At 41.0% G+C, this 135,417-nt stretch overlaps 2 protein-coding genes across 7 annotated transcripts in view; one reads left to right on the top strand and one right to left on the bottom strand.

Annotated features, from left to right (window-relative positions):
• Positions 1–48,583, top strand: part of LOC149315025 (tyrosine-protein phosphatase non-receptor type 21-like) — a 107,244-nt gene extending 58,661 nt beyond the window's left edge. The window contains exons 6-22 of one of the 4 annotated variants that reach the window (XM_089522357.1): positions 10,043–10,138; positions 10,994–11,061; positions 13,051–13,121; positions 14,325–14,412; positions 16,144–16,232; positions 16,749–16,836; positions 17,777–17,856; positions 21,610–21,711; positions 22,858–22,918; positions 25,563–25,653; positions 27,258–28,726; positions 34,652–34,789; positions 36,923–37,144; positions 39,485–39,613; positions 40,067–40,301; positions 42,215–42,375; positions 43,733–48,583. In XM_089522357.1, coding sequence (XP_089378483.1) covers positions 10,043–10,138; positions 10,994–11,061; positions 13,051–13,121; positions 14,325–14,412; positions 16,144–16,232; positions 16,749–16,836; positions 17,777–17,856; positions 21,610–21,711; positions 22,858–22,918; positions 25,563–25,653; positions 27,258–28,726; positions 34,652–34,789; positions 36,923–37,144; positions 39,485–39,613; positions 40,067–40,301; positions 42,215–42,375; positions 43,733–43,861 — 3,317 coding nt within the window. In that variant the 3' untranslated portion in view covers positions 43,862–48,583. Of the gene's footprint in view, positions 1–10,042; positions 10,139–10,993; positions 11,062–13,050; positions 13,122–14,324; positions 14,413–16,143; positions 16,233–16,748; positions 16,837–17,776; positions 17,857–21,609; positions 21,712–22,857; positions 22,919–25,562; positions 25,654–27,257; positions 28,727–34,648; positions 34,790–36,922; positions 37,145–39,484; positions 39,614–40,066; positions 40,302–42,214; positions 42,376–43,732 lie in introns of all 4 variants that reach the window. The other 3 variants (XM_089522358.1, XM_089522359.1, XM_089522360.1) reach the window with 3 other exon arrangements.
• Positions 48,584–58,856: 10,273 nt separating this feature from the next.
• Positions 58,857–124,251, bottom strand: LOC149315024 (spermatogenesis-associated protein 7-like). Of its 3 annotated transcripts, XM_089522354.1 has the most exons (12): positions 124,104–124,251; positions 108,752–108,826; positions 106,293–106,388; positions 101,830–101,877; positions 91,680–91,813; positions 77,054–77,532; positions 71,337–71,403; positions 69,884–69,939; positions 68,017–68,070; positions 65,452–65,529; positions 63,206–63,263; positions 58,857–59,700 (listed from the first exon to the last, which is right to left on the bottom strand). In XM_089522354.1, exons 1-12 carry the CDS (start codon positions 124,159–124,161, stop codon positions 59,212–59,214), a joined length of 1,692 nt encoding a protein of 563 aa, XP_089378480.1. In that variant the 5' UTR covers positions 124,162–124,251; the 3' UTR covers positions 58,857–59,211. The 3 variants fall into 3 exon arrangements, with proteins under 3 accessions (XP_089378480.1, XP_089378481.1, XP_089378482.1); XM_089522355.1 differs by lacking the exon at positions 108,752–108,826; XM_089522356.1 differs by lacking the exons at positions 106,293–106,388; positions 108,752–108,826; positions 124,104–124,251 and adding an exon at positions 103,527–103,832.
• Positions 124,252–135,417: the final 11,166 nt, after the last annotated feature.

The following is a 135,417-nucleotide window of genomic DNA, read 5'->3' as shown; positions in this document are numbered from 1 at the left end:
ATTAGCCTTATTTTTCATTCATTGCTATGGTTTTCCTCCAGACAATGGTGTCATTCAGGTGGTTCACACTGGTTCCTAAGAACTGGTTGTTAAAATTGTTAAAAATCATGGAGGTTAAAAAGAATGTTTTTGGATAGCATAATGCTAACTGAATTTAAGGTTTGACTAAGCCTTGTATTTGCTTGTCCAAAATTACTATTTTACCTGCAGTGTACACTGGCCATCTGAAACTTGTGTCCAGCTTCTTCAACGCCAGATACTCCATCCATCACTTTATATCTCACCTTTCTCCTAGGCTCAGATGCAACATGGCTCACAAAAAGGCAATAACGCATGTACACTTAAAAACATACAAAATTATTATTCAAATTAAAACAGTGTTAAATAATAAAATTAAAACCAATTAAAATCTTGTGTTAAAACATATTAAAAATAACACAGTCTTAAACTACTGACAAAAGGAGTACAAAGAAAGAGCCTTCGTAACTTCTCTTGGAAGGGATTTCCAAAATGTAGGAGCAGCTACAGAGAAAGTCTTCTCCTGTTTTTCCACGAACCATGCCTATGAAGTTGGTGGGATAGAAAGAAATGCCTTCATTTTGTAATGGTATTTGGATATTTTAAAAAATGTGATATTAACACCCTTTACAACTGGAAGGAGTAAGAGCAGCTGGAAGGAACATATGGCCCCCAGAGGTAAAAGAAATGCCATGCTTTTTTGCCCTGGGCCATTTTAGGCTCCAAATAGGCTTATATAAAAAAATGCCCCCGGAAGGCATATAGGACATTTTGTGGCGAACATATTTTTGCAGGGGGTGCAACTCTTCAAGGTCACGTGGGGTACTAATGGGACCTATTGGCCTCTCACAATTGCCTTCGCCTGCTTCACTGTCTTTCTTTGCAGTACCCGTTACAGATTTACTTTGTTATTTCCATAAAATGCAACATAACATGCGTTATATACATGATACAATTATATACATGACACACCTCCTTTTTGTCCCTGATTTTTTCTGTGCCCCCCCCCCCCCCTCAGCCTTAACATCTCTAGTTTGGGGTTATCCATTGGATGCAGGCCCTTGGCTTTCTTTTTCTATAAAATATGAAAATCACTTTTGACCTAAGAGTGCCCTTGGTGTACTTTGTGCTCATTAACATTGTGACCATTACTAACTTTGCGGCTGTACATACAGCCCCTAAGGGGTGGCATGCAGCCCTCCTTCGTTAGCTGGATCGGGGCTGCAGCAACCTCACACTGCGACCCCAATCCAGCCTTTGGAAGGTGCCATAGCTGCGGTGATGTGGCTGTATGGCACCCCTTTGGTGCAGTGCTCTGTCTGGAGTGGCACGGAGTCAGGGACGCTGTGCCCCTACTCCATCCACAGGCTGACCTTTTGGGTCAGTCTGTATAGGGCCTTTCTCTCTGTAGTTGTATGTCTGTATTACAAAAAAAAAATAAAAAAAAAAATTAAAAAACAAAACAAAATAAGACCATAGTCAATGCCAAATAAATATCACAGCCCCCTCCTATCATTTCTTGTTTTAAAACTATATCTGAATAGTAGACCTGCATGACCTCTGTACTTAATTACTGAAGTGCTTTTCTACTTCAGAAGAATGAAATATATTTACTGGAAACATGGGGTTTCTTTGTGCCACTTTGAGCCATTAGAACCCAACTGCCTCTTGATTAATACAGGGAACTGCTTGTGGCAAAAGTGTTTTCCAGGGAACAAAAGTTCAAACCTTGTCACTCAAAAGTATGAGTGCTTCAGAGAGTAATGGCAAAATGACTCCTCGCACTGTTGAAAATTGCTGTTATTTTCTGAAATGCCTTTGAATGGTGCACTTGTTCTCCCTTGGTATGTTTGGCATGTACTGTATACTTTAATACCTTGGAATTATGTTTTCATTTCTGCAATCTTCAGATTTTCCTCCATGCCATTTTTACTAAATTTATGTGTGGACTCTGTTTAATGAACCAAAACAGTAACGTTGCTATGTATAATAAGCTATTTCTCTTGTGTTTCTTGGAAAATAGCAATATTATTACAGAAACCCCAATCAAGAACTAAATTATACAATGCAAGCTGCTATTTCTTCTTTTTTTAAATTTAAATCTGTTTTCATTTTTCCTGTTAACAGTTTCCCCTCCTTTTTTTTGAGAATATAAGAGCCCTGCTGGATTAGATGAAACACCAGCATTCTGTTCCCACAGTGGCCAATCAGATGCTTTTCGGAAGCTCACAAACAATAGAATTTTAATGGGACCCTTGTTGTTGTTGTAAGCTGCCTTCAAGTTGACTTTAACTCATGCTGACCCCATGGATGAGACATTTCCAAGAGTCCGTGTCCTCCACTGCTCTTCGCATTTCCTGCAGACTCATGCCTCTGTCCTCCCTAATTGAGTCTAGCCATCTAGTGTGTGATCTTCTCTTTCTTCTCCCCTCAACCTTTCCCAGTATTATTGTCTTCTCTAATGAGCCATCTCGGCCTCCAGGGTTTGACTATTCGTTTCTCTTTCTGGCTGTCCACGATATCCTTAGCCCTTTTCTCCAATACCACATCTCAAATGAGTTGATTTACTTTTTGGGATAGTTCCCACTACGATAAGCTCCAAATCCTGATTCGGGGTACATGCCCCTAGTTCTCACTGGAAATCGATTCTGATCCTCATTAGATTGATTCCAGAAGAAATAAAGTGGAACAAATGCAAAAAACTCAGGGTTTTTGGGCAGCAGTTATTTTGAGGTTCTTTTGAGAAAAATCGGTTCTGACGTGATTCCTAACAGTGGGAACGTCAGATCAGAATCGATTCTTTCTGAAGGAAGGGACAAATGACAAAGGGGTGATGTTTTGACAGATCCACCATCTCCCCCCCCCCCCCGTGCTGTCTGTGTACTTGTGTGTGTGTGTGTTTTGAATTGATAGAATACACAGTTATTTGATTTTGTAACTACTTGCAAGGCAAGTAGTTGCAAAATCCATCAATCGAAAATTCTCTGTATATATTTTTTAAAAAACATCGCCTTCCTCTTCCTTCCTCCTCCTCCTCCCCTGTGCCTTCCTTCATTTCCCGCTCGGCTTCTCTGGTGCCTTTCTTCCTTCCTTCCCTGCTTGGCTTCCCTGGTGCCTTCCTTCTTTCCCCACTTGGCTTTCCTGGTGCCTTCCTTCCTTCCTTGCTTGCCTCCCTCAGTGCCTTTGTTCTTTCCCCGCTTGGCTTTCTCGCTTGCTTCACTGGTGCCTTCCTTCCTTCCCTGCTTGCCTTCCCCAGTGCCTGTCTTCCTTCCCTGTTTGGCTTCCCTGGTGCCTGCTCGCTGTCCCTGGCCTTGGCTCTCTCCCCTCTGCCGGCCTCCTCGCTATCCCCACCGACCTTGGCTCTGCCCCCCCCCCCCCGGCTTGTGCTCCATCACCGGCTTCCCCCATCCCCGGTTTGAAGCAGCGCAAATGGGGATGGGGAAAAAACACGATTCAAGTCACATTAAAAAGATCCCCTTTTATAGTGAGAATGAGGGATCTTTTGAAATTGGTTAGAGACATGGAGCGGATCTGAATCACAACCTGTGTTATTTTTCCAGTGGGAATGAGCTCTTTATCTGCTTTTTTCTCTGTCCAGCTCTTACATCCATACATAGTGATTGAAAATACTATATGGCTTGGATAATTTTAACTTTATTGCTCAGTTATATATCTTTACTCTTTGGGATCTTCTCTATCTCTTCCATGGCTGCCCTTCCTATTCCTAGTCTTCTTCTTACCTCTTGACTGCAGTGTTCATTCTGGATGATGTTTGATCCCAGGTACTAAAAATCTGTGACTATTTCAATTTCCTCATTATCTAATTCAAATTTATGTAGTTCCTCTGTGTTCGTTATTTGCGTTGTCTTTTTGATCAGCAGTAGACCTTTGCACTTTCTTCCTTGACATTCCTTAGTAATTGTTCCAAGTCATTGATGTTTTCTGCTAGTAATATTGTGTCATCCTTGTATCTTAGATGGTTGGTGTTCCTTCTTTCTATCTATACTACTCATTTTTCTGTGTCTAGACCTGCTCTTTGTATGATATTTTCTGCATACGAGTTCAACAAGTATAATGATAATATGTAGCCTTGCCTGACTCCTTTGCCTATTGGGAACCATTCCATTTCTCCATATTCTGTTCTGGTAATTGTCTCTTGTGCTGAGTATAGAACTATCTCAGCAGAACTATCAACTGTATTGGCACACCCATGTCTTTGAGATTGTTATATAGCTTTTCATGATCAGTGCAATCAAGCGCCCTCCTACATTGGTGTTCAGAAGCAGTCTGTATCCGATCTAGGAGGTAGCATATAGGCCTCATGTCTAGCTGCCATGGGTCTTTTCTCTCTCTCCTCTCTCTCTCTTTCCAGTTTGTCACTTCCTTCCAAGACTAACTCTAAGTCCTTCTAGAACATAAGCCCCATGTAATAGGGAAGGAATGTGAGGGCATTCTTGGGGCTGGCACCTTGATTGTAACATGCCCTTTCTTCCTAGAATCAGGACCTGAAGATGGTAGTGCACGAGTTGGTAATCTCAAGGCTGGACTTCTGCAATGCACTGTACATTGGGCTACCTTTGTACCAAGTCCAGAAACTTCAACTGGTTCAGAATATAGCAGCTTGGTTATGTATGCATCCAGAGCAATCACTTTCCACTGATCTTAACATGACTCCAGTGGCTGCCAGTTATTTTCTGGGCAATGTATGCAAAGTATGTTGGTTATTACTTTTAAAGCCCTACATGATTTATGTCCAAGTTACCTACAGGATCGCCTTCTCCCATACATTCCGCCCTGTACACTCAGGTCCTTTGAGAAATATTTGCTCCAACCAGCCAGGACTAGACTGGCAATGGTTTCCCAGAGGACCTTTTCATTGGCTGCTCCCAGACTGGAATGACCTGCCGGAGGAGATATGACTGATGAAAATACTGATGGCATTTAATACAATATTAAAGATATATTTCTTTTGGCAGGCCTACCCAGTTCATTTTAAATCATGACTTTTTAATTTGTATATTTTAAGAAACATACTCATATGAGTGTACTTTAATGGTTTTATAGTATTGGGTTTTAACTGTTGGTTTAATGTGTTTTATTTTATTGTTCTGTTTTGAATTTTAACATGTTGTGCCATGCTTTGAGGAGAAGTGGAAAGGAAATAATTTATTATTATTATTATTATTATTATTATTATTATTATTATTGCCCAGCTGGCAGGCAATCTCTTTACAGAATAGACTTATTGATTGTTTTATTGAATCATTTCCTGTATTGCTATGTATTTTAATATGTATTATCCTACTAGAGAGGCCCCTTTCCTACCCCCACTCCCTTTGTGTCGTGTCTTTTTAGATTGTAAGCCTGAGGGCAGGGAACCGTCCAATTAAAAAGATTGTATGTACAGCGCTGTGTAAATTTACAGCGCTTTATAAATAATATATAATAATAATAAATAATAATAATTTTGTATCTGATTTATCATGGTTGATCTCATACTGGATTGTGAATGTTATTATTTTGGTTTCATTTTATGTTGAATTGTTTCTTTTATTTTATACTACTCAAAATACTTTGGTATAAAGCAAATTAGCTTTCTATTTTCCCATATCAGGGTGGGGAATCACCTAAGGCTTTTTTTTAAACTCCTGATGCTCCTTGGACTTCTCAAAGGCCTCATAGCTCCCCACAAGCAATCTGAGGTGAAAAACATCCCCAAATTGTCAGTTACACCTGACGGTGTCCAGGATCTGTGGTTTAGCAAACACTCCACCCTATGGGGGAAAAACAACCCAACTAGAAATAGACTTGATCATTTCAAACTGCAATTTCAGCCAGCTTTTAGGTGTAGTGGGGCTCCACAGAGGCAAAAATTGCCTATATGTTGCAACTGCCCATGTTTACTCAGGGCAGTTGTGATTTTTTTTAATTACTTGCCCCCAGTAAATCATTACTTTGCTTTTACTACATCCATAATTTTGCATTTCAGGGATGCCATTTAAAATGTTATTAATGTGAGTTGCTAGAGTCATTCCCTAGTGGGACTCTGTTCTCATTCTACATAATTCAGTTCTTTCTCCCTAAGTCTCTAGCAGTCAAATGCTGAGCAAGTTGCAGATCCATCTTGTCTTTCCTCTCTGCTGTCAAACTCTCTAACTACCTATACATAAAGCATGGAGTGTCAGACTCTCCATTATCTTTGTAACCACTGTCATTTTTATTCTGGGTTGTCAAAATAAAATAAAGAGAGCATGATGAGTTGTTCCTTTCCTGTCCTTCCTTCCTTACTTGTTTGGAAGGGTTAGGTGGACAGTGCATGCAAGAAGGAACAGGAGTCAGGCCAGTAGCCTTCATGGTTTAGTAGTACTCACTCTAGTAAGGTTTGGCCTTATTTGTTGTTAGCTGCCCTTGAATCAGCCTTCACTCATGGCGACCATGTGAATGAGACATCTCCAAGACCCTCTGTCCTCAACCTCTCTGCTCATGGCCTGTATTGTTCTCCTTAATAGAATCTATCTCCCTAGCATGCAGTCTTCCTCTTTTCCTGCTGCCCTCCACTTTCCCTACAATCATTGTCTTTTGTAATTAGTCATTTTTCCTCATGATGTGGCCAAAATATGACAGCTTCAATTTGGTCATTGTAGCTTCCAGAGAGACTTCAGGTTTGATCTGTTCCAGAACCCATTTGTTTGTTTTCTTGGCTGTCCATTCTCTTCTCCAGCACCACATTTCAAATTAATTGATTTTCTTCTTATCAACATTTTTGCCTTCCAGCTCTTGCATCTGTATATTGTGGTTGGAAATACTATGGCTTGGATGATCCTCACTTTGGTGTTCAGAATGATGTCCTTACATTTTATGCTCTTATCCAGTTATTCTGTGGTTCTATAATACTATTTCATAGTATCTTTCCCCAATCCTAGTCTTCTCCTGATTTCTTGACTGCAGTTTCTGTTCTGTTGAATATTTGAACCAAAGTATGGGAACTCGTAGACTCTTTAAATTTTCTTATTGTCTAGTGTGAATTCTTGTACATCTTCCATGGTCATTATTTTTATTTTTGATGTTCAGCATTTGTCTGACCTTGGCACTTTCCTCCTTGATCTTCTTCAGTAATTGCTCCAGGTCTTTGCTTGATTCTACTAGTAGTATTGTATCATCTGCATAGCTGAGGTTGTTAATGTACCTCCCACCTATCTTCATTCCTCCTGCCTCTGAGTCCAAGCTAACCCTTGGCTGGATTGCCTGACTTCTTTGCCAATTGAGAACCATTCTGTTTCTCCGTATTTGGTTTTGATGGCCGCTTCTTAGCTTGGTTATAGGTTACGCAACAGGACAATCAGATGTTGTGGCACTCTCTTGTGCCCCAAAATGCCACTCCTTGAGGCATACCTGTGATGAGCTTTGGAATTTTACTTTTTAGAATATAATTTACATACTGATTTTGGAATCTATAGATCCTTTGCTGCAACTTTTTAAGGGGGGGGAAGGAAGTAGATTTTGATGTATAATGTATTGTATTTTATTACTGTTAGCCACCCCGACTGACATCAAAGGGGCGGGATATAAATAAATAATTATTATTATTATAACTCTCCTCCCCAATTTAAAAGCTCTGGGCTCATGTTCCTTATAATAGATCCGTCATCAAAAGTCAGCTTCAGTGGTATTTTGCACCGTGTAAATGCTTAGGTGTACACTGAGCTGTAATAGCTTAATAGCAGACAATTTTAATATCAGAATATCAGGTGATTCTGTTTTTCCCCTAATTTAATCAAAAGACTAAATATCTTCTTCTCCATTAAATCAGCGAATAACAAGCTGATACGGTCTAAATGAGAGAGTCAGCATGCCATAGTGATTTGAATGTTGGACTATGACTTTGGAGTTCAGTTCCTCAGCTCAGCTATGGAGTTTATCACACGGGGGAGAAAGCGTCATGCTCCCGTTTTTTTCTGTTACCATTGCACAATTGCTCAGTATTGGAATAGCAACGAAACAGTAATGGGAGATGATCACACCTAAACCAAAAACGATGCAGTTCCATTTTAATTACAGAAAAATAGCGCTTTTAGTGTACATACCTGAAGCGTTATGATTTCATTTTTGCAGTGTCTGCACACACGCAGAAAAGACTTTGCTGAATCGTCCCGTCCCCCCACCCACCCACCGGTCATAGCTGTGATTTTGCATTTCTGGTTTACCTCTGTTGCAGACTTCCGGTATCCAAGTCCTTAGACACTGTTGTTGAGGGATAGAGAATATTTTTGGGATTATTTTGCAGATGGATACTGATACTTAGGAGTTATTGGTATGTGTCCTCACACTTATGGTGAATTGTCTGGAAGGGTGGATGAGGAGGGAGAGAGAGAGGCAGTGCTGAATAGCAAGCCAGGAATGAAAGCACAATTGCGGAATTGAAGTGTTTTGTAAGTATACACTTGTGCTGATAACGTTTTGCTTGCACTTTTGAGATGTTATTAATGATATACTGTAAATTGTTAATACAATCTGACAGGAACATGACACTTTGATAACTTGTTGACAACGCGATAATTCCAACTTCATGTGATCATCTTCTCCTCAGTTGCACAGTGGTAACAGGAAAAAAACCTGGAGCATTACACATTCTCCCCCGTGTGATAAACTCCTATGAAACTCATTGAGTGACCTTGGGAAAGTCACATGCTCTCAAACTCAGAAGATGGCAATGGCAAACCTCCTCTGAACAAATCTTGACTAGAAAACCCATGATAGGTTTGCCTTAGGGTTGCCAAAAGTTGGAAATGGCTTGAAGGCACACAGCAACAAGAAATGGTGTAAATAATAATAATAAAATAATAAAATTTTTATTTCTATCCAGCTTTTTGCCAGGCAATCAAAGCGGCGTACAACAGGTTAAAATACATCCATATATACATAATACCCCCCCCCCTTAAAACAAGATTAAACAATGTAAGATTAAAAACTACATATTAAAACTGACTAAGCTAAATAAAAATCATCATGGGCAGAGTTCACTGGATGGGAAATCTTATTTGTGGCCGAGCATATTATTCTGGGAAGGCTTGCCGGAAGAGATCCGTCTTAATGGCCTTTTTAAAGCTCTCTAGATTGGTAATTTGACAGGTCTCGTCTGGCAGGCCATTCCATAAGTTGGGAGCGGCTGCAGAAAATGTCCTCTGGGAAGTCGCCGTCATCCTGGTCTTTAAGGGCTGTAATAAATTCCTCCCAGAGGACCTGACTGTATGGGGTGGATTATATGGAAGCAGGCGATCCCTTAGATAGGTTGGACCCAAGCCATGTAGGGCTTTAAAGGTGATAACCAACACCTTGTACTGTGCCCGGAAACTGATAGGCAGCCAGTGGAGTGACTTCAGTGTTGGTGTTATATGGTCACTCCTTGCTGTTCCTGTGACCAACCTGGCTGCCATATTCTGTACCAACTGGAGTTTCCGGACTAGGCACAAGGGTAGCCCCATGTAGAGCGCATTGCAAAAATCAAGTCTTGAGGTTACCAGTGCATGTACTACAGTTTCGAGGTCACCCTGTTCCAGGAAAGGGCGCAGCTGGCGTATCAGCCGAAGCTGATAACAGGCGCTCTTGACCATCGCATTCACCTGATTCCTCATCTGAAGCGACGGGTCAAGAAGCACCCCCAGACTGCGAACACAGTCCTTTGAGGGGAGCGTGAGCCCCTCTAGGACTGGAGGTTGCAGCCCAATCCCTGGTTTGGGGGCCCCTACCATAAGTACCTCCGTTTTGTCTGGATTCAACTTGAGCTTGTTTTCCCTCATCCAATCCATTACTTCCTGAAGACACTGGTTGAAGGGAGAGATATTATCTGTCGTTGTCGCTGATGACCGGGACATGGAGAAATTTAGTTGGGTGTCATCAGCATATTGATAACATCCAGCCCCATATCCATGGATGATTTCTCCCAGCGGCTTCATATAGATGTTAAATAGTATCGGGGACAGGATGGCGCGTTGAGGGACACCACAATTAAGCTTTGTTTTTGAAGAGCGACTGTCCCTAAGCATCACCCTCTGGAACCTGCCCAAGAGGAAGGAGCGGAACAGTGACATGGTGAAAAACTTTCAGCAAGGCATGATTATTGGTCAGTGGTCTGTAGTTTAAGAACCGGGATTTTGCACAGATGTTTCTGTTCCCTGTGAAGTGGATATCCATTTAACTTCACTGAATATTACACTTGCGTGTTACAGCATTTTTATTCCACTAACTATTATGGCTCCCTCCTGTGGAATCCTGGGATTTGAAGTTTAGGGAGTGGCATTAAGAATTCTCAGCCAGAGAACTCATACACCTCACTAAACTACAAACCCTAGAATGACACAGGAGGCAGCTATAGCAGTTAAAGTGGAATAATAGCCCTATTACAATGTAGTGTGATACTGTTATGAATGCTTTAGGTCAGAGAAGAACTCGGCTATAAAGATGATTAATAGTTGTGGCCAGTCTACATAGCACATTAGGCTTCTGTTTTATTTTATTTGGCTGTTTTGCTTTATTTCCTTAGAATGATAATCCTGTGTACTAGGAAAGGGTGGCCAAGAATGTTATTTGCTGAGATCTAACAAGTTAATTGGAATAGCTTGCTTATGTAACAGCATTCTGTCATGTTTTTATGTAGCCCCGACTGGCTCTTTAATCATAAGTACTTCAATGAATTATTACTTGTTTGGCTGTTTTTGTACATTTTAGATAGAATGAAATATCTTGACTTTCTAAAATCCCATTTTAGATGGAAAACCAAAAGGCACAAACTACCAAGTTTTATGTTTTATATGACTTCTAAGACTTCTGTGGGATAGGAAACATCTTAATACATTTAACAGATTAATTTATGGTCTGTTCCTCATCCTTAAATGATACTTTGTTGTTCACTCTGTTAGTGACACTTTTAAAGTGTTTTAAAAGTTTACTTTCTGTCTGTCTTCTCTCAATTCCTCAGCTGATTTTGGAGATTATGACCAGTATGAGTCACAGGAGTTTCTGCAGAGATTTGCCTTGTTCCCTGTGGTAAGAAGGATCCAGTTTCTTCTGTTTTTAGGGATTGTTTTGGAGATGGAAGAATAGAAATTGATTGGGAAAACATTCAAAGTGAGGAAATAATGCACGGTGGTTATTGATATTTTATTGATACGTTATTTTTGTCTTTTAAACAGATGTGATGTTTTACTTTTTGTTTTATTTAAAGTGACTTCAGGTTTTAAGAGAAGTAACTCAAAATGTTTACATTCTTTCTAAAATAATCAGTGTTTAGAAGTTTAAAAGAGTTTGAAAGTTTAAAAGAGAGCTATTTACTACTATTTTTTATTCTTCTTTAGCCAAACTGTTTGGATTTTTATATTCGCTTCATAGTTTTCTTAGAATATTAATAGCAGAATTTTTAAAAGGCTGTGAAATCAGGGTGAAATTAAAATATCCCACCTCAGTCTGTGTTCTTCTGACATTCTGTCTCATGTTGAATAAAAGTGATTGCTGAAACCTAGCCAACAATAAGGCATAGTTATAATGCTATTAGGGCATACAAGTCTATTGCTGTGTCAGGGCTACTCAAAAACCATCTGAGACTGAGTTATGTGGGAAGCTATCCACATCTAGGTCTTTGTCTTCCAGCTAAGGTAATTCTTTGTTCCTCCAATGTCACCTCAGAGCTACTCAGAAACTCTCTTGTCTGGAAGGGAGGAGAGAAATGATTTTCAACAAGCTGTTGTTTATTCTTTGTGGTTTTATTTAGCCTTTCAGTGATACTTTTATTATAATCTGCTTATGTACAGCCAGCCCTCCATACCCACAGATTCTTTATCTACGGATTCAGCTATCCATGGTTTGAAAATATGCCCAAAATATATAAATTACATGAAGGAAATCTTAATTTTTCTATTTTATATAAGGAACACTATTTTATTATGCCATTATATTTAATGGAACTTGAGCATCCATGGATTATGGTATCCATGGGGGGTCCTGGAACCAAACCCAACAGATACCAAGGGTGCACTGTAATTTGTCCTGAGTTATGCTTGAAACCTAGAGCCCTTTCACAGTTGATTCTACTACAAGTTCCATGGTTCCATCCTATGGGATTCTGGGATTTGCAGTTTAAGTAGGGCCATTTAGCATTCTCAGCCACAGAGCACTAGTGCCTCCACCAACTACAAACCCCAGGAGTCCATAGAATGCAGTCATGGTAGATTATAATGGAATCATAATTGTGAAAGGGCACTGTTGTAGAAACACATTAAGGAAGGAAACAAAGTTTAGCAGTTCTTAAAGCAGCAAGACTCCCAGGACTGCAAAGAACTTTCAGTCTCATTCACCCCTTCTCATATACATCCAGGATAGCTGTTAGGTTCTTGAAAGGGACATGTTAGGTTCATGAAAGGGACTTTTTTTTGTATTTAACAGCATATAATGGATGTTCTTCATTGCAAGAAATTGCTATGTCTCTGGAGCTTTCATACCATCTTTTATGTCTAGGGACTCGGATGGCTTCTGAAAAAGGAAATGCTTGGGACAGATTTGCACACAACTTTGATTCATGGAAGTGGTGCACAGTAACGCTAGAATTCCCTCCCCACCCCTAATTTTATTGTTGCATCAAAACTGAGGGAAAATCATAAACTCAATTTTTTTTCTTTTTAATTTTAACTCCTGGAAATGGAATCGAAGGCTTTCATGGCCGACGTCCATAGTTTTTTGTGTGGTTTTCGGGCTATGTGGCCATGGTCTAGAAGAATTTCTTCCTGAAGTTTTGCCAGCATTTGTGGCTGGCATCTTCAGAGAAATCTTCTCTGAAGATGCCAGCCACAGATGCTGATGAAACGTCAGGAAGGAACTCTTCTAAAGCATGGCCACATAGCTCGAAAACCCCACAAAAAACTATCCTGGGAAGTTGTGTATAAACTGGTCCCTGATAATTTTGTGCATATATTACTATGTGTTACCTTTTAAATTGCTAATTTATATGGGAATAAGGCTCATAGCTTCTATTTGATTCTTCAGGGTTGGTTACAAGATGAGAAGATCCTGGAAGAAGCAACCCAGAAAGTGGCATTACTCCATCAGAAGTACAGGTAATAGATCTGAACTTGTGACATTGTTTCTGATCTGAATGATGTTGATGAGCACCTGTTTGTGTTGTAAAATGGGTACATTCCTAATATTTGGACTTGTTCTGTGCTAAGCGTGATGATCATATCAGGAAGCAGCTTTGAATAACACAAATATTTCTTTCTTTAAGAGTAGCATAAACCAGGGATGAAGAATATGTAGACCTCTCACATATGTTACTGAACTTCTGTTTTGCTCCAGTAGAGCGTTTCCATTATATTCCATCATCCTAGGTTTAGGATTGCCAGATTGGATCTGGGATAGGCTTCCTGTAGGTTTAATTGTTGACAGATCTTGGAGCAGAAGAAGATACTGTAAGTGGGATGAATGTACCTGTTCTCCCCAAGCCTCCAGATCTCAATTTTCAGTCACAGCTGTCCCCTCTCAACACAGCTTTTTCCTTGCTGAGGGAGGCAGAAGGAGAAGACCAGAGGAGCACCCAGCCCTGTTTTTGTCACCAGAACCCTGTCTCCATTGGCAAGGCTATAGCCATGATGGGAAGGGATGGCTCTGGTTGAAAGTTTGGGTATGGAAGGAGGATTGTTTGTACCAAAAAATCTATTCTGTGATTAAATACAGTATGTTTTGTTTTAATTAGGGTAAGCCTGTTTTGCACAAGGCAATGGGTTTTGTTCTAAAAACCTTCACAAACTTTTTGTTCCAGCAAAACAAACACACACCCTGAACAAAAAACTCCTATAAACTTTCCCATTTGGGAGAAAACAGTTGAAAATCTTTTTCTTGTACATAAGATTGAAATAGTCCAGTGGACACACACTGGAACACACTCCCTTGGAGTGTGGTGGAGTCTCCTTCCTTGGAGGTCTTTAAGCAGAGGCTGGATGGCCATCTGTTGGGTATGCTTTGATTGTGAGTTCCTGCATGACAGGGGGTTGGACTGGATGGCCCTTGTGGTCTCTTCCAACTCTATGATTTTATGATTCTGAGAAAGCAAGTGGAATCTCAATTCCTTATAATCTTCAATATTTCTGGTATTATTACCACATGTGTTTACGATGGCCACATTTGACATAATAGTGAACTTTTCATACTCTTTTTTCCTTGTTTGGAGAAGGATTACATATTTGCAGCAATAAAATATTGCACTCTGAATATTTTTTCTGTTAAGCTAGTTAGTAAACAGAATTACTTATTTGTTTTTGAAGGGGGCTCATGCCACCTGATGCAGAGATGTTATATATGCAAGAGGTTGAGAGAATGGAAGGTTATGGGGAAGAGAGCTTTCCTGCAAAGGTAAAATTAGATTTCATTCATGAATTTTATGAATTAGTTTACCATGAGGATGAACAACTATAACTGTGCATTTCTTTTTTCTTTCTTCATATTGAAATTTTGTTTTGAAACGTATATTCTAAGCTGATTTGGAGTGAGACACTCTGATGTGAAACTTACAAATGTAAAATACTGTATCTGAACATTTCTGCTGCTTAGCAGAATTCTCAGATGTCCCACCAGAAGACATTTAAAATATTCAAGATTCTGTATTTGGCCAATTAGGTGAAGGCTTTTTTTGTAATACATTTTTATATTGCATTTATAATAAATATTAGCTATTTTGCTTACCTTTGGATATGAAGGCAGGTTAAATATGCAAATTATATGCTCTCACCATACCTACACATGTTCATGTGTATATATTTAAAAAACAGGTTATATATGCACATGCATACATACATACATACATACATACTTTGCAATGTTGATATGACTATGGAGGCGAAACATGAGAGGTATCAACATATGAAGAAACAATATTACTATTATTATTGATCTTCACATTCTTTTGGAAAGACATCTTGATTGGACCAAATAAAAGGGGACTTTCAGCAGCACTTCTGCTCTTGTAGTAGTAAACAAAACCTCCAACAATGGGAACACGTAGAATAGGGATGGGCAACTGAAAACAAGGAAGGGGCTTTCCCCCTTTGTGGGCTGAAGTAGGTTATTTTAGCACATTGGAAGTGACATGATGTCACTTCTTGCTACCACTTTGGCCATTTTTTGTCCATTTTGGAGGGGTTTGGGTGCCTGTGGTGTTAGGGAGAGCAAACCTGTTTTTTAAATGAAGTTTTGGGAGATTTGGAATGGTTTGGGAGCCAAAAGAAACCCCCAAAACAAAACCTATCCTGAAATCAGCCTGGGGAAAAAAAATTTAAATGAGGGGGGGATCTGGGGGGCATTGAGTAGTTCCTGAGAGGTCCCCAAGGGCTACATGTAGGGGTTGTAAGGGCTGCATATCATCCACAGCATTCCCTCCCCTGCAACTTAAAAAAGATTTCCTACACTATCTAGAGAATGTTAGACAGTTCATATTCTGGCTGATCTGAAGGAAAAAAGGAGGACACTTTAATGACTTTATTTTTCAATGTTGTAAACTTCTGTGTTCTTTTACTGATTCCATGTGTTGGGGAGGAGTCAACAACAAATCGATTCACTTGACTGGGAAACATTATCCTCATCGATGACATCAAGTTTATAAATGATCTCTGTTTGAATAATATCATCTGTGTGATCAGATTAGGAAGATTTGTGTTCATTCTGGGATCATTTCTTTTTTACTCAGCGGTGCAGTCAAACCTCAATCCAAACTACACTGTTTCAGAATCATCCTCTACTAGAAATCCCATCTAGTTACCCTCAGGGTTTCAAACTGCAGGAAAAGTCATCCAGAGGTCTTCAAGTTTGCTACTACAATCTTAAAAGCTCAACATTAAAGTAATAAATTTGTGGTTCTTTGGATTTAATGTAAACTGATTCAACAAAATAGATTTGTAGGCCAGTTGCTTGCTTATGGTTTGGAGTGAAAATAAAAAAGGTTGTCATCAAAAACAAAAAATACATCAATGTGCAATTTAGGTAATTTTTTCAAGATAATGAAACATTTATCTAGCAGTAGTAGAATAGTTGTACCTCTGTTGGGAAAAAATATCTCAAGTTATTTCATTATCTTTGCTTACTATCCAGGATAGCCAAGGAAGTGACATTTTCATTGGAGCTTGTCTTGATGGAATTTTTGTGAAGCACAAAAATGGCCGACCTCCTGTCATATTTAGGTAAATTTATTTCCCAAATACAATGGCATTTTCAAACACGTGTTTTCTTGTATGCATTTGCAAGAACCTGAAAGTGTACAAACAGAACATATTTCTCATGTTGAAAGTGCACAGAACAGAGCATAACCATAGGACAGGGGAATAACAGGGTTCCCCCCCAAAATAATTCGAGGATATTGCCATACAGTTTACTTGAGATGCCTGCTTCTAGTGCATTCATTATTTTCATGCAATGATTATTATTTAAATGTCTTTGCTCTATAAGGTGTGATGTCTTGTTGTTCATTTAGCTGTTATGATTCTGTATCCGGTTGGAAACATGTGACAAAAGCAGCCAACTAAATAAATAGACAACTCAAGTGGAAGTAAAAGAAGCAGATGAGAATTTCTGCAAATATACAGGAAATATTACGGCAAATGCATATTTTCTTTTGCCTGCATGCTATTACAGTGCAATAATTTATGAGGCCTTGAGAATTTGTGTCTTTCCTACTTCTCTCCCCACCCGTTGTGTAGGTGGCATGACATTGCTAACATGTCCCACAACAAGTCCTTTTTTGCACTAGAGCTGGCAAATAAAGAAGAGACTATCCAATTCCAAACTGTAAGTGAGTGAGCTTTACTCTTAAAATGATTTTGTATAAGGTATTTCCACAGAATTGTTTATGTGACATTTCAAAGAGAATATTTTTAATTTGTGTTTTCTCATATTGGGTGAGAACTTGCACTGTCAGATAATGTAACATGATGGAGCTCCATCACCAGTTATATCTGTGGATGCAACCACAACAAAAAAACTATTTTTGCAGCCTGGAAGCACCCTCACCAAAGTGTTTCTGATGTGCTGGTGATTAGTGGACAAATATCTAAAGAGACCCCTTGGGGTCCTGCCACAACTACTTATTCCAAGGCACCTTGAGACTAAGATAACCCTGCAGATATCATTTCCCAACTCCTCAGAAAAGCTTTGGTCAGGGTGCTGCCAGTCTTCATAGATAGGGTTTTGAGGTCACCTTTGGTTATTCACTACTGTGAATGTGAATCCCCAGCAGTTATGAATTCAGAATTCCAGCTTAAATTTCTTGTAATTGCTGAGCAGGATGGCAGTCATATCTTTAAATTAGATAAGTATCAGTCAACTCATTTCATATACAACACTCACGGGCCTGTTGTGTCATGAACATTTTTTGTCCATATGTTCTTGACATTTATTCAATACTTCATCATTTATTTATGAATATCATGAAGTGCAATAGCTTGAATATGTGGAATGAAGAAGCATACATTTTAAAATTCCCTTAGGAGATAACTCTATTCCATGTACTGCAGGTACTTCTGTCTTTGGAAAGTTGATTTTTTAATGAAAATGTTCACATAGCTGTATATGTGATAGGTTTTCATGGGCCTATCCAGTGGATGGGATAGCTGGGCTCCTCTTTGCTGGTTTCCAAATCAGCGTAATAGGAAATTGATGTCAACAGACAGTGGCTCTCACCTGACCACCTATCCAGCTTTGTCTTACATATATCTCTTTTATTCAACAGGAAGACATGGAGACGGCAAAATATGTGTGGAGAATGTGTGTGGCCAGGCACAAATTTTATAGACTAAATAAATGTAGCCTGTAAGTACTGCACCAGTCACTACAGAGTCATTTCATATGCATTCTAACTTTGTATTTTGTAATTTCCTAGTAGGGCATCTTAGGTGCATTATCCTGAGATTGGAACATGTTTACCAGGGAAAGAATTTGGCAAACAGGAGCCCCATATGAGGCCACAGAATTCTTCATCTTGGTACAGAATCTGAGAATAATGACTCAGATCCAAAGAACATGAGTGGTAGGCAAAGTATATACAGTCAACCCTCCTTATCCACGGATTCAAGCATCCACAGCTTGAAAATATTCCAAAAAAGTATAAATTCCAAATAGCAAACCTTGAGTTTCCATTTTATATAAGGGATACTTATTATTATTATTATTATTATTATTATTATTATTATTATTAACCTTTATTTATGAAGCGCTGTAAATTTACACAGCGCTGTACATGCAATCTTTTTAGTTAGACGGTTCCCTGCCCATGGGCTTACAATCTAAAAAGACATGACACAGAAGGAGAAGGGAGTGGTGGCGGGAAAGGGTAAGAGGTCCAGCAGTTCCTCTCTACCTCCGAGGCCTGGACCAAGGCAGATGGACTGGAGGGAGGGCTTGGCTTCAAAATGGAAGGTTAATCATTTTCCAGGGAAAATACATACTCTCAAGTAGGATAATACATATACAATACATAGCAATACAGGAAATGGATCGATAAACAGGCAACAAAAGAACATCAGATAGTAAGCGACAATTATGCAATGCCTGGGAAGGCTTCTCTGAACAGGATGGTTTTCAACTCCGTTTTGAAGCTGGTTAAAGAAGTGATGGCTCTTGCTTGTGGGGGAAGAAGGTTCCAGGAGTGAGGGGCAGCAAGTGAAAAGGGGCGAATCCGGGATGGGGCAGAGGAAATCCTGGGCTGAGACAGGAACCCTTGACTACCAGAACGGAGGGCCCTGGTGGGAAGGTGAGGAGAAAGAAGGTCTGATAAGTAAGGAGGGGCCAGTCCATGGAGGGCTTTGAATGTCGACAGCAGGAGCTTATACTGAATGCGGAAAGGGAGAGGGAGCCAGTGAAGGGATGCCAACACAGGAGAGATGTGGTCAGAGCGGTGGGTGGAAGTGATAATGCGTGCAGCTGAATGCTGGACAGAGATTAAAGGACGGAGGTGAGAAAGAGGAAGCCCAGCCAGGAGGACGTTACAGTAATCAAGTCGTGAGATCACTAGGGCATGGACCAGGATCTTGGCAGTAGAGGCAGAGAGATATGGTCGGATTTTGGCAATATTGTACAAAAAGAATCTACAAGCCTTGGCTGTGGTTTGGATCTGAGGGATACACGACAGAGAAGAGTCAAAGATAAAACCAAGACTGCGGGCTTGCTGGATACCATTTTACTATGCGATTGTATTTAATGGGACTTGAGAATCCATGGATTTTGTTATCCGTGGGGAGATCCTGGACCCAGCAAATAACAAGGGCCCATTGTATTAGTTCTTTTTGGCACTCTTGTTCAAAAGATAATGTTCCCACTGTGCAGTAGTATAGTGTCACAGGGGATGCATCAGAGTATAAGACAAAGTGAGTAAGGAAGATAAAGTCTGTGATATATATTCTGTTAGAACATGTTGTTAATGCCATGTTATACAAGAAAACTTGTGCAGATGAAGAAACTTTGGAAACAGTGGTCACTTTTCTTACATAGTGCTCTTCTACTAAGATGGCAATAGATCTTCTGTACGTAGAAGAGGTTCCATCAGCGGAAGGACATCTTCAGATTTAACCCATCAAAATCATCCAGCAAGGCCACTACAAATACAGTCTATGAGGCTCCCAAAATATTTAAATTTCTGACTTTATATTATTTGAATTGTATAAAAGAAGAAAATAATGATGGCAGTGGTTTTGATTCTGATTTGGCAGATTCTGATTTGGCAGGTACACTGCCTGTAGTTCACAACCTCAGTACAAAGTGTTGTTTCTGGAGTGGATAAGATTCATCGATTTAAATTTACTCTTTAGGCTCTTTGTTTTAGACAGTGGAGCTAATTGTACTGATTTTAGATATCTAATAGTTGCCTCTCCACAGGTTGAAGACAGTGAAAAAATAACTCTCCTTCTTTCTACTAGGGGGTGGATTACTGGAAACATATTCCCCAGTTTCAGGGATAGGTAGAAATTAGATCACTAGATCATTGCCAATTGCTCAGCATGAGATTTTGGCCCAAGTTTCTATTTTTTTTTTTTTAACCATCAGCCACAACAGACGTCTTCCCCTGAACTTAAATCTGTTATTGAAACAGGTCTTAAACCTCACAATTACCTGGTAATATGTCTCATTGAACATGGTGGAACTAGCTTCTGAACTGTTGTGCATAGGACTGCACTGTTAAATGCAGATTTGTACTAATAAAGGCAAGTCACATTAGCATATGTCTAATGAGGTGCAATAAATAATTGGTTCTGCTCCTTTGCAGCTAGCTTCATCCACTGAGCTTTCTTGTCCTCAGATTCTAGTTAAAAACAAAGTAGGTCCCACAAACTGGACCAGCTTGAGATGGTGATTTTGTTTACGTCCCACTATAATTTCTGTTATCATCTGTTATCATAAATAAATAAATAACTTGTGAAGGAACCACATGCAAGTGTAGTATACAATAGATGAGCTGAAGAGAGATTAAGTCAAAGGTCAGCAATCTAAAATCTTATCAGATAATGGAACAAGTGAAGCTCATGTCATAGGAAGCAGTTCCATTTTTCTTCCATGGGCTATTAACTGTGATAATTTGGTTAGCTTCTGTCCCTCATTGCTTCCATAAGTTCCTTGATTTAAGTGTCCTGAGGCAGAGAGTCATAGCCCCGAGTAACCTTTGATTTTCATATCATTTCCCAGGAATATTGAATTATTAATGTAAAGTGGTTCTTAATTTTGTATAGTGAGCACAGTGCACTTACTGTTTAGTGATACTGTGGTATCAGAAGTGTATAGTCAGCCCTCGGTATCCACAAATTCTGCAACCATGGATTCAAACATCCATGGCTTGAAAATATGTATTTTAAAAAATCCAGATGAGATTGGGCATGTTCAAAGTGGTATGGCCGTAAACATATTTTTTAAAAAAATCCCACAAGAAAATATATCCAAAAAACAAACTTTGATTTTGCCATTTGATATAAGGGACACCATTTTACTATGCCATTGTATATGGTACTTGCGCATTCACAGATTTTGGTATCCATGGGGAGTCCTGGAACCAAACTCCAGCAGGCACCAAGGGCCCACTGTACAATGTTGTAACATTAACTTCATCCCTCAAAACAAGTCCGCAGCCAAACCAAACATTGCACTTCCTGGGACTCATGAGATATGGTGCTGTGGAGCACACCATAGTGAATTTTTGTATAGTTTTGTGTGTCTTTTGGTTTATTTAACATGGCTAACATTTTTTCTTTAGCTGTGTGGATTAGAACTTATATTTATAAAACAGCAGCAGGGAATCTTGCCTAACTCATGCCTGCTGGCCAAAAATAAAAGCTACCTCAGAAACCACTTCTGTTGCATCCCTGTCATAGACTAACAGAAACTTTCTATGGAATCAGGTTTATCTTTTCATTTTGTAGTAGAAGAGGGGCTGGGTGGTCATGACCATAAAGAAAGAACACCCTTCAAAAGCCCACTGGAAGATGGACTGAAATGTCTCCTCTCTTGTAACCAACATCCTTTCTTTTTCAATGTGCTATTTCATTGCCTCCATTTTGTCTGCATGTACCTTGTCTTTAGAGACTCCCCAGACTCTCCGCCTGAGGAAGGCTCTCAGAAATCTTTCCTCATTCTTTCCTTTCCACGCTTTCCAATCCTTTCTCGTCCTTCTCTACCCAAAGGGTGAGCCAGAAAACATTCTCTTTCTTTCCTTCTGTGTTCTTTGCATGCCAGGTACTTGTACTATTTCCATATGTACTTGAGGCAGGGCTGCCTTTTACCAATTTTGACCAGAGGTTGGAAAAGTTATTCTTTTGGACTATAACTTCCAGAATTGCCCAGTCAACGTCACTATAATGATCCAAAAAAATAACATTTCCAAGCTCAGACTTTGAAATTGTGTTATTAAATGCAGCCGTAGCATTGGGAATTGGGCTTCAGAAGTAGAACACTTTTATTTGCCTGTTGAATACGTGAGCAATTCACCTTGACATTTTGTTTCAAGACAAATGTATCTAAGCACTAAGCATGTTCAGGTCAACATTTTAGGCAGGTGGAAGGGGCAACAACATTTGAGATACTGCAGAAATAAGTGGCACAGTGCTTCAGAGTTTGTGTGGATGGGTCTCATCTAGGTCGCAGTTCCCTCTGCACTACCATGCAACATCATTATGCTCTACTATTCATTATGTTCTACAGTGCAGGCCAGTCTTAATGCCACCTGTGGCTATGCCTGAGCTGAAATGGAAAGCCGCCTCTTGATGTGCTTAGTCAATGGCATCCAAAAAGAAAAAAATGTGCTTGAAAATCCACCAGTTGTGGTCAGACAAATGCTTGTTTTGTTGAGAGTTAGAAATCAAGCTAGGCATACTATTTATGGTACAAGCAATTCTTGCAGGATTTTGTTGGTGGCTAAATAAAACACTACAACTCTCACTGCCATAGTTGAGTACATTTCTGGAAATCCAGACTGTTCCCTCTCTTAACTCCTGATGTCATTGTAATACATGCAGTGTATTCTGCTGGTGAAGAAGGAATGTTAAAAGGTGTGGCATTGTCCTTGATTTGCTTGTGCACGTGTGTGTGTGTGTGTGTGTGAAAGTGTGTGCACATGTGTGCACATTTTCTCCCCTGTGGTCTACTACCTTTGTTTATAATGGTATAGGCTCGTGAAATAGCCATCTTTTTAAGTGTTTGGAATGCTAAATGTTGTCTAAGGATGCATTTGTTGGACAATTTATTTCTAATTAAACTTGCATGTTATTCCACTTTCACTTATATCACTGCAAAATACGTATTTTTACTTTATCATTTCTTTTTGTTTTGTAGACAAGCTCATACGGTGACAGTCAATCCAGTTAGGAGGCGATCATCGTCCAGGTTGTCTCTGGTAAGGTCTTTGGTTCTAAAGTGCTTCTTACTTTTTTATTTATTTGTTTTTAAAGTTATATATTAATGTGAACAAGCTTGCCCCTTAAACAAAATGAGCACTGTAGATCTAAGTTATTGAGACTACAAATGGTCAGTTGTGTATATATCTTTAGCTTCTTAATCATTCTTTAATTGGACTACAGGTTCAAGTTGATAGAACAATGAATGTTCCTGGAACAATGAATGAAGAGATTATAGTTTCTTTCTTAATCATTCCTAACTTCATTTATGGCAGGCAGTCCACCCTCCTAAAAAGAATACTGAAACAATTGCTCTGTACCACATCTGAAGAAATGCATTTATGTTCATGAAAGCACATGCTAAAATAAAAACCAGTTAATATCACAGATGTTGCTACATTCCTCTGCCCCCCCCCCCCCAAATCCTTCTTTTTATGCTGCAAGAGGCTAGCATTGCAACTTGTTTCAGAACTAAGGGCCCGAACAGACAGGCCAAAAAAAGCTGCTTTGGATCACTTTGGAGGTATGCTGTTTAAATATTGCATGCATCCTAAGAAGCTGGAAGCTGTGCTAAAGCTACATACCTCCAAAGTCACCCAAAGCAGCTTTATTTTGGCCTGTCTGTTTGGGTCTTAAGTTAATGTGGAGGCCCAGTCTACAACATTTTACAGAGGGGCTGTTTATCTAGAAGTTTCCTGAAGATTTGAGATGTGAGAATTTGTACTGTCTTGTCTATAGAATGGATGCTTTAGCTGTACCCAAAATAAATAGAAAAATGTTTCTCAATTGTGTTCTTACAATTGTCTTTGAACAGTGTTGCAATAGTGAGCCAACCTCTTCAATTAAATTACTGTAATACAATTATAATTTGAGAGAGGTTCCTGAGAATGAAGCTTGCATCATGTGAATGCCAGATTTTGCAACACTATCCTATGCTGTGCAAATTAAGTACAGTATGTTAAACATCCTTTCTTAACTGTATGGTGTCACACAGTTTAAATATATGCATATTTGTAATATTAGCACTTTTAACATGCTGAAGCATGTTAGCATTCTCTGAATACTGATGGTCAGAAAACATGTGTTCTGTTGGCCACTATGGGAACAGAATGCAGACTACATAAACATTTGTTCTACTCCATCACAGTTTTTATTCTTTTTTTTCTATCCATGTTCATGCCTTCATTTTGCCAAGGGAGGAGTGTAGCAAGGGAGAAGAACTTGCCTAATGCAACATACTAAACTTAATGAAAGAGCGTAGATCCTTACTTATGAATCAGACTACAGTGGCTGTTTCCAGTTTTGCAACTGAGTTTGACCATGGGTGAGAAGAATTGGTACCCATGTCTTGAGGGTCTGAAAAAAAAACTTGGAACTGACTGTGGTGGTTACTGCATCTTGTTGTATTATATTTATTTAGATGGAGAAAGGAAGACAAGCAAATCTTGAAAAGTGTTCATTTGGCTACAAGCCCTCGAAACCTCAAGCTAGCAAAGGAGTTGTGTTCCAAAAGCTAACCTTTTTGAACCCTGTCGTTATATTCAAAACAGAGCCATGATAGGTGGTCTGGCACTCTTTTTACACAGTGGTCAAATCAGTTGCCTATGGAAATACTACATGATAGTGGAGTATCACATTTGGCAAATCAGTACTTAACAGAAATTCAGCACTGGAGAGACTACTAGTAGGAACCCTAGTAGGGGAAAAAGCCATCATCAGTGCCAACTTGCTTCACTGCAACCCCTGTTTCTGGAAGGTTAATTCCTTGTGTAAGACTTAGTCTCCTTCTCCCAGATGCTTTTTCTGAAGAGGACACAGCCCACATCTTTCCCCTCAAATCATGCAAACTGTGTCTCAGCATCCAACCATCCCTCATTAGTTTCTTCCTCATGGGAAGTGTGGGGCACTGTAGTAATTTTTTATGACAGAATGAGAATTCCTTGTTAAGAGCCAGGAGCTGGCTACTGAAGGTTTATTGGCTTAATGTATGTTTTAAAAATATTTTTAAAATTATCATTTTTACAGTATTTGTTGATGGATTTTAATATATATTGGTTTTATATGTTCTTTTAACTGACGTTATGTGTTGCATTATTTGTTATTAGAGAGAGGCAGGTTATTATGTTTTATTAGGGAGAGATGGGTAAGAAATAATAATAATAATAATAATACTGATTGATACTGTCAGTCAGCTGTTTGACAAGTGTCACACCCTCTGCCCCCTTGACCTCCACAGATGGACCAGATGATTAAAAAAGAATGGTGCAAATGTAAAATTGTTCATATTCAGTTGTGCACTGCCCTTTTTGAATCACACTGTATTTTAGCTAATCAAAATCTGTTTGTAATTGCTTGTCAAAATGCAGGCTTCTCAGCTGAGCATTTGTTTGTATGTAGAGCAGAGTTTGGATGTGAAGATAGACACACCAATACCTCTCCAACCCTGAAAGATATCTTGGCAGATTTTATTTAAGTCAGTCAACTGCTATGCATCATTGCACCTCCTGCCTTGTGGTCAGAGGTACTAAGATCTTTTTTAAAAGCACTGCAGGAAGATTGGCATCCCAAATATCTGAACTGGGTTAAAGATTTAGGTTTGTTATCAAGTGCATACTTCCACTTACTTCAACAATATTTTTATAGCAGTCCAAGCCACAGCCTTATATGATGGCACCAGCTCCACCTCAGTTACACTACAATGGACACTTCACAGAACCATATACATCTTCACAAGGTAAATATTCAGTTTATTCAGAGACTGAAATATTTCTTTCTGCTGGTGTATTATAAAGGGCTTTTGTTGGGGATAGGAGATACATTCTCCAAAACTGGATATGGTTGAGAAGAACCATGAGAATCCTTTTTGTCTATTGGCTATTAATCCTGTTTTAAGGGGGGGGCGGGGCGTGGGAATTTGGGACATAATGTTGTGAATGTGGATATTTCAATGTGTTGTGAGCCGCTTTGATTGTCTTATCACAGAAAAGCGGGATAAAAATAAAAGTATTATTATTATTATTATTATTATTATTATTATTATTATTATTAATGAGAAGTAGATTTGACCCAGTCAGCTTCTGGATGCAGCCTATGTGAGTACCCTTCATGTAGGAGTAAAAGGCCAAGCCTGACTATACCAGTCACTGGCTGCTTTCCCTTCTAGCCCAGTCTTCTCTGTTTTAGCTGAGACTGACTGTCTAGAATCTCAAGCCAAAGTTTTTCCCATCCAGAGCTTAATGGTCTCTATAACCATGACATTTTGTTCTGTGTTTTCATTATAATTGTGAGCCTACTCTTGAAGAAAATAGAAGTAACTTGTTGAACAGAAGGAAGAAAACATCATTGACGAGCCTTCACCTACATGTAGTACAGGGATAGGAAAACTTACTTTGATCCAAGGCTCTCATTCCCTCTAAAGTAACCTGGGAGCTGTGTTAGAGTTGGGCAGAGCCATAGGCAATTTAGGGAGGTTCAAAACCTGCTCCTTCTACCTTACTTACCCCTTTAGCAGTTAGGCTTGAAAAAAAATCTCTTGTTGAGGCTTTTCTTATTGTTACAAAAAGCATTTGATCTGCTCTTCATCTGAAAAAGCTCCTAGAGAGAGGTAATGAGGGAATTTATCCTTCCCTGTCCAGCTCTGAGCTTCCCCCACCACCACTTCCTGCACTGCAGTTATACTTGAAAAAAGGCTCATTGATAAAGCTGTGTTGCTGAGTGCATGGAAGCTCCTGGTCACATTCAAGCATGAAAGAATTTCCCATTCACATTCAAAATGTCCCTGCTCAAATTGGGAGAGTCTGAAGCAGAGCAGGCAGGAACCTTGTGGAACTGCTATGCAAGTGTATCTCCTTTTCCCCATTTGAAAGCCTGCATAAGAGATGTTTCTAATGTTAATACATAAGAACTTCCTTTCTCCTGGGTTTGATCATTGGCACATCTAGGCCAAATCGGTTGCCTGTGTTGGGCAGTGACTCTCCAGGGGTTTAGGCAGAATTTGTTCTTAGCCCTGCCTTGAGATCCCTGGTGCCTCTTACCCAAAAATTAACCAGGCCCATACCTTCCAAAACTAGCCGAGGTGTGTTCCAGCTGGTAAAGGGTTAAATACCTTTTGGTGTGTTTATTGTGCCAGGCTCAAATAAGATATTTAGTACTTAAAATATTGTGTTATTGACATTGAACTTGTCAGGGTTTTATTTGTTGACCCAAAAAGTTCTGTTTCTAATTCAGAATTACATTGGTGAGGCAGAGGGCTCATGCTTCAAAAACAGCCATTGTGGATTTTTGTTTTTGTTTTTACTGTTTCTGGATAGTAAATGGGTGATCTCACATGTATTTCAGATAATCTCTATGGGAATAACCAGAATGGCTATTACTGCCACTCACAGACCAGCCTGGATAGAGCACCACATGACTATAATGGCAGAATCCGCAATGGCAGTGTCTATAGCGCTCACAGCACAAGCTCCTTGAATAACCCACAGCACTATATGCAGCCATCGCCTATGTCCTCCAACCCAAGCATTACTGGCAGTGATGTCCTCAGACCTGATTACATCCCATCACACCGGCACAGTGCCCTTGTACCACCTTCTTATCGGCCTACCCCAGATTATGAGACTGTCATGAAGCAGCTTAACCGGGGAATGATACATTCAGACAAGCAGAGTCATTCCATGAGAAACCTCAACATTGGCAATTCTTATGCGTACAGTAGGCCCGATGCCATGGTATACAGCCAGCCTGAAATCCGAGAGCATGCAAATTTCACTTCCCCTCACTCTGGGCACTATCCATTTAATTTAAATTATAGTTTCCATAGCCAGTCCCCTTATCCCTATCCTGCTGAAAGGCGTCTAGTAGTTGGAGCAGTGAGTGTTCCCGAACTGACAAATGTTCAATTGCAGGCACAAGATTACCCTGCACCAAATATCATGAAAACTCAAGTATATCGCCCTCCTCCCCCTTATCCTTATCCTAGGCCAGCCAACAGCACCCCAGACCTGTCGCGACACCTCTATATCAGCAGTAGCAATCCTGACCTCATCACCCGACGGGTCCATCACTCAGTCCAGACATTTCAGGAAGACAGCTTGCCAGTTGCACATTCCCTCCAGGAAGTGAGCGAGCCTTTGACATCAGCCCGGCATGCTCAGTTGCAGAAGAGGAACAGTATTGAAATAGCTGGTCTGGCCCACAGCTTTGAGGCTATGAGGATGAAAGAGAGGACCATGTCAGCCTCAGCTGCAGATGTAGCCCTGACAAAAGTGGTCCCTGCTGGATCCCAGCCCACTGTTTTCTTGGAAAGAACAAAGCAAGAGGAAAATGAGGAACAAGAAGAAAATGTGAATTATGGGCATAAGAAGTCTCTTTCAGATGCCACTATGCTGATTCATAGCAGTGAGGAAGAGGAGGATCTTGAAGAAGAGAGCAAGATTAATCCAGCCCTCTCTCCATTCATTGATGGTAAATCCCAGCTTCCTTCTGTCATGGGTTGTTACCCTCCTGAATCCTTATTGAACTATCCTTACAGTTCTGTTGCTCCATCTCCTGGTCCTTTACATATCCATGAACCCAAGCTGCATATTACAGAGAGTGACAGGCGGGTGAAAGATGTGAGCCCCACCCAAATCATGGTTGACACTCAAGTACAGAGAAGAGGTGATGGGATGTTAACTCCATCTGTGTCTGAATCCGATCTAACAATGTCTGCGAGGTACAGAGTGCGGAAGGATTCTGTAAAGAAGAGACCTGTATCTGAACTACTTTCAGGGAAGAAGAATGTAGTAGAAGGGCTACCTCCTTTAGGGGTGAGTTTTGCTGCAGAATTTTCCTCTTCTGTTTCTGTGTTGTATCATAAAAGCCTCTTACCAGAATCAGTCAAAGGACCCAAAAGCATTACAATACTGGCATCCTGTTGGTTAGTCTCAGCTAGAGTTTTTGCTTCTGTACACACAAGAATTTTAAAAATGTCTATGAAATCAGAGCTGGTAGTTTTATGATTCTCTTCCAGCTTTGTCTTTCAAGAAAGAATTTGGCAATGTGTAAATTGGCCCTAAGAAAAACTAGTCAAGTTCAGAGATTTTTTTAAATTAATGAACAGTATAAACACAATTGAAACTGTTCCGATAATTAAATATTTTTATAATATTTTTTTCATTTTTTGTCCATGTTTTCTCTCATATTGTATTCTTCCCTTTCTTCTACTTACAGTTGATTCTGATTTACATTACCTTCTCAAATGAATTCTTTTGACTTACAGAAATTTTTGCCCCCCTTTTTTGATCACTTTAGCTTGTTTTATTCTGTTAGCAGCTGCTAGCTAACAAAGACTGCAGTTCTGTACTTTCTTACATGTGATTACTATTGAATTCAGTTGGGCAGATGGAAAAGGGTATCCAGAAATATGATTCTAGGAATTCATACTGTTGCCAGTTTTGTTCAAAGCAGTTGATATTAACGCTTGCTGAATTTGTCCTGGAACATGTCGATACCTAGATTTTTACTTTAGTCACAATTGTGTTGGAAAATGGTTCCTCAGATGGGACAGATGTGGGCAAAATTGCTTTCAATTTTGTTTTTCTAGAATATTCTAGAAGATCTATTGTGTTACCTTACCTAGATCTTACTTTATGATATGGGGTGGAAATATTGTAATACAATAATAAATACATTCATCCCTCCATATTTGCAGCTTTGACTTTTACGGATTTGATTATTAATGGATTTTATTAATATGTTCTCTCTAGGAATATCTAGGACCTCCAGCGCAACTCTTATGGTCAACTTTAACCAAAAGTCACACTAAAGGGCCTAGAGAGATTGCACTAGACATTTGTAGCTCCTTCAGCGCAATTCTAGGGTCAATATCTGGCAGATGTTGACTATAGAGTTGCACTGGAGGACCTAGAGATTTTTAGAGAGGAGATTTCTAGAGAGGTGTTCTCTCAAGTCTCATCTCATCTTTATTATTAATGCTTGAGCCAAAGGCCATTCGCATGATAAAATATAAAATATAAAATATAAAACCAGTAACAGCAATTTAGAATTATAAAATATCCCCTCAAATAACATCCAGATTTAATACATAATACATAATATACTTCCAATCAATTAAATAGAACAACATTAAAAGAAGTGGGGGAAAGAAAAGAAAAAAAAAACACTTCAAAGTTTGAGTAAAATCATCCACCTAACAGTCATTAAAAGCATTGAAAAAAGAAAAAAGGAAAAAAGAAAAAGAAAAAAGCTTCAGAGTTTAGATAAGATCATCCCCCTGGCAATCAACTGCGATGTCTGCTATTACCCTTGCCTGAATTTTAATTGCTGCTGAAGCAAACAGTGAAACCTTATAAGTTACCTTAGAATCGATATCAGACAAGAGATAATATTTTTTTTCGGAAATGGTATTAGACTGTAAATTGGACAGAATAGATCCCATAAATTTAGTTCTTGGACCAGTATATAGTGAGCAAGAAAACAAATAATGAGGTAAATCCTCAATTTCTGAGGCTCCACAAATACATAAACGGGAATCCTTAGGTGTATGTGAATATCTACCATCAATCATAGCTGAGGGCATTGTTTGGAAGCGGAGAGCTGTAAAAGCCTGTCTAAGCTTTAAAAATGTAAGATTCCCTAAATAAACAGCCATCTGATGGTCCAATTTATATAATCTAAACCATTTAGAAAATTTCGAGTTATTAATAGTCAGTCTATCCAGATGCACATCTTGGTTAAAAATATATTCACGGAGTTTCTCTCTTGAATTCCAACTGGAAGGATTTTCAATTAGAGCAGGATATGTTTCAAGCAGCCTCTGGTATCTTGAGCTCCAAACTTTGCAGCTTGGTAAATAATGAAAGCACAACTTAGGAAAGACCTTAACCGTAGAGTCTTTTACAGATCTCCAATAATTAAATAAAGTAAAATGAATACGAGCTCTAATAGAAGGAAGGCCAACCTCAGCCCGAACCAAGGCTGCAGGCGTGCCAGGTGGGAGTAGGAGCAACTTCCTAAGAAACATATTCTGGATGGCCTCCAGTTTGGTCAGTTGGGAATCATCCCAACCCCACACGGCAGCGCCATAAAGAATGTGGGTTATAACTTTACTTTGGAATATTTTAACAGCAGGCGCAACTAAGTGGCCCCCTGCCTGATTATAGAATCTAAGGATTGCTCCAATTAATCTCACAGCTACTGCTCTACTAGCTTCTATATGGGGCTTCCAAGAAAGATTTTCTGTGAAGTAAATGCCGAGATACTTAAATTCTCTGCATTGTTCAATCTGATGACCATTAATAGAACAACGAAAATCAGCGTGTCTTTTCCCAAAAACCATTACCTTTGTTTTATTATAGTTAATAACAAGCTTTTCCTTGGAACAAAATGCCTCTAACTTGGAAAGTAACCTTCTCAGACCTATACGTGTAAGTGAGATTAAAACCATGTCATCGGCATATAACAAAATAGAGATCTTTTTAGATCCAAGTGTAGGCGGGAAGGTGTTCTCTCAGGTAAAAACATAGTGTTTTTGTTATTTACGGTTTTTCCACATTTCATTGGGGTCCTTTGACCCTAACCTCAGAGAACATGGAGGGACTAGTGTAATAAAGATACTCACAGAACAGGGTTTAGTTTTCATTGGTAATGATCTGAAGGATTGCATTAATTGGGCATTAGCTTCATGGGTGTGTTAAATGAGCTACGTTAACTACAAAATCCAATGTCCCCCTCAAAAGATATGCTACATTTTGTAATTTTAAAAAGTACAGCTCACCTGCATCATATGTAGGTGCGCTATATGCGGCTTCCAGCATACACTGGAAGCCGCGCCAGTAAGGCTTCTCCTGCGCCCTGGAAGAAACAACGGGGTGCGTGCTATGGGAGCGAGCCCCATTAGTTCTAATGGGGCTTAAATTTACACGCTTTTTCCCTTAAGCGGCGGGGTCCGGAACGGATCCCGGCATAAGGGAAGGGCCAACTGTATTTTGTAGCATGAATCCTAAATTTTGTAAGTGCCACTGTAACTGTGTTCTTCACATGTCCAACTGAGTTCCCTAATGAATACCTGAAGAAATCAACACTATGCTTTTTCATTTATATCCGTTATATGTGGGCATGCCTTAAGCTGGAAGCCCATGCTGGAAGAAGTCTCGGTGCACCAGCCCCATTACTTCTAATGGGGCTTGAGCATATGCATTTTTCCCCTTATGTGGGGGGTGGGTGGGTCTGGAATGGATCCTCCACATAAGGGAAAGGCGCACTGTACCATATAACAGGTGTAGACCCAAAACCCCAGAAGGTCTTTGGATGATTAGCATGGATTTCTGTCTCCTAGCTATTCAACAGTTACAACAACAGAATGATTTCTGTCTACCTGCTTTCCCAGAGTAATATTACTGAAAGGAAAAAAGGCTTCATGTAACAAGAGATGGGTTTTTGTGTGGAAGGATTGTGTGGAAGTCTTACCCTGGATCAGAATTCTTAAAATTATAAGTGTGTATCTTTTGTGTCATGGCTCCACTTGCTGCCCTGGTGGTGCAGTGGTTAAATGCTGGTACTGCAGCCACAATGTTGTACGTTCGATCTTAAAGGAGGGCTCCAAGGTCCACTCAGCCTTCCATCCTTTTGTAGGTTGGTAAAATAAGTATTCAGCTTGTTCACTGATAAGCGGTATAGAAATGTACTTTCTATTGCTATTGCTATTGCTATTGCTATTGCTGGATGACAAGGTTGTTGCAGTAGTGTCACTGGGGGTACAGGGGGTGCGGGCCACATCGGGTGACACCTTATCTTCCTGCCTCCCATGGGCATTGTTTTGGCCTGCTCAGGGCCTCCTCTGCACCCTGCAGAAGCTCCTCGGGCCCACACTGGTGCCCTGCCAGGCCGCAGAGGATCTCCGTGAGCCCGCGCCGACTCTCCCCGAGCTTGGGTGGGTGCTCCCCAGGCCTGGGTGGGCACTCCTCAGGCCCACACTGGCACTGCCCAGGCCCGCAGGGGTGTAGCTGCAGCCCTCACGGAATTCTTTGAGCCGCCAATTTCCAGAAAGCCCACTGGAAGTCTGGAGCTGGAAGTCTCGCCCATCCCAGAAGTCCCGCCCTCCGCACCAGGTGTCACCCATTTCAGGGACACCACTGGGTTGTTGTGTGCCTTCAAGTCGTTTCCAGCCTATCATGGAGTTTTCTTGGCAAAATTTGTTCAGAGGAGGTTTGCCATTGCCTTCCCCTGAGGCTGAGAGAGTGTGACTTACCCAACATCTCCTTGTGGGTTTCATGGCCAAACTGGGAATCAAATCCTAGTCTCAAGCGACGTAGTCCAATACTCAAATCACTGTGCCACATGGTTCTAGGAGAGGGGAAAGAGAAAAGTAGATTCTGTAACCCTAAATTCTACATGCCTTTGCTGTACAGAATAGTGCCTGCATTGTCATCACCGTATAGTGACAATCTTTATCTTGTCTGACTATTACAGACTGTAGACTGAGTGCCATCCTGGTGCATTGTGATACACATCCAATACAGCACATGGTGTAGCCAGTGGTGTCACTAGGGCAGGGGTGCGACCACACCAGGTGACAACTCAGAAGAGGAGTGACATCCCGTTGGGCCCTCTTTCCACTTCAGTGTAGGAGGGGCAAATGCACTCCCTTCACGTCTGCTGTGTCGCCGCGTTTTCTCCCTGTGGAGGAAGTCCAGCAACAAAGCAGGAGGGGTGAAAGTACACCCTTCCCAGGTGACACCCAAGCTATTGACACCACTGTGTGTAGCTGTTAATCTTTACCAACATCTGTTGTCCCACAGGACTCTTAGCCCTGTTTAATATGTTCTTTGCCCTACAGGTGTTTTTGCTTGCCTTTACATGAATGGCCTGAAGGCCCCAGATCTCATTTGATCTTGAAAGTTAAGCAGGGTCAGCCCTGTTTAGTACTTAGATGGAAGACCAATACCAGTTGCTATAGGCTATTTCTGAGGAAGGAACTGACAAAACCACCTCTGAATATTCCTTGCCTAAGAAAACCCTATGAAACTTATGGGAGTTGCCATAAGTTGACAGATGATTTGAAGGCACATACACACATTGGTGTTTAAAAGAAATGTAAAATGTATTTAACTTGATGCTAGTATGATTTTGGGGGGCATGTTTTTAATTGTATTGTTCTTTTAATTTGTGAGCTGCTTTGAGTCCCAATTTTGGGACAAAGTGGGATACTATTACTATTACTACTACTACTACTACTACTACTACTACTAAAGCTTGTACTGATCACATATTCTCAGATTTACCTTCCTTGAAGAATAGTTATGTGAATGACAGGGTGAGATATTTGTCTGTCAGACTTGGAGGAAGAGCAAGATAAAAGCAAACTGCTGGGAATCCATGGAATTTAAGTGACTTCTTGGATGCCAGACTACAGCTGTCCTACCCTATTTTTATACTATTACCTGCAGTTATTTCCCAATGTCCATTGAGTCTTTCATGTTGCTAAGGTCTGTTTATCATTCCTGTGAAGATTCTAAAGTTTGAAAAGGTGGAATGAAGAAAAGCAAGATGGAAGGAATGTTGCTTTGCTACTGCAGTCTCTATAAGATGATGTTAGCTAGGGAAGCCATTGGTGTGCCTTTTTTCCTGCTTGCAAAAGAAGAGCTGCTTCTCTTTTCCAGCTCAGTCTCCTCACATCTCATCTGACTTAGGCTGCTACTGCATTACGTTATAAGGGTCCCTTATTCCAGCAGGTCATGAAAAAAACCAGAGCTGAAGCCAAAAAAATAGGACCCTTGAAGTTAGCTGCTCTCAATGGACTGACGTTATCTCGGCTGCCACTGCCAGATGAAGGAAAGGAGGAACCCACCAGAGCTACGAATGATGAACGGGTTGGTTTCATGTTTTCTCTCAGCTGTGTATTTGAAATTTATATTCACTTTCCACGATTAAATAATCTTGGGTTCCCTAGAGATAAGTTTTATTTGAGCAAAGACACCAAGATTTGGTTACCACTCTATCAAGCTTATAGGAAAAATTCCACACCATTTACCATTTTTGATGCTTGTTTTTTCTCAGTACAATCTTGTATTTTATGTTATACTTGACCCTTAAAAATTACACATCAAGCCTTATTGAGCAGAAAGGTGGCACTGAAATGGGTATATATCTACCCTGCAGTGTGTACCCCTACCTGCAGAAGTAAATTGAATGGCTGGACTCTCTCTGGTGGCATATCTTGACTTTGGGATTGCCTCCATGCCTCATTAAGTTTGGGAGGCCAGTATAAAGCTCCTATCCTCTGTCATGCAAACAAAGTCTGTCTTTGTACCCCAGCCCCATCAGTCTGCTCCAGAAGATTCCCTGGCCATCCAGAGTAGGTCTGAGGAACATATTGAATCCTGCAGAAATGAGGACACAGGTTCATCAGCAATGTTTGTTGAAGACAGCATTTTCCCAGTCTTCTTTGGCTGGCATCCTATTAGTGGGATAGACAGGTATATGTTTATTTGGGAGTTAGTAGAGGTTGATATTCTTCCCACTCTCTGTAGCAACTGAAGTCCCCCGCCCCCCCACCCCCCCCCACCCCGCATTGCCAGATACAGGATGATTGCATTATCCATTGAGATCTCCAGAGGACTATGGTGGATCTCAGTAGATGGTGTAATAAATCTGTATCTGGCTACGGGGACATGGCCTGATGCTTCTCCGATCCCACCTTGATGTCTTCCATCCATGGAATGGCAACAGAGGAAGGCTGCAGTGGCTAAAAGGTGAGACTGGAGAGAGGCTGTTGAGCAGACAGATGTAGTTCTGCAAGTGGAACTATTGCACTGTGCTTTACATAATCTTGGCCCTTATTTTATTTGCAAATTATTTTTGGATTGGATGCTAAATATCACTTGTTATTTTATAATTGTTCTGTGTTGCAAGCTGCTGTGAGGCCTAGCTCAAGTCAAAAGGCAGGAATAAGAACTGTTTAAATAAAGTCAATACTAATAAATGCCTGGGATGTGGTATCTAAGGTTTTTTTAAAAAAACTTTTTCAAGGATTTATATCCCACTTTTCTCCCACAATGGCATTCAAGGTGGGTTACAATAATTTAAAAAGAAGTAAAAACATTGATTACAAAAGTAAAAAAAATAGTTAAATATCATTAATATTAAAACATAAATTAAAAACACTTTGGGCTGAAACAGATCGGCAGTAAGCCCTGACTTGGAGGCAGTACGGGGTTGTGGCGTTTAGATGACACATACCCTGACACCGCTCCCAAGCCGATATCACACTGCCCACCCAAACAGATGGCAGGCAACACTGTGGTGCTCCAGCCATGCGGCGTTCAGATGCCACATACCGCAGGAGTGAAGAAGAGCCACCTTTTTAGTGCAAAAGTGTGGCTTTTTCCGCCTCCAAAAGGAGCAGCATTTTGCTGCTTCTTTTTGGTCTCGAAAAATGCCGGTTCAGCGCCACAGTGTGCAGTTGCCACAGCCCCAATCCAGAGCTCAAAAGGGCAGTGTCAACCTGCTGCTTTAGGGCCATCTGTACCCATAGTTAAAACCATAGGGCCTATAGTTAAAACCAATTAAAAAAACCATAAAGCATTAACAGCACAACAGAAGTCAAATGTATCCAACAAACACTTATTATTAAATTATAGTCCTTTATAGATTTGGACAGGGGGGGGGGGGAGAGAGAAAAGAGAAATGTTTGTATATTTGTGTACAGTCCGTCCTCGCCTTACACGGGGATCCGTTCCGGATCCCTCCGCGTAAGGCGAATTCCGCCTATGCTCGAGCCCCATTGGAAACAATGGGGTTCGTGCATGGTGGCGCGGTGGCGCGGGTGCGCGCGGGGCGCAATGGGCGTGCGCACCCATTCAATTGAATGGGACACGCCGCCCCTTCCGCCCCGCGCGCGCCCCGCGGCTTGAGTGCGTATGGTCAAGGCCGCGTATGGCGCGCCCGCATATGGTGCGGGCGCACTGTAAAATGGTGTGTTCATACTCTTTTCCTGTTTCTAGTGTAAAGGTTTGGAACAACGGCTAGATCAAGGAATGGTGTTTACTGAATATGAGCGTATTCAAAAGAAAAGGCTTGTAGATGGTGACTGTTCCATAGCCCGTCTGCCAGAAAATGCAGAACGGAACAGATTCCAAGATGTACTTCCGTATGATGATACCAGAGTCGAGCTGGTCCCTACAAAAGAAAATAATACAGGTTATATCAACGCTTCCCATATTAAGGTGAGACCAGGGGGAGTGTTTTATTGAATGATCCTTCCAACTATTGTCTTTTTTTTTTTTTAATAGATTTGGTTGTATGAAAAATGGACCAGGCCATACTTTTTTTTACAGCTAGCTGATCATGCTAAAGGTGGTGCAGAATGCAAGTGCAGAAAAATGTTATTTTTCCTAGTAAACACAAAGAAGTTCGTTCATATAGAATATTTAATTTGAATTGGCATGCATGAGCAGAAAGGAATCAGAACAAAGCCCCAGACTGATGCATTGCCCATTCCCCTATTCTCTTTTTGGATAAATGATAGAAAGAATAAATCAGTATTCAGTCACATTTTGCCTAGTTGTTGCTATTTCATGGCTTCATGTTGTTTCTAACTTAAGACAACCCTGACACAAACCTATCGTGTCGTTTTCTGGGGCTGAGAGTATGTGATTTGCCCAGGATCACTCAGTGGGTTTACATGGTCGAGTGAAGAATTGAAATGGTCTCCAGATTTGTAGTCAAATGCTCAAACCACTACACTGCACCAGGAGTCATGGTTTAGCTAAATGATACGCAGTTGCTAAACAAACTAGTCACATGCCTTGGACCAGTTAAAGCTTTTTTAATAACTAAACTTGAACTTCATCCCCCAGCAGTCTCAGTCATCTTGGCTAATGGTGTGGGATTCTGGGAGCTGAAGTCCAAAACACCTGGAAGGCCAGAGTTTGGGAATTGCTGTGTTAAACTATAATTTAGGCTGGAATCCCTGTTCATAGGTCCTAACTAGAGTATACCCATTTAATAAGTGGTGGAGTCAATTGTGTTCACTCTAGTCAATAGTGACATAGGATTCTGACCCTAGTGTTACATTCAACAGCATTCAAAAAGCAACTGAGTAGATGTTTTATGTCCAATATGCCATCCCTCAATTTTTATCTTCTATGAGATTTAATGAGAAATATCTTAAAATACATTCCCTACATTTTCATGTCCATTTGACTCTTGCTTGGAGTATTTCTAATAGAAAACAGTATTTGGCTCAAAATATTTTTCTTACATGGAATTAGTTTGGAAACTGCAGTATTCAGGGTTCTGTTTCTGAATGGAGTTTCTGAATGTGAAAATATAAACATGGCCTTACCTCAATATATATGGATTTACCATTTAGCCTTCTATTCACTTTGAAATCAACAGAGTGGCTTTTTAATTGTTTAAAGTTTCTTTCTTTATTAAAATATTTTTATCCTTCCTTATATCATAAGATTTCAAGGGCGCATACAGCAAAATCTATTCAAAACAATTAAAAGTAGTTTAACATCATACAGCTATACAGAGTCAGACAAGATCCTCAGATCCCAAAGGCTATGATGAAAAACACATTTTAACTTGGTGCTGGAGTATAGCCAGCGTCAACACAAGCAGGCTGTCCAAGGGGAAGGCATTCCACAGCTGGGATGTTAGAGCAGAAAAGGCCTTCACCTTTGTACTGTTGTAATAGATTGCTCACATTATGGGACATATATCTCCAGCATATCTCAAAATTCAGGCAGATTATATAGGGAGATGTGCTCCTTGAAGTATCAAGGTCTCAAGTCTTTTAGGGCCCTAAATATAATCACTAGCACCAGGACTTTAGAGCAAAAGCATATTGGCAGTCAGTGTAATTCCTGTAAAATTGGTGTCATATATTTTCTGTAAGGTGTTCCCATCAACAATCCAGTTGGATTATGCCAGCTGCCATCTTCAAGAGCATAACATGTAGAGCAAATTGCAGTAGTTTTAATTGGGAAATTACTAGTGCATTAATATTACAGTTTTGCCGGAGCAGTGTGGCCTCAACAAACATCTTTTCAGCTTTTCATCTGGCATAGATGAGACCCCATTTATGGAAGAGGTTATACCAATGTTTTATTCTCATCCTTATAATATGTTTGGTGGTTATGAATTATTTGGTGATACAAAGAATAGGAACAAAAAGTTGATTAGTCTAGATTCGTTTGAGCTTGCTCTAACCCTAGTGGTGCAGTGCAGTGGTTAAATGCCTGTACTGCAGCCACTCACTCACAAACCATAAGGTTGTGAGATCAATACCAGCAAAAGGGCTTAAGCTCAACTCAGGCTTGCATCCTTCCAAGGTCACTAAAATGAACACCCAGCTTGTTGGGGGCAATTAGCTTACACTTTGTAAACTTAGGGAGTGCTTAAGTGCATTGATAAGAGGTATAGAAATGTACTTGCTATTGCTAAACCTATTCTTGATCACAGATGTAGCTGTTTTCCCATCAGCTCTTGAATTATAAATTGATGTACTTTTACAGACTCATTAAGCAACTACAAGTCTTTCTTGCCTCATTTCACAGGTCTGTGTTGGAGGTATGGAGTGGGATTATATTGCTACCCAAGGCCCTTTGCAGAATACATGCCAAGATTTCTGGCAGATGGTGTGGGAACAAGGGATTGCCATTATAACCATGGTGACAGCAGAAGAGGTGAGTATTTTCTATGTTGGAGGAAGAATTGGTTTGGAAGCTTTTTTCTTCAAGGTCCTATATCTGAGTTATTTCTCTGACCTCAGAAACATCAAAATGGAATGAGTTCCATATGCATGAACCTTACTGGCCAACCCTCCCTTTATTCTAATTCTGGCTGATGGTTCAATAAAACTGTTGCAGAGGGGCAGTTTAGGACTGGGGAGGTCCAGACTCTGGTCCCACTGTGCCAGCAACAGGTTCACTGTGTGGCCTTGGAAAGCTGTCTCTCAGCATGAACTACTTACTCAGGATTGTTGTGCACCTAAAGCAGGGAGAGAGTGATATATATGACCATGGACTTCCTTATAGGAGTGGTCATATATAAAATATAAACATCATTCTTTGGAAGACATTTTGTTACTTTGAAAGGGGAAAACCTGTTTTTTATTGTCTAAAATTTAATGTTTTCAGGAGGGCGGCCGAGAGAAAAGTTTCCGATACTGGCCACGGCTCGGTTCAAGGCATAACACAGTGACATATGGGAGATTTAAGATTACCACCCGATTCCGAACAGACTCTGGTTGTTATGCAACTACAGGTTTGAAGATCAAACACCTTCTCACAGGGCAAGAGAGAACAGTTTGGCACCTCCAGTACACTGACTGGCCAGAGCATGGCTGCCCAGAAGACATAAAAGGATTTCTGTGTAAGTTTTTTTTAATCACCTTTTTGCCAGAGCTGATCTCTCATGGGTGCTTTATGGGAACTAGGAACTGAGAAATGCTATAGAAGTGTGATTTGTCGGATTTCCAAAAATCATTCGAGAGTGAGATGTAGCAGCTTAAGTGTTGGACTAGGACTTCAGGAGGCCAAGGTTTGAATCTCTGCTCAGCCATAGAAAGCTACTGGGTGACCATGGGCAAGTCACACTCTCTCATCCCCAGAGGAAGGCACTGGAAAATGTCCTTTGAATAAGTCTTGCCAATGCAAGGCACATGACAGTGACAACAAGAACAAGAAATAGCTTGCCAATGTACCACTAACAGGTGTAATTTTGAGGCAGTACTTGCTCAAGTTAAATCTTTCAAGATCTGAAAACATATGGAGCAGCAAATGTTCTGATGTATAGCAAGTCAGGTGTTTTTTATTGTCAGAAAGGGAAATCTTTTCTATTCTACTATAGTATTCTTTGAAGAAAGGAAGGTTATAAATGAGAATGTACAGCTTCAGTGCTAGCTTTTGACACTTCTAGCTGTCCTTTTTCTAGCAAAGGGAGTGGGGGATTGATTCATCTTTTCTGCAAGTTGCTGTCCTGCCCCTGCACTGTGTAACATTACTCTACCATGGCTCTTTTTCAAAGCCAGATGCCATTTCCTGTTTTGTTTTCTTTCCCATTTTTGCCATATAAAATGAAGTGTGCAGAGAGCACTGTTTTCTTTCTGTACCAAAGTGCTCTCACCTCTCAGGATCTCAGGGACAGAAAATTTATCCCTTAATCTTTCAGAGTTGCCCCTCTTTTCCATAAAAATGGAAATATTATGTTTGGGTGGATGTGGAACAGCAGGGTCGATAGAGCCCAAACTTTCCTTTACTATACTGCTGCTGTTTAGCACAGGTTGCAAACCCTCCTTGCTTTCTGTTTAAACAGCTTGGATATCAAGCATGCCCCTAGTTCCTAAGGTGAAACATGATTCTGCAGGGTGAGCACTTTGGCGAAGGCAACACATGTTCTCTGTACACTTAACTTTAAACTGATACCACTGGAGGTTTGCTGCTACCACATGACCAAAACTAGATGATGTAACAGTGAATTCAATATGTTACCTTCTCCTGCTTTAAACAGAGAAATATCAAAGGTTGAGAGGGGTGCCCGAATAGAGAATTATATACTGTGTGAAGAAACATTTTTCTTTCCCCAATGTTTTGAGTTTATTGCAAGCGTTTCAGTTGAAGGTTCAGCCCAGACTACTTGAAGGACCATATTTTCCCACATGACCCTGCCTGAGCCTTAAGATCTGCAGTGGAGGCAGTTCTCTATCCCACTGCCTTCACAGGTATGGTTGGTGGGAACATGGTAGAAAACATTCTCTGTGGCTGCTACCACACTTTGGAATTCCCTCCCTAGGAAAACTAAGGTGGCTCCTTTCTTTTGCCTTTGGTGGCAGGTTAAGACCTTTCTTTTCCAGTAAGCCTTTGGAAATTTATTTTAACAAGAAAAGGACTTTTATGGTGCTGTACTGTTTTTAATTTCTGCTTTAAAGTAAGATTTTAAATGGTTTTAATTCTGTTTTTATTTAATTTTGTATTTTCTGTCTTTTTGTAAGCAACCTTGAGTCTCAGTATGAAAGAAAGGTGGGATATAAATAAAGTGATGGAGGGATGGATGATAAAGTAATAAACTGATTAGAAGCACGGTTCTATACATCTTTACTTAGACATAAGCCACACAATGTTCAGCGATAAATGTCCATATTAAGGCTACAACTCTGTGGACAGCTGTGACGAAGGCACATTGAACACATTTGTAATAATTTGGCTGTTATTTTCTGGACTTGGTTACGTTGCTGATGTCCATTTCAAATATTTCCTTTTTTTTCTCTTTTCCTTTGGATCTGACAGCATATCTGGAAGAGATACAGTCAGTACGGCGCCATACAAATAGCACTGCAGATCCAACAGTTCCCAACCCTCCCCTGCTTGTGCATTGCAGTGCTGGTGTGGGAAGAACTGGAGTGGTCATCTTGTCGGAGGTCATGATTGCCTGTTTGGAACACAATGAGGTTATTTCTTACATTTTAATCTAAAACATTGATATTGTGAAAAGGGGCACCAATATGTTAAGCAAGGTGCTCTGAGTGGGGAAAACTTGTGGGAGGATGACTCAGTTTATGATGGAATTAAAACAACTATTAATCCACTTATTTGCCAATCAGTATTGCATTCAGAGAGAGCAAAGCGATCTGTTTGTTAAATCATGGAGCAATTAATGAAATCATCATGGAAGATCAGCAGCAATGCTTTTTTCCTTTAAAAAGCAGCTGCCTTAAAATGACAATACATGGCTGTTCATTTAAATAAATTAACAAACTTAATAAAATTTAATGCCATGTTTAAGTGTAAGTATATACACCTAGCTGATTTTAATCACAGGTAACTGATTTGGGGGTGGGTTATTTCCCCCCCTGTAGATTAACTAATGTTTAGGTTTTTGTGGGTTTTTCAGGCTATGTGGCCATTGGCCACGTAGCCCGAAAAACCCACAAAAAACTATGGATGCCGGCCATGAAAGCCTTTGACTTAACCAATTTTTATTTTTAAAAGCCCCCAAAGATCATAAGTATGATCTTTGAGCACTTGGCCACTCTGGAAAGTGGTCCTTGGCCCATCTGTCCTGGATCAGAGGTAGTTATTGAGCACCTGCTAAGGCCTAAGCAGCTGCCTCCTATACAGAGCATATCCATTGACAATGCTGATGGGACAATTTTGGGAATTGTAGTGGTGTTGTAGGGTGAAAAATAATTTTGTCTATCCCTCTTATTATTCCTGCTTTCTGTTGTGGCCTGTGCATGAGTGATCAGCAAGAGGAGTGAAGAGAAGAAAGCAGTAACATCCATATCCTTTGTCTTGTTCCTCTGATTGTATGAGTGGGGTGCAAGGAAATGGGCAGGGATAAATTGTATTTATTTATTTCATTTTTATGCCACCCAAGGCAGCTCACAAGATGAAAACATTTTAAAAACTTATACTAAGAATTTAAAAACAGTTAAAATCATCTAATTAAAACAGTATATAATTAACATTAAAACATACAAAAAGTTTAACATAACTAAAACACACACGCCATATAAAACCTCCCTGTCATGATTATTCTGTTCAAAAGCCTGCCTAAACCAAAATGTTTTTGCTTGATAGAAAAAGGCAAGCAGGGAGGGGGCCAGCCTCTCTCAAGCAGAAGGAAGTTCCAGAAGTTGGAGCAAAAGTAGTGATGATGAAGTAGTAATACCCAGAAAAAGCTACTGAAAGCATCTTGATCCTCAAATCCACCACCAAAACAAACAACCCCTATAAGCAACACCAATCTTGTCTTACAGGGAAGTCTTGACAAAACTGTTTTCTGCTTTCCCCTTCTCTTTTTAGCCACTAGATATTCCCAGAATGCTGGATATGCTGAGGCAACAGAGGATGCTGATGGTACAGACCTTATGCCAGTACACCTTTGTCTATGCAGTTCTTATTCAGTTCCTGAAGAGTTCAAGGCTTATATAAACCTTCCTCACTCTACTTCCGAGGTTCATTCTTTGCAAGAGTTTACAAAAACAGAAATTTGCCTTCTGTGGGGGCAACCTTCTTGGTTTGCATTGAAGATGCTGAATACCAATCATTGCTGTTGGTCCTTGCGGAAGAAGATTTTGAGTGATTGGGCTTCTTTGTTCATCATGCATTTGGAACTGGAACAAGAAAGGAATGAGTGTGGCTTCTGAGATATATATACATGTACTGATATGCCATGTTTTTCTTGTACTTTATGAGATTATGTTATAGTAAGCTAAACTATCCTACCAGGACAGCACTGCCCCATACGAAAAATAATTGATATATTTTAAAATTTTAACTTTCTAAAAAACCCTTGGAGGGTAAAGAGAGGGAAAATGCTGATGCTTTATCTATGTATACTTGTAGATACATTATGTGGGAAAGGTGTTTGCTCTGCACATATCAAGGTCATAAATGGCAATCACTTTTCTTCAAATTTTGTATTTAAGTCAATGCTAATATATTTTAAATGCTTGTCAATTGTACTGATTTCATATTGGAACCAATATCTCTCAAGAAGCTGTTAAAAGTATTTAAGCCAACTAGTTTTGTATTTAGCGCTTTTTTTTGCTGCTCTGCTAAAACAAAACTATGAACAGCACAGTATTTTAGCACAGTATATATATATATATATATATATATATATATGAAGTAAGAAAGAAGTTAAATTTTTGGTTTTGTACAGAGAAAGGGGAGGAAATGACGAGATAGTGGCTTGTATTGCTTGAGGTGTCGTGAAATAAGGAAGGACATGTATTTCAAGACATATATTAGGAAATACATTTGCAGGTAATGGGGTAAGTAGTAAAGTAGGACAGAAAATGCCAGGAAAATGGCTGTAGCAGGCACTTATTTTATCCCCAGTAGAAGAAATAAAAGGAGGATGTTGTTGCCTACAGTTGTAGGCCAAAAGGGAGGGTGGGTGGATGAAGTATTGGAGAATGTTATGTTGTTTGCCAAGAGTTCCAAAGATAACCAAAAAGAAGCATATGCTCATTGTATTCATTTATTTACAACCCAGTTTGCTACTACTGGTTGAAGTCAAGGTGGATAAAAAATGCCATTTAAGCACTTTCTTGGCTTTTATTTATCTAGGGAATTATTTTGGCTGTTCCAGTATGTTTAACTGATACCAGCACTCATTTAAAAAGAAAACTTCAGAGGAGCATTTTACAATGGTATGAGTGAGTGGTGACTTGGTTTTAAAGTAGAGCATTCCAGATTGGTAATTAAGGAAGCAGTATGTGGACTGGAAGAGTGCAAGCGTGATGATTGGTTTGCATGCTTTAGTACACTATTACTTTTTCTTTTTTAGCATGTATTTCCCAATCAAGAAAATCAAAGTGTATTGTATCTTCATATATTTTTAACCCATTTCCTTCCTCTCCCGGATGATATCCCTAAGAATAGATTCTTCAGTAGTGCTGAGATGAAATTACAAGGAGATCCAGATTTTGAGAAATCTTACCCCATTCTTTATGATTACTTGGAACTTCAGCAATGGTAAATGTTCTAACAGGGTGACAAAAGCCTCTGGAAGATACATATTCATCAACAGCAAAAAGAAAAAAGAAAAAAAAGGGGGAGGGGGTCCGTAATGCCTAGCATGATATTAAAAAAGTTGTGGCTAGGTAGCAATTATCTACAGACACCAAAACAGTACATTTATCTTATGGTGGTTTTGAATACCACTTGGGTAGAAAAACTGCCTGAGACCTCTCATTGGGCTCTTGGGATTATTATACATTATTTAGCCAGAAACCAAGGTGATGTATTTAAGGGGCACTCTGGGTAAAGCTTTGTTTTCAGTATTGACCAGAACTGTTCATGGGCTGTACAGCAAAGTGAAGTTAAATAATGGGAAATCTGCCATTATGTTTGTGATGTGCCTCAGAGAGTTTGAGCTAGGCTTCATGGCATGTTCTTGAGCTGGCTCAAGAGCAATGGTTGGAAGATTCAGACTGATTTTGATGTCCGTGATGTTAATTTGTGTTGTACAGACTCTCTTGATCTCCATTAGAGACTAGTCTGAGTGATCCAGTTTTCCAGTCAGTCCTTTTATTAACAGTAGCCTCTGCAACTGATTCAGCTGAATTGTGGTATTCTGCCTAAATTCCTTGAATCAGCAAGTCCATTCATAAGCTCTGAAAATGCTACATTTCGAGAGAGCTTTCTAGGAGACTTAAATGTAACACAGAGGGGTTTGGAATTTTTCTGCCAGCACAATATGACTATCAGAAGTGTGATATTCCTACATAACGCATTAAAAAACAAAAGCAAATTTCACCACCAATAATGGAACATACAAATATGCTCTCATAATTTGGAGAAATTGGCTTTTGAAACTCACAAATATTTTTAAGGTTGTTAAACTGTGGCTGATATCATATTAGCAGGATATATACCTGCATATGTCTTTTTTTGGGTGCTGTGATGCTTTTTTGTGTGCTGTTCCTTTCCTCCATCTGTTGCAGCCAAAGCCTCCCTAGACTTACTGTACAGTCTTTAAAGCTGCCCTCCCAGGCCATTCTGCATTCTGGGATGCAGGCAGGATCCTAGAAGGATCTGACTATGTCCCCATAAACAGACTTGAAATTATTACAGCATCGCTAGGACCTCAGTGGATCTCAGCACTGAACACATTTTGCATCTGGATACAAGTACATAACTAGATCTTCTTCAATCCTGCCCACTCCTGGGGCACATAAGGGCCGTGTAGGAGCTTTCAGAGGCAAACATTAAGTAGGGCAAATAGTGATATATGGCTTGGCTTAGTGTTAGTCCACATGTGGAACCACTACACTACACTCAACCATACAGGATTGTGGCCCTTGTCTTTTGGTTTCATCAGGCAGTTGTTCTCTAGAGCTTTCATTCACTGCAACTTGTTTTTTTATAATGGAATTGGGGCTTTGTTCATATGCAGTCTTCCTTGCCCAACACAAGGTGGAAAGGGATAATGTCAATGTTACACTAAGCACTAATCTGTCCCTGAACTGGCTTGGAAAAAAGAGGTGCAGCAGACACTCAGACATAAAACAGCATGGGTTCCTAATTCTAGCTGCTGTTTACCATAATGAAGTGTTTTCTAAAAGAAGGGCTTATTGGGATACATGGAAAAGGAACAGATTGAGGATTTTTCCTCTCCACCTGCAAGAGTGTAATTTGCTGAGCTCAATTAGCAAATTTTGGGAGGATGTTATCACCCAGCTCTGATCTCTGTTTGGCATGTACTATGCTTAGTAATACAAAAGTACTGCCCATATCCACAGTTAGGTGTACCTTTTAAAGGAATTAATTCTGATTAGCTCAAGTGTTTACAGCTGAAGTGATCAACCTTGTTTATTTTATAGTATGTGTGTATATGTGTGCATGTGTTTGCTGCTGTTCAATAGCTAAGCTCCAAACCAGAAATATAAGCTATAAGGTGAGGATCTTGGGAGCCCTACTACTTCTGTACAATGGACAGAACAGGTCAGAAACCTTTATAGTACATTTGTGGGCTGTCCAGTTGAGTCACCTAGAGAATTAAAGAAGTGCTCCTTACCTAGTTTGGGGATGATGTGTTTGCTTGCTTCCATATTTATTTGTTTCTCTTCACCTTCCAAAGAGCATTTGCCTCAGTTACAGGGCATGCTGCTTTTCACAACCACAGGAATGTTTTTAAACATTGCTTTATGATGGGCAATGCTGTGAGGGGAAAAAGAAAGTTTTCTCAAGTATGCACAAGATACTTGGGGGCCCAAGGGAGCCCTGAAGTATAGTCCTTGTCACTACAATACTGTATGGACCAGTTTCTCTGGCTCTCTTTTGTGTCTGCAGCCATACTTTTTGGGAATTTGCAAGTGCGAGCTGTAATGCAGAATGATTTCAGTCTTTGACAAGAGCAGAAATCCCTCATGCTGTATGTAGAGAAGAGGATAAGAACCTACCCTTCCTCACTCAGTTCTCCCACCATACCATTCTAAACTCTCTTGATCTCATGTGATTTTGGAAGCTTTGGAGGTTGTTTAGTAACTTGGATGTAAGACCACTGTGGAATCAGGTGTTTTTTTTTTTTTAAATTAAGCCTTCAAAAGAATCCTGCTTGAATCCCCGAATATTGCCCGTCAGACTTGACATTAAGATAGTTGTGTAGGTTTCTGTTTCCACACAGTCTTTTGGGGTATAGTTTTATTGATTCAATTTTGTCTTTCACTAAAACTTAGTCAGCTTAAATCGTGGTTTGAGGTTTTGTTGCCCCTATGTTCTTATTATATTGACTTGTGAAAGGAAAGATGTGGCACAATGCTCCCACCTCCAAAGAAATCTTTGGTTGCTCAAAGAACATTATATTTAATTTAATTGAGGTGGCTACCAGATACAGCGGGTATGTGTTGTATGTCTGCAGCTGCTTTAGGTGCACTGAACCATCTTGAAGCGCATTAGTAAAACTTACTGAAGGGAAGTCGGAGCCATTTTTTTATTGGACTATCCTGAGACATATATGAGTTTGAAAATGTCTAAAAAAGAACTTCCAGAACTGTTGGGCAGAAAATAGCCAATCAGTTTATCCCATTTTCTTACTAAAGTTAAGTTTCAGAAAACATCCAGGGGTAGTTGTGTTGGCCATATAACAAATCCATTCAAAAATCCAGCAAACAGTGATATCTTTATTGGCCAACAGAAATATATATGCACAATGTATATGCTGCAAGCTTTCAAAGCTTCACTGGCTTCTTCATCAGACAAGGTGTTACAAACCAAACAGATGAGAAAAAAAATTGAAGATGTTAAGTCATAAGCCTGCATTTTGTTGTTTCTCTTCTTAGTTAAGATGGTATGGAAAGGCACCTCCTCCTTCTGATCATGTGGCAACTGGGAGATTTTCAAAGCCCAGAAAATTTAACATCCATTTGCATCTCAACAAAGACATTTCCTTTGCAATCCAGTATGTCTCCATTCTTTGTGAGGCCACTTTGAGAATCTCCTAGCATCCACATGGCCAGCATGCAAGATATGCCCTGCATGCATGCCATCTTAAGAAGAGCAACAGCAAAATGTAGGCCTATGTTATCCTGTTTGGTTTGTAACACCTTGCCTGATGAAGAACCCAGCAAAGCTTTGAAAACCTGCAACATGTATATTATTCATTTTGATTGGCCAATAAAGGTATCACTGTTTGGTGGATTTTTGATTAAAGTTAAGTTTGTCAGAGTTGGAGTATGATTCTCTTTTCCTGAATTGTTCCTGAAATAGCAATTTATTTAGGGACGTAGGGCAGTCTGTTAGTTTGAATTCATATGCTACTAAGCATGAGAGTTACTTCCCAATATCTAGGATTTTGCTGCTTGTAGGGGGAAACTGTATGGATTAGATAAAAACAAAGGCATAAATCCTAAGGTAGGCCTTACTGCAGCCATTGAATCATTTCAATTTACCTATGAGTTGGTTTACCATTTAACAGTGGATTAAATCTTACTGTTATAATTGGAACTAATCAGAAGGCTTTCAGCAAAAAAGATCTGTGGCAGCTTTAAAGATTTCCAAATTTATTACATAGTGCTATAGTTTATTATTGCATTATATCACACTTACATTTACATGTGAGTATACATGTGTTATCGTAGAATCCTGTATGACCATTATGCACTACATTGTACAGTTAGCCCTCCATATCCATGGATTTTTTTATCCGCAGAGTCAAGCATCTGTGATTTTAAAATAAATTCCAAAAAGGAACCCCTGATTTTATCATTTTATACAAAGAGCACCATCTTACTATTGCATTGTATTTAATGGGACTTGAGTGTCCACCAATTTTGTTATCCATGGGGGGTTCTGGAACCAAACCCTGGCAGATACCAAAGGCTCTCTATACCATAACTTAGTGGATTCTGGCCAAACCTCACCCCTCAAATCCCACTTACCAGTAAGCATCAACTGGGATCGAGGGTGTTCTGCTCCTCTGTTGATAGAGAAGCACCTGCCTAACATTCCCACCCTTTCCCATGAGTGATGTCTGTCATGACAAGCAAAGAAAGGACCCCTCTTGCAAATCCGACTCATGCCAGACATTGCTCACCAAGGGATAGGTGGAAATATCACGAAACCAGTTTTCAATTGACAGGGGATCTGACCCCTGTAGATCCCAGCGTCTGCTGATCAGTAAGGAGGGTTTGGGGGACTTTCATGGTCCCTATGTAGCCCCAAAAGTAGGGACTATGCAGGGATTGTGAATACATAGCAGTTACAAATGCATGCATTCATAATTGCCTAACAGGATGATTGCCATAATCTTTCAAATGCCATAGGTTTCTGCTACTTCTGGTGCAAGTGGCTGACGAAGGTGGTGGTGGCTTCCTACACCAGTAATATGCTTGCAAGGGTTGGACTTCACTCGTATGAGTAAGAAACATTTTGTACACATGGTTACTGAAGAGTGGTAGGACAGGACTGCAAGGGAGTAGCTCCCATGCCACTATGGTTTTATGTGAATCTGCATTGAAAGCTTTTTTTTTGGGGGGGGGGGCGTGTTGGTTATCCTGAGATTCAGATAGTTGAAAATCCCACTGCCCTTAATCAGTTCAATGTTCAGCCGTTTTTAGGATTAACTCTTTACAAGTGAAAGAAGTGTAGTCACATCTTGCACTTAATTTTCCCTTTAGGTTTTTTTTTTTTTTTGGCAGCAGTATACAGGGATTTGTATAATACTTTGTTTCAACAGTAGCACATGTCCCTTCCTCAAGTATTATTTTTCTAGTGTCAAGCTAAGGGCTTCTTTTTTACTTACATGTGCTCTGCTTTCTCTCTTTTTCTCAATCAGTACTGTAAAAAATGTATAATCACTGCAGCTTTAAATCTTGTACAATTGAAATGGGTTTGTAAAACAATGTACAAATTGTATTTGATAGAAAGGCTTGTTTTACTTTGATATGTAATATATGTGAAATGAATTATATCATAGTCTATTTTTGCCATGGAAATAAATATTTGAAGCGCTTCTACACGAGCGTCAATGTTTTTACTAAATAATAATAATAATAGGATTTATTTATATGCTGCCCAATCACTGGGAATCCGGGAGGCTTACAACAGAGGGGATAATAATTAGACGGTTCCCTGCCCTCAGGCTTACAATCTAAAAAGACACGACACAAAAGGAGAAGCGAATGGGGGGGGGGGGGGGGATCAGGTCCAGCATTCTTCTCTCCCTCTGAGGCCTGGACCAAAGGCAGATGGATTGGAGGGAGGACTCTTCTTCTTCAGGCTAGCCCTGGTGGAGCTGGGCCTGTCTGGTCAACTCCCTTATAGGCCAGAAGATGGCAGTTATGGATGGAGGAGTCTATTCTTCCAGGATAGCCCTGATGGAGTCTATCTAAATGTCACAGAGGAAATAGAAGTGGACCGTTTCATTTCACTGGGTGCCGTGCATGAAACAGATTTTATAGCATTGTTCACTATAACTTTGGCTAGCCTATTGGTCAGTGTTTATGAAACTGTAAGCGGGACTTAAGAATTTCATAGCTTTAGGGATTCAAATTTATGCCTGTTAATGACTGAACACTCAGCTCAGTTAGGCGCTGTCTGGCTTAAGAGGAAGGTTTGGAGTGGAGACAGCATTGTCAGAAGTAGCTACAACAATGGAATTCTGTAGCCATAGGTATGTCTGATGATGCGAGATTTTGGTCTACATACTGTATAATATTCTAGAGTCAAATGTGGAGGATGTGAAGAAACTGGAGCATGTCCAAAGGAGAGCAACTAAAATGATGAACGGTCTGGAAACCATGTCCCATGAGGAACAACTTAGGGAGTTGGGGATGTTTAGCCTGGAGAAAAGAAGGTTAAGAGGTGATATGACAGCACTGTTTAAATATTTGAAGGGATGTCATATTGAGGAGGGAGCAACCTTGTTCTCTGCTGCTCCAAAGACTAGGACCTGGAGCAATGGATGCAAGCTAGAGCAAAAGAGATTCCATCTCAACATTAGGAGGAACTTCCTGACAGTAAGGGCTGTTCGACAGTGGAACAAACTCCCTCGGAGTGTAATGGAGTCTCCTTCCTTAGAGGTCTTTAAATAGAGGCTGGATGACCATCTGTCGGGGATGCTTTGATTTGGAATTCCTGCATGGCAGGGGGTTGGACTGGATTGCCCTTGTGGTCTCGCCAACTCTATTTTCTATGATTTTGAACAGAGGCAGCCATTTTAGAACCAAAAAAAAGCTTTTTCTCGAGTCAGACAAAGTGGTGTTCTAGGTGGAAAAGTACACCTTTTATTTTCTCCCTATTTTTCTTAAATGTCAGTTTTTATTCTACCTTTCCTTGAAAAGGGAGTGTTCTATGATGTATAGCTGGGATAAGGGCTGTATGGTTCTCCAGATGTTCTTGGACATGAACTCCTATGTGCCTTAGCATGCAAAACCAGTGGTAAAGAAGAATGGAGGTTCCAATCCACCAACTTCTGTAGTGCTATGATTCTTAATGAAAAAGATTCTGAATTGTTACATGCTCTGGGCCCTTTCATACTGCCCAGTCAACCAAGGGAAGGTAGGCAGTGAATGCATCAACTTGGGGTGGAGGTTCTTCTTAACAGCCCTATGAGGAGGAGGATTTCCCCCCATATTAACTATTTCATCATACACTCTGAAGAGATGCAAGCTCAAACAGGTTTGCCATCTTAGAACGAGGCCTTAAGTTAGGGCCTTACCACACACCCTCCACTTTCTGAGTTTGTCTGTTATTCTTTTGGACTACAGCTCCCAGAATCCCCATAGCTACCATGGCCAAGCTACCTGGGAGATTCTGTACTTCTAGTCCAAGGGGGCAAAACCTTTCCATTTACTGTGCACAGTGAATTCTTAATATTGCCTCCTGCATCTGATCTTTACTGACAAAAACATGTGGGTACCCATATGGTACCTCTTTAGGTTGTCCAACTGTTGTGAAAAGTTGAATTGGGAAACTAGCATGGCAAAGAGTTGACCCCCTCCCCCATTCCTTCAGTATTGTGCTGTAGACTAAATTTTTGCCCTGTGCCAATGTCTGATAATAACATTTATTTTATTCTGATCTTCCATCTCACATTTCATATCTTGTGTGACTTTTAGCAGTACTAGTTTTAAAAAAAGAACCTCTCCCCAAAATGCCCAAACCCACCCCATCATTTCCATTTCTGACTATGCACAGCTCCAAAATTATTGGCATAATAAGTGCCAGACAAACACCCAAAATTAAACCAAACATCTGCCACCATAGACATAGCAACTTGGTATTATTTACAGTGCCACATATTTTCAGGACTTAAGGTATCTGTACTTAATGAACAAAGCAACTGGGAAAGGCTTTCAAAGCAGCTTGTGAATGGCTGACATTGTTATTTTTGGGCTACTTCGCCAAGATTATTATTAGTCACTGTAAACTGGGCAACATGTTCTCTATGTAAATATAGAGCAACAAAGTTCTTCTGAGAACACAGTTGTGCTCATCTGTCCTGTAGAGGAAGTGAAGAAAAAAAATGCTTGCAAGGAAGGCATCTATCAAGCTTATCTAATCCTGATAACTGTTTTGAAGCAGATGCAAACATTATACTGAGTAAGTCTTCTCAGTTTACATCTATTTACTGAAATTTATATCTGGCTTGGGTTGATATATGTCAGTCAATGAATGATTACATGGCTGTCTTACCATCTGCTAAGAGTGTGGTTTCCCAGAAGTTTACACAAGTTCACATTGAATTATTTTGTCCAATCTGAGCTTGGGAAAATCCCCCTTTTTTGTTTTCTGCTGGCATCAATAGAAGAACAGGTTACCTACCTGTAACTGTAGTTCTTTGAGTGGTCATCCGTGAATTTACACAAATGGGTTTCCTGCACCTGCGCAGATATACGGAACCTTCTAGAATCGCTAGGGAAGACTTTTTGGCAGTAGTGCAAGTGGAATAATTTGCAACACAAGGGCTCAAGGCAGCTGCAGAGTGGAGCTTCCATGCCATGCCGTCCAACTTCCTACCCTCTTTATTGACATGGGTTGAGGATGTTCGAGGATTTTATCTTCAGTTGGGAGGCCTCAATGAATTTGGGTGTGGATGCTCAACCAGCCAGGTGGAGTCCGAGGGGGTCAATCTGTAAAGGTTGTCAATCTTTCTGGAGATTGATGGAATGGTAGCTGGGGTAGCCCAAGAACACTTATCGATGTGGCACATGGATGGTAAATGCCTGATGGAGGCCGGAGTAGGAACCTTGGATTGAATTCTTTCATATATCGAATCCATGGGCTCAGTACTGTGGTGAACAACCTCAAGGTCCAGAGCATTCACCATGTGAATGACTTGCTCTGAAAAGGAGCAGCCGTCAGCCATCAGGGAAGTGGACTTGTGGACAATGACTGTGTCTGAGGCAGACCATGCATGAATTTGAGCAAGGGTTTGGTGCAATTGGTTTGTCTGCCAAGGATTGACAGCATTGAGGGACAGGCAGTGATTTACTCTCTGAGGCACCTGGAAGAAGTTTTGAAGATGGCGCCGAGTGGAGAATAACCGATCCTGTTGGGGAGCCTTGGAGACCTCTGGGAACCTCATAGGAGGTGATAATCTGGATCAACAAGCATATAGTAAAAACCAGTCTTGCAGTCAAAAAGCAAGTCATGTTGGACCCTGTCCAGGCTTCAGGTTGGAGGCTGGTCAACATCAGCACCGATTCAGGCACAAGGGGCAAACTTGTATTAATGGATGGTCTCGAGAAGGAGGTTGGCTTCAGAATGATGTGTTGGAGAAGCCGATAGACAATCCCAGACACAAACACATGAAGAGAGGGATCTGATGGACAAATGTGATGAAGAGGGTCTTGGAGAAGGAGACTTTTTACAGCCTGGGCCTCAACAAGCTGTAGTGAATGCACAGGTGATGCAGGCTTATCCACTGGCTGATTCTCAGGCCTGGCTACCTTCTTACAGGAGGAGTGGGAGGAAGAATGTTTGTGTTTCTTATCACTTTTCACTAGCCTATTTAGGAGGCTTAGAGGTGGACTCAGTAGCAGTCGATAAAGATTTACACATTTCTGCAGGGGGATCCTTGGATTCGGTGGCCTCCATCGAGCACTGATGGTCAGATTCAGTCTGATACGCAGCCGATGATGTCCCATGACTTGACCTTGAGAAATGTGGGTGAGTAATGTCTTCCTGACGGCCAGACTCCATAGTAGGTCTCTTCCTTCCTTGGAGGTCTTTAAACAGAGACTGGGTGGCCATCTGTCGGGAGTGCTTTGCATGGCAGGGGGTTGGACTGGATGGCCCTTGTGGTCTCATCCAACTCTAGGATTCTATGATTCTTATGAGATAGAGATGGCGGAGGGACAGAGTTCATAGTAGTCATAGAATCACAGAATCGTAGAGTTGGAAGAGACCACTAGGGCCATCCAGTCTAACCCCCTGCCATGCAGGAAATCCAAATCAAAGCATCCCTGACAGATGTCCATCCAGCCTCTGTTTAAAGACCTCCAAGGAAGGAGACTATCACCCTCCGAGGGAGTGCATTCCACTGTCGAACAGCCCTTACTGTCAGGAAGTTCCTCCTAATGTTGAGGTGGAATCTCTTTTCCTGTAGTTTGCATCCATTGTTCCGGGTCCTGTTCTCTGGAGCAGCAGAAAACAAGCTTGCTCCCTCTTCAACATGACATCCTTTCAAATATTTAAACAGGGCTATCATATCACCTCTTAACCTTCTTTTCTCCAGGCTAAACATCCCCAGCTCCCTAAGGCGTTCCTCATAGGGCATGGTTTCCAGACCTTTCACCATTTTTGTCGCCCTCCTTTGGACACGCTCCAGTTTCTCAATGTCCTTTCTGAATTGTGGCGCCCAGAACTGGACACAATATTCTAGGTGGGGCCTGACCAAAGCAGAATACAGTGGCACTATTACTTCTCTTGATCTAGACACTATACTTTTATTGATGCAGCCTAAAATTTCATTGGCCTTTTTAGCTGCCGCATCACACTGTTCACTCATGTTCAACTTGTGGTCTACTTGGACTCCTAGATCCCTTTCACATGTTGTCTCCTTAAGCCAGGTGTCCCCCATCCTATATCTGTGCATTTTATTTTTCCGCCCTAAGTGCAATACCTTACATTTCTCCATGTTGAATTTCATTTAGTTAGCTTTGGCCCAGCTTTCTAGTCTATTCAGGTCATTTTGGATCTTGATCCTGTCCTCTGAAGTATTAGCTATTCCTCCTAATTTGGTGTCATCTGCAAATTTGATAAGTATGCTCCCAATTCTGTCATCCAGGTCATTGATAAAGATGTTGAATAGCACTGGGCCCAGGACAGAGCCCTGTGGGACCCCACTGGTCACTTCTCTCCAGGATGAAAAGGAGCCATTGTTGAGCACCCTTTGGGTTCGGCCGGTCAACCAGTTACAAATCCATGTAACAGTTACCTTGTCTAGTCCACATTTTACAAGCTTGTTTGCAAGAATGTCATGGGAAACCTTGTCAAAGGCCTTACTGAAATCAAGATATACTATATCCACAGCATTCCCTTCATCTACCAAGCTGGTAATTTTATCAAAGAAAGAGATTAGATTTGTCTGGCATGACTTGTTTCTCTGAAACCCATGTTGAGTTTTTGTGATTATGGCATTGCTTTCTAGATGTTCACAGACTCTCTGTTTAATGATCTGCTCCAGAATCTTTCCTGGGATTGATGTCAGACTAACTGGACGATAATTGTTGGGATCCTCTTTTTCCCCCTTTTTGAAGATGGGGACAACGTTTGCCCTCCTCCAGTCTGCTGGGATCTCTCCTGTTTTCCAGGAGTTTTCAAAGATTATTGCCAATGGCTCCGATATTACATTTGCCAGTTCTTTTAATACCCTTGGATGTAGCTCATCTGGTCCTGGAGACTTAAATTCATTTAGGGTAAACAGGTATTCCTGTACTATCTCTTTACTTATTCTGTGCTGAAATTCCCCTATTCTGTCCTCTGCTCCATTATCCTCAGGTTGAGCACCCTTTGCCTTTTCTGAGAAGACTGAGGCAAAAAAAGTGTTGAGTAATTCTGCCTTTTCTCTTTCTTCTGTTAGCATTTTGCCATCTTCTCCACGCAGTGGCCCTATCGTTTTCTTCTTCTTCCTTTTGCTGCGGATATAGCTAAAAAAGCCCTTTTTGTTGTTCTTAACCTCTCTAGCAAGCCTGAGTTCATTCTGTGCTTTGGCTTTTCTGACCTTATCTCTACACTTGCTAGCTATTTGTTTGAATTCCTCTTTGGTGATTTCCCCATTTTTCCATTTCTTATACATGTTCCGTTTAAAATTTAGCTGAGCTGAAAGTTCCTTTGTCATCCATCCTGGGTTCTTGCGACACCTCCCATTTTTCTTTCTCACTGGAACTGTTTTAATTTGTGCCTTCAGTATCTCCCTTTTGAGAAACTCCCATCCATCTTGAACTCCCTTCTCTTTTAGTATTCCTGACCATGGGATCGCCCCCAGTATTTCTCTAAGTTTACTGAAATCCACTCTCCTGAAGTCTAGAATGCGTGTCTGACTATGCCTGGCTTCTCCTTTCCATTGTATAACAAACTCCAGGAGAACATGGTCACTTCCACCTAAGGATCCCACCACTTGCACTTCATTAACCAAGTCATCCTTGTTGGTTAGGATCAGATCTAAAATAGCTGATCCCCTTGTTGCCTCTTCCACCTTTTGGACCATGAAATTGTCTCCAAGGCAAGTGAGGAATTTACTAGACCTTGAGGATCTGGCTGAGTTTGACTTCCAACAAATATCAGGGTAGTTGAAGTCACCCATCACTACTACATCTCTCTTTTCTGAGTGTATGGTCATCTGTTCTAGAAAGGCATTATCCAATTCCTCCGTCTGACTTGGGGGTCTGTAGTAGACTCCCATCATAACATCCTTGTTGTTTCCCTGCCTTTTAATTTTTATCCAGATGCTTTCCACCTGGCTTCCAGGATTGATGTCCTGGATCTCTTCACTGGTGTAAATATCTCTGACATATAGGGCTATTCCTCCTCCTTTCCTGTTTGGCCTGTTTCTCTTGAAATGGGTATACCCCTCTATTTCCACATTCCAATCATGAGACTCATCCCACCAGGTTTCAGTGATGCCTATTATATCATATTTGCTTTGTTGTACTAGGAGTTGAAGTTCATCGTGCTTATTTCCCATGCTCTGTGCATTAGTGTAGAGGCATCTAAGACCATGTGTTCCCTTTACTTGCTGCCTGTGCAAGTTCTTTTGCCTCCCACTGTTGGGTCCTTGCACTGTTTGTCTTGTTCCCTCTCTGTCAGATTGACTATCTTCTCCAGCCTTTTTGCCTTCCAGAATACTGTCTCCCTCCCCCACATAACTCAGTTTAAAGCCCTCCTGATCAAATTCTTGAGGCTATTGGCAAAAATGTTTTTGCCAACTGGCGTGAGATGCAACCCATCCCTTGCCAGAAGTCCCTCCTCATGGAACCGCACCCCATGGTCCAAGAATGAAATGTTGGTACCTACCCTAAGTCAGTCTTGGATGGTAGGAAGAGTGATCCACAAACCAACAGGTTAGTCCCCATGTGGCAGCTGGTGTGTGGGGAATAACCCATTGATTTGTGGATTGTTCCTTCTAGCCCATCCAGAGAATAATACTCAGTCTTCCTTTGGCAGCCTGTAATTATCACTCCCATTAGATGGTCATCACTGTAATGTCCGCTTCTTTGTGGGAGTTGGATGGTTGGAATCAGTCCCTTACATCATCTGTTCCTTATTTTGAAAGCTGACAGAACCATTGCGTTACCTAGGCCTTGCAATGCAATGCAGAAACCTTCTTTATAAAGACAGATGTAGCAGCCTAGGATTCAGAAAATTGTGTGTATCAACTGGAGTCCATGCACTGCACTGGATGAATGTATCTTTTATTGTTTGGAAATTAATAGCTGCAAGCATATTAGTCAAAGACACTATTTTACCGTTGTGAAATTGGATCCATTTATTAAAAATAAATCTTATAATCAATCTGCCATATATATCTATATGTATATGTGTACATTTGCATACCCACATCTACCTACATATCTTGTTCTACAACCAGTTTTCAGCAGTTAATGACATTATGCTACATTACATGCTACACACTTGTCCCCTGTCCACTAGTGTGTCTTAGTGTTCAGTTCATTAAAACCTGATTCATAATATTAGGACCTTTTTTACACCAGTGTATCTAGAAAAAAAAAAGATTATTTCCTAGCATTTTATTGAATTCACAAAGTTCAGGTTCCTGCACAGCTGACTAGCTGCACTGCTTGCCTCAGTACTTCACTGCTTGTTGTTTATTGTGGTGCATCGTCAGTGGAGATGGGAAGGGATTCTGCCAAGCTTTCTTTGAGATCATCAACCTCCCTCAATGACTCACTGATTTCAAAATCAGTATCACATGTGGTGGAACTGCATGTTGGTGGCAATGTACATGAAGTATCTAGGTTTCCACCAGTCACTGCAATGGAAGACGGGTCAGGTTCTACTTGCCCAGGCTCACTGACTTCTTTGGAAGAATGTTCATCCTGGATTTCATCCTGGATTTCTAATTCCTGGAAGTTATCACTGCATGCTGTAGATTCACTTGTTATTAAATCCATTGCTTTTGAGAGCCCCTCACTTGTTGCTGGCATGTTTTCTCTTTGAACTTCATTGGGGAGTTGGAGATGCTCACCTGGGTCATTCTCTAGCAGACTGTATTTGTCCAGCCCTCTTGAAGACCTTTCTTCCTTCTTGCAGCCCAAGTCTATTTTCAGAATTTCCAGCAGATGGCGCATTTTGGTCTAAGATTAAAAAGAAGAAATAATAAACAGTATGTAAGCATAATTTTAGAAAACAAGAATAATATTTAAAAATCGTGCTGCTTAATAAACTAAGGATGGTGTTTTTTAAAAAAACTGTCTGGAAGTTAATCAGTGGGCTGTTTTGAAAAATCAAGTGGGACAGTCAGGTAATAGGAACTGATTAGAAATGGAAATTTCCAAAAACCAGTTGCAGAGCATTTCAAATTTCTTGGATATAGAAATGGGACTTACAAGTGGTGGTTCTCAAACAATTCAAAAGCAGATGGGCGAGCAACAATTAAATGGAGAAATAGCAAAAAATGTTTTAATTCATTAGCTGAGGTTTGATCGTTTGGGTTTTTTTGGCACCTTACACATGAATCCTCACAACTACGCATATGACTGAAGGACTCCGTTCAAGGAATAATTTGGCCCCAAGACGACTGAATTTTGAGGAGCAGATTTATTTGCTTTTACTGTATAAGAAAATATTGGCAGACTACTTTAGAGACTACTACCATCTACATGAAAGACCTGAATCTTCTCAAACAACTCTTGGAAGATTTATGGCCAGGGTCACAATCTACATTTTTCTCTATCATATTGCCTACTATTGCACTCCCACAACTGTGTAACTATGCTTCAAAACTTGTGGCTTTCCTAGCACATATGACGAAATGGATTGGTATCCACAAAAACTCATGCTAGAATACTTAAGAGGCTGTACAGACCAGCAGTAAGCACCGACACTGGGGTGGCATGGGGGCATGGCGTTTGGACAAAGCACACCCTGACATGATCCCAATGCCAGAGTCACACTGTCCGCCTGATCTAATGGTGGGCGGTGTTGTGGTGCTCCTTTGGCATAGCATTCACACACCGCACCCCAAAAGAAGTGTCAAAAAGTGCTGCCACGACAGCAAGGATGCCCTTTCTTCAGGCCAAAAAGCAGCAGCAATTTGCCACTTCTTTCTGGCCCAGAAAAACGTTGGATCAGGTCCGCAGCCTGCAGTTGCCACAGCCTCGATCTGGCACTCAAAGGGGTGGTGCAGAGATGCTCCTTTGGGGTAGTCTGCTTTGCCCCTTAGTCTTAAAGGTGCTACTAGATTCCTTTTTCACTCCTTTTTCCTTTTTATGAAATCCAGGAAATTTTTGCACTTGGGGTCCTAGCTTATTGAATCACAATACAAGGGAGCAGGAGCACACTTCTCTCTTTATTTGAGCAGGTCAACCATTTAGGCATGGATTCATGATAGCCAACTCCAGGATGGTAATTCATTGTACCACACAAGTCAGAGAAAATAAGATTAGTTCTTGACTTAGGCATCCTGGTTTGTCTGTATGTAACAAACCATAATGCATGGTTTGGATGTTACAGTAAATGTACCCGAAAAATGGAGTTGAATGTGACATCTGAACCTGGGCTTATTATAAACCTAGGATGATAAACTATTCGCCCCTGTATTTTGTTCCTGAACCATCTGAACAACATCCACCCCAACATCCAATTCACTATGGAAAAAGAAAAGGAAGGAACACTGCCATCCTTGGATGTCATAGTCATCCGCAAACCGAACCAACATTTGGGTCACACAGTATACAGAAAATCCACACATACAGACCGATATCTGCACAAGAACTCCAACCTTCACCCAGGACAAAAAAGAAGCACAATCAAAACACTGGTAGACTGAGCAAAACGCACCTGCGAACCCCACTTCTTGGAAGATGAACTGAAGCATCTAGACTGGGCCCTACAGGATAATGGTTATTCCAGCTCAGACATCAAAAGGGCTGCCAGGCCCAGGAAAACCCAGAGCAGTTAAGACAAGCAGCCACCCAAAGGGAAGGTATTTTTACCATACATCAAAGGAGTCACAGACAGAATAGCCAAAGTGGTGAGGAAGCACTACCATGTCAGGATGCACAGGGAAGCCACTGAAATCCACAAACACCTGAACAATTTCAACAAGAAAGAGGAATCCCTTAAAGTAAACAAGGTTTGGCTACCAGTACTGAAAGATAGCAAGATAAAGACTCAACAAATGCAAATGAGAAATCTCCCAGGGTCAGGGGTTTCCCAGCAGACGATGAGCACTAATCAAGCAGACATTAATCCTCTTGTGCAGACCATCACACCCTGAGGACTGCCATTAGCAATAAACAATATACATGCAAATCATTCCTGCCTTTCCAGGTCACACAACATATATAGCCAAGTCCTTTCCAGGCAAACATTCTCTGAAGATGTTTGTAGATTTGATGTTTTTTAGGTTTCATGTTTTTATTTTATTGTGGTTTTAATGATGTTGTAATTTTAACTTTGTGATTTTAACCTTGTTGTGATCCCGCTTCGATCCATGGGGAGAGGCGGGAAGACAGAAATAAAAATTATTATTATTATTATTATTATTATTATTATTATTAAAATGCCAGCCACAGATGCTGGCGAAACATCAGGAAGAAACTCTGCTAGAACATGGCCACATAGCCCAAAAAACCAACAGGCACAGCTGAATCTACTCATGCAGAACAGCTGGAGGTACAGCTATTTAAGGGCTGCACTGGCTCTCAGCCATTGCCACAGCAACACACCTGCTCTGGTTGTAATTTGCCTTGCTGTGTTTAGACCTTGGTCTGCTTCTTGCCCAGTGGACTCTTGGAACTCTGCCTTGCTGTGACCTTAGACCTTGATCTATTTCCTGACCTTACCTGCTGCCTCTGACCTGATGGACTCTCTAAGGGGCTCTCTAGACCGTGCACAGTTTTCCTCCGGAGGGACACTGCACAAGCCAAACTGCATGATGTTCCTCTGCCCCAAAAAGAACCTGGAAAAACTGGGTTCTTTCTGGCATGCAAGGATGATATCATCAGTGTCTCATTGGCGCACTATGGTGCGTCCATCACAAAAGCGCAGCACCTGGATGTGCAGACATGGTGCCGTGCTTGTGTCATGAATGCGCCCCCCATGTGGGCGGGGCTGTGCAGTCATGGTGCAGCTGGCATGAACTAGGGTTTTGGAGCATGCGGTTGCTGACCACTCCAGAACCCTAGAATTGGCACTGGCATGCTACTTTTGGCCTGTTTGTACCGGGCCTAAGTTCACCATTCACGGTCTCGGCCCTGGCAGCCCACCCTGGAATCCAGTCCTCCCACACCTCGGACCCCAGCAGTAGTAGTGCACTGAATGCTGAGTCAACAAGTAGTAAACCTCACTGACTGAATTATTCACTGACTGAATTATTGTACTGTATGGGACTAACAATAGGGGTTCAGGTCAATGTGTCTTCTGAAAGGAATATTTGTGGAAGCTGTCCCTGAATTTGGTGGGTCCATCACACAAGCGCGGCACCTGGATGTGCAGATACGGCGCTGCACTTGTGTCATGAATGCACCCCATGTGAGCAGGGCTGTGCAGTCATGGCGCCGCTGGCATGAACTAGGGTTCTGGAGCATGCGGTTCTAAGACTTCTACAATGGTATCTGTTACACAGGACATACATACCTCATCCAGATGGTCTTTGTTTTGTTCTATGTGCCGCTCAAACAATCTTTCCAAAGCCCTTTCAAAAATAGAAATGTTTTTAAATGATGTTTTCTGAATTTAAATGATGTTTTCAGAAGAAAGCTACTAAAAAGGTTAAACTTGTGTTAACTTCAAAATGTACACAGGTTTTCTGTTCACAAGAGAATTAGAATCTTTTGCTTGTTCTTTGACAGAAATTATGATTTGACTGAAATAAAATCAAACATTAAATATAACAAGATAAATTCTAGAATATATAATTGAAGGAAGACCAATAAGGAAAACTAACAACATTATCTTGCAAACTGCAACTAAATGTACAAGGAAAAGCCAATGTTTTAAGATGGTACCTAAACACACTTTTGCAACCTGGCAAACTGTTCAGGAGAGAGTATTCCATAAGCAGGGAACCACCAGAAGCAAGGTTTCACCAGACCTCTATCATTCCTGGTAGCTGCACATCTCATCTCCAAAGAAGACCCTCCCTACAATAGATCTTAATCATTTAGCAAAGTCATATGGGAGCAACCTGAACCAATTCTGCATCCAACTCCCTATACCATCTGCTGTGCTAATAGGTACCCATTACAAGTTTAAGTTTCTATGAACCTTCTCACTATTGTTAAAGTTCTTTTATAATGCTTTTTCAATTCCTGACTTCTGCGTGTTGATCTGGATATTTTGGATATGATCCGGAAGTTGAAGAAGGAAGCAAACCCTGATAAAATCATTTCCTAACTCAGGGGTCAGCAACCCCCAGCCCACGGGCCGCATGCAGCCCGGCAAGTCCAGGGGACCAGCCCGAGCCCGGTCCTGCCGCCGATTGCCAAAGGCCCCGCGCCGGCAGCAATTGGCGGCAGGACTGGGCCCCTCGCGCGGGGCCTTTGGTCTCTCGTGCAAGTGCGCGGGGCCTTTGGGGGGCTGCCGGCCTCCTTCCTCCATCTTGGCCTCCGCGGAAGCCGGGAAGGAGCCCGCGGGGCCGGGAAAGAGGAGGAAGCCTCCAGCGCTGGCGCCCCCCCCCCCGCCGGCTCTTTCCAGGCCTGTAGGAGCCCCACTGCGGTTGCCGGAGGCTCCAGGGGCTGCAGTGGGCCTATAGGATGCCATGCAGCCCCAGGCCTCCCTCCAGAGAGAGAGGCCTGGGGCTGCAAGGGCCGTGGAGGAGCCCAGGAGGCGGCCTGCCGCTCCGGGGCTCCGTCACGGCCCATGCAGCTCCAGGCCTCCCTCCGGAGAGAAAGATCTGGGGCTGCAAAGGCCGTGGAGTAGCCCACAACGGCGGCGTGCCCAAGCCCTTCCCTTCGGCCGAAAGGGCCCCTTGGAGGACACCTCAGGCCTGGTGAAGCCCTGAGGAAAGGAGCAGGGGCCGCCGGCCTCCTCCTCCTCCTGCCCACAGGGCTTCGGCAGACCTAAAGTGTCCTGCGAAGGAAAGGAGCAGGGGCCGCGCACCTGTTGCTCCTGCCCCTCACGGGCCCTTACTGGTCCTCAGCTGTCTCTGAGAGGCAGCTGGGGGCCAAGGAAGGGCAGGAGGAGCAGGCATGCACCTGTCACCCCCCTCTCCCAATCCCCCCCCCCCCACTTCTAGCTGTCTCTCAGACAGCTGGAGGTCGGGAAAGGGAGCAGAGAAAGCCCCGCCCCTGGAGGGTGGAAACTTCGCCCCCGGCATGCGGCTCCGCCCCGGAAGGTGGAAGTTCCACCCCCGGCACGCGTCCCCGCCCCCGGAGGGTGGAAGCTCCCCCCGGCTTCGGCCCCCCAATTGTCTGAGGGACAGCAACCCGGCCCCTGGCTCAAAAAGGTTGCCTACCCCTGTCCTAACTTATGGTTGCCATGTTTCTCCCTCCAGCACTTGCAGCCAAATGTTACAATAGAAAAACAGCATATAAATTCATCTTTATTTTCAAAGAATTTCAGTATGTGGTCTACATCTGTATCCCCTTTCTTCTGAACACTGCACCTCACTCCTAAAATTGAGTGAGAACTACTCAATAATTTTTAGTTGCAGATAACTAAAACAGTATTGAAGATCATATATGACATTAATAATAAAGGGAAATCAATTGAGTTGTTTTCAATTTGTGCTGCAATCCTCTTCTAAAAGTTGTTTTTAATGTCTTTTTATTTTTTAGAAAGCTGCCTTTGGGTAGCTAGTCTCAGCTCCCAAATACATGTAACACAAAATACAACATTAATGCAAAGTAAAATTAAACTGAAGAACCTCAAATATACCCAACCTGTTGGAAAACAATCCAAGTTTGAGAATCTCATCTGTTATGTCTTGGATAAAACTTAAATACAAAAGTTCTTCTTCCCTGTACAGAGAACAGAATATCTATTGTAAGTCACAAGCAAAGTTATTTGTCACACAAATTATTACGTAGATATAAGCAGACAATGAATAAATAGGCCAATTTGGGGGCATGTCATCTGCAAGCCACGCCCCTGAATCGGCCCAAAGGTAGTGCTTTTTGCCCACTTGTTTCAGGCCTGTAATGACCAAAGCCTCCCCTAACTCCCCAGACTTTTGCTTCAGCATCCCCACTTCTGTACTTAAACCACAGCATACCAGTAAACATGAACAATTTCAATTCTCTCCCCTACACCCCTACTTAGAAGTGTAGATAACTGCAAGAGTGTCTCCAGTTGGATCTATGTTATATAATGCTTCAAAAACATAGAAGTGGTTGACTAAGGGACATCACACATGACTCCTGTCTTGTAACAGCCACTTGCCTGGTCATCTAAACCAGTGCTTCTCAATTATTTTCTGTCATGCCCCCCTAGGAGGAAGAAAACATTTCACGCCCCCCACGCGACTGTAAATAGTATCATTTGTCTATAAAATTGTTATAAGTACACCTCTGCATAACAGAGCCTCGCGCCCTCCTTTACGGAGCCTCGTGCCCCCCCTGGGGGGCCCACCCCACTATTTGAGAAGTACTGACCTAAACCCACCTTTGAGTATTCCTTACCTAAGAAAACCCTATGAAATTCATGCAATCATCATAAATTAGGCAATACCTGCCTTGAACTTTCAAGAATAGTGAGTTATAAATAACCAATACAAATATGCATGGGGTACAAATTTCCATTTTCACTGCAATACTTAAAGACAGGTACATCATCGTCCCACAATCTTGAGCTGTGCAGACTTTGTTGTGTGTAGTAGGGACTTAAACCATCATTTCTTATTCTACTTCCTTTATTATTCTTATTATTTTTAAAGCACGTCTAATGAAACAAGACAACACATTTCAACTAACAGGAAAATAATTTAATGGCTCAGATGTCTAAACAGTAGCATGCAAATGCAAACTAATGTACTACATACAAAACACTTAATAGAAGTAATCAGCCATCAGCATGCAAATCTGTTAATGTGTTGCTAAATGATTTCTATAAAAACATTGGTTTCTCTCAAAGAGCTGCCTTAAGTGAAGTGTGTTAAACATCACAAACTGCTCCACTAGCTCTGGCACTCTGTCTTCCTTGTGGTGAAAAAGTGGGCACACTCCTCCTCTACAAGATACAGATGACAGATAACCTGTGCCTATGCCTAATCATGCCAAGTTCTTCTTGATACAAGTTCTGCTTTGCAAAGAAAAGTTTTTGTGTTTAAAACCACAAGTGATGCAGTGATACATGTATGTTTTCCTGTTTTCCCTCTTATATATGCAGTGATACATACCAGTATATGTCTTCCTGCTTTCCCTCTGTATAACATAGAATGCACCCACATCAGACGCGGGTACATTATATGCTGCGGAAGAAACAATGGCACGTGCGCCCATGGCCACCACCACCTCCCTGCGCCACTGTGGGAAGGAGCCCCATTACTTGTAATGGGGCTTGCGCATATGCGCCTTTTCTTTTACGTGGGGGGGGGGTGGTGGTGGTCCAGAACAGATCCCCGCATAAAAGAAGGATGCACTGTATTCATATGTATGCATACATGTAGGCAACTGAACGGGCCCCCACCTGTTGTCTGGGCAAGTTACTTTCTCTCATCCTCAGAGGACGGCTCCATCTGAACTAATTTTGCCAAGAAAATGCCATGATAGGTTCACCTTACGGTTGCCATAAGTCCGAAACGATTTGAAGGCACACAACAACAACAACTTAAGTTACAAGTTACTTTCATGCCCACTGTGGTGCTTCTCCCCTCTTCTCCTTCTCCATATCCTCATTCTTTTAATCTTTTTCACTGGTCTTGTTGAGCCTTTCAGTCTGTTCACTTTACTTAATTCAATAATTAACCTGACACCCAAGGTAACTTCCAAAGAACATTAGTTATTTTTTTAAAACAACAACAACAACAACAACAAAATCCTCCACATTATATGATTGAAAATCTTAAGTAGGGAGAAGGCTTAGCCTGCTGCAGAAGGGATTTCCAAATTCAGGTAGCAGGACCTTGTCTTTTGCTCAAATAAACTGTTAAAACATTTTGAGGGCCACAGCTCCAAGAGACCCTCTGGAGTCAGGAATGGTACTGAAGACTGTAGACAGGTTTTACTGAACAAAATTAATTGATCCATTTAAAAACAATGTAACTCCAAGGTGCATATTCCTAGATTCCCCTTAATCCATGCCAAGTTCCAGGTGTCTTTAGTAACACAAATTAGCCAGAATCCAGAGGGTCAGTTACAAATACATAACCTACAGTTAGCCATTCACAATCCTTCCATAGCCTCTAATGTCATATGTAACGGTCATACAGGATTCTGCTGATTATCTATACTATTGTAGATTTTTTATTTTTTCTGAAGATCTAATGTTGAAATAAAAAAGATACCTACTCTGCCTGGATTCTTCTTATTGCTGGAGACTGCACAGAAGCTGGAGGAATCACCCTAAGGGATAATAGGGCAGGAGAAGAAACTGCACAATTATAAACTGTTCTATATATTTATAAGGTGTTATCTCTCTCATGTATAGATTAAGCATATAGAAAGCATGTAGGGGTCCCTTTTCAGATGTCAAGCTGAATGCATGAGCACTGGGGCAAAGAGGGGCAGGTCCAGCAGGCACACATTCGGGGGCTCATATCGGTAAAGGTAACGGTTTTCGCTTGACAAGATTGTCTAGTCAAGGGGCAGTGCTCATCTCCATTACTAAGCTGAAGACAACTCATGAACTAAACATGCTTAAAAAGATACTGCCTTAAGTGTTATTAATCCCTTGCATAATCTTAAAAACTGTAGTTCCAGCTCCTTTAGGAGAATGACATTTCCCCAGATTCCTTCAGGAAAGGAAACAGCCAGTTGCCAAGATTTTTCAAACTATGTAGAAAATTATGTAGAACATCCAGCACCATTTCCTAAACACATCTGTGTATTTAACCAAGGCTATATGACACAGGTCTATAAGAAGCAGCATTTGAGGGGTCCTGAGACAGAACCTTGGTTATCTTCTTTAACAGATGTTCAAAAATTTGGCTTGTGTATTTACATTGAAAAGTTCAAGCAAGCCTTTTTGATTCACTGATGTTACAGCTTAGTGCATATGTTTAAGAAAACGCCACATCCTAAATTTATTTATGCCAGTGCCTTTCCCTTTGAAGGTGTCTGTATCTTTCATCTAGTGGGAGTGGGAATGGCAGAAGATCCTGTTGCATCTTCCACCCAGCAAAATGTATGTAAGTGTTGGTTATTACCTTTAAAGCCCTACATGGTTTGGGTCCAAGTTACCTACAGGATCACCTCATGGCAGAGGTTTACTCTAGTCAGCCAGGACTAGTTTGGTGACTATCAGCCAGAGAACTTTTTCTGTGGTCACCACTAGACTAAAACAACCTGCCGGAAGAGATTCAACAGCTGAATATGCTGTCCAAATTTAAAACAGCATTGAGGACTAATCTCTTCTGGCAGGCCTATCCAGATGATTTTTAAAACTGTAAATTTTACACAGATTGTTTTAATATGTATGTATCTTGTTTGTTCTTTTAAACTGATATATGTTTTAATTGAAGTTGTGTTCTTAACTGATGCATATTTGTTGGCCTGTTGTTTTTCCCCACTTTGATCCATTGGGAGAAGCAGGTAAGAATTATTATTATTATTATTATTATTATTATTATTGCTTCTGCTTCTGTTGTTGTGGTGGTGGTGATGATGATGATGAGCCAGAGTGGTGTAGTGATTTGAAAGTTGGACTACAATCCTGGAGATCAGTTTTCGATTCCCCCATTTGGCCATGGAAACCCACTGGGTGATCTTGGGCAAGTCACACACTTTAGCCCCAGAAAACCCCATGATAGGTTCGTATTCGGGTCACCTTATGTTGGAAACGATTTGAGGGCATATGAAAACAACAACAACAACAATTATGTATGCATATCCATATCACTTCTGCGGTTCAGAGGAAGTGAAAGTATCAATAAGTCTGATGCTTGGCAGGAAATCCAAGAAGATTACTGAGGAAGTAGGGAAGGAAGGCTAGTTGGCTGCTCAGTTGCTGCTCCCAAGGTTACTGCATGCAAAAAGAGTACTAACTGAGTGACCGGCTGGCTGGCTTGCCAGTCTTCTGTCATCCCTCCCTCCTGGTGGGGCTTGGCTAACTCGCCATGTGCTCCTCTCCAGTAGTGGGATGAGGGCTGCCCCCTTATTGCTGTTGCCGCCTCACTTGCTTTGCATAGTAACCTAGAACCCCTAGAATTTCATGTACCTTGGTGAAGACAACTGAGAAACAGCCTTCATTTTTTCAGACACTTTATCGTCTACCTAGAACACACAGAAAACATTCAGATTAATGGTGCAAAAGAAGAAAAGTCATGAGAGTGGAAGAAAAAGGAACTGTTGGAAAAGGAACTGTGATCCATCAAGAAAAAGATATTCTTTAAAGATGTAAACACAAAGGGCAGGGGACTAAATGCTGGCCAACTGCTGGTTTCCTTGGTACAGGTTCTGTATTTTAATTCTTTTCTTTTTTAAAATCTTTTTATTTGGTTTTCCAAAACTGAAAATTTTAAAAAATCAAACACACATCTTACATTTCTTATACAAATCACCTAACAATACAAATACAAGAAACAACTGTTGACAAATTAAAAACAAACATTCACAGACAATTTCATTCATTTACGTCCTTCCCTGCAATACTTGGGCTGCAAAAATTCCGATCTACCTTTCTTTCTCTTCCTTGAAATGCTTCTATCTTATTCTATTGCTGCTAACTGAAATATATAGGCCCTTCTCATATATATTCTACTAACGGAATTAGTTACCACTTTCTATTTTTATTCTTAAAATCCCACAAATGACAACTCATCCTGCTTTTGATGCAAATATATTATCACTGTTCCAGTCTTTTTTTAATTTTTCCAAAATGTTCTGTATTTTTTGTGTGTGTATGTCTATTTTAAAGCAAATGGCTGTGCCTCCTTCTGTCATAGTTTTAGCAGGCACAAGGTATGCATTTACTTAAAACAGTCTAAGCAATTCCACATTTGTTGCAAAAAAAAAAAAGGGGGGGGGAGAGAGATGGCATCAGATAAGGGCTTTGCCTCAGGGGACAGTGCTTCCGATTGCACAAACCAAGGAATGCAGTTTGCATTTATCCATTTATCCCCCCTGCTTCCCATCACCACTTACGTTGTGCTTGCACTAGGAAACACTCTGGTAGCGGTGGGGAGGGGAGAGACCCAGACTGCACTGTCTAACAACCCAGTCTCACCTACTCCTGGCTCCAGCCACACACAGTCACTGGACCTCAATTCACCACTGTAAGCAGCCTCAAGGACAAACAGGTTACCTAACCCTGGGCTAATGCAAAGCCATTATTGGAAACAACTCAATGCATTCAATTCACACCGTCACTTCTGGATTCACCTTTTTAATCTTTTTTGTACCACTGGACTTGCTGTATGAAATACTACTGGCAATCAGTCTAAAACAAGACTACCAATACTCTCCAATTTCATAATAGACTGATAGGAACTGCAATCTGCCACATTTTTACTGAGTGTACTTTACTGACAAAATTTTGTTGAAAACAGTGCTTAAAATGATAAGCTGAAGTGGTAGAAAATAAAGCTAAGTTTCACCACTGCCACCATCCAGGAAAGTCATTGTGTTGATGTTACTGAATAAAATACAACTAAATATATCACTTGAATTACCTCCATTACGATCTTCTGAAAGTCTGCTGCATCCCATTTTGCAGATCCTTCCAATCCATCTTGAAAACTAACAACAATGATAACAACAATAATAATTAGGGAACTTTTGCAACGTTAATAATATACAATTTCCTACATTCATTTAATAGATAATATTAACATACAGTGGACCCTTGTTATACGCTGTGGTTTGGTTCCAAGATCCCCCGTGTATAACAAAATCCGTGTTTGCTCAAGTCCCATTAAATATAAAGGTATAGCATCCCTTATAAAAAATGGAAAATCAAGGTTTGATATTTGAAATTTATAATTTTTTTTGAACATTTTCAAACCGTGTATGCTTGAATCTGTGTATAAAAAAATCCGTGTATAAGAAGGGCTGACTGTACAATTTCAAAAAACCTTAGTTCTTTAAGGTGCCTGTGACAATCCCAGCCATGCCCTTGTCTATGTGATGAAACACACTCATGGACACTGCTGGATGAGAAGTCTAAATGAATGCTAATCTGCTTATACCTGAGTTTAGAGCAACCACAAAAAAAGAAATGGGAGCCAGGGAACAAGCTGTCTATGACACAGCTTGGGCACTAACAGATTTTAGAGATATATTCATAACTGAACCTAATCCTTTCCAGAGTGATAAACATTACATTCAATAATTTGCAGCCCCAAACTACCATGCAATTTCAATCCTATGTTATTACTTCCTAACCAGTTGGGAATAATGGTTCTGAGATTGTTCAATGACTCTTCACAATGGCAGGAGCCAATAATATTGGCGGGTTATAGACCGCCACTTGGGATGTCCGCAGGACGTTCCATTTTAAAAAAGGGGCGTCTCTTCTAGACGCCCCTGGCTCTAGTACGGACTCTGTCTGTACAATATGGCGCCGGCCATTCCACACGGCCGGCGCCATCTTTACGTATCGGACGCTGTGCGTCTGAATGTGTCGCGGCGCTAATCACGTTGCGAGTGCGCCAGCAGCGCCTCGCGGCGTCATTAGGGCACCGCAGAAAGAAGCTCCATTTTGGAGCTTCTTTTTTGCTCCGCAAGGGAGCCGTGCGGTGTGGCTGCGACAGCTCCCTTACGGGGCAAACGGCGGCGGCGGCAGACCGCCTCAAAGCAGCGGTCTATAACCCGCCATTATATCATCTAAAGATGCTGGGGACTGAAAGCAGAAATGGAAATTGAGGAAAACTGCCACCCTACTGTTTTCCTCCAGCACCAAACCTCCATCAGATTCTAGTTCTATCTACAGAAAGAGTTCTTCTATTCCGAGAGGCAGGTTTGGATCCAACTTCAACAACAACATAATCCATAGAGCATTTCTGAACTCAGAAACTTCTCCTCTACCTGAGGTATACTGACAACATCTTTACCCACTGGACTCACAAAGAGGAACCAACTGAGAAATTCTATTGGAATTCAAACAATTTACACCCCACCATCAGTCTTAGGCTGGAATAATCCATATAAATTGAAGCCCTCTGAAACAACCACATCTACTCTGACCCCCATGACAGAGATACTAATCTCATAGACTGACAAAAGACACTTCTCAAGGTACTATATTCATCAAATGAAGTGGAAATAAATCAACAAGGCAAAATAGATTCCCAGGATTAATCTACTACAGAAAATAATGAAAAAGAACAAAGAGAGGAACAGGCAGCATTCCACTAACAGTTGCATGTAGCTCCCAGGTCAAACCATCAAATGCACCAGCAGTTAGCTACAACCAATCCTGGACAATAATGCCATTCTCTCAAGGGCTCTAGGTGGCAGGCCTTCAGTTGTCTAGAGACGGCCTACCCATCTCAAACTGCTACTCATTTACAATAGGATATATAACATGGATGGGAAGACAGGAACAAGACCTTCCCACAAAACCAGATGTCAATTCTGGCCCCATATTTATGTTAGTAGCAACATTAAAGGACCAATAATGTCACCCGCAATATTAGAGGTGCTTTCATTGCTCATCCTCTAATGCAGCCCTTTTCAATCATTTTATCCTGGAGGAACTCTTAAAATAATTTTCAAGGCTCAGGGAACCCCTATACTGTATAAGAATTATTGTATCTACAACTAAAATATATACATACTGTATATACTCATGTATAAGTCGACCTCATGTATAAGTCGAGGGCAGTTTTTCGATCCAAAATCATGGATTTTGATATGACCCGTGGATAAGAGGGGCAAACACTGGAGGATGTTACAAAAGATCTAAGGGGGGGGGGGGAACAAAGCACCACTTCCCTTCCTCTATCTCACTCTCTGGACCTCTCCCAAGCACACACACTTCCCTTTACCAAAAGCATCTCCAAGGCACATGGCTTGCAAAAAGGAGGACAGACCCCACTGTCTCTCTGCTTGTCACTCCCAGGACTCCCAAGTATCACAGCTTGCAGAAATGAAGGACAGGCCTTTCTCTCTCTCTGCTTCTCACCCCCAGAACTCCCAAGGCTCATAGCTTTCAGAAATAGAGGACAGGGCTTTCTCTCTCTCTCCTTCTCACCCCCAAGACTCATGGCTTTCAGAAATAGAGGACAGGGCTCTCTCTCTCTTTCCTTCTCACCCCCAAGACTCATGGCTTTCAGAAATAGAGGACAGGTCTCTCTCTCTCTCTCTCTCTCTCTCTCTCTCTCTCTCTCTCCTTCTCACCCCCAGGACTCCCAAGACTCATGGCTTTCAGAAATAGAGGACAGGGCTCTCTCTCTCTTTCCTTCTCACCCCCAAGACTCATGGCTTTCAGAAATAGAGGACAGGTCTCTCTCTCTCTCTCTCTCTCTCTCTCTCTCTCTCTCCTTCTCACCCCCAGGACTCCCAAGACTCATGGCTTTCAGAAATAGAGGACAGGGCTCTCTCTCTCTCCTTCTCACCCCCAGGACTCCCAAGACTCATGGTTTTCAGAAATAGAGGACAGGGCTCTCTCTCTCTCTCCTTCTCACCCCCAGGACTCCCAAGTCTCATGGCTTTCAGAAATAGAGGACAGGGCTCTCTCTCTCTCTCTCCTTCTCACCCCCAGGACTCCCAAGACTCATGGCTTTCAGAAATAGAGGACAGGTCTCTCTCTCTCTCTCTCTCTCTCTCTCTCTCCTTCTCACCCCCAGGACTCCCAAGACTCATGGCTTTCAGAAATAGAGGACAGGGCTCTCTCTCTCTTTCCTTCTCACCCCCAAGACTCATGGCTTTCAGAAATAGAGGACAGGTCTCTCTCTCTCTCTCTCTCTCTCTCTCTCTCTCCTTCTCACCCCCAGGACTTCCAAGACTCATGGTTTTCAGAAATAGAGGACAGGGCTCTCTCTCTCTCCTTCTCACCCCCAGGACTCCCAAGTCTCATGGCTTTCAGAAATAGAGGACAGGGCTCTCTCTCTCTCTCTCCTTCTCACCCCCAGGACTCCCAAGACTCATGGCTTTCAGAAATAGAGGACAGGGCTCTCTCTCTCTCTCTCCTTCTCACCCCCAGGACTCCCAAGACTCATGGCTTTCAGAAATAGAGGACAGGGCTCTCTCTCTCTCTCTCTCCCCCCTTCTCACCCCCAGGACTTCCAGGCAAAACGGGGTACAAGCCTGGGCATACTTTCTTTGTGTTCCTTCTCTCAGCAGCAGCTTATTAGGTCTGGCTCCGCAGGAAGGCTGAGAGCCTGGGAAACAGACACACACACACAGAGGGGGAGAGGAGAGCCGGCGCCGAGGCTTCAAACAGGGAGCCGTTACAAGGCTACAGAGGAAGGTGGGCACTTCTTCTTTCACAAAATTTATTAGCATTAACTCATCAACCCTTCCATAAGTCTACCCAGGATTTTGGAGTTCATTTTGGGACATAAATTTTTCGACTTATAGTCGAGTATATACGGTATACATTTTCCTCTAAATCACAATATCTCTCAGAACTTCTAATGACCTTTAACTGGCAACCCTGTTTGAAAACCCCTGCTCTAATATGATATATGCAATTCTTTGTCAACAATACACCTTGGCACTTGGCAGTGGATAAACAAGATTGTCTCTAAGCCAGAAGATAAATAGACACAAATCAGATATTAGAAATAAGAAAACCCAAGAGCTATCTGCAAAACACTTCAGCCACAAAAGCTTATGCTAGATTTCCCCCCCTCTCTCTGTGTTATTCCCAAAAGTGCTACAGGATTACTTTATGTTGAAACAGGCTAACATGACTATGTCTTTGAATATTCCAAATAAACAAAGGTAATAGCAACAGCAAGTACATTTCTATACCACTTCACAGTGAACTCAGCACTCTCCAAGCGGTTTACAATCTGTAAGCTAATTGCCCCCAACAAGCTGGGTACTCACATCACTATGAAAGGATGGAAGGCTGAGTGGATCATGGAGCCCCACAAGGATCAACTTCACAACCGTTTGGCTGCAGTAGTGGCATTTAACCACTGTGCCACCAGGGTTCCTACCTCTTTAAAGTAGGTCTTATTCAAAAGGAAAAGGCAAAAATATGTATGCATGGTTGGGCAATGGGATGCCTTCTGTAGTTTAATGATATACGTAATGTGTACAGAACAGAAATCAAAAGCAACAAAAATCACAGCAACACTAACCAGGCCACCTGCTTTCCATCTCAGTTCTTTTTGTATTTTTATAGTGAAGTAGGGCTCATTCCTAGGATCCTTTCTGGGACTTATAATGCAATGCAATTGTATCACCGTAAGAGTGGAAAGATTACAGGTGTTGACTAAACATGAGAACAGCTGTGGGCAGATGAGGACAGATGTACACATGGTACAATGGGTGAAAATCAATTATGGGGGCAGTGCCATAGCAGTGAGCCCCACAGGAAAATTTATGATATCACCAAACTAGTGATCTAAAGAATATTCACAAATTGCCTTATCCTTGGCAAGAAAGGATGTTTCAACATATCAAGACAACCAATTACAAAATTGTCAGCTGTACAAAAATTTCTGGACTTGACATAGAGTGAAAATAGCAGTCCATGGTTTTCATTGCTTATTTTTCAAACAAAAAAAGTTCCCCTAGCCTTCAAGCTTTCTGCAAAGGGCAGCTGAATCCTTCTGGTGATATGTACAAACATATATCCTTTTATAGTCACTGCACAAAGAAAGTTCCAGTAGCTCCCCTAGCCTCCAAGCTTTCTGCAAAGAGCAGGTGTGTGCTCCCACAGCCATATAGTGGTGGGGGGAAGGAGAATGGCAACTGGAAGGTGTGGAGCTTTTTGGCAGCATCTGGCAGAAGCAAGGAGAAAAGAGCCGCTATCTCTTTTCCAGATCTCCAGTATTCTTGCTAGAGAACTGTGAAGGGGAGAGCTGCTGTTTGCTCTCAGCTGTGAAAGAGCAGATGGATTCTACTCAGGTGCTCTGAACTCTCCTTCAGCCACTAAATGCTGAAGGCAGTACATGCCTGTCTTTTCAAGCAGAGTTGCACGCCCAGGAAGTAGCAGCCAGGTGGAATTGTACGGGCAGACTATTACATCTGCCCTGAGATGTACTATCTCAGCCATTATATTTGCACATCACACAATGGTTTGGGAGCAAAACTATTGTATTCTCCACAAAATATAATGTTCTCTCTCTCTCTCTCTCTCTTTTTTGCTCCTTCGTAGCACTTTTGCCCAGAGGGGAGAAACATTGGAATTTTCATGTTTGCACATGAAAACAAAACAGGCAAACAGATTCACCTTTAGACTGAAAATAGCCAGTTTAAGAAGCTTCTATACCTGCTTATGTCAGTCTGTGTTTCCGCTTCCACTTGTTGTTTGGGAACATCCTGTAATTTCGGTCTTGCTGGCATGTAATATCGGTACTGCAAGAGGAAGGATTTAGCATCCGATCTTAAAGTGCGGGGCGTGAATGGTTGTTGGCCATTAGTAAAACACTGAGAATGCTTATCAAGCAGATCCCCACTGCTTGCTTTGGATTCAGAGTTGTGTGCTTTCTGGGATTGTTTGTTTGTGACACTATCTGAAGAAGAGCTTGAAGAACATTTGGAGTGCAGTCTTTGAAGGCTCGGCGTGCTGGTGCTTGAACTTAAGACTGAAAAATTGGAGGCTTTCAAAGCAGATTTTGTGGCAGGTTTACCAGTACTTGGAGAGAGTGCACCTTGCTTTTCTGGAAATGACAGGGAGCCTCCCCCAAATCTCTTTTCACTTGGTGCACATGATGGTAACGCCCTATTTCCTTCTGCTTCCAATGACTCCTGGGGGGCAAAACAAACGACAAATTCTGTGGTAGAACCGCTGCTGCTTCATTTCATTGAAATCCCATTTAAAAAGTACTAAGCAAAGAAAGCATGTCAAAATATAAATGTGGACATAATTTAGCTCACAGGTTATACATCGTTTGTCTAAGTGATACAATTTTCAGTCAATTATTTGTTTAACGATTAATTATTTTAATATAATTTTGCTCAAAATACAGGCATGCTCAGCAATCCAAGGATCTCTTATAGGGGTCCGAATAGTTCCCTCACTGCTGGCCTTCTGCCATAAGCTAGACTTTCATGTTACACAGGCTTTTGACTTGCTGAATTATATGGTTCTCCTGCGACATACACTTTATTGCTCTTGTATTTTTTTAAACTTTATTCTCCCCTTTTACAGGATAAATATACATCTTATTGTATTGTTATTGTTCTCTTTATTGCCCTAAACATAATGTAAAGAAATGCGAGTTGGAAGTCTGAATTCATGATAATGATGATTAATAATATAGTCAATATAATTTATTTATATTCTGCCTTTTCTCAGGAGAATCATGCCATGTGATTACCATTATCATGTAACTTAATATCATACCATCTGATCAGATTGCCATTGTCATGGTGCTGAGGCTGAACTGTTAACCCATATGCCAACACTATATCACTGTATTATGTTGATAACAGTACATATACATTATATATATATATATATATATATATGTATGTATGTATGTATAGTACAGCGCACCCGTGTCCTATGCAGGTGCACCATACACAGCTTTAACCTTACGCGGCTTTAACCTTATACAAAAGGCAAGCCCCGGAAGCAATAATAGCACGCACACAGGAGTGTGCGGCCATTGTTTTAAATGGGGCTTGAGCATATGCGTTTTTTTCCTTTACGCGGGGGAAGGGGTTCCGGAACGGATCCCCCACATATGAGAAGGGCCCACTGTATCTATATAAATAATATCAAGTCATGGACATATCTTTTCTGATCTGTTGGAATTTTTTCCCAATCACATGTAATTCTTTAATTTTTAAAGCAATAGAATAAAACAAACTACACACAACATAAACACATAGATACGTTTCTCTCATATTTTATCTGCCATAATAATGAATGAGAAGTGCCTTCTTTAGTGAGAACTGTCTGAAATTTATATGTCAATGTTGAGAAGAGAGTATTAGTAGTTACGGGGGTAGAAATGAACCATTTTTTGGTGGTGTTCCATGTGAGGCAAGTTCACACCAGGATGATTGGCAGAGCCTTGAGGGAGAGTGGGGCTTTGATACCCTCCATGAAGAAACCAGAATTTTCAATATAAGCAAGGTCCAATGGACCAGGCTGAGGCATGTGATGGGGGGCGGAGTCAGTATATAAGGACAGTACACCCCCCATCCTGCCTCTTTTCCATGAAGCAGCCCACCCCCCCGCCCTAAATGCAGTATGAACTTTGTTGGTCGCTTCGGGGCCGGGTAGGAATTTTCTCCCCTTTCCTCGGGTTTTTTTTTGCCTATCCCATACTGTGTGCCGGGACTGGTAATTGGCTTTGGGTGGCTGTTAAATAGGTTTCACTGGCCCATATGGAGTTAAAGAACTGTTTGGTATGCACCACTGGCACCCCTTTGTGATGAAAGGTTAGGCTCTTGATCAGCTTATACACATCAAGGGACGTGGAGTTGTGAGAGAACCTGCCTGTGGGGTAGACATGGGGGTTTTGCTCAGCCTTACAAATTCGAGGGAGTTTGGGGGAGAGTGCCTCATGTTTACCTTCCTAGAACTCGCTGAGGATGCAATCCGAATCATCGGATTTACTTCAGGGTTCGGTGTTTGTGCCCAAAGGGAAGGCTGAAGAGGAAGTGTAGGACTGACACCGGGCTTCAGCTGGACCCGCACCAGGTTTTCCACTTTAATCAATTTGCTCAGAGTTTGAAGTTAAGGTTGAAGTTCAAGTGCTTAGCTTTAAATAGATTATAGGTCAAATAAATGGCCCTTTATTCATCCAATTTACGTGTCTGGTCTCATTATTTCATGGTTGGGTATCCATTAATTTCATGACTCCAGCACAATTAGGTACTGAACCACTAAGTTATGGCAAAAGTGACAGGTATGCTTGTTAGCAAATAGTGTAATGACAGTCATTGGTGGAATGCAAAACAGCTGCACACCTGCAGCTCATTACTTTGAAGAGGTACAACTGTACTGTTTCACTCTCCTGCTCTAATAAGATTTTCAAACATAAGTGGAAAATTTTCCAAGATCCTTGGAAAGGTGAGGAAGACGACATGCCCTCTTGATCCCTGCCCATCATGGCTCACCATCCAGGGGGGGGGGGGGTGATGCCTTGATGGCATTTCTTAGACATGTCATCAATGCATCCCTTGGGAAAGGTTATGTACCATCTTCTCCAAAGGAAGCGGTCGTTAGGGGTCCCTTGACCCCCTGGACAGGATAAATTACAGGCCCGTTTCCAATCTGCCATTTTTGGGTAAGGTGATCGAAAGGGCTGTTGCTCTTCAGCTCCAAGTGGTCTTGGATAAAGCCGATTATATAAATCCATTTCAAACTGGCTTCAGGACAGGATATGGGGTGGAGACTGCCATGGTCACCTTAACTGATGACCTTCATCTGGGCATCGACAGAGGGAGCGTGATCCTGCTGGTGCTTCTAAACCTCTCAGTGGCATTCGATAGTATAGATCATGACAACCTCTTGGAACGCCTGAGAGAGCTAGGAATCAGAGGCACTGCGTTGCAGTGGTTCTGGTCGTTCCTCTCGGGCAGGTTACAGAGGGTGATGCTCGGGGACAGTTGCCCCTCAAAAATGGAGCTTAATTGTGTCGTCCTTCAGGGTGCCATCCTGTTCCCAATGCTATTTAACATTTATATGAAGCCACTGGGAGAAATCATCTGTAGACATGGGGCGAGGTTTCATCAGTACGCTGATGACACTCAAATATATTTCACCATGTCTTGGGCATCAGTGACAACGACAGATGGCATTTCTCCCCTCAATCAGTGCCTTGAGGCAGTAATGGACTGGATGAGGGAAAACAAGGTCAAGCTGAATCCAGACAAAACGGAGGTACTCACAGTTGGGGTCCCCAAACCAGGTATCGATTTGCAACCTCCAGTCCTAGAGGGGTTCACGCTCTTCTCAAAGGACTGTGCTCGCAGTTTGGGGGTGCTTCTTGATCCATTGCTTCACATGAGAAATCAAGTGAGTGCAACAGTCAAGATCGCCTGTTATCAGCTTCGGCTGGTATGCCAGCTGCGCCCTTTCCTGGAACCAGAGGACCTCGAAACTGTACGACACGCACTGGTAACTTCAAGGCTTGATTTTTGCAATGCGCTCTACATGGGGCTACGCTTGTGCCTAGTCTGAAAACTTCAACTGGTACAGAATATGGCGGCCAGGTTGATTACTGGAACATCCAGGAGTGACCATATAACACCAATACTGAAGTCACTCCACTGGCTGGCTATTAGTTTTCGGGCACAGTACAAGGTGTTGGTTATTACCTTTAAAGCCCTACATGGCTTGGGCCAAACTTATTTAAAGGATCGCCTACTTCCATACAATCTGCCCCGTGCTCTCAGGTCCTCTGGGAGGAACTTACTGCAGCCTATAAAGACCAGATTGACTGCAACCTCCCAGAGAGCTTTTCTGCAACGCTCCCAACCTGTTGAATCGCCTGTTGGATGAGATCCGTCAAATTACCAATTTAGACAGCTTCAAGAAAGCTGTCAATACGGATCTCTTCTGGCAGGCTTTTCCAGAATAAACTACTTTGCCATGTGGTGATTTCTCCACATGTGCGATGATTCTGCCACTATTATTGGTTTTTAATAGTTACGCAATTTTAAATCTTATATTGTTTAATCTTCTTTTAAGGGAGGATACTTTGTATATATGGATGTACTATTTTAACTGTTGTAAACCACTTTGATTGTTTTAACAAAAAGCGGGGTATAAATAAAAGTTTTATTATTTATTAGTTTTATTCAATTTCTTCTCTAATCCCATTCAACTATAAAAATTTGGGGGAATATTCTGTCCAGTTCTGTGCACCAGAATTCAAGAAGAAGGTGGACATGCTGAAGTGTGTCCAGAGGAGGGCAACCAAAATGGTAAAAGGGTATATTTAGTATGGGGAAAAAAGGTTAAGGGATGACATAATAGACATGTTTAAATATTTAAAAGGATGTCCTATTGAATATGGAGCAAGTTATTTTCTGCTGCTCCAGAGATTAGGGCCCAGAGGAATGGATTCAAGCTACAGGAAAAGATAATGAAGTTGTTTTATCAAGGGACTTATAAGCTTCCCATAACTGACTCCAGTCAGCATTCTGGTCATAGCATTCTGGACCCGCTGAAGTTTCCAAACAGTTTCCAAAGGCAGCCCCATATAGTGTGCATTACAGTAGTCCAAACGGGATATAATCAAGGCATGTGTCACTATAGCCAGATCTGATGTCCCAAGAAACAGATGCAGCTGGTGCACTAGTTTTAACTGTGCAAATGCACTCCTGGCCACTGCTGAAATATGGGCATCCAGGCTCAGAGTTGAGTCCAGAAGAACACACAAGCTGTGTGAGCCTGAGATTTCAAGGGGCCATAACCTCAACCAGCACAGGCAGACTCCCTATTCCCTGACAGACCTTTCAACTGCCCAGGAGCACCTCTGTCTTATCTGGATTAAGTTTCAGCCACTACGTTACTGACAACAGATACTGGTTCAGTACGAAGACAGCTTCCTCAGAATCAGATGGGAAGGAAGGACAAAGCTGGGTGTCAGCAGCATATTGGTGACACCATATCCCAAAGCTCCAGCTGACCTCTCTCATTGGTTTCATGTAGATGTTAACATAAGGAACAAAATAGACTAGTGAGGAACCTCAGAGGCCAATGGCCGAGTCATTAAACAGGAGTCTCCCAGCACCACCTTCTGTGTTTGCCAATTCAAGAAAGACTGGAACCACAGCATAATATTATCCATAAGTCCAGTCCCAGAGAAGCAATCCAAAAAGCTGAGAGGCCCAGCCAAACTAACAGGGACACACTCCTGCTGTCCAGTTCCCTGCCAAGGTGACCAATGCTCATAAGAAGGTCTAAAGCCAGACTGAAATGAACCTGGATAATATGTCTCAACCAGTAATCCCTGAAGATGGAAAGTCACTACATACTCCAGGATCTTGCCCAAAAATGGAACATTAGACATAAAGCAAAACCATTCAAAACAGAGCTGTCGGCTGGTCAAATAAATACATTGGAAAACATATCATTCATGAAAAAAAAAAGGATTACTCAAAACCCTAGAAACTACGCCCATAACAAGAAACAATAGAAAGAGAAGAGAAAAATCATACTAACTGTATGGTGCATGAAACAGACTGAACCAAAATGATTTAGATGCACAGAGTGGGTGGGGCTACCGCCTAAACGCCTCTAATATCTCCAAGAATGTTCTGAAGCTAACTGGGCAGGCACAGAATAACCCATTTGTGTGATTTGCAGAGACCACGAAAAAGAAATAAATTATACAACTAAAATTTAGAGGTTATCATCCCACGGATATTATCTGAGATAACAATCCCTATTTCTTCACATCCAAAGAAAATCTTGTGTATACTTCATACACATCCTGGTTTACATCTTGGAATATGCATAGCTTTCAGCACTTCCCTTGCTGTTACAACTCTATCCATTGCCAATCCTGTTACTATTATAGAGCATTTATTTGAGGAAGAAAGATTTCCTATGAAAATCAAATCACTCAACTATCATTTAAAGAAAAATCTAATGCACTCTTGGTGTATTCATATTTAGTTCTTTTTAATTAATCTTTTCACATTATAGTTTAAGCAGTTCAGCATAAATATCAGACACATGTTTACCTTTAGAGAAACAGTAGATTTGGTTAACGTTTTAAAATGCAGAATTTCCATTCTTTAAAAATCTATTTGCCGTATGTTCATCATGGTGCAATGGTTGCGTTGAATTAAGACTCTAGGAGACCATTATTTAAATCCTGCTCAGCCAAGGAAATCCGACAGGTAACCTTGGGTAAGTAACACTCTCAGTCTCAGAGGAAGGCAATGGAAAATCCTCCCAGAACAAATCTTGTCAAGAAACCCTGTGATAGGTTTTCCTTAGGGTCACCTTAATTTGAAAACAACTTAAAGGAACACATTACAACCACCACCAAGATTATAATCACCACGCAACAAAATACAGGGAAAGTTAAAAGAAAAGTATAGAAAATACAACAGAGAATTATTTTTTAAAAAAAGAATAATATAATAATTTTGTGATAGCAAAATTACAGAATCATACATAAAGAATAAATAGATAATTTGCAAGGTAAAGGGTTTAAAAGTATTCCTTGTGACTTTGATATGGCTGACTTTCACACAGCCACCTACAAAACACAGCATTCCATAAAGAAGAGGCAATGGGAAAGTTTGTTTCAAGCAAAAGTAGGAAGTCAGCACTCTTGAAGGCTTTGACTGACTTTGAAATGGAGAAAGTCATTTAATATTTGCAGAAAACGGTAAACTGCAACAAGGCAACACATCTTGTTCCTTGGGGATTCTTTCTATGGCTTATAATCTATACTGGAGTATGAAACCAGAGGAAAGATACTGATGGAAGAGCTAACCTTCAAAAAACATGCATATCTTTCACACAGATCCCAATGAGTGGTGGAGGTGCTATTGAATAACCCTGACAGCACAAAACAAACCACAAAGCGCCCTAGCTTTGACTCTCTTCCCAGACACCATGATCTAGTCTAGAAAGATACTGCAATCTGCACAAATAGGGTATGTTTTATTGAACAGGAGAACTTTGTAACACTTGCTTAACTTGATGAACTGCAATATTCCAAGGGCACAGTGGTGTTTTTCAATTCAGTTAGGCAGCTTTCAGAATTAATATAGGAGTGTAAAAACTGATTTAAGGAATAGTGGTAGCTTCATTTCTCTTTAAAACTAACTGCAATTTGAATCTGGGGAAACCATGGTTAATCTTAACTTTGAGCAGTGGACACATCCAACTTTTAAACCATAGATAGAGCAAGTTAGATTTTTTGCTGCTCCAATGGAAGGACCCAAACCAATGGATTCAAGTTACAAGAAGGAGATTCTGGCTCAATATTAGAAAAACCTCAGGATGATAAGAGCTTCTTGACAGTGAAACAGACTATTTTGGAAAGTGGTTTGATGATTTTAATCAGAGCTTGGATGGCCATCTGTCAGGGATGGTTTAGCACTGGATTCCTGCAATGGCAAAAGGAAGTGACCTCTGTAGTTCCCCCCTTTATGATTCTGTGAGTATCTGGCCCAAGGTTTATTTATGTTCATTTTTATTCTTCGTCTCAAAAACAGAACAGTCTCCAAGACCTTTCACCAAATGTTGTTGAAACAAAATTTGTTATTATGATTTTATTTGGAAAAAAACCCTAATTATTAACATGGTTTTCCACCTAAATGATTATTTTTCATATAAGTCAGATAATATATGACCGTAATCAAGAAGATGGCAAATTCTTATCTGGAACAAATTAAGACATCTGATGACAACAAAAACATATTGATGACTTTACTGCATGACTGGTTTGGTACATAAAAGGAGAAAATGTTGATGCTGATTATGCCTAGTATATTTATCTTCTAACACAAGTATCTATTCTCCTTAATTATATCATGCTAGATTCATGGGAAGGACAGAATCAAGCCGTGTGCATGTTTACAATGTAAATAATACTTCCCATTTACTCATTCACAAATGAGATTATAAGAAAAAGCATTTGTTGATGTGTATGAATTCAGTTTCTGAACAGTTGCTAGGATCCTACATCTGCACCATGTATGATGTAGGATTTTAGAATCTGCTGCAGTAGTAAATACTAATGCCAATACTAATAAATGCGAACTCATTGAAGCATGGAAGATTAGGCAATAATGAGATGCCAAGATCATCATGAATCAAAATGCTAATGAGTATCACTTTTGTTAAAAAAAGAAAGAAAAGAAAAGAATGGACGGCCAGATGAACAAACCAATACCGAGAATGCGCTAATTTGAAAAGACATTGATTTTGTCAGAGTTATCCAGGAAAAATGTCTGTTGGTAAGAGATGAATATACAAACTAAAAGCCAAGATGTTTCCATTCATTCATCACTAGCTGCTCATAATACCATATGATACTTATACAATACGAATTAGTATATTGCAATTTAGGTGTCTCTTCATTACATTATATTAGGTGTCTCTTCATTATATTACAGTACTTGAATATGAAGATTCATTATCAACTGCTATACTGACTCCCTATAACCAAGAATATTTAATCTATAACGATCTATAAAGAAGATCAGTGTCAACTAGTATGTAATCTCTATCTTGTTTGCTTAGAAGCATTATAAAAACACTTTAAAAATAATATAAAATCTAGAAATTTAGGGAAACCCTCCCTGCAATCTCATATCCCACCATCAAACAGGTCAAGAAATCCCTAATTATGCACCTTTGCATAATAACAATTTATTTATTTTCTATATTTATAGTCTGCCCTATAGCAAAGTGCTCAAGGTGACTCACAGCAATGATTTTAAAAAGTTAAAATGTAATGCACTCTACAACAATTAGAATATAATATGCATTAAAATATGAAGGACCCTGGGAAAATAAACTGACATGAACCTATGTTGGATGCCATCTTCCAGCTGCTAAAATTCAGCTGCAAATTTGCCTTTACTATGGCTCCATGCTTCAAGATGCAAGCAAAGAGCCAAAACAAGTATGAGCTGGATCCAAACACAGAGCTTTTGCCTTTAGTCTCCAGCAAACAGCAGGAGGGCATAAGTGAACAGTGAGCTGGAGGGGCTTGAAGCTCAAAGGAAGAGAAATGCTATCAGTTCACCTCTGTGTTTGACAGTAAATTATGTTAGTAGGAGCTTTATATGATGTATCTGTTGATGGCCTGTATCCCTCAGAGAGGTAGATTTATGCCTCATGCTGAATGCTACTAGAAGTTTGAAGTGACTTTCTACACTTCTATTCAATTCTTTGCTTTAATGGCTTGATCCTAATCACATTTGATCAGCAGAGGGTTGAAGAATAATATTCAATCCACCTTGCTTCTTGCCCCCCACCAACTGCCTACATGTACAAAGCCAGAATGAAAACCAGGAGGTTCTGTTTCTCATTTTAGTTTGTGTACTGGTGTAGTTGGATGTTGATGGTGGATAGTCTGTATGTTGTCTCCTTTCCTCCAAATAGTCCAGTTGTAAGGCTAATGCACATTACAGATGCATTGTGTTTGGCAATAAGAGGTTATCTTAATACTGTTCTGCACCACTGAAGTTAACAGTACCAAATTCTGGGGCAGGCAGCTGCAGTCCCAGTGCAATTATATGATATTGGATTATTCACAAGAACATTCCACATACATTAAAATGAGGATTGGAGTCACATCTGACAGCCACATTGTGCCACTTTCAGAATGTTTGACATATGTGAGAAGAATCTCCTGTGAGCACCAATATAGCTCTTGCTAATGAAAGGGCAGAGAGCCAGCCTGATAAAGTGGTTTGAGCACTGGACTACGATTTTGGAGGTCAGGGTTTGAATCCCTGCTCGGCCATGGCGACCCACTGATGGTCTTTTCTCAGCCTCAGAAAGGCAAAGACAAACCCCTTCTGAACAGATCCTGGCATGAAAGCCCAATGATAATTTTGCCTTAGGGTTGCCGTAAGTCAGAAACTACTTGAAGGCACACAACAACACAGAAAGGGCAGAGAAATGCAGGGCATCAACTGAAGTCAATTATATGTTTCACTGGAGAGTTAAGGGGTATTTAACGCAGTGGTGCCATTTTTAGAGGTAGTCCTATAACTAGCATCAGCTGGCATTCTGTTAGGGGCATATGCAGATTTAAGTAAATCTACGTTATGCATGTATATGTCTCTTTTTGGTCACAGTGGAGATTAGTAATCTCTTTCTTCCTCTGTAATAACCAAAGGGCCCCTTCCAGACTCACAGTTCAGCTGCTGCACTACACAGCCATTCCATAGCTGCGGGAGAGGATAAGGGGATAGGAGGAGCATCCGGTTACAGCCTTGTATCCAGACACAGAATGATTTAAATCATCCAATGAGACTCCCAGAGAGCCCTAGTGGATCTCAGAGGATGATATAATCATTCTATGTTTGACTACAAGGATGTATCCAGATACTTATCCAACTACACCCTACTCTCCATTAGCTACTGAATGGTTGTGGGGAGGACTGTAATGGCTAAATGGTGAGCTCAGGTGTTGAGAGGATAGATGTAGCATAGTTCCAAATGTGGATCTATTATGCTGCATTACGCCACACAGGATCTTGGCCAAAGTGTGGTATTTACTACTGGCAGGCTTTAAAATACCATTTCTCATTTTGTCTATTTCAAATGCCTAGATTGCAAATCCGTTTCTAAATCTCACAAGTGTTTTATAAGCAACTTGTGTATTGCAAATCCCAAATTAGCTCGAAATCAATAGTCTGTTAGCAAGTATTGCATAGGATCTTTTTCAAAGACCTTCCAAAGATATGACAATCATCTTGATGGAAGGAAATAATGGTGACTAAAAGACAGAACCTGCATCTTTAATTTAACATCCCTCCTTTTCCCCTCAAAACCAACCAACCGAACACTCCCCCTGTCCCACCCCACAAAGCCAGGACAAATTTTTGTAGCTCTAACCACTACCAGTCATGAATAATATTCTGAAGTACAATGGTTCTCTAGAAATTTAATAATGTTATCATTCATGTTGTCAGCTACCCAATAGTCACGCAAGGCTCAACCAGCTAATGACCAGCATTACACAGCAGCTGGATGTAAATGCACCCTTGTGCATATTTTAAACAGAAAATGAATCCCATCAATGTCTAGCTTTCTCTGACTGCTATGAAAATAATATTATTCTTCCAACTGTTAAAATCCTACTCATTGCTAATCAACAAAATTAGCAATGATGGCCACTTTAAACATGTGATTTATTTCATAAATTGTGCACATTTAAATATAAATTGTCAAGCAAAACAAGTTTATGAATTTAGATAACAAATCTTCAATTAAGTTTATAATTTTTATAATGAGTTTTGGGAGAAAATCAAGATACAATGAGCTAAAGTACTAAATCCCACAGATTAAAGTGAGTGAGATAAATATGCATTTAAATCTTTCTCACTGAAATTGATGGAGTTACTAAAAGTCTTTTCTACAACCTGCTGTCTCTTCCTTTTCCCCAAATATGCTAGTGATTGTTAGTAGTTCTTTCTTCATGGAAAGTGTCTTCTTTAAGTAAAGCTAATAGCACCTTCTTCATAGCTCAACCACCGAGTGATGACCCTTCCCCATATACTGTATCAATCATATCACAACATTTGCATTCCCCATTTTCACATTGCCACATCTTCCTATGTGGGTTCCGATGGGTATACAGTTATCTATGCTCTGATCCAGCTAGGCCCATATGTGTATGGATGCTAATTTCTGAATACATATCTTGAGTTGCAGTAAGAGTAGCCTGTGCAAGCATGTTCTGCATACACATTTCCCGAGGCCAAAATACGTTATCCAGGAAGACATCTGAGGTAGAGGGGGAAGGTGAGATGTGGTTCTGAACTTCAGCTTCCCCATTCCTAACAAGACTGGCATTCTTGGTGGATATGCATACACAGAGATGCCATAAGCATCAGCAGAAACATTAATCAGATAGGTGAGCACGGCTTCTTGAAAGCTCATCTCTAGCTATGAGGGAGACCATTTTGCTTGTTGCTTGCTGAAATCTTTGAAGTGTTGCCTTTACCTCTCCTCCAGCCATGAGAGGGAAGGGGGACCCAGTGCTCTCCTCCCGTCTCCCGCCCAAATTCCAACGAGGGTCAGCTGGAGGACACTATGGCAACCGAGGCTAGGACTTATAAGTCTCAGGGCTTGCCTCAGGAAGACCTCTCCTCCAGCCATGAGAGGGAAGGGGGATCCAGTGCTCTCCTCCCGTCTCCTGCCCAAATTCCAACGAGGATCAGCTGGAGGACGCTGAAGGAACTCACCCTCCCTTAGAGCTCGTTTTAATTATTTAATTGCAAGTAATGTTTATTGTTAGTTTTTCATTTCACCTGTTTTGCTTTATTAATTGCCATGTATTTTGCTATTTAATTTGCTGCTGATGATTTGCTATATTTTGTTTTTGTTATTTACTGCTATTGTTGATTGTTATCTTATTTTGTTGTTATTGTTCAATATGCTGCTATGTAGCATCTGTTTTTTTATTTCATGTTTATTGTTATTGCTTTACTTTGTATTATCCCTCTGTTGTAAGCCGCCCAGTGATTGGGCGGCATATACATACTACTACTACTACTACGTCTTCTTCTTCTTCCTCCTCCTCCTCCTCCCCCTTCTCCTAACTGAGCCTGAAGAAGCCTTTGGGCAGATAACAGCACGGCAGAGCTGATGAGTGTTTTTCCAATTGGAACCATAGGTCTCAGCATTCCAAATGGGGGAAATGAGCTTACATTCCAACTAATGAGTATTTTATGATGCAAATAAACCAAACATAAAATGAAGCTTACTTCTTCAGCAACCGATACAGAAGAATTATGTCTGGTTCTCATTTTGAGAATACAATCAATTTAGCACTTCTAAAATCAATATACAAGCCAGAATGCAGTTATCCTTCAACATTCATGAATTTTCAATATAGTACACAAAACAAGCAAGCAAAAAAATAAACAAACCTCATTTTGTCCCATTTTTCTTCTTCTTCTACATCATCTGATTGCCTCTCTCCTTCAAGAATTAGAAGGGGATATGACGGGTCTTTAAGGAAGTACCAGGTGCCCCTGCTTATTCAACAGATTAGGGCTCAGAGCACCATACAATAATATTAATAGTGCCATACAATGGTTCTGCATTTCAACATTTCCCACTTTCTGACAGTACTGTGATGTCCAACCTGTTGAGTGGGAGAATGCCTTTAAATGAATATAAACAAGGATTCCTAGGTATTGTGTAGTACAGCTTTGCTCCATACGTAAAGAACTGTTTGTACAAACAGAATCAAGCATATTCCATCAAAAGACCCAAAGGTAGAAAACATGTGGCAAAATCAATTTTTTTAAAAGGGAAATTAACATTGAAAACAAGCAAACTACAGTGAGCCCTGCCCTTATGTGAGGATCCGTTAGCCCATTACTTCTTCCAGGGCGCATGAGGGGCTTTTCTGCTGCGGTTTTCAGCATATGATGAAAGCTGCGTATGCCACACCTGCGTAAAATGTGGGCGCACTGTATACATTTCTTGTATTGTTGAATATTCCCTGACCCCAATGACTACAAATATAAACACAAATGAATACCCACCAAAAACAAATTTCAACTTCCTCTCTGCAGGCCATACTACTCAAGACATAAGACAGAATAAAAATAAAATAAAAACAAAACAAAGCACAAGAAACGCTTATTTTGTAGGATATTTGTTGAACCCAATGAATTCCAATATCCTTCTAATTTTTCAGAAAATTTCATTTTTCCCTTAAAATACTGTAAGCAACCTACTAACAAGCAAAGCACATGACTATGCTTCATCATCCTTCTTGAAAAAATGGCAGAAAAAATTTAGTCACAAAACAACTGGGACAAAAATGGACACATATAATCTGCTATGATATTCTTTGCCTCAGGCTTAATGCCTGTACTGTCGGATTAGTTTTGTGTAGATTCTGCAACATAACATGATGCAGAGGCACTAGTGGAGGTGGGTTAAAGTCACAAACAGATGCCAAAATGGGAAATAACAAATATAGGGTTGGTAAAACGAGACAATAAAAAATAAACCCCAAATTGACGAATTCTTCTACTATTATTCAGTATGTAGTTAATTTACAGAAGTAGTAGTAGTATATGTTCTCAACTTCTACTTGGTTCTGAAAGCTGATTTGAAGTACATGTACTAATCAGGAAAAATTGTTTTGACAACTTTATCCCAGAGCAATTTACTGTCTGGAGGTTCAATAACGTACTGAAAACGACTTGAAGAAATAATTCATTGATAGCAAAGTTTAATTTAAAATAATGATAATTACACCCACCTTTTTATAGGAGGCTGACATAGGTCTTCTGCTCTCCCTAGAACTAGATCGGGACATATTTCTAGATGAAATCATCTCCTTCTCACACCTTTCTACTTCTTTCCTGAGTTTCTCTCTTCTTTGTTGATCTGAAACTTGGGGAGAAGGGAGGAAAATGAACCAGAATTTAAAATGTGGGGATTCTTATTACAGTTCCTTTTGTGATTATATTATGAGGTGGATGGCCTGAGAAAATGCAAAGTCACTTTGAGCTAGACTCCAGTTTTGTGGAGTAGAGTGACAGAATGAGATGAATAATCTTTACTTTCCAATTTATCCCGTCTTTAGCACTTTATTAAAGGCAAGCAAGATTAGCAAATTAAACATGTAAACTGACACATAATTTTGAGACAAACCATTGTGTTTCATAAAATAATCAATCAAATGTAGCCAAAGGTCAGGACCTTTCTTTTCCCAGCACTGAATTGTTAATAGTAATTTTAACCTTACTGTTTGGAGGTGACTCATTCATTCCGGGCCAAAGTCTCAGATGCCAATGAGGCTACTAAATTTATGTTAAGTGATCTCTGAATTATTACTATGAGTGACACAATAAATGTTTTTTAATTTAAATTGCCAGTTAAGATTTTGACTGCATCTCTTACGGGTATATACATGCTATCTTGTTCTTAAAATTTATTGAACTGCATATGGAAAAGGCAATATGTATAGAAGCTACGATGAATTGGTTATACTCAGTTATCAGTTTGATATATTTAAATCTATGACCCAAATACAAAGAAAGTAAGTTGCACGTCCCACTGAAATTAATGGTACAACTGAAAGACATAGGTCCAAAACACACTGCACAAATAATCCAGTTTGAGACTGCTATGGCTCAATGCTAGTGAAGTCTGGGAACTGCAGTTTTGTGAGACATGTTGCCTTCTTTGTCAAAGAGCTCTGGTGTCACAATAAACTTCAATTCCCAGGATTCCCTAGCACTGAGCCAGGTGCGGTCTCAAACTGGATTATTTGTGCAGTGTGCTTTGAACTACTGTCGTATAAGCTTGGAAAATCAGAATGCAAAGGAATCTTGTAGGTACCTTTGAGACTGAAAGACAGAAATCTTTGTAGACTTGTGCCTATTTCCATAGATGCATCTACGAATGCTTATGCTACCAACTTCTCTCTTGAAATTAATGGGCATAAATGAGTCACCACTTCTTTGGGTATGGGTCAATGTATTATATACTGAATCTACATCATGCGTTTTTCTACTAATGCAGATTTACACATGTAACACATTTCATCCATAAATACTCACAGAGAATGGTAACAAATACAACAATAAGAGCAGGTTGAAGCAATACTGTTATGTCAATGTGGAATTGTTTCAAGTACAGTGGACCCTTGGTTCTTTCTCTTGCAACCACAGGAAAGTGCAGGGAACATCCTGTGCTTTACATTAGTCAGATCTGTTTGATATACCTTTGGAGGATAGCAATGGCAAACTCCCTCTGAAGAAACTTGTCAAGAAACCCCCATGATAGGTTCACCTTAAGTTGGAAATGACTTGATGGTGCACACAACAACATCCTCCTACTATGCCATTTCTTCTTTTTTAATTAAAGAATTTCAACTTTAAAGTCTGCTTTGTTCTTGAGGGAGTTGGCGGGGAGCTCTGATCACACATCTCCATGTCAAGGTCTACGAGGGACTCTGTAAATATTATTTTTTCTCCCAGTAAACCTGAGGGAGAGGGGGAGGGTGATGAGCCCTTGTATCCCTCAGGAACCCAGTGAAGGAAAGGGAGACTCACTCTCCAAAGGGTTATATGGCAGTGCTACCAATCCTGCTGCACTGGGAAGGGGTGGGCATGTTTGGGAAAAATCCAGCCACACACCAAGCTCCTATTTTGCCCCAGGCATCATTAATGTCACAGTGGAAATAGCCACCAGCTCCTAGCTGTCTAATACCTGGTTCCAAGAGTATCCTCAGAGCCAATGTATTATGGGAAGCCTGACCTAGAAAATCACCTGCTTTGTATGGACACTCACAGCTAGCAGCATTTTCTTCTGTTGCGGTTACTGACAATTTTTCTTTCCTTCCACTACTCCGGTATTCTACTGTGGATGCACTGTCCCGATGCTGTAGTTATGATTTCCAAGTAAAACAACAGGATTCCAAAAACAGATTTTACATTATATTTTTGTGGGTTTTTCAGGCTATGTGGCCATGCTCTAGAAGAGTTTATTCCTGATGTTTCGTCAGCATCTGTAGCTGGCATCTTCAGATTATTATCTATTGTCAGCCATCAGCCTTCGGGGGTGGAGGACCTATTAGGATAGTCCACCCTCGAAGGCTGATGGAACCCAAAAGGTTCCAAGAAGCCCTAGAGGGATATATGGTTGGAACTGACGGCGACTCTGTTGATGCCCTAACATTTGGGATACGGATCTCTCCAGGGCTATACACAGTATCGCTCCCAAGCGTCCTTTCCGGCCTGCTTCCAATAAGCAACCCTGGTACACGGAAGATCTCAGGGAAATGAAGCGGGCTGTGCAACGACTAGAGTGCAATTGGCGAAGACACCAGCACTTAGCCGACAAGACACTCCTTGAGTCTCTTTTGAAGGCTTACGGAGTGGCAATAAGTACAGCAAAGCATTCGCTCTATGCTGCACGTATTGCGTCCGTGGAGTCGTGTCCAGCAGAGCTGTTCACGGTGGTGAGGGAGCTGACACAACTGCCCCCCCCAAACCCTATTCTAGATCCTTCTAAAGCCTGCTGTGACGAATTTAACAACTTCTTCGCGGATAAAATCTCTCGGCTAAGGACTGATCTCGACGCTAGTACTTCTTCAGATCCTATAAGAGAGGTATCCAGGGATTCCATGGACTCTGTTAAACTGTATCACTTTGAGTTTGTGAGTACCGAGGAAGTGGACAAGAATCTTCGTAGTGTTAGGAAGACGACATGTTCTCTTGATCCCTGTCCTTCATGGCTGGCAGCACAGGGGGGAACGGTGGTCACTTCTATGCTACGCCATATAATTAATTCATCTTTCAGGGAGGGACATTTTCCATCAAGTTTAAAATCAGCAATAGTAAAACCTTTGCTTAAAATGCCCTCCCTGGACCCCCTGATTCGGAATAATTATCGGCCTGTTTCGCTGCTGCCTTTTCTGGGGAAGGTGATCAAGAGAGCGGTTGCTTTCCAGCTTCAGGGGATCTTGGAAGAAACAGATTTTCTAGACCCATTTCAAACCGGCTTCCGGGCGGGCTATGGAGTTGAGACTGCCATGGTCACCTTAGTCGATGATCTCCGTCTGGGCATGGAAGGGGGAAGCGTGTCCCTGTTAGTGCTTTTGGACATTTCAGCAGCTTTTGATACCATTGACCATGGTATCCTTCTGGAACGCCTGAGGGAGTTAGGTATCGGGGGCACTGCGCTCCAGTGGTTCCGTTCCTACCTCTCGGGTAGATTCCAGATGGTGCAGCTGGGGGACGTCTGCTCCGATAAGAGGGCGCTTACATCTGGTGTCCCTCAAGGAGCCATTCTGTTCCCCATGCTATTCAACATTTACATGAAACTGCTGGGAGAGATCATCCGGAGACACGGGGCGCGGTGTTATCAGTACGCTGATGACACCCAAATATGTTTCTCTGTGTCTCCGACTGATGCAGTGACTAAGGATGGCATCTCTCCTCTAAATGCCTGCTTGGAGTCAGTAATGGGCTGGATGAGGGAAAACAAACTTAGTTTGAATCCAGAGAAAATGGAAGTGCTAATGATAGGTTCTCCCGGCCTGGGGGGGGGGGGGATATTTGTCCACCTGTCCTGAACGGGGTCACGCTCCCCCTGAAGGACTCAGTTCGCAGTCTGGGGGTGCTTTTGGACCCGTCGCTCCAGCTAACCTCTCAGGTGGATGCGACGGTCAGAAGCACCTGCTATCAGCTTTGGCTAATACGCCAGCTGCGACCCTACCTAGGCCGGGGGGACCTTGAAACAGTGGTACATGCCCTGGTAACCTCTTGGTTGGATTTCTGTAATGCGCTCTACATGGGGCAACCCTTGTACCAAACCCGGAAGCTTCAGTTAGTACAGAATATGACAGCTAGGCTGGTCACTAGACGCTCCAGGGCCGACCATATAACACCAATTTTGTATGATCTCCATTGGCTGCCTGTTCGCTTCCAGGCACAATACAAGGTGTTGGTTATAACCTGTAAAGACCTAAATGGCTTGGGCCCAGGGTACTTGGAGGACCGCCTCTCCCCATATAATCCGCCCCGCACACTCAGGTCATCTGGGAAGAGTTTATTGAGGATCCCTTCTACAAGATATAGGTCAACCTCTCAAAGGGCATTTTCCATCTTGGCCCCTGGGATCTGGAACACCCTCCCCGAGGAGCTCCGCACCGCCACCTCCCTGGATCTCTTTAAAAAGAGACTGAAGACCTTTTTGTTTCATCAAGCCTTCCCTGATGTTCCGTGATATGTGTGCTCTCCCCCCCCCCCATATGATTAACATCTTCGAGTATATTGCTGGCTTGGTTTAATGTTGATTTTATGTATACTGTGCACTGTTTGTAAGTTTTAATTATCTATTGCAATTTTTATCTTGTATTGTATCGTTATTGCAATTGTTGTACACCGCTGTGATCGAATGGAATAGCGGTATATAAATAAATTTTATTATTATTATTGATTAGTGTGTGATGTACAGGATTTCTCTCTGCACTGGCAGCCTTAAGAAAGTGTGCAAAAGAGTTTCCATGTTTGTCCTATATTGCTATAGGAACACCCTGATCTGAATATGACTCTATTATGTATCTGTTTTTATTGCTAATATTTTTACTCTCCTCCCGTCTCCTGCTCTCCTCCCATCTCCTGCCCAGACTCCAACAAGGGCCAGCTGGAGGACGCCATGGCAGCCGAGGCTAGGACTTATAAGTCTCAGGGCTTGCTTCAGGAAGACCTCTCCTCCAGCCAAGAGAGGGAAGGGGGACCCACGCTCTCCTCCCGTCTCCTGCCCAGACTCCAACAAGGGCCAGCTGGAGGACGCCATGGCAGCCGAGGCTAGGACTTATAAGTCTCAGGGCTTGCCTCAGGAAGACCTCTCCTCCAGCCAAGAGAGGGAAGGGGGACCCACGCTCTCCTCCCGTCTCCTGCCCAGACTCCAACAAGGGCCAGCTGGAGGACGCCATGGCAGCCGAGGCTAGGACTTATAAGTCTCAGGGCTTGCCTCAAGAAGACCTCTCCTCCAGCCACAAGAGGGAAGGGGGACCCAGCGCTCTCCTCCCGTCTCCTGCCCAGACTCCAACAAGGGCCAGCTGGAGGACGCTGAAGGAACTCGTTGTCCCTTAGAGTTTTTTTAATTGTTTAATTGAAAGGAATGTTTATTGTTAGGTTTTTCCCCCCCTTTCACTTGTTTTGCTTTATTAACTGCTATGTATTTTGTTATTTAATCTGCTGCTGTGGATTTGTTATATCTTTTATTTTTGTTATCTACTGTTATTGTTGATTGTGATATTAATTTATTGTTATTGTTTAATATGCTGCTATGTTATATCTCTTTTTATTTCATGTTTATTGTCATTGCTTACTTTGTATTATTCCTCTGTTGTAAGCCGCCCGGATTCCGAGTGATTGGGTGGCATATAAATAAAAATTATTATTATTATTATTATTACTTATTTTATATATTTAGCATATTAAGAAGATAACTGAACTGGAAAGGACTGGAAAGACAATCTAGCCCAATCCCTTAATGATTTATATAATTTTGTATTTTTGAATTTATTTGAAGTTTCTGCTCAGATCTTTGGCAAAAGTACAACCTAGCTTATCACACAGTAAAAATGGTTTGCACTTGGCCATGAAAGCCAAGATCACAAAAAAGGGTCAAATTCTAGTTTACAATCCAGATTTCAACCTAGGCAATCAAACACCATAATTTAGTGGTCCTGATTTAAATGAAATCATTTAAAAAATTTGAAAGGAGAGCCAGTGTGGTGTAGTGGTTTGAGTGATGAACTCTGGAGACCAGGATTTGAATTTCGACTTGGCTATGTAAACTGACTCAGTGATGTTGTGCAAGTCACATGCTCTCAACCTCAGGGGAAAGGAATGGCAAACCTATTCTGAACAAATCTTGCCAAGAAAAGCCCATGATAAGTCAGACACGACTTGAAGGCATACAACAACAGGAGGAAAAAATAAGAGAGCACATACATTGTTTTAATAGCAACAAACTGTATTTTGACATAAGGCTAAACTTAATTTCTCAGTTTTCATGATCACAATGTCCAGACTACACTCTTAATATAGTCTGAAGAAAAGCTGCCAAATTGATAGGTGTTTCACATCTACTATAATCCAGACATGGGCACTGACACCTGTTCCATTTGGCAGAGCTTTTGTTAGATTTCTGTCACACTTTCTGCAGTGCCAGAATTCCTCCAGCCGTTGGTCTCAATCAACATGCCTAGAGTGAGTCACAGCTTAGATGTTACACATTTTGTCTGCTATTTTAAGGCAGTCAGGTCATTCTATAATCCATACCAGCAGGCTTGATGCTCTCACTGTGGTATGGCAAAATGCCTGCTTTCCCACTGGCTAAAATACTGGTGTGAACAGCTGAGACTAATGACGCTGCACATGAAAAACATATTCACTTTGTAGAGATAGTTGAAGCTGGAATATTGTGTTTGTTTCTTAAGAAGCAACAATTGTAAAAGCAAAAACCTGTCCTACACACCCTTCTACAGCTCACATTATCAACAATAATAAATATTGGATTTAACCAACTGTGGACAGAAAATGCAGTAATATTGGGGGGGGGGGGGGGGGAGAACAAGAGATCTAGTGCAAACAGGCCAAGAAGCAGTCTTAGGACAACAGTGGAGGTGGCAGGAAGCCCTGGCTAGCAGGCGCACATACTGTAGGCTCCTCTGCATCTGATTCTGCCATGCAAACGAATGAGCAGGAGTGCTGTAGCTGCCGCTTTGAAGGCAGAAGTGGATAGCTAGCACACTCCCTGGAGGCAAGAGAGCCTGAAGAATGCGTGCCTAGTGGACAGGGCATATCACTGCCTCCGCTGTTGTGTTACGCCACTGTATATACAATTGGCCCTCCACATTTGTGGATTTGACTTTTGTGGATTTGATTGATATATTCTCTCTAAGAATCTCTAGGTCCTCCAACGCAACTCTGCTGAAAGTTGACCATACAGTTATACTGTAGAACCAAGAAATTTCCTGGAGAAACACTTTTCTATGCATTGGTAGGTCCTCCAGCATGATTCTATGGTCAGGTGTTGATCAGAGATTTCCACTGGAGGACCTGGAGATTTCCAGTGAGGTGTTCCCTCACATAAAAATAATAGTTTTTTTTTAATTTGCATTTTTTCCACATTTCCAGGGGTCCTTCATTCCTAACCCAAGTGAATGTGGAGGGACCATGTATAAAGACATAAGATCCGCAACCTTTCATGTGAAGTTGAATGTGGACATTTATGATGTCATGTCGGGTCTCAAAAAAATTTCAGATTTTGGTACAATTCAGATTTTTGGATTAAGGATCTTCAACCTTTCCTTAAGGGTCTTTCTCTGTGTTGAAATCATATAATTGCTGTTGTATTATGGGGACATGGCTATCAGGACTGAAATGATTTTGCATCCCACAGGGCAATTTGAATCATAATTCTGAGGGAGACAGAAGAACCGATCAACAAAGTTGGTGCAGATCTGCATGCCTATGGAAACACCATTTTCCCTGCCTGAAGTAGTCTTCTCTACTACAGCCTACACAACACATCAAATTGCTGAATGCACACATCATCGAATGATGGTGAATTCACAAAAATAACCACAGAAACTAATAGGTCTGTACTTGAAAATAGAATTACAGAAGTAATATCCATTTTAATTTGACAAGTTCCTTTGTCTAACAGACTGGCATTCAGCAAGCTCATGATTGTTCAAATGATTAAAAGAATGTGTTTTAACGTACACTTCTCTATTATGCTATCACCTGAAGTGTTAGAAAAACAGAGGCATTATATCTGATTATTATTTCAGATCAAGCAACACTTACAGTGCCATCTGTTAGACACAATTCCAGTAAATGAATGAATGCATGCATGAATGAATGGAACAAGCAAAACAGGCAGGGACCCAAGAAAGATGGTTGGTCTCCCATCAAAGAGTAGCAGCAGGTATAAAGAGAGAGAGTTTAAAATATTCAACTATATTCTATTTCAGTATGGACTATTTTAATTAGGGTGAGGTCATCAGGTGGGATTTACTCACCTCTGGATTCTGACCTGTTGCCTTATTTGGGATTTGGAGAAAGTTTTTCCCTAAGTTAAATTAACCAGCCACCAGGAAGGGATTTTACTTTTCTCTGTTGTATATAGGCTGGCTTGGCACCTTACCTTATCTCTTTTTCCACATTTAGGCAGTTCAGCCAGGAGATTTTCCACAATTATTATAGGGCAGCTCACTTTAAATTGCAGAAGCACTTCTGTTAAGAATGAGGGAAATATTTGAAATTTCCCCAGCAATTTTGTCCTTAAGAAAATGGAAATCACTAGTGTCACCAGCTAGTGGATACTCTGTAATAAGACTGCCTAGGTGTTAAGAACAATCATTGGCAAGTAATGCCTTGAACATTAGTGGCTTTATCAACACTATTTTACCCAATGTCAGCTTCATATTGTGAGTCTAAATTTTTTAAACCCTGTCCATTCATTTCATACCCTTCATGACAATACAGATGAAAGTTAAGATACTCCTGTACATGTATAGGTATGGCTAGCAGAAGAATCCAGTTGCATACTGACAGGTAGCCAGCAGATTCAAAACTTATATGTAACAAGCAGAAAAGAGAAAAATAAAGGTACATTGAAGAAAAGGTTTCTAATTGACAAAAACAGTGAGGCAAGTCACACATTACAGTCGTCCCTCCATTTTTGTGGGGGATCCGTTCTGTACCCCCCCCCCCCCATGAAAATGAACAATCGCAAGTATTCAAGCCCCAATGGCTTGAATGGCCATGTGTTACTGTGTGTGGCCCTGTTTTCCCTCCCCGGTCATTTTAGACCCAGAAGAAGCCATCTTTAAACTTCCTGCCCACTTACTGTTGTAAAAATGGCCCAAGGGGTTAAAAAGAAATAACACGCACACCCCGCCACCATCCAAGGTCTCGAAAGGGACTAATAAGGTCCCTTAGCTTTTGACAGTTGCCCACCTGTGCTTTATTTCTTGTCTCTAACTTGGTGGGAGAGGAATGAGGTGGAGAAAAGAAGCACACAGGCTCTTAAAAAGGCAGAGAAAGTCAACATACCTCCGCATCTTTCTCACAATGAATTGGCTTGCCTCTATTCTGTCAAGCTATGAACTGTTGGAAGACTGTTGAGAGACAGGAGCTCCAAAGTTCAACTATTTTTTAAGTTAAAGAGAGGAATAACCTTGTGTTTCAGAGATATAGCATGAAGTCATGGACAAAACATTACTGTTTTTGTAGGGTAAGCAAAAGTATGACAAGCAGAGAATTGCTAACCTCTAATTGTGTTCTTTGCAACTGAGAAATTGCTCCTAGAATGAAGAAGTAGTGTTTACACTGGGTAGGTGCATTATCTAAAAATGATGTGCAGTTGCTCTGTCATCTCTTGTTCCCCACATCCAGAAACCAAACACATGAATGAGGCAATTTACCTCCCTTCTCCATCAGTCCTTTAATATGGCAATTCTGTACTCTTGAATCTGAGCTACTGTATCTCACTAACAGATCCATTTTCAATCAACCAAGGAGGGCTCTAATTGTCCAAAGCATATTTTTTTTTTGCCATGATTGTGTAGACTGGTATGTGTAGAATGTGCACATGGTTGGTCCTGCTTTGTAAGCCAAGGGTTTAAAACAGACTTCTGTGTGTCCCTATCCAGCTCTTGGATTAGGAACAAAGGGGGGTCAATTTGGAAAATAAAATCAAAAGGAACGCTAATGTGTGGTAATCAAGAAAAAATTATGTACTTTGAGTTTTGGGTACATTCCATAGTAGCAGGGGAACTGGCTTTTTTCTGCATACAGTCCAGAATAACAAAATGCAGGTCATTCATGGTACAAAGGCTTTTCAGAGATGACCACTTTGAAGAAAGTACTTACATTTTATGCTGTTTAATCTGCTTTTCGGTACTGAACAGTCCACAGCAGCTGAAACAAAAAACACACTTAAAGCTGAGCGAATTACTACTTTTTGGAAGGCTTGCAATAGCCCAGTGATGGTGAACCTTTTACAGACCGAGTGCCCAAACTGCAACCCAGACCCCACTGATTTATTGCAAAGTGCCACGTCCCTCTGGCTTTCTAGTAAGAAACTCTGGCAAACTCTGTGCTAGGGCAACAGCATGTGTGCCCACAGAGAGGGCTCTGAGTGCCACCTCTGGCACGTGTGCCATAGGTTCGCCATCACTGCAATAGCCACTAAAGAAGGTAACAAAATAAACAGCCTGTCAATGCTATTAAACATGTTACTCTTTTAATCAGCACAGTTGTTTCAACTGATCCAATTAGACACTTAAAAATACTCACAAATGGCTCTTATAGAGGTCAAGTGTTATAATAAAGCATGCAATATATCTATGGAAAATGTAACTTGATCACAGAGATGTGTCCTCTGTAACTAGCTCTGTGTTTTTCTACATACAAATATATACCGCACATAAACGCTATCCTCCAAGATAGTAAAGTTAATAAAATATGTTTGTTCTGTTTTCAGGCATTAATGAGTACAGGACATGAATATTCCTGTACATGTTACCTGCAAAGAACAAGGCTAGTGGTGCATGAAAAAGAAGGAAGATCAGAATTACTACATCAGAATATTCTAATAGTGAACTTTGCGACATACAAAGCATCTAGTTCGCAATGACAGTTAATCCTATGGAACAGCCTCATCTGAAAGGATAAGGTACTTTTACAGTCTGGTTACCAAGTGAGACATTAAAATGCAGATCAAAGTCATCATAATTAGACAAATCTGGCATCTACAGCAGTGTTTATTTATGACTTCCATACTGCCTTTCATGACAGCACTGTACAAAAAAGACAGAAATTAAAACAATGGAGACTGAAAATTTAAAATCTTTAACCGTTTTTTTTAAAAAAGGATGATTATGATGGAGATGCATTAACCAACTAGCAGTTAAAATAACCACGACTGAGCAAAGAACTGCTATGCTTTGGATCCGCTACCCCTAATTTCAAGGTCAGAGCCTGGTCTGAAGGCACACAACATAGTCATGTTGGTGAAGCTCAGAGGTTTTACTATGGTCAGTGCCACAATCTGAGAAATAATGATAATAGTTTTTTCCTCCAGCGTCACTAACATACGCAGCTTCACAACAACACTCTATAAATAAATATAATTTATATATATATATATGGATGCACACATACACCTACAAGGAAAGGAAAGAGTAATATAAATATACAACTATAGAATACAATTGTTAAAACAAATTATCCAGATAGAATATAAAAAAAATAACACAATATTCACAGCATGAATCCCGGGGCAGAAAAATACAGTCACAGAAACAATTGCACTAAGTACTATCATCCCTCCATATCCACGGATTCTACATCCACAGATTCAACCATTGATGGCTTGAAAAAAGTCCAAAAAGCAAACTGATTTTGCTATGTTATACAGCCATTTTACTACAGCATTTTATATAATGGTACTTGAGTATCCACGGATTTTACTATCCATGGGGGGGGGGGTCCTGGAACCAACCCACCCAGCCACCCCCAGTGGATACCAGAGGCCCATTATAAATAAGACGACTAAATAAAGATACCTAACTGAGTGCTGGACTCTGGTTGTTTATTCAGAATTTAAATTTCCCTCCTCATCTCCTGCTCTGAGGGAAAGGTAAAATTCCAGGTTGCTGAGGGATGAGGATGGAAAACAGATGTGCAGAGCAGTTGAGAAGTACATATCATGGTTAGAAATACCAGTTGGGCCCAACTGACATTTGCTTCCTTTCCTATTAGAACTGTCTTCATCAGCTTTCACTTTACTTGGCTGCTTCAGGAGGGAGGGAGGTAAGACATCATGTCCCATTCTGTCAGCTCAACTGAGGCCAATAGTCATTTGGCTCATCACCTGTCAGAATGGCCTTCAAAAAGAGAAGAAAGGAGATAAGAGGGAGGCTTCCCTCCATCAGGCCTATTTATTTATCATCAACTGCCATTTGGCTCCTTCCTTCCAAGAGCTGCCGCATGCAATGCCATTACAGGCTTGTTTTAGGCCATCCTAACCTAATTTCATGATGCTCTCGGCATAACCCTTCTTCTTTCGTTCCAGACTGTTCTCAGGCCCACCTCTGAATGCCTATCTTCTCATCACTACCTGAAGCTCCTGACTGACTTTTTCAATAGGCTTGAGATGAACAAAATGTGCACCATTTAAGTGTGGTTTTGCAGCTCTCAATCTCTCCAGACTTGCTAGACTGCACTTTTCTGAGCAAAAAGGGTGGATTCTCCATTTTGGAAATGTTCATGAGTGGCAATTCAGATTTCAAATAGGATACAGCCCTTCCACCTAAAAAAATACCTTTTATTTCAAAACCAAAGTTGACTTCTGGCCACTTGTGTTTGTTTTCAGTTGATTGGCGCTTCTGGAAATCTATGTGGCTCTTAAAGCCATCAGAGGTGCCCATTCCTGCTGTAGGCTAATGGCTCTTCATGGGAAAAAATGTCTTCTATTCTGGTTATATATCATTCAAAGAGCCCTGCTGGCAGGAAGATGAAGATTTGAAGATGAAGTCCGAAAAAGTAACTTCTCTAAGCTCCAGGGACAAGGCAAGCTCTTTACCAAAATTCCAAAATTTTGTGTGAGAAAGACCAATGCTGATGGATGTAAGATCGGAAGTCTGCACTTAATTTGGTAAAAAATGACCAAAATGCTAATTATCAAATGGATGCAAACTTTAAAGAAACCTTTTCAAATGGTGTATATGAAAATGGATCCTTCTAGGTAAAATGAATGCACATCTGGAAATAGAATACAGATCCAATATGTAGACTGCTTTTTGTAACAAACGAAATTTGAAATGAAAGATTTTTAAAACCAGAATTCTATATTCTGACTGAAGTCTTCAAATGATGGGAGGCCTAGTCATTACACTGACTATGTAGCTTAAATTGCTATAAGGCTTAGGTTGCAATTCTGTACCTAATTACTCAGATGTAAGATCCACAGATCTTAATGGATTTTTTCAAAGTAGACATATATGGGACAATTATGCTTTTTTCATCTTGTTCTTGCATATGAGGGGGAAATCTGACATCTTTTTTAAAATAAATGATGAGAAGTATTTTTTAAATATAAAAAATTGCATACTATGACTATACAAATGGTGAAAATGGGAGCGTGTCAATGCAAGGCAAGGCAGCACAAAAACACACAGACTAATTAATGCTAATACTGTACACTTGTGCCAAATATCAATTAGAATACAGTACCATCTTTGAAGAATGAATATCTGCTTAGTGATCCAAAAAGTAGCAAATGATGCAGCTTAATTATATAAAATAGTCAAACTGACATATTAGCATTGGCTGTATTCAGTCCAGCATTTTTAGTTTTACATTAAATTTTAGGGGGGAAATAGTATCTCAAAATGCACAAATGCTAGAGCTTCTCATTTAATTTAACATTCCAAATACTCAGAATATTGGCATGGCTAGGTGTTTGGATTTTTTCCATTAATTCTAAAATGGCAGCTTTTAAATGTCAGCATATTTTTTAAAAAAATTACAGATTAAAGAAAAATTGCATTCTTGCATAAGCAGTCTATGCAGGCAGAAGGTGAGATGAAAGAGGGAAAAACAGGAAAGGAACGGAAAATTCAGATGATGATGATGATGATGATGATATTTATTTATATCCCGTCCTTCTTCCAGGGCTGGGACTCAGGACGGCTTACAACATTAAAAGATACCATAAAGCTAAGAACATACAAAAATAGAATATTAAAATAGAATTAAATTACTACAATAATTTATAAAATTTAGTGCTAAGCGCTTTAAAAAGATTAAAATGCTTAAAAAAAATTAAAACAATATAACAACACCCCATCACATGCCTTAAAAACTTTCTGTTTTAAAAGCCTGTCTAAACAAGTAGGTCTTAACCTGCCAGCAGGAGTTTAATCAGGCTAAGATGCATCTGCACTTCAGAAATAATGCAGTTTGACACCACTTTAACTGCCATGGCTCAATACTGTGGAATTTGGGGAGTTGTAGTTTTGTGAGACATTTAGCATTCTCTGTCAGAGAGCTCTGGTGCCACAAAAAACTCCACATCCAAGAATTTCATAGCATTCAGCCACAGCAGTTAGAGTGGTGTCAAACTGAATTATTTCTGCAGTGCAGAGGCAGTCTAAGAGACAGTAACTAGAATCATATAATCCATTCAAAATCAACCTGTGAGTGCAGATTTAAAATAGGTCTTCCTGGTCTTAAATCAAGATTTTAACCACTATGTTACACTACACTGATATTCCCAAAATAAAAACACTGGAAATATTTGTGCAGAAAGTAAATATGTAGGTTTTTACCTTTGGCAGAAAGGATTTTATTGTAATGGACAGCCATGTGATCCCTGATCAGGTACTGGTTACTTAGTCTGCGGGAGGAGGAGTCAATGCAGAAAGCTACAAAATTAAAGCACATATGATTATTATTACAAGATGCCATGTACCCTTACAGAAGCAAGTGCAAATTTCAAAGCAAAACAATGAAAAAGTCTAAAAGATCACAGTCCACCTGGAAGTCCTTTACAAGCCCCCTTAGAACCAATAAAAATTATGAACAACTACGGTAAGAGTATCGCATAATTATGCTTTTGCATAATACTCAATTCTTTCAACAGGGTTTGCACACAAGGAGACATTCATGGAGGACCATGCCCAAGGAACTTAGAGGAAATGTTGAGATCTATCTTCAGCTTTCAATATTATATAGTTTCAAAATTATTTAGTTTCATAAATAAGTGAGGCTGATTATCTGCAGGCTGGCAACAGGACTTGGAAAGGCCAACAACAACCATCTTATTAATGACTTAAAATGTGTCTATCCCAGACAGTTTCCCACCTCAATTTAGAATTGTACAAGGGAGCTCACAGTTAAACTTCAAACACACTTCACATGTACACTCCACAAAATACATTTTTATAAAAGAGAGAGAGAGAGAGAGAGAGAGAATAAAATATCTCATAAAAACAAGGTCTTCACCTTGGTCCAAAATCACTGAGGTGGACATTTATAATAGGAGGCTATCCTGTAAGTCTCAGACGGATTGAGAGAATCGCCTTGGAACAGAATATGCTATACCAGTGATGGCGAACCTATGGCACGCGTGCCAGAGGTGGCACTCAGAGCCCTCTCTGTGGGCACACATGCTGTCGCCCTAGCACAGAGCTTGCCAGAGTTTCTTACTAGAAAGCCAGAGGGACGTGGCACGTTGCAATAAATAAGTGGGGTCTGGGTTGCAGTTTGGGCACTCAGCCTCCAAAAATTTCACCATCATTGTGCTATACAGTCGCCCCTCTTAACTCATGGATCTTGGATGCGTGACCTTGAAAATTCACAGAGGGGTGACCACCGCTATTTTTAATGGGACGCACCCCTGTGTGCAGAGGGCGCACTCCATTCAAACCTATGGGGTTTGAATATGTGCGAGCCTCCGTTTTCATGAGAGGGGGTCCGGAAAGGATGCCCCGCGAAAATGGAGGGCCAACTGTATTATTAGCAAGTGTGGGCCTGAACAAAAATTTTGATGGAAAGTCAAATGATGTCTCACATAAAAGCCATAAACATGTCTCACCTAAGCTAAGCTGTTTGTTTTGATTTTTGAATTAACAGTGTGTTTAAATAAATTAAAGGCTGTTTTCAGCTCTGAACATGATGAGACTTAATTAGCTAAATTTGTCAACAAATCGTCTTCTTACTGTGTAGATTAAACAGAGCTAACTTAAATTAGGCAACATTTCCTCCAGGGCCCTTAATATTTCTGTTATAAGGGTTGCTAATTATATATACCAGATTCCAACCAACAAGTCAATAATCAGCTCTGCTTCACAGTCCACAAAATCAACAGTAGAACTGTTCAAATGCCACTGGCACTTTGGCTTCCATCTCTGCAGTTTCACCCATTTTTTAACAACATTAATTTGATTTACTGGCTCCACAAGGCCCAACATCAAGCTGCAGTACATGACCCAAGGACACATCTAAAAGTTAAATCGACATATTGAATAAGGAAACAGTAAAATGAGCACTTACATTAGACTACAATTCCTCTGGTATCAAGCCATAAGCAAGGGAAGCGAGTGATCATAGAGCCATCATAGTGATGTTTCAGAGATGTAATGTTTAGCATTTAACAGCCATAGCAGAAAACCTATCTCTGCATATGAAAACAAGGTAAGATCCTCAAAACAGCTACCCCAGAATAGCCCCATTATGAAGTCAAGGTGACCACTCTGGAGTAGAGTTGCTGAAGTGGGGATGCTGCGAGCAGATTTCACACCAATCAAGAATGGAAAGATGCAAATGCCTGGTAAGAAAACTAGCTAATTTTTCATAAAGCAAATATTTAATTTCTAATTAGTAATCCCTTGAGAAAGGTTCCTCTTTACCAGAGGCACTATTGTATATAATATAAGTACAACTGTTGAACTACAGTAATCCGTCTTTTAAGACAACTGTATTTAAAATATACATAGCCAAGTTACAGCATCTGTCTTCTCCACAAAGATAGACTACTTAATTAGTTAAAAACAAGACTGCACACTGATGTAAACATATAAATTAGCTGACACTATTGTGCTGAATAATGTTACTTGATTTTAGGTAAGTTTGCTGCTCAGCCAAAAAGATTTTAACTCTCAGTCAAACTACCGTCTTACCACAAAGCATAAATACAAATCACTTTTAAGTTGACAACACAATGAACATTTTATGCAAAGCTATTTTTGATAAATCAGATTATTTACAGATCAATTGAACCACCTACCATTACTTTTAGTACTTAGATGTCCTTTGAATGGGCTCGCTGGGCCATACCTAGGTATGGCTTGGTATTCAATCACTGGAATACATCAAAAGGAAGGGAGAAGGAAGGAGAGAAGGAAGGAAGAAAAGACAGACAGTTAGAAGGAAACAAAAATACAGCTTCTAGAAAACAGAATACAGAACAGCTCATATTAAACACCACTGCTGTTTATTGCGATTACCTATTGTGTAAAACCTGAGTTTGTGGAAAATTCATCAAATTTTACGGCATGACCTTCATTTAATGTTATTACATCAAGAGGACAAGAGAACAGAATATCATGAATAGTAACTGATTAAAAATACATTTATTATGTGTTCAAGCCACATATTAAAGTATATGCCTATGTTTCAGTGGGATTAAGTGTGCTTAACTCTGCATAAGATTGGACGGTAAATGAATATGAAGACAAATAACTTTTATTTTCACCTAGAAATGTTCATTTCTACTCCTGTTAGCCTTTTTTATAGCGAATTACTTTAACCTTGAGTTTCAAGCTATATAAGATCATGATTTGGGCTTCTGATAGAAGGAGGTTTTTTTACCAAACGGCAGGCAGTGTGGGAACACTCCTGCGGTGTAGCGACCAGATGCTGCACGTCGAGGGAGCAGTAAAGAGCTGTAGAGGCGGCGAAAGTGATGCCCTTTTTCTGGTGCAAAAAGGCCAGATTGGGGCTGCAGGATGTGGTTGCTATGGCCCCAATCCAGCGCACAAAGGGGCAGCATGATGCTGCCCGTAAGTTTCTTTTATAAGGCTTTTAGGTACATACTTTCACCACTAAACATTGTGCAAAATTGCTGTCTCTCTAAATCTCATCTTAAAGCAGTATTTCCACACCATCTGTCCAATGTTCTCATATGTACTTAAAAGGTAAGATGCTCCTTACAAGACATATTTTGGAAAAAAATTATGTGAAGATCAGCACAAGACAATTGGGAAATTTTACAAAATTTTGTTAAAGACAGATCTAGAGGAAGAAGTGGTTAAAGAGGGAATGATTCACTGGGTGCAAAATGTGGGCCACATGATAGAATTAAAAAGATGGGAGAGTATCTAGTTGAAAGCTCCAAAATGCACAATAATTTAAGGGAATTTTTTTTTATAAAATGTACTTTCGTTGGTATATCACACCTGGAAAAAATTCAAAAATGTATAAAAATAAAGATAATCTTTGTTAGAAATGCAAGTAGGAACCTGGAACCTTTTACCATTGTTGGTGATCATATAAGCTAGTAAAAATATACTGGAAAGATATTAGTGAAACAATGGCCTGTTACAGACTGCCAAAATAAAGCTGCTTCAAGTCTCTTTGGAGGTATGATATTTAAATGATGCATGGGTCCTAAGAGTCCGGAGGTCGCGCCAAAGCCACACTCCATTCCTAAGCACTGGAGTGCAGCTTTGGTGCAGTTTCCGGATTCTTAGGATGCATGCATCATTTAAACAGCATACCTCCAAAGAGACTCGAAGCAGCTTTATTTTGGCAGTCTGTAACAGGCCAATAAGTAAAATCTTGGATTTTAAGCTGTAAATGGACCCAGAATTTTATCTATTAAGCATGTTTGATGGAGAGCTAGAGAAGAAATATATGAAAATCCTTTATATAGTGGGCCTTTGTTATTCACTGAGGTTTGGTTCCAGGACCCCCCATGGATACAAAAATCCCATGGATACAAAAATCCATAAAGTCCCATTATATACAATGCAGAGTAAAATGGCATCTTTATATAAAATGGCAAAATCAAGGTTTGCCTACTGAAATTCATATATATATATTATATATTTTCAAACTGTGGATGCTTGAATCCATGGCTAAAAATCCATGGAGGCTGACTGTATGACCACAACAATGGAAGTCCAGATTCACTTCTATTAATTGATGAAATTATATGATGTGATAAAAATGGACAAATTAACACAAATGCTAAGAGACAAAATATCAGCAACAATTGAAGAATGGAATCCAGTAATTAATTATTTAAAAGGAACATGGGAGGGGAGGCCACAGTGATTATAACCTTATCTTAAATAGGTAAGGGGAAAAGAGGGAGAAATATACTTAAGAGGGAAAGAGAAAGAGAAGGGAAGGGAAGGAGAAGAAGAGAAGAAAAGGGAAAAAAGAGTAAAGTGGAACAGAGCTTAGTTTGAAATTAGAAAAGAAGTAAAGATAGAATGAGCTTCGATATACACAATAGTAATAGAAAGTCAAGAAGATCAGAAATAAACAAACTGGTAGCTGATGAGAAGGAAGGTAGAATGAAGGTAGAAGTAAGTGAATGAAGATCAGAGAATGTGAATTAGAGGGGTTAATGTGAAAGAGGGATTAGAAAAAGTAGGAAGTGAAGGAAGAGTGAGGAGAATGGACAGCAGGGTAAGAGGGGGAAAGGATAGGAAGAATGTTTGGAAGAAGGAGAAAAGGGAAAGAGTGGATGGGAAGTAGATATTAAGAGAAGGATTTTGGAAGGAAAATTAGTAGAAGGGAAGATGAGGAGTTAGAAGGAGTTAGGAGAAGAGGAGAATAAGGGAATGGTTGAGAAGTGAGGAAAGTAAGTTGGATGGAGGGGCGACTGATGTTTATTAATGGTGGAAGTAGTAATATTAAAATACCATGGATATGTCAAATACAACTGGAAGTAATATCATTTTAATATGTTTTAAGTTGAATCAGTATATTGATGTAAAGTTAGATTGTATAGTATATATTACTGATTATTTTTATTGATGAAAAAGTTGTATGTTGTGTAGTGTTAATTAATAAAATTTAATTTTTTTTTAAAAAAATGTGATGCTTCATTGTGTGGGCTCTTTCACATGCTTTTAACTGTTCCATGTTCCATTTTGTATAAACAAAACCAAAACTAGAGGGGATATAGAAAATTTCCATAAAAATAAATAACAAATAATATTCCCCAGAAAGTTTCAACAGATCCTTTAAGGAACTGATGTAGTCATTACTTTCTAAGCATTTACCCATTAGACTACAGTGTTTTTAGGCTACAGTGACTTCAGTACGAAGAGATAAGAGGCTGTTCTATATAATGCAACAACTATTAGTGAATGTACAGATGAATCCTATTTTGCCCTCGAGTCGACCTCGATTCATAGTGACCCTGTGGGTGAGATGTCTCCTAGTCTTCCACTGCTCTGCTTAAGTTTTGCAGATTCATGCCAATGACCTCTCTAATTGAGTCTAGCCATCTGGTGTGCAGTCTTCCTCTTTCTTCTGCCCTCAATCTTTCCCAGCATTATTCTTTTTTAATGAATTGTGCCTTCTCATGTTGTGGGCAAATTACAACCACCTCAATTTGATCACCTTAGCTTCTAGGAGTATTTCAGGTACCCATTTGTTTGTCTTTTTGGCTGTCCACAGTATCCTCAGCACTCTTTTCCAGCACCCTATCTCAAATGAGTTTATTTTCTTTTTATCCGCTTTTTTCATTGTCCAGTTCTCACATCCATATACAGTGATGGGGAATACCATGGCTTGGACAATTCTAACTTCAGTGCTCAGTTGTGTATCTTTACTCTTTAGGATCTTCTCTAGATGTTTCATGGCTGCCCATCTCATGCCTGGTCTTCTTATCTCTTGGTTGCAGCCTCCGTTCTGAACAATGCTTGATTCAAGGTACAATAAACCTTTTAGCTATTTTGATTTTTGAACATGGAAAGCTGTTACCTTCCTACCAAAGTGCCCATCTACTTGTACTTTTACATGCTTTCAAATTGCTAAATTGGCAGAAGCTGGGACTATTGACGGGAGCTCTTCCCATCATGTGGCACCTGGGCTTTGAACTGCCAACTTTCTGACCTTACAATCATCAGAAATGGTGTCTTCACCACTAACCCACCACATCCCGGAGCACCTGTTGTGTATAAGTGCAAATTAAAATATGTGCATGATACGCCAGAAATGAAGTATGAAATTATTTCTCTCTCAACCATTTATTTCCTCATGTGCAAAACTGAAAACAATTGCCTTTGTATATTCCGCACATAGTATATATGTGTGTTTGACAGAGGTTTTGGGGATTTCTTCGATACCATTCTTCTTAAAGCTACAGCTTATAAAGGAAGTGGGACAAATTCTCGTGTCTGTGAGGTAAAGGAAATATTTTCTACTGAGAGTGCCTCTAGGCATACCTGTGTGAGTGGGGCTATGTCCGAAACACATAGGCAAAATGGTGTGGCTTCAGACCACCTTGGGAGCATGCCATTTACATGGCACTTTACTATAAATAGTGCCAAACAAGAAGAACTGGGCCAAGAAGGAGAGGACAGAATCAGCTCCTTCCGGCAGTCCAGTTCAGGACTATGGCAGCATAGGCAGCAGCCTGGATCAGGACCAGGCATGTGTGGTTGCTGCGGCCCTGGTACAAATGGTGCTGGAGCAGACGCTCCATCCAGGACATCTGTTTTAGCCCTATGATGACCACCACAAATAAAATAGGAGAAGGGAGAGAGGGAATTAGAAGAGGCAGCATAAATAAAATCTATATTTGGATCTAGCCTCATGCAGCCCGCCTGACGAGACAGTGGGCAGCATGGGATGATTGTAATTTATAATGGTTGTTTTAATCTTATGTTTATGTATTTTGTGTGTCTAAATGGTCTTATGTGTTCAGTATATATTGTATCTTAATCTTTATTGTACCCCACCTCAAGCCTTGGGGAGAGGCAGGTAAGAAATAATAATAATAATAATAATAATAATAATAATATTAGAATGATATACCAAAAGCTATGTAAAATTGAATCTGTAAGGTTCTGTTTTATCTTTATTTCAGTGTAAATCTTACAGAAGGCATTATTTTGATATGCACCAAGATTTAACATAATGAACATTTGGAGGGAGCATTAACACAACGTCTGGCTTCATTGACATTAGGAAGAGAGATTGGTTGAACACATTACTGTTTTAAAATTTAAATTGTTTTAAATTGGTTAAATTGGATGGGATGGAAATATTTTAACAAATCCAATAAAATAACCATGCTGTGTTTGCAGTTTGCTTATGTATAACTAATCTTGAATTAGAAGAACTGGAATACTACGGGAGAAACAGTGATTTTAATTAAGGCAGGTATCAGTTTCTGCCACATGTGCTGTGGAAAACCTTTTTAATCCATTAAATAGATAAAGAGTACTAATGCATTTATCACGGAGGATTACACGTTCTTTTACTCTTTTAAAGCAAAAACTGACATGTGCTGGAAAATATAAGGTGAGCTATTTATGGTAAAGCTCTAAAAATAATTTAATTTCATTGTCCCTTTATTTATCTTCAGCACTGTTACAATGTGATTTTCAAAATGTTCACAACTTTTGTTTCTTGCTTTGGATCCAGTACATGCGCTGTAAGTCTATATAAATTTTGGTTATTTTCTATAGGAAGTACAAATTTCTCCTTGTAGTGATTGGTTCAATAGGTGGAACACTCTTGTAGTCACTGGTTTTTGAGTCTATGTTAATGCTACGAATACCATGTTGGCACACAGTGTTAGGAAAATGGATCAGTCCTCTAGTTTTATAGGTTCTCTTTTCTGCTCCTCTTAGGTATCTCTCTAAGCATGCTGTAGGCAATCCTTCTTATTCATTCCCATTTCTTCCGCCACCTGGCCGGATTGCTCAAAATATCTATAAACATGGTTATTAAGCATTTATCCTCATAAGACCAGAACGTGATTTGCTTAAAGCAACCAACCACATTGGGGTTCAGAGCTAATAGACAGTTGAAAGCAGAGTTCCATTATAAAATGCAAACACAATTCTCACAATATTTTAAAATTTATATCCCACCTTCTGCAGCTTTGGAAGGTGGTTTACAACCTAGATTAAAAGGAAGTGTAGCAAAACTATCTGGAAGGCTCGCTACAGAGCCACCAACATGACCACCAAGCTAATCTATAATGTTAGTATCTTCAGCTTCCAGACAATGCCTAGGGCAGTGATGGTGAACCTTTTATGGGCCAAGTGCCCAAACTGCAACCCAAAACCCACTTATTTATTGCAAAGTGCCATGTCCCTCTGACTTTTTAGTAGCAAACTCTTGCAAACTCTGTGCTGGGGCGTTGGCACATGTGCCCACAGAGAGGGCTCTGAGTGCCACCTCTGGCACTCGTGCCATAGGTTCGCCATCACTGTCCTAGGGTAAGGTACAGTTCAGTAGGAAGTAACACAGCTGCTAGTTCAACCACCACATTAGAAGTTTAATAATAAGCACTTGGGCAGACAGGATCACAGAGTTGGCAAAAGGCAGTAACAATAACCCAGTGGTCCCTGGCTCTGGAGATGGATTTATCAGTTTCAATTAAGTGATCTTGTTGAAGGTCACAGAGAGCACCCTTGTACCTGAGAATATATATCCCGGGGTAGCAGTGTTAGTCATGCAGCAAAACAAAATTCAAAAAACACATCACGGTGATAATTTTATTAGATGAGCCAAAGGGTGCAAAATACGCAAGCTTCCGAAGCTCACCAACTGCAGATTTTAAAAGTCATTTTGAATGTTTAACATCCATTCATCATTAAGAAACCTGTGAGCTTCAAACGCTTGCATAATGTAATTTGCATTTTTAGTTGGCCAAACAAGAAGGGAAGGAAGTAGGAGAGCAGAAGAGAATGAATGGTAACCTCCAAGGGCCCTTGCAGAGACCAATGAGGCTCCCTAAACTCTAGTGGCTGTCCACTCTGAGCTTGTCAGGATGGGTCCTACCATTAGGCAGATTCAGGCAACTGCCTAAGACGTCAAATGGTAGGTGAAATTGGTGGAAACTCCCCCTTGTTCAAAAGATAGAGCTCTGTATCCCATGTGGCTTCTCCTTCAGTCTTTCAGTCTGTATATGGAACAGGGGAAGAGATTTTGCATTTTGCTTATGGCAGCAAAATTACTTTATCTGGCTTTATATCTAGTCTAAAATGACTGTACAGTTGTCCCTCCACAATTGTGGATTTGACTTTTGCGGATTTGATTATTCACAGATTTTATTAATATGTTATCTCTAGGAATATCTGGATCCTCCAGCACATCTCTATGGTCAACTTTTACCAAAAGTTGAACTGAAGGACCTAGATATTCCTAGACAGAACACTCCACTAGGCATTTGTAACTCTTCCAGTGCAATTTTATGATCAGTGTCCAGCAGATATAGACCACAGAGTTGCACTGGAGGACCTAGAGGTTCCCAGAGATACGTTCTCTCGGGTAGAAAAAAAATCTTTTTTAATTTGCGTTTTTCCCATTTTCACAGGGATCCTGTACCCCTAACCCCAGTGAATGTGGAGAGATCACTGTAGTTACTTCAATATGCTCAATAGTTCTCTTCAATATATCCCTTGGTTTCAAGTGTCTGCCTTTAATTTTAAAAACAATTTTAATCCAAGTGTGAAAAATAAAGCATTATTGTGAGATATAGCCATCTAACAACCAGTCTCCCAGTTTCTCTTATCATTCTATAGCATGACAGAAATATCTACAACAAGCTCACCTCAACCAGAAAGCAAATTTTGTACAAGATAAATATCTGTACAACTACAAGAGTCACACAAAGAAGGCAAGTCATAGGCTGAATAAGAAGACAAGACACTAATGACAAATTACTTTTACAGTACAAATGGGCAAATTTCTTCTTCGATTCAAATGTGCTAATCAGTTAAATCTTGAACATGAGCAAAAGATCAAGACAAGCTGAAGGGGGGGGGGGGGAAAGCAAGACAACTGATCCTTGTAATTCATCCATGTGAAAAACTAGAATTCATTCCAGTATACAGGCCTGATTTAGAGAGAGAGGTAAAACTGCCTGGATACATAGGCATATAACACCATGCATGTGTCCTTCTGAATTTACCCTGGTTACAGGGTTGCTCATGATTTACAAAGCTCTAAATGCTATGAAATTCATGGGGTCATCATTAAGTCCATGATCTAGCATATCATGCTTTCACATAAATGACCTCTACCATTCTCTTGGTAAATGTCCCATTAATCTGATTAACGTAGTTGGAATCTGGATCAAAGCCTCTCTGTTTATAGTTGCAGGATTTATTAGGGGGCTTGTACCACATTGATGTTCATCTCTATATACCCTTAAAAAGCTGGTAAAAACATCTTCCATTAAGGAGACAACAGGAGTTGTTCCTGGTGTGCAGGACTTTGACAAGAATTTATAACAATGTGGGTTGTTTTATTGTGCGCTTATTGTTTCATGCAGGAATCTTCTGAATAGGTTGTTGCTGTTGTTGTTGTATGCCTTCAAATCATTTTCGACTTACGGAGACTCTAAGGCAAACCTATCACAGGGCTTTCTAGGGCTGAGAGTGTGTGACTCATCCAAGGTAATCTAATCAGTTTCAGAATTTTGAACCCTGGGAAACTGACTTTTGATAAGCATATTTCTTGCTTTCACTTATTAACACTAACTGACTACTATAAAGATCTGTAAGACCTGTATCATCTTGCTCAGCCCCTTGAAAATTTAGTTAGTCTTGAAGATGATGCCACAGTTCTTTTTCCTTTTCCCCACTTTCCCTTCCTTCCTCTTTTTTATGCTGCAAGAAACTTACTTGGCTACTTCTTTAGAAAAATAGCACCGTGGAAATATCAGACACCAGTCTCTTCAAAGGCTAGATTTTAAAATTACTTCTACCCCAAAAATTGGCTAAAAGAAGGCCACAGCTGGACAAACAGGTTTCTCTTAGTCTACACCTAGCATAAAAATGATAGACTGAAAGAGAATAAATATATTTACAGGTATTTGTGCCTTCCATCTCCTTCACTCATCCTGCAGTTCTCTGGTGACTTGCTAAATGGTAGCATTAACATGAATTGAAAAATGAGAACCAAACTTAATAATAATAATAATAATAATAATAATAATTTAATTTATATCCCGCTTTTTGTTTCCACAATCAAAGCAGCGTACAACCTTTAAAAAAATACAATATATACAATTCCCCCCCTTAAAAAAGGATTAAACAATTCCATCCATTAAAATTACAGATGATAAAAATCTTCATGACCTCAACCCAGCTATCCAACTCACATAAAACTCTTCAATAATTCTAATGGTTGGCCAACCAGTATTATTTAGAGCATTAATACTCCACTCTTCAGCCAAAACACTCCCAGAGAAGTTTTAAAATTGTTAATTTGACAGTTATCAGGCTTAAATACTATAAAGGCATCAGATTCTGTATGGTCTTGGATGCTAAGCAGGGTTATACCTGATTGGCATTTGGATGGGAGTCCACCAACAAATGCCAAGTGCAGTATTCTTTGCCTAGGAAAACCTTATGTCAAAAGGTAATTTAAAAGTGCACACACACACACACACTATTAGGCTTACAATCTATCACAACAGGTAAGGAAAAGGGGATGGCAATGGAGAAGGGAATTAAAATACTGGCTGCTTTTCTTTTCCTCAAAGGGCACAGAAGTGTCAACTGCAACAGAGGAGGCCTACCAGTTGTTGGGACCAAGGCACAAAAGTGCACTAACACTCAAAGTCCAAGACAGTGTCCACAACACAAGGTTTCATTCCCTGTGCAAAAGTCAACTTTGCTTTGTGGCTAGTTTTAATAGGTACAGAGGTGCCTGAGTATATGTCAGTTTTTTGCCTGATGAATAATTCCCCCACCGATGAAACTACAGACTGAAGTTAAAATTTTGCAAACTTACTTAAGCTAAAAGGGCTTGAAAATTCAACTGCAAAGTGAATACAGGGCTCAGTATTTTGCTTCATTCTCTGACCCATTCAGATGGTCCTGCTGACTGTGAAGCATAAATTGAGTCCCCCTTGCTGAAGTCAGCAGAAGAGAGAAGCTGGACCATCAAAGAATTGGCAGCTGGAAGCTTAGTTCCACATTTCACTGTGAATGACATGGGCTGTTTCATGGACAAAGAAAAGTTGGGCCAGGTACAGACCGCCCAAAAACAACGGTCTGCAGGCACCCATTTTAACTCCGGAGGGATGCTGCAGCCGCTACACTGCCAACGTCCATCCGGAGTTAAAAGAACCCGGTGGGTTTTTTTGGTTCTTTTACTGGCGCCCGGGTTATGTTGTTAGTGCGCTAATGGCGCACTTGTGACTTAATGGATGCGTCATGACATGTGGATGCTATGCGTCCGTTACGTGAAAATGGCAGCGGCTGTGCAGATGGGATGCCGCCATTACATACTAGGGGAACCCTAGTATCGCCGCAGCCATGCCCCTTTCGGCCCATCTGTCTCGGGCCTTGGATTCAGCACTCATATTTGTACATATTAGCACCTCACACCTATTATATACAACAAGCTCCCAAATACTATACAGTCATCTCCTTTTTAAAAGTCTTTATATGCCTGCTTAGCCTCCATTTCCTCATCCTCTGTCTAGCTGTAAGATTTTTAACAGCATCAGCATTGGGAGCATGGTGAAGGAGGACTGGAGAAACAGATTTTCAGTGCCAGGTTGCAGCAGCATGTCTGCAGTAAACAACGCAATGAAGTTTAAGGTGGGAAAAATGAGGCTTTTACTCTAGCCAATCCTACTGAAGCTGTGTGTGTCTGCCCAAAATAGGGAAAGCAAACAGCAGTTCCTGACAGAATCCTTTTTTAAGCATGCATTAAATGTAAAAGGAGGGGAACAGGTTAGTCTGCCTTACCAAGCAACCCACAATATGTTTTTTAAAAAGCATAGATTATAAATTTGGCTACCAAAACAGAAATCATAAGAAAAGTGGAGGGTGGTAGAAAAAATGTCTCTGGATGCATTTTGAAAGACCCTTTCAGGGGATCTCTAGAAGGTTGAAAAAGTTTTTGTTTACTCATGCAAGGCTTCCTAATCTGGTTGTTCCCTTTCACATGTGCATATTGTTAGTTTTGGATAAAAAATTTGCTGAAATGTATTGAATTGCTCTTTTTTGTAGTGTAGGAACCCATCCGTGTGTCAGGGATGTAGCCAGGATTTTGGAAAGGGGGGGTCCAGACTAAGTGCCACTATTATAATGAGGTTGGGCACGACGGTGCAGCAGCACGCACCATTCACTGTATCTAATGGAAGGGGGCTTTGGACCCCATGGACTCCGCCCCTTGGCTACGTCCCTGCATGTGTGTGTGTGTGTGTGTGTGTGTGTGTGTAATGTGAATGTGTCTGTATACTTCCTTTCGTGTGAAATATAGCCTACAGCAGCTACTATTCCATGGCAGTCCCCCTTCCAAGTACAAACCAGGCCTGGTCTTGCTTAGCTTCCAATATTGGACAGAATCAGGTGCATTTCAGAGGAGGGCTGTGGCAATGCATCTCTGAGTATTCTTTGCCCAAGAAAATGCTATGAAATTCATGTGGACATCATTAAGTCCTCAGGGGACTTGCAGCCACCAATTCATGTTGTTAACTGTCCTTGCGTTGATCCCGACTCGTGGGGACCCTGTGGATGAGACATATCCAAGACTCCCTATTTTCCTGCTTTAGTCCTGTAACTTTATACCTGTGACCTCCTTGAAAGAGTCCATCCATCTAGCATGCACCCTTCCTCTCTTTCTACTTCCCTCCACTTTCCCTAGCATTATTGTCTTTTCCAATGAATCATTTTTTCTCATGAGGTGACCAAAATATGACAGCCTCAACTTCATCATCCTGATTTCTAGGGAGATTTCAGGGTCGATCTGCTCTAGGACCCATTTGTTTGTCTTTTTGAGTGTCCACGGTATCCTCAGCACTTTTCTCCAGCACCACATCTCAAATTAATTTATTTTCCTCCTTTCCGCCTTCCTCACTTTCCAGCTCTTGCATCCATACATGGTAAAAGGGAAAACAATGGCTTGTATGATTCTAACTTTCGTGCTTAGTTTTATATTTTTACATTTTAGGATCTTTTCCAATCCTTTCATAACTGCCCTCCTCATTCCTAGTCTTCTTATTTCTTGACTGCAGCCCCCATTCTGATCAATGTTTGATCCTAGGTATGGGAGCTCTTTTACAATTTCAATTTCCCCTTCATATAAATATATTCCAGCCCACTTTACAAACAGAATGTACAATTAACTCAATTACATGACAGAGGCACATACTGAAAGAATTAAAACAAAACCCTTCTCCATCACCAAATATGATATCATGTCTGCATACAACTTAAACATAGCAAATATTTATCTATGATGTGCAGATGGGAGGCACCTTTACTCATAGCACTGCAGAAAGATGGTCTGGCCACACACATATTATATGAACATACACACCTGCATTATACCAATTTAGTAAATCTAACTCGTTCTAGACTAGTCTAATCTATTATCTTCTACTCTTGTCTGATAGTGCACCAAAGAAGAAGCGAAATACAGCCGTACTGTGAATCTTTCAACTGGAAATACCTTATACAAAACCACTGCTCTACCACAAAGGTTTGGGCGTTCTTCTTGTGCGCATAATTGCCTTTAGTTTGTGCTACAATAAACTTGAGACAATTTCTACAGGAGAGCTTTTGTACCGTTTCATTATCAAACAGAATACATCAAAATAAAAGGGCAGTGTTGCTAGTGAAAGAATATCCTTAGTTCGATTTGTGTTTGAGGCTAACCAGGCATCTGTAGTGGAGGCCAAAATACAAGTTTATTTCAGGTTTATTTGCATTTGGGAAAAGAACAGTAAACTTTGGGGAATACAAGTCCACGCATAATTTTGCAGAATTTGTCCCCTACAATTTGATTCATCCACCTCTAAGCAGTTCTTTGACAAATATATGTCAGCAGTGGCCTATACCAACAAAAAACCTGCAAGATAAATACAAGAGTGCACAGTACTACAAACAACAAAACCACCAGCAAAAAACAAATGGGGTTTTCCTTAACCAAATAAAGGTCCAAAACACACTGCAGAAGTAATCCAGTTTGAGACTGCTTTAACTGCCTTAGCTCAATCCTAGACAATTCTGGGAACTGCGCTTTTGTGAGACATTTACCTTTCTCTGCCAGAGAGCTCTGGTGCCCCAATAAACTACAATTCCCAGGTACAATGTTTTGGACCAAAATCAATAACAGAGAAAATACCAGCAAAACCTGAAACAAATCTATGGAACACTTGGCTTCGTCCTTCATTGCGGAGTAGTGGTTTGAACATGGGGCTATGACTCCGCAGACCAGGGTTCAATTCCCTGCTCAGCCATGAAACCCCACTGAGTGATCTTGGGCAAGTCACACTCTCTCAGCCTCAGGCAATGGCAATGGCAAACTTCTGAACCAATCTTGCCAAGAAAACCCCATAATACGGGCTTTTCATGCCCTAGAAGAGTTTATCACATGAAGGAGATTGGGACTGTATCCCATGAATATCCCGAAAAAATTGCGTAATTACTTGTAATGATTTCACATGACGCTGCACAAAACCCGTCATTAAAGTGGCCACAAAGAAGCATTAACACACATCTTTTTACTTTCGGGATTTCAGCGACAATGCATTCCCGATACCGCTTTACTTGCGCAATGGCGTGTGATAATCGTTCACACAATGACTCGCCATTTCTGCCTCATTTGCAAGATGCTTTAAATGCATGCTTTAATCTCTCTTTAATGTTGAAATCATCCCCAGTTGTGATAAACTCCAGACTTGCCTTAAGCTGGGAACAACTCTGAAGGCACACACCACAAACGCCAGTGTGGTATAGTAGTTTGAGTGCTGGACTAGGACTGGAGACCAGGGTTTGATTCCCAGTTCGTCCATGAAACCCCACTGGGTGATCCTGGGCAAGTCACACTCTCTCAGCCTCAGGCAATGGCAATGACAATGGCAAACCTCTGAACCAATCTTACCAAGAAAACCCCATGATAGGAGTTTTTAATGCCTTAGGGTTGCCTTAAATTGGGAATGACTTTGAAGTCACACAACACACAGGTAAGCAGCCAGTGTGGGATTGTGGTATGAGAGCTGGACTAGGACTCTGGAGACCAGGGTTTGATTCCCAGCTTGGCTATGGGAACCTACTGGGTGACCTTGGCCAAGTCACACTCTCTCAGCCTCAGCGGAAGAAGGCAATGGCAAAAAAACCTGAACCAATCTTACCCAAAAAAACCACCCCATAATAGGGTTTTTTTTAAAACGCCTTAGGGTTGCCTTAAATTGGGAATGACTCTGAACACACACATACACAAAGAATCATAAGGTTGGAAAAGACCACAAGAGCCATCCAGTCCACCCTCCCCTGCCATGCAGGAACTCCCAATCAAAGCACCCGACAGATGGCCATCTGGCCTCTAAAAGCTACAACAACAACAACACACATGCACACAGGTAGAGAGCCAGTGTGGTGTAATGGTTTGATTGTCGGACTATGGCTCTGGAGACCCGGGTTTGACTCCCAGCTCGGCCATGGGAACCCACTGGGTGACCTGGGGCGAGTCACGCTCTCTCAGCCTCAGAGGATAGCAACTCTCCATGAAGGAGAGGGTCTCCTTGGGGTTGCAAAGGCCTTGAAGGGAAACCACCATAAAGCAATGGAGCCTTCCTAAGAAGAGATGAGGAGCAGCCAGTCTCCTCAGCTCTCTCTCTGCAAGAACTGTGATGGAGAGAAGTGCATGCTGGGAATCTCCCACGCTCCTGGTTGGCTAAGGCAGGCGCGTTCTAGAACGTTCTCCTCTGTCCAAAGTCCCTGGGAATGGAATGTTCTAGAATGCAGAGAGAGATGAGACACAGAGAGAGAGAGAGAGAGAGAGAGAGAGAGAGAGAGAGAAGCCTAGGCTGCCTCCTCCACACTGGAGAAATAATGCGGTTCGACGCCGCTTTAACGTCCCTGGCTCAAGGCTATGGAATTCTGGGAATTGTAGTTTGTTGTGGCACCAGAGCAGAACTGCAACCGCCCCCAAAAGACACACACACACACACACAGGGTGACCAAGTGTCCTCATAAACCCTCAAAGGAGGACAAATGTAGGGCAAAATATGTGGGACCTTACCAAATAAAAGCTAAAAAAGAAGCACTCATAATATTAGGAAGTATGAAGCCAGGCATCCCCACCCAGAGGGCTTCTATCTTGCCCTGCTCCAAAGGGAGGACGTTTTGGAGGACGCCAAGGTGGAGATGGAGGTCCTGTCCTGGGAAAAGGAGGAGGAGGAGGAGGAGGCGTCTGGCCACCCTGAAATAAAAGCTGAGAAAATAAATAAACTGAACGAACTAAAGTATTTATTTAGAAAGTAAAGAAAAGCTTAGATGAAACTCTCCCACGAGAGAGAGAAAGAGACAGGCCATGCTCAGTATGGAGGGCGGGTTTTGGGAATCCCTCCTGGGCCGAAGGCGGGAATGGAGGACGCGTCCTGGAAAAGGAGGACGGCGCCTGGCTTCTCCTACCTGGGCTCCTCCTCCTCCTGTTCCTCCCGCCGCCGCCGTCCTCCATCCTGACTCCCATCCTCGGGGCCCGGCTCCCAGGGCAGGGCGAGGCAGGGCGGGGCAGGGCAGCCAGGAAAGGCCGGGGCAGGCCAAGGCTGGGCCTGGCTGGCGGTAGGCGCTGGGCCCCGCTGCTATGGCGACCGCGGTGGCTCTTTGCGGCCTCGTCCGCCTCTAGTGACGCCCCTCAGAGAGAGCAGCCAGAGGAGAGAGAGGCCTAACGCTGGCGCCTTGGTCTGGATGGGAGCCACTTCAGGGGCGATTAGAGAGGCCCAGGATGGAGGAGGAAGGAAGGAAGGAAGGAAGGAAGGAAGGAGGCCCCTGTCTCCATTGAGTCAGAAGCCAGCCTTTGTTGTTGTTGTTGAGTTCAAAGACATAGCCGTGTTAGTCTCTGGAATCAGTACAGTATTTACAGAGATCTTCTTGTAGCACCTTTGGGACTCATTGAAAGACAGAAGTTGGCAGCAGGAGATTTCCTTGCCTTCAGTCTACTTCCTCAGATGCATTTGGACATAATAATAATAATAATAATGTAGAGAAGTCTTGTAGCACCTCTGAGACTCACTGAAAGAAAGAAGTTGGCAGCAGGAGCTTTGCTAGACTTCAGCCTCCTTCCTCAGATGCATTGATCTCATGCTGCCAACTCCTTTCTTTCAGTGAGTCTCAGAGGTACTACAAGATCTCTTTACATTATCATGGTTATTATTATTATTATTATTATTATTATTATTATATCGCAATGCATCTGAGGAAGTAGACCGGAGTTTAGGAAAGCTCCTGCTGCCAACTCCTTTCTTTCAGTGAGTCTCTATGGTGCTACAAGATCTCTCTACAATATTGTTATTATTAATTATTTATTATATCCAAATGCATCTGGGGAAGTAGGCTGAAGTCTAGGAAAGCTCCGGCTGCCAACTCCTTTCTTTCAGTGAGTCTCAGAGGTGCTACAGGATCTCTTTATTTTGTTGTTGTTGTTGTTGTGTGCCTTCAAGTCATTGCCAACTTATGGTGACCCTAAGGTTACTCTATCATGGGTTTTTCTTGGCAAGCTTTGTTCAGAGGAGTTTTGCCATTGCCTTCCCCTGAGGAGGCTGAGAGTGTGCCTTGCCCAAAGTCACCCAGTGGGTTTTATACCCAAGTGGAGATTCAAATCCTGGCCTCCAGAGTCCTAGTCCAACGCTCAAAGCAATACGCCACACTGGCTGTCTGCCACTCTGACAAAAAAGGCTGAATATCTCACAAAATTACTGATCCCGGAATTGCCTAGAATTGAACCATGGCGCTTAAGGTTGCGAGTTCAAAGCCAGCAAAAGGGCTGAAGCTTGACTCAGGCTTGCATCCTTCCAAGGTTGCTAAAATGAATACCCAGATTGTTGGGGGCAATTAGCTTACACTTTGTAAACTGCTCAGACGCTGTTAGTTCAGTATGAAGCGGCATATAAATGAAGCTGTTTGTTTTTGTTTGTTTAAAGCAGTGTCAAACTGCATTGTTTCTTCAGTGCAGATGTAGCCTGGGGGCCCATTCAGACTGACCTTTTTGTCCTGGAAGGAACTGGGAAGATTCGGTTTCCGCCACCCCGCCTCCGAATCCCTTCAGAAGCAAGTGCTGACTACCAATCAGGATATTTTAACCCTGAATGCCGTCTCAGAGAAATCGGGTCAAATGTGAAGGTGCCTTGCTTGTCAATCAAATTTAGTTCCGCGCTCGTCACAGGTGACGTTTCCTGCACTCATTGGGCAATCTGGAAGTGTGCTTCCCCCCTCCTTTTTTAAAAAACCAGGCGCCAGTATGCACATATTTTGTCAAATTTAAAACCTCTTGTGTGTGTGTGTGTTGTGGGTATTTGGGTCAGTGCAGGTTATGATCTTCCCTTGGCCCTGTTTTCAACCCCCAAATGCAAGCTAATGCCGTTTCTGCATCCTGCATCCTCCCTCCTTGCCACCCCAGAATGCCTCATACACAAATAATAATAATAATAATAATAATAATAATAATAATAAATTAATTCCTCACCTCGGAATGCCAGAAAAGGATTCCATGCATTCTTTGCTTTCCCTCAGCTACTCCTGAATTCCACAGAGACAGTAGCAAAAGCATTCTGTATCAATTTGCCAAAGCATTTGCAAAGGAAAAGCCTCTTGCAAAGTGCTCTTTGCAGCATTTCCTTATTGCAAAAAACATGCACATAGTTTGTCAATAATAATAATAATAATAATTAAAAGAGATAAAGCTGCCTGGTGCGAAAGGGAGGCTTGCTCAGTCCTGTGCCCTCCCTCTGCCCTGCTCCTTCCTTCTTCTCCTCCTTCTGCTCCATTACAGAATGCGCTCCATGGCCCCCTTCTTCCCCCCGGCTCCTTCTTCATCCTCCTCCTCCTCTGTCACTTTCTCCAGTTCCCCCCTCTGCCCTCCCTCTGACTGTCCTTTGCAGCCCCTGTCAGTCACCCCGATTCCTCTTTTTTGCATCCTGTCACCCCGATTACCCCTTTTTCCATCCTTCCTCCAGCTCCGTCCTCCTCCTCCGATGAGGGAGGAGGGAATGCTCTGCCCACTGCCCTCTCTCTGACCTAAATCCCTCCTCTGAACCTGCCCCGATCATGATCGCGGGCAAGTTCATAATCACAGAACCCAGGTTTTTTCAAAAGAGATGGCTTTTACCCCGATTCCAAATGATGCGCGTCAAAGGGCATTTGTCACAAAACGATTGTGCATGCCTCGAATTCGATTGTGAGAGATTTGGGGCCAATATGAACTTCACGTGCAAGAATCGATTCCTGATCTGGGGTAACAGGTAGTCTGAATGGCCCCTAGGATTACAGTCTTAGGGTGGGAATAAACCTCCCTCCCAGTGAGCATTTGTATTGAGGGCGGTCCTATGCTTGTTTTCCTGATAGTGGGATCACACTGCATATTGTTTTGCAAAAGGGGAGGCACGCTATGTCCTGGGACAGTTTGCAATCCCCCTGACATTACAAGCTGTTCGGATTTTTGTACACTCTTTCTCAGCTGGCAACATGCGGTAAATCATTGAGGGAGTTCAAAGTCCTGTATATATTACTGTACATGGAGAAGAGTGCTTGCTTCAGAGCATTTCTGAATAAGTCGTTCCTCTAGTGTTTTGCTGGCAAGCCACTCCTCTTCTTCACTCAGCTCTTTCTGCCTGTATAGTAGCCAACTGGTGCGTGTGTGAATGAATGTGAATGTGTATCAGGTAGTCAGATTTGTCCTGGTGGCTACCAGTGGCTGACTGATTCTTGTAGTCCTTATGCAGTTAGAGGAGATTTTATAGATGCCATGGAGAGCCAGCATGGTGTAGTGGTTTGAGCATTTGACTAGGACTCTGGAGACCAGGGTTTGAATCTCAGTTTAGCCGTATAAACCCACTGGATGATCTTGGGCAAGTCACATTCTCTCAGTCTCAGAGGTTAGCAATAGCAAACCCTCTCTGAAGAAACCTGTAAAGAGAACCCCATGATAGGTTCACCTTAGGGTTGCCAACTTGAGCCCCTATATTGGGAGGAAGATGAGATATAAGAAAATAATAATAATAATAATAAGGGTCACTGTAAATCAGAAATTACTTGAAGGCACATAACAACAACAACAATATACACACAATGGCACACTTGTAACATATGCCCTGCTGTTGAAAATAAAGAAAACAAAAATAATGACAATGGAGAATCTAGACAAATTCAACCTAGACAATGAGAAAATAGAAGTAGTAAAAGTTTTCTCACATCTGGGGTCAAACATTGATAAAAATGGGGACTGCAGTCAGGAAATTAGAAGAAGATTAAGAATGGAGATGATGGCTATGAAAGAACTAGAAAAGATTCTAAAATGCAAAGATATACAACTGAACACAAAAGTCAGAACTGCACACGCCATAGTTTTCCCTGTTACCATGTATGGATGTGAGAGCTGGACAATTTAGAAAGAAGATGGGAGGAAAATCAGTGGATTTGTGGTGTGCTGGGGAAGTGTGCTAAGGATCCCGTGGATAACCAAAAAGACAGACAAATGGGTCCTAGATCAGATCAAAACAGAAATCTCTCTGGAAGTCAAGATGACAAAACCGAGACTGTTCTTTGGCCACATCATGAGAAGGCACAACTCATTGGACAAAATAATGATGCTAGGAAAGTTAGAGGGAAGTAGAGAGAGAGGAAGGCTGCATGCTAGATGGATGGACTCTGTTAGGGAGGTCACAAATGTAAGTCTGAAGGACCTAAGCAGAGAGCAGTGGAGGACATGGTCTTGGAGATGTCTTATCCACAGGGTCACCATGGGTTGAGATAAATAAAAACAAATGTGGATGGAGGATAACTTGGAGCATTATGGGAGCAACCATCAACAAGGGCATTACCCATGTTGCTACAAATGATGTGTAAATGGAGTGTGAGAGTGACTTGGTCTAAATCTTAGAATTCAGACAATAATTGTAATGTTCTTAGACAGTTGTCCCATTGAGGCACAGACTGCAGTCAGACTCTCTTAGCTTTAGGAGCATCTCCTGTGTATCATGATTTTTCATACCATGCCTTCTTATGAGCATCCTCATCAGCTATTACATAAGAGGCTCATTCAAAGGTGATAATAACTTGCACTTAAATTCCCATATATTATCGGTCCAAATCAGCTCTCAAACAGAAATAGAATATACTTTTGTTCAGCTCTGACTGCCAAGCTGTCAGTCACAGCTTCTATAGTGGTTTCCTGAGTAATGCTGATATGAAAAAAAATGCAGAATACTTTTCATGCAGAGGATATACAAGCTCTAATGAAATTTCAGAGTGCTGAGGCAAGCCATTTCAATGCCAGTAAAATAATATACATGCAAAACAGGTCCTGTATCTGGAGAATTTAGAATTAACCAGAAAATCAGCATTAACATGTTTACTATTCAGTTGCATTTGAAATACTACACAGGAAAGCAGCCAAGTCTGGTGTTAAGAGCTATGCATTGGAAATGTAAAGTAGGATGAAAATAGGGAATTCTGGGCTGAAAAACTGGGAACACTCCAGCTGAAAAATCCATCTGTCAGTTTGAAAGAAGAACCATTTATAACTTGGCTTCAGCTGCATACTAATACTACTAATTCAGCAGTGTAATTTTTATGTTGTTTTGAACAAAATGTTTGCAGATGACAGACTTTTACTCATAATGCTGATTCTTTGTAATATTGGATTTTAACAAAATGTTCATCATTATATGGCATTTGAGCAGGCTGACTGAGATATAAAAAAATCTAAATTTTAAAAAGTATGCCACAATTTGCTTCTTAATGAATTTAGGAATACTGGCTCTCTGGTGGCTCATTCCTAGATATCATGTCTGCTGGAATTTTCTTCAAGTTCCAAGAAACAATAATTTATCATTTTATTAAAATGTCTGCTGTTCCCCTCTTGAAATTCTACAATTGAACAATACTGGAATATAAATGTAAGGGTGCAAGTTAGAGAATGTCAAGACTGACAAGACTTAAAATATATCTTTTTATTTTACTGTGGCTTATGTGTGCTGAATTTTCTTTGCTTCTTTCATATATAGGATTAAAATCACTTGATAGCAAAGGAAAAAGACAGGATGAGTGTTGCTGATGTTGTTTTCTGCCACCTGAGGAAAGAACAAGATGATGCCTGTCCCCCATTCTACATATAGCAGCAAATTGTATGAGAGTTGAATTTTGCATCATTAATAGCAATGAATCAGGATGTGGTGGCTCAAGTGGTTAAGATGCTGACTCTGTTGATAGCAAGATCGGCAGGTTGGCAGTTCAAGGCCCAGGTGCCACATGATGGGGTGAGCTCCCATCACCAGTCCCAGCTTCAGCCAACCTAGCAGTTTGAAAGCATGCAAAGGCAAGTAGATAAATAGGTACCACTCCGGACCGGTGGGAAGGTAAACATCCTTCTGTGCAATCATGCTGGCCACATGATCACAGAGTAGTCTCTGATAATAATGGCTCTTTGGACACAACAACCTTGTCAATGGGGAATACCTTTACCTAATGCCAATGAATCAGGATGTAGGACAATCTGTGTGGCATAAAGCTTGTTGTTATTGTTGTTAATTGCTGCCAAGTTGACTTGAACTTTGGTGACCTTATGAATGAGACCTGTAAGTCACCCTATCCTTGACTGCACCCGCATTGCAGAAATAATCCAGTTTGACACACTTTAACTGCTATAGCTCAATGCTATGGAATCCTGTGGTTTTGTGAGACATTTAGCTTTCTTTTTGTCAGAGAGATCTGGTGCCGTGACAAACTACAGTTCCTAGAATTCCATACCATTGAGCTTTGGCAGCTAAAGTGGTGTCAGAGTGGATTATTTCTGCAGTGTGGATGCAACCCTCAGCTGCCCTGCTCAGGTCTTGCAGACTCAGGGTTATGGCTTCCTTGATTGAGCCTATCTACCTGCAATGCAGTCTTTCTCTTTTCCTACTGCCTTCCACTTTACCAACTATTATTGTATTTATTTTTATGAGTCCTGTCTTCTCATGATACACCTCTGCCTTCCACAAAAGAGAGTCCAGAGGTGTCACTACTTCCACTGAACACCTGCCCCCTAATCACTTTATCTAGTAATAGGACTAAATCACTCACTAGTTTCTTAGACAAAGGCGGGATACAGACAGCCCAAAAAGGGCGGTCTCCCACCACCCTGGTTTGCTCTGCGAGGGAGCCACAGTGGACAAACTGCATGGCTCCGTCGCAGAACAAAAAGAACCTCAAAAAGTGGGTTCTTCTTGTGGTACCTTTGTGACGTCACAAGGTGACAATGGCGCACTTGCGGCATCACAAAGGCGCCGGGACGTGCAGATGCTATGCATCAGTTGCGTCAAAATGGCAGCACCCATGTGTACAGGGCACTGCCGTTTTGATGCCCCCATCACGTGCTAGGGGTGAGGCCAGTATGGACGCTACATCCTCGGCCAACCCCTAGCATGTGACGGGGGCGCCACAAAGGTCCATTTAAATCAGGCCAAGTGAAAACATGAACTTTCTAGATTTTGATATACCATGGTCATTGATGAGGACCAAATAGTGGGCAAGGAGGCAACAATTTGCCCTGTGTCTTGATTGACTTTAGGAATATGCAAGGGGGGATGCTGCCTATACGTGTATATTTTTATACCCTTCTAATATCTCCTCAGGCTCTGTGTTTATATTTTTAAAATCAAAAACAAGAGATTACAAAAGGTTTCTTAGTGAGTATTTTTCTCTACTTTTGTCCCTGCTTCTTCTAGAAACCAGACCCAAAAAGCAAAAGGATGGGGAAGAGAAATCTTTTCTCTCTCTGTTGTACTGTTGAAAAATGTAAGCTAATCCTTTAAGATTAATTAGATATACCAAGAGAAACTGTAAAATTGTTGGTGATAATAACCTCACAGATATGTGTACACCTTTATTCTGTATGTGATATAATGCAAACCTTTGGGTGAGAACAATAAAAAAATAAGTAGAATCGCAAATTGAATCTTACAATAATGAGCCTATTAGAGGTAGTAGTCCAAAAAGAACATGATCTAATCTGACTGCTGATCTATTCACAACAATAAAAAGAAGAGGAAGGAAAAGGAAAGGAAAGGAAATCATAACTGCAAGTTTGTGGTAATCCTCTAATACCCACAGTAAAAGAATAAATACCTCAAAGCCTAGTATTTTGTTCAAAGGTCAAAGCTTAAAGGATTTGTAAAATTAGAAGATGATAGACACTACAGAAAAACATGTAAAGACATAACAGCCTTTTATTGATTTTTGGAAGCAAAAATACCTCATAGCTATAAATGCATATAAATTTAGTTTCAGCTCTGTAAGTACGTTCTCCTTGTTGAGTGCTGCTTTGAAGCCTAAATTGAAGTAAATCAGTATGCTGTTAATTGGATGCCACTTTCTAACATTTAAGAATAATACTTTTGCCTTAAATATTTAATTTATATTTAAAAAAATAACAAAACGCAAAGTAATTTTAAACATTAAACCAACAACAGGGGTTTGGGGGTCAGTTCTGCAAAGTTGATATTCTAAAGCAAAGAATCCGAAAGAGCATCCAGACTAGGCAGCAGTTGGCATGCATCATTCTTGATCCTCCATACACAACCATGAGGCAGCGAAAAGGAAGAGAACATGAACCTACTTTAGTGCTCATGTCTCTCCTTTCATCATGTGGGGATGGGGATGATGGAGGAGAGGAAATCTACAGTAGCCACACGTATGCTTGAATGCTTTACAGCTGCACAGAGTCCATTTGTTTATTCCAGTGAACAGACAACTTTGGGATTTAGGTCTATTTCTCTGTTGTTGACATCCAAATAATGATTTGGACCTTTAAGACTAACTAAAGAAAGAAGTTGGCAGCATGAGTTTTCGTAGACTTAAATCTACTTCCTCTGATGCATTTGGGGAAGATGCAAGTTGATCTAAGGAAGTAAGGAGACTTAAGACTATGAAAGCTCATGCTGCCAACTTCTTTCTTTCAGTTAGTCTCAGAGGTGCTACAAGATATTTCTACGTACTGATTCTACATACTAACCATAGAATAGGATAATATATGCAATGCATATTGCCTAGATAAAGTGTTTTTAGGGACATTACCCTTAATTGCTTCAATTTCTCAGCATTTGAGAGCTTGACAGGTCTTAATCCAAGGTTGTTATTATCACCTGACTTATGGCAACCCTATCCTAGGGCAGGGGTAGGCAACCTTTTTGAGCCGGGGGCTGGGTTGGTGTCCCCCAGACAACCGGGGGGGGGGGGGGGCGAAGCCAAAAAACAAATAATTAAATAATTAAATAATATAGGTCAACATTTTCAAATGTAGGACACATTTTTTAAAAATGGAGGACATGCGAAAAATTTCATGATTTTTAAAAAATGTTAATATAAATGCATGTTTCGTAGGCATGATCAAAATGGAGGACATTTGGGCATTATTCCTAGACAGATAGCAGAAATTTACTTCCCTTTCTGGCCAACCCCCCTCCCGCCATTCCAAACAGCACATTTCAGCATTGAACATGGCTTTACTTAACATGGCAATCTCTTGCATATTTCAGAGGGATATTGCATAACCAAACTCTTTGGGTTGCACACTGAACATGGGTTCACATGGCTATGCATATTTTACATGTCAAGGTGGTCTCACAAGAAGTGATTTGCCCTCGGGTTCAAATGTACTTCTCAGAAGTGTGTACTTGGTCAAGGGACTGTGGTTTTTCTTCACTGCGCATGAGTTTGTAAAAATCACAACAACTTACATTGGCCGTGCCTCTGAAGCTGGTTCATATCAATATCACCATCACCATCCTCCTCCTGCTCCTCTTCTTCTTCTTCCTCCTCCTCCTTCCTCCTCCTCCTCTTCCTCCGCCTTCTTCCCTCCTCCTCCTGCTCCTTCCTCCCTCCTCCTCCTCTTCCTTCCTCCCTCCCTCCCTCCCTCCCTCCTCCTCCTCCCCGCGCGCCTGCGTGAGAGGCCTTTGCCCCCCTTGCCTGCCACCAAAGGCCCCGCGGGGCCTTTGGCGGCGGCAATCGGTTAGCAGGACTGAGCAGGGGCCAGTCTCAACGGCTCAGCAGGCCGCATGCGGCTCGTGGGCCGTAGGTTGCCGACCCCTGTCCTAGGGTTTTCATGGCTGAGCAGAGATTCAAATCCTGGTCGCCCAGAGTGTCTAATGCAACACTCAAACCACTGCACCATGCTGCCTCATACTAACACAAAGTTAAAGGGTTCTATATTGTAAGAAGGTGGATATGAATGAAAAAAGTTAATTAGGTGTTAATATGGAATAATGTTTGCCAATTTAAGTTACTGATTGGTTGAATGTATGAAATGGCCATCCCTTGAACAGCTTGCCATTAAAATTCACCTAGTGAATGCAGTGCTTTCCAGAAATGCAAGAATACAATGCAGGAGATCAGTGCAGGTCAAATGATTACAGCTCTTCATTTGCTTGATCCATCAGACCTCTAGTTTGCTTCCAAAGTTGGTTTCACTGAAGAATGATTTTAAGACTTCCCATTGAGCAACTAAGTGTTCAGAGAGTATCACAACTGTTCCCTGGTTACCAAGCAACATGTTCCTGTAACAATTTTTGTTGTTTTACGCTCTGTGGTCACACAGTTCATTAGATAGACCCTGGTAGCAGAATTCTGACTCATTTGCACCAGTTCATTTGTAAGCATTTTAGCAATTTGACGTCAACTTAAATGGCATTTTTACTTTTTGTACAGTACTTTTCTGAGGTTAGTTTCCAGTTTAGTGTATGCATGGAATGGCTTTGGGATTAATCTGTGTTGTTGTTGTTGTTCTTGTTGTTGTTCTTGTTGTTGTTGTTGTTGTTGTGTGCCTTCAATTCACTTCTGATTTATGGTAACCTGATCCTAAGATGAACCTGTCATGGAGGGTTTTTTTTTGGCATGTTTCTTCAGAGGGGGTTTGTCATTGCAATCCTCTGAGGGTGAGAGAATGTGACTTGTCCTAGGTCACCCAGTGAGTTTACATGGCTGAACTGGGATTCAGACCCTGGTCTCCAGAGTTGTAGTCTAGTTCTCAAACTCTATACCACACTGGCTCTCATTACATGTATTTAGCATATTTAGTTAGAATGCACTATACATTTTTCAAAGGTGAGGCAGTGAGGTCAAAACATCTCATCTTGACTGATTCTTCAGATCATCTGCATATATGATGCATTCCATACCAAAAGTCATAGATGCAAAACTGTTATGCAGGAATTGACCTACATTCCCACTGCCATTCCCATGTACAAATTATGAAGGATTAGGCACATTAGTTTGTTGAAACAGAAACACAGTCCGGTGAGGCCGGACTGTGATAAAAGTTGCTTATCACACAACAAGTGTTTATTGGCTTACATAGTACCAAATTGTACGTTTTATCAGAAACAAATAATTTTGTGAATGGAGGCTGTAAATAATCTTACTGTCATTATCAATAAGTTCTACGTCTAATTACCCTCTGAGGTCACTGTTGATAATCCTGCTTCTAATCACGTGTAGTGCATAAATAAATAAATACACACAAAAAAACCTCTGCCTAATACTTTATGCATATTCTGAAGTGGGCTGACTATGAAAATTCATGGTTTAAGAAATTCAACATAATTATGGTACTTATTTGTTTTCACATGCAGAAAATGATTCTTTTTACAAGCCATGTGTCCTAATGATCTAGCATCCCGAAATGTTAGCAGAATTAAAATAGAATAATCCTATAATGTAAAATCCAGTGGTTGGTTTGCAACAATGTCCACTTCAT

Source organism: Sceloporus occidentalis, unplaced genomic scaffold, assembly GCF_023333645.1.
Source record: "Sceloporus occidentalis isolate IW3139 unplaced genomic scaffold, rSceOcc1.0.p SCAF_4, whole genome shotgun sequence".
NCBI classification, from domain to species: domain Eukaryota; kingdom Metazoa; phylum Chordata; class Lepidosauria; order Squamata; family Phrynosomatidae; genus Sceloporus; species Sceloporus occidentalis.
The sequence above is the reverse complement of the archived record's forward strand: the minus strand, read 5'-3'. Positions and strand labels throughout refer to the sequence as shown.

What these genes read in the sequence shown, in the direction of transcription:
- LOC149315024 (XM_089522354.1), bottom strand. Translation starts at nt 124,161, where the DNA reads ATGGGAGTCAGGATGGAGGACGGCGGCGGCGGGAGGAACAGGAGGAGG. An exon ending in TCTAAGTACTAAAAGTAATG is followed by an intron (nt 106,389 to 108,751) that starts GTAGGTGGTTCA and finishes TTAATTTTGTAG; the next exon opens with CTTTCTGCATTGACTCCTCC. An exon ending in ATAAGAAGAATCCAGGCAGA is followed by an intron (nt 65,530 to 68,016) that starts GTAGGTATCTTT and finishes TTCTCTGTACAG; the next exon opens with GGAAGAAGAACTTTTGTATT.